This window comes from Girardinichthys multiradiatus, chromosome 11 (genome assembly GCF_021462225.1).
Source record: "Girardinichthys multiradiatus isolate DD_20200921_A chromosome 11, DD_fGirMul_XY1, whole genome shotgun sequence".
In the NCBI taxonomy this organism is placed as follows: Eukaryota; Metazoa; Chordata; class Actinopteri; order Cyprinodontiformes; family Goodeidae; genus Girardinichthys; species Girardinichthys multiradiatus.
In genome coordinates, this window is record NC_061804.1 from 13,950,400 (window position 1) to 14,094,578 (window position 144,179).

General features: G+C 38.3%; 6 protein-coding genes across 8 annotated transcripts in view; 2 read left to right on the forward strand and 4 right to left on the reverse strand.

Moving 5' to 3' along the window:
* Nucleotides 1-27,662, reverse strand: part of LOC124875855 (solute carrier family 22 member 4-like) — a 50,896-nt gene extending 23,234 nt beyond the window's left edge. The window contains exons 1-11 of one of the 3 annotated variants that reach the window (XM_047378253.1): nucleotides 27,375-27,660; nucleotides 23,428-23,855; nucleotides 22,324-22,427; nucleotides 22,071-22,225; nucleotides 21,759-21,930; nucleotides 19,145-19,271; nucleotides 18,797-18,897; nucleotides 18,454-18,668; nucleotides 16,629-16,811; nucleotides 15,119-15,254; nucleotides 14,857-14,915 (exon numbers count right to left, since the gene is read on the reverse strand). In XM_047378253.1, the coding sequence (XP_047234209.1) occupies nucleotides 14,861-14,915; nucleotides 15,119-15,254; nucleotides 16,629-16,811; nucleotides 18,454-18,668; nucleotides 18,797-18,897; nucleotides 19,145-19,271; nucleotides 21,759-21,930; nucleotides 22,071-22,225; nucleotides 22,324-22,427; nucleotides 23,428-23,855; nucleotides 27,375-27,510 (1,812 nt within the window). In that variant the 5' untranslated portion in view covers nucleotides 27,511-27,660 and the 3' untranslated portion in view covers nucleotides 14,857-14,860. Of the gene's footprint in view, nucleotides 1-12,872; nucleotides 13,235-14,856; nucleotides 14,916-15,118; nucleotides 15,255-16,628; nucleotides 16,812-18,453; nucleotides 18,669-18,796; nucleotides 18,898-19,144; nucleotides 19,272-21,758; nucleotides 21,931-22,070; nucleotides 22,226-22,323; nucleotides 22,428-23,427; nucleotides 23,856-27,374 lie in introns of those variants that run through there. The other 2 variants (XM_047378254.1, XR_007040153.1) reach the window with 2 other exon arrangements.
* A 1,708-nt stretch (nucleotides 27,663-29,370) lies between these two features.
* LOC124876089 (solute carrier family 22 member 4-like) lies at nucleotides 29,371-37,275 on the reverse strand. The gene is made up of 10 exons (XM_047378586.1): nucleotides 36,664-37,275; nucleotides 35,327-35,430; nucleotides 35,067-35,221; nucleotides 33,585-33,756; nucleotides 32,529-32,655; nucleotides 32,246-32,346; nucleotides 31,844-32,058; nucleotides 31,345-31,527; nucleotides 30,002-30,137; nucleotides 29,371-29,878 (listed from the first exon to the last, which is right to left on the reverse strand). The coding sequence occupies exons 1-10, from the start codon at nucleotides 37,090-37,092 to the stop codon at nucleotides 29,806-29,808; spliced, it is 1,695 nt and encodes a 564-aa protein (XP_047234542.1). The 5' UTR covers nucleotides 37,093-37,275; the 3' UTR covers nucleotides 29,371-29,805.
* Nucleotides 37,276-38,896: 1,621 nt separating this feature from the next.
* slc22a5 (solute carrier family 22 member 5) lies at nucleotides 38,897-50,229 on the reverse strand. Its single transcript, XM_047378528.1, has 10 exons — nucleotides 49,354-50,229; nucleotides 49,156-49,259; nucleotides 47,271-47,425; nucleotides 46,956-47,127; nucleotides 46,753-46,879; nucleotides 44,510-44,604; nucleotides 44,083-44,297; nucleotides 41,136-41,318; nucleotides 40,848-40,983; nucleotides 38,897-39,237 (listed from the first exon to the last, which is right to left on the reverse strand). Exons 1-10 carry the CDS (start codon nucleotides 49,741-49,743, stop codon nucleotides 39,132-39,134), a joined length of 1,683 nt encoding a protein of 560 aa, XP_047234484.1. The 5' UTR covers nucleotides 49,744-50,229; the 3' UTR covers nucleotides 38,897-39,131.
* A 16,440-nt stretch (nucleotides 50,230-66,669) lies between these two features.
* LOC124875970 (solute carrier family 22 member 4-like) lies at nucleotides 66,670-78,334 on the forward strand. Its single transcript, XM_047378418.1, has 10 exons — nucleotides 66,670-67,153; nucleotides 67,586-67,689; nucleotides 69,656-69,810; nucleotides 69,890-70,061; nucleotides 71,212-71,338; nucleotides 72,840-72,937; nucleotides 73,653-73,867; nucleotides 73,956-74,138; nucleotides 75,679-75,814; nucleotides 76,965-78,334. The coding sequence occupies exons 1-10, from the start codon at nucleotides 66,719-66,721 to the stop codon at nucleotides 77,077-77,079; spliced, it is 1,740 nt and encodes a 579-aa protein (XP_047234374.1). The 5' UTR covers nucleotides 66,670-66,718; the 3' UTR covers nucleotides 77,080-78,334.
* Nucleotides 78,335-83,874: 5,540 nt separating this feature from the next.
* LOC124876907 (solute carrier family 22 member 5-like) lies at nucleotides 83,875-100,292 on the forward strand. Its single transcript, XM_047379961.1, has 10 exons — nucleotides 83,875-84,365; nucleotides 84,796-84,899; nucleotides 86,025-86,179; nucleotides 86,260-86,431; nucleotides 87,999-88,125; nucleotides 90,255-90,352; nucleotides 94,107-94,321; nucleotides 94,417-94,599; nucleotides 96,380-96,515; nucleotides 99,891-100,292. Exons 1-10 carry the CDS (start codon nucleotides 83,931-83,933, stop codon nucleotides 99,988-99,990), a joined length of 1,725 nt encoding a protein of 574 aa, XP_047235917.1. The 5' UTR covers nucleotides 83,875-83,930; the 3' UTR covers nucleotides 99,991-100,292.
* A 119-nt stretch (nucleotides 100,293-100,411) lies between these two features.
* LOC124876908 (solute carrier family 22 member 5-like) lies at nucleotides 100,412-112,588 on the reverse strand. Its single transcript, XM_047379962.1, has 11 exons — nucleotides 112,113-112,588; nucleotides 108,222-108,404; nucleotides 106,916-107,019; nucleotides 106,232-106,386; nucleotides 105,895-106,066; nucleotides 105,660-105,786; nucleotides 104,073-104,170; nucleotides 103,435-103,649; nucleotides 103,031-103,213; nucleotides 102,814-102,949; nucleotides 100,412-100,704 (listed from the first exon to the last, which is right to left on the reverse strand). The coding sequence occupies exons 1-11, from the start codon at nucleotides 112,338-112,340 to the stop codon at nucleotides 100,623-100,625; spliced, it is 1,683 nt and encodes a 560-aa protein (XP_047235918.1). The 5' UTR covers nucleotides 112,341-112,588; the 3' UTR covers nucleotides 100,412-100,622.
* Between the last annotated feature and the right edge of the window lie 31,591 nt (nucleotides 112,589-144,179).

Below are 144,179 nucleotides of genomic sequence, written 5' to 3' on the forward strand. Positions count from 1 at the left end.
AAAAACTGCATCCAGGGTTATTATGTAAGGTTAAAACATGCCCTCAGACTTGACCTTATTATACAAAATACATAAGGCCGATGAGAATAGTTTTAAGGCAGCTTGGCACAAAAGGAAAAATATATGCAGGTAATTGTGCCCAAGCATCTAAACTGTGGACATAACTTTTCGACAATAACAAACATCTTTTCAGATAGTTACCTACGGGATGAAGCAAAATGACCAACATTCTCTAGCTTCTGAGGGATGTAACTGAATTTCTGTTGGGCGCACACCCCCGAATGTCACATTAAATGATAGAAGACAGATTGTTCTTTATTTAGATCTTAGTTCATATGTGAAGTGTGCAAAATCGGCCAGTGAGAGGACTTTGTTTGAAAAAACTTAGATCGGTGTTTCATTTTCTTATTCATTCCAATGGTATATTTTGGCTTCGGTTCTTGGTCAACATGGTAACTCACACCGAAACCAAAAGTAATAGCACCCCTCTCACGTCCAAGCTGCACGTTTTGATTATATATATTGTGTGGGTACACTCTTCCGTTCAGGCTGCATTCATTTTGATAGGTGGTCATAAGTGCATAGTAAATTTCTGAAGAAATTTAGACGGGGCTTGCCTCTTGGTGCGTGCTTTTCAGACCAGAGCCAAACTGTGTTAAGCTTAGCTTGCATCAGGTTTGAGGGTGTAAGGCAAAGACATCCACCTAGACCTGGTCTTATTTCACTTGTAATGCTATTGCTTTGAAATGGCATTCCATGCCTCCTTGCATTGCCATGGCAGGTCCCAATTAATATACATAATAAACAATCCAGCTTAGACATGGTTAATTATAGGTGACTCTTTGCAATAGCATTGGAGGCAGTGAAGCAAGCCCATTCACTCCTCTCCCTCTATTGCTATGGCAAGCCCCAACTAAGTTATGTTGAGGCTTTTATTTTGTAAAGATCAATACATTTTATTTTGAAAGATTAAAGTTGACCAATTTCCAGCAGTAGTGTTAAGACCAATGCTGCAGTTATTGCTGTGTGAAATATGGATACTTTTATTTTGTATGTTTAGGTCTTATTTTGAAAGTCCAGGCTGGTTGTCCTTTCAAGTCTGGGTTAGTTCCATTAGTTATATAGAACCTGCTTGCTATTCTAGAAACATTGTGTATGTTATTATCAGCTTTAAAAATAAATCCTAACTATGGAAGGTTGAGGTTTTTATTTTAAAAGTTTCAGTAGGCCTTATTTCAAAGGACCAGCATAGTCCCATTTCCAACACTGGGTGAGCTCCAATATTAGTGTGAAGCCCAGTGCTGCAATCATCTATTGTTTAAAAGGTAAAGGCTTTGCACATTCCACCAGTAAGAGCAGAGCGTGAAGGTTCAACTAGCAGGGTAAGAGCACAGTTTTGCTCAAAATATTGAAATGCACACAACATTATGTATGACATACCAGAGTTCAAAAGAGGACAAATTGTTGGTGCACGTCTTGCTGGCGCATCTGTGACCAAGACAGCAAGTCTTTGTGATGTATCAAGAGCCACGGTATCCAGGGTAATGTCAGTATACCACCAAGAAGGACGAACCACATCTAACAGGATTAACTGTGGACGCAAGAGGAAGCTGTCTGAAAGGGATGTTCGGGTACTAACCCAGATTGTATTCAAAACACATAAAACCACGGCTGCCCAAATCACGGCAGAATTAAATGCGCACCTCAACTCTCCTGTTTCCACCAGAACTGTCCGTGGGGAGCTCCACAGGGTCAATATACATGGCCTGGCTGCTATAGCCAAACCTTTGGTCACTCATGCCAATGTCAAACGTCAGTTTCAATGGTGCAAGGAGCGCAAATCTTGGGCTGTGGACAATGTGAAACATGTATTGTTCTCTGATGAGTCCACCTTTACTGTTTTCCCCACATCCGGGAGAGTTACGGTGTGAAGAAGCCCCAAAGAAGTGTACCACCCAGACTGTTGCATGCGCAGAGTGAAGCATGGGGGTGGATCAGTGATGGTTTGGGCTGCCATATCATGGCATTCCATTGGCCCAATACTTGTGCTAGATGGGCGCGTCACAGCCAAGGACTACCGAACCATTCTTGAGGACCATGTGCATCCAATGGTTCAAACATCAGGATGACAATGCACCAATACACACAGCAAGACTGGGGAAAGATTGGTTTGATGAACATGAAAGTGAAGTTGAACATCTCCCATGGCCTGCACAGTCACCAGATCTAAATATTATTGAGCCACTTTGGGATGTTTTGGAGGAGCGAGTCAGGAAACGTTTTCCTCCACCAGTATCACGTAGTGACCAGGCCACTATCCTGCAAGAAGAATGGCTTAAAATCCCTCTGACCACTGTGCAGGACTTGTATATGTCATTGCCAAGACGAATTGACGCTGTATTGGCTGCAAAAGCCTACACCATACTAATAAATTATTGTGGTCTAAAACAGGTGTTTCAGTTTCATTGTCCAACCTGTGTGTATATATATATATATATATATATCTATATATATATATATATCTATATATATATATATATCTATATATATATATATATATATATATATATATATATATATATATATATATATATATATATATATATATATATATATATATAGATATATATATATATATATCATGCAATGCACTGCTCTGCTATGCAATGCTATGGCAGGCCCCAATAAAAGTACGCATGCTCTTCTTGATCCATTTTGAAAAAGGTACCTCTCTGACAATGATGCATTTAACATTACAGTGAAATAAGGGAGTAATGTTGTGACTCAAACAGATAATCCCATTTTTTAATGAATGTCTCTTCTTTCTAGGATTGCTCGAGGACAAAAACAAGAGCATGTCTGTGTCAACATGTTTAGCTGCAGATTTCCTCTTACAACCTTGTTACAAAACAAAAACTTATTTTAGCGTAACATATGTAAACTCACAGGTGATTTTTCTCATCTAGCTTTCCCCAATACAACCTTGGTGCTGCATGAGGATGCGATTGTCAGCAATGCAGTGTGCCCTCACAATGCGAGTATAATTTTAATGTTGTGAAAAATGTCAGATAATTTCCAGAGAACTTCTTGGAATACACATGCCACATTTACAGCCAAATGAGCATTTACTTTCAACGGCATGTAATATACAGGTCCTTCTCAAAAAATTAGCATATTGTGATAAAGTTCATTATTTTCCATAATGTCATGATGAAAATTTAACATTCATATATTTTAGATTCATTGCACACTAACTGAAATATTTCAGGTATTTTATTGTCTTAATACGGATGATTTTGGCATACAGCTCATGAAAACCCAAAATTCCTATCTCACAAAATTAGCATATTATTAAAAGGGTCTCTAAACGAGCTATGAACCTAATCATCTGAATCAACGAGTTAACTCTAAACACCTGCAAAAGATTCCTGAGGCCTTTAAAACTCCCAGCTTGGTTCATCACTCAAAACCCCAATCATGGGTAAGACTGCCGACCTGACTGCTGTCCAGAAGGCCACTATTGACACCCTCAAGCAAGAGGGTAAGACACAGAAAGACATTTCTGAACAAATAGGCTGTTCCCAGAGTGCTGTATCAAGGCACCTCAGTGGGAAGTCTGTGGGAAGGAAAAAGTGTGGCACAAAACGCTGCACAACGAGAAGAGGTGACCGGACCCTGAGGAAGATTGTGGAGAAGGGCCGATTCCAGACCTTGGGGGACCTGCGGAAGCAGTGGACTGAGTCTGGAGTAGAAACATCCAGAGCCAGAGCCACCGTGCACAGGCGTGTGCAGGAAATGGGCTACAGGTGCCGCATTCCTCAGACCTGGGCTACAGAGAAGCAGCACTGGACTGTTGCTCAGTGGTCCAAAGTACTTTTTTCGGATGAAAGCAAATTCTGCATGTCATTCAGAAATCAAGGTGCCAGAGTCTGGAGGAAGACTGGGGAGAAGGAAATGCCAAAATGCCAGAAGTCCAGTGTCAAGTACCCACAGTCAGTGATGGTCTGGGGTGCCGTGTCAGCTGCTGGTGTTGGTCCACTGTGTTTTATCAAGGGCAGGGTCAATGCAGCTAGCTATCAGGAGATTTTGGAGCACTTCATGCTTCCATCTGCTGAAAAGCTTTATGGAGATGAAGATTTAATTTTTCAGCACGACCTGGCACCTGCTCACAGTGCCAAAACCACTGGTAAATGGTTTACTGACCATGGTATCACTGTGCTCAATTGGCCTGCCAACTCTACTGACCTGAACCCCATAGAGAATCTGTGGGATATTGTGAAGAGAACGTTGAGAGACTCAAGACCCAACACTCTGGATGAGCTAAAGGCCGCTATCGAAGCATCCTGGACCTCCATAAGACCTCAGCAGTGCCACAGGTTGATTGCCTCCATGCCACGCCGCATTGAAGCAGTCATTTCTGCCAAAGGATTCCCGACCAAGTATCGAGTGTATAACTGTACATGATTATTTGAAGGTTGACGTTTTTTGTATTAAAAACACTTTTCTTTTATTGGTCGGATGAAATATGCTAATTTTGTGAGATAGGAATTTTGGGTTTTCATGAGCTGTATGCCAAAATCATCCGTATTAAGACAATAAAAGACCTGAAATATTTCAGTTAGTGTGCAATGAATCTAAAATATATGAATGTTAAATTTTCATCATGACATTATGGAAAATAATGAACTTTATCACAATATGCTAATTTTTTGAGAAGGACCTGTACTGTATAAACCAACCAAACAAAAAATAACAGGTTTCCACTTAGAGTCAAGAACTTGTGGATGTTACAAAGATAACTGACCTCCATTCCTGAATCTGTTTACCAATACTGTTGGTGGAAATTAGTACTGGCTTCATTAACATTAGCTTAGTTGACCTATAGGGTTAATCTGACGACCCTGATACAGCCAAAGGGACTGCAAACAGCACTCTAGGAAATGGTTACACTCTCTCCCCTACACTGTGGTCTGTCTCTCACCTAACAGTGCTGACACTGTCCTTGACCTTTAAGACATTAAATATTAACTTCCACTCCCCCCTCTGCCCCCTACTTTCCAAACTGGTAATGTTCAAAGTATGTCATGTATTGCAGCCAGGCTTCAGCAACTTTTCCATGTTCATGAAATATAGTGCCATGCTAAAGTAGTCATAACGCTCAAACCTTTCCACTTGTTGTCCCTTTATATCCAAAAACAACTGTGTGTCTAACAGGGAGCTTCTGTGATTGGCCAAGACATTGTAGTGTATAGTTCTCAATGCAACATGACTTTAATAGTTTCATTCCATTTTCTTTTACAAATAAAAATCTGAAGTGTGGCATACATTTTTTATTCAGCCCCTCCGAGGCATTACTGTGGAGAACCACAACCTTTCACAGCAAATACTGGGGCAAGTCTTTTGGAGTACGCCTCTACCAGCGTACTCTACATCAACAAACATTTTTGTACAATCATCTTTGCAATCTGCTCAAACAGATTTAAAGGATAATGTAACCAGCATTTCTAAAGTATTGCCACACATTGCTAATTAAAATTATGTCTGGATTGTAACACATGAATAAAACCATTCCAACCTTGGAACCATGGAGCCTCCAATACGTGTTTATTTTCAGTGGTTGCCCTTTTGTTTGCACCATCCATCTTCCCACTAACTGATCAGCTCCATTGTAACATCTCTATAAAACACATCAAAGGTGGAGGTTGTATTGTGACAAAATGTGAAACAGCTCAAAGGGTATGAGTACTTTTGCAAGGCATTGTATAAAATGCATGCCCATCTAAGTCACCAGTTGCAATCTGATGACAGATCGTGTTTTAATTAACAATTTTCTTTCAAAAAAGGCACTAATGGCCTGTTTGCGTGAGAGTCTTTGTCTGGGATGAAATCCCCCATTTACATGAAATCACCCTTCACGGTGTGTTTGCTCTGATAGTGCCATCTGCAGAGGGTGCGGCGACAGGTGAGGTGGATTGAGGTCATTGCAACAACAGGAGGAAGTAAACGCAATACTGGAGAGCTAAATATATGGGCTGCAGTTGCAAGAACATGCAAGTAATCTCAAACTATACACTGCTTTAAAATCGTTTATTCAAACTAGTCATCATTAATGCAGGCAAAAATAGGCAAAATAGTCAAGGCAAAAGGGAGTAGTTTACTATGCTTTCTGTAGAGAAGACTGTGTGGCCATCTTTAAGATTTCATGTGATCAGCAAAAGTCCAACATAGGCAGCTGACAAAAATATTCCCTTTGTGTGTTAACACTTCTGGATGATGCTGCAGTCACATAATGCTTTACCCCAAAACATCTAGCTCTGAGTGAAATTAAGCATGAAACTTGAGCTGACAGACCAACTTATCTTCTACACACACCAGACAGCACATTATTCCCCAGACATGAGAAAAAAACTGAACAAACACCAGAAGCAATTCTCAAAAAAAGCAACATAAACAAAACAAAAAAAAAACAAAACTGCTGACTGTGAAGAACCTCACTGTCTGCAAGACTGTCAGCCACAACCTGACCTGCTCCAATCTAAAGGCTCGATTTCCTATAAATCACGTGACTTGAAAGAAATAACTCCTGCAGTATTACTGAGCAACCAGAAGGTAGAGCTGCTGCTCCCAGGTGCAAGCTGAGCCATTTATAGGAAATGCCTCTGGAGTTGGGAAATCCAGCCTTTCTAGCACTTGCAACCACTTCCATAAAGCAGGATGTTTTTTTTCTTTAAAGAGTCTGCTTTCCGTAAAACTATAATAACTATGACAGACTGACTTTAAATGGCACAAGCAAATGTAGCTTCTCCCCCCAAAATTTTGGGAATAAAAACATCTTGCTTAGTAATTGATAAGGTCTCTAAAATAAAAGAATGGCACTACAAAAGAGTCTAACTGCACCTGACTTGCTGGATTTTACATAACCTTAAACCTATATATTTTAGCATATTTAAAACATGCTAAGTGCTCGGAGACTTCTATAATCCTAATCTATTGATGAGATTGTAACATTTTCTAATTGGCATCTACATAAAACGGACATTATTTCTATGTAAATTAATGCTTTGCTATTCTTTGATAATGCAAAGCTCAGAAATTCTGTCAAACAATATTAAAATGGATCAGACAAAACTGGTCCTCATGGTAGTCCATCTTGTCTAGGCTCTTTTAGGGGGGATGCTCCCTGTCTAGCAGCCATTTTGTTTTTGAAGGGTTTAAAGTGGACTCATGAGGTGTGCTTGAGTTAATGTGTAATGACTACATGAGAATCAATTCCGTAAAAGTAGAATGACATTTTCTATTTTTTTAAATTGTTTTTCTGTCCCCTGATATGCTGAGATATCTGTGGCAGCCTGTTATCTACCATCTGCCTCACCATCTGTAGATGTCATTCATTTGATGAAGAGGACTGATAAAGGAACTATTTAACTACAAAACAGATTCTGTGGAAGCGAGATGCAGACACACCTGAGCTTCATGAGTTCACTTACTAAGATACAACTACATTCAGGGCCTCTGGCGAATAGAGGTTTGAGCTATTGTCATTTTGCTGATGAGCATCTATCAACGTTAAGATTTGAGAAGGTGGTGGTATGAGGATGTTCGTTACCTTTCATGTTAAAATTCCTAGAATGCAGTTACGTTAAAAACAAATTGGACTTGTTCGGTTTAAAAATAGTTACAGACTTATGTTACAACATTTTTCCTGGCTGACTATATGCCTCTCAGCTAACCCCATTTGCTCTGCAAGTTCACTGCCGTAAACAAATGTTTTAAAACCACTGACTCCAGTGGTTTTAAAACATTTGTTTTAAAACCAAGCAATAATTAGTGATTTTACGTAGTTTGGCGCCATCTACTGCTCAACTTTAGTTTTCATTCTCAAGGTACTAATATATGTTTTTCATTTGGCTACTTTAGCAACAAATGTTACCAAGCATTTATAGTAAATGCTGTGAAAAATAAATGTAACCCCGAGTTCGGGTAGTGTAAAATATTACCAGCATGCTCTGAATTGGAATCCTAACTTACTTGACCAGTGTTTCAGACTATCTAATTCTTCTGGGGGAATAATGCATTTTAACTCTGCTTAAATTATATAATATTATAAACATTATCATGTATCACTTTATGACTTTATTGTTGCTGCTGGTAAACTTGGATGAGGACACATATGGTAAATTGTAAATTTTCCTTCATGAATCTGCAAAGTCTTATCTCACTAGACAAAGTTGTTTATGATAGTTACTGGTTGCCAACTAGTTTTATTATTTGAAAAGTCATTTTAAGTTAATTAAACTATAATTCTCATATGATCCACAAAAAACCGCTATAAAAGATTTATTGTCCTCAACAATAACATATTTTGTTTTATATCTAAAAATTCATGGCATCATGTTAAATTGGCTGTTTGTTTAAATGAAGGCAAAGTTCATAAACTAAAGTTTCAGTGGTGGAACACATTTGGAAGCAAGAAGTCTATTAATGTCTTTAAAACAATTGTACCTTGTTGGCCAACTACACAAAACCTCTAAAATCGCAGCTGCAAATAATAAAGTATATGCATTTTTTTATAAGAAAACATTTAGTTTATGTAATTACTACCTATCCTATTTTGTCCAGATGTTGTATCAATCAAAAGGGTAGAATCTAGAGCAACAACATTACTTTACTTTAATATTTTACTGCAAATGTAGGTTACTTTGAATATACACATTGGATTAAATAAACAATAAAAAATTCAATGTGTACTTAACATATATTCATTATACCATGCAGCCTTAAGGCTCTGTACCAATATATTCAGTTTTTTCATAGCTGGAAGTATGTTAATATTGGAGAAACCCTGAAACACACCAAAAATGCAGTCAACTACAAAATTAATAAAATACACTTAAACACAATAACTTAGTTTGTATTTATTATGCGTTTTATTCATGCAACAAAATGACCTGCTGGAGTAATTTTAGTCATCCCAATGTTAGCTAAATAGAAAGTGTTCAAAAAGAGAGGACAGCTTGGGTTACCCTAATTCCGATTGAATTAGAAGATTAGAATGGTTGCTTTAAACAGGAGTGGTGCCTAAAACCTCTAAGAAAAGAAATGCATTTTTCCCTTTGCACCAAAAGGACTTCTTCACAGGCGAGAATATTGCTGCAAGTAAGATGGACCCTAGATTACTCATTAATAAATCACCAAGAGAGGTTTAGGTGCTCTCTTCAAGTCATAGATTGTATTACTGACTGTCCTCAGACACTGCAGCAGGCAGGTGTGCTCAGTTTTGGACTCACAGTGAGGCGAAGACGTTTGGACACAAGCCTATAGTCGAGAAGGGTACCAAAGAAGCCACTTTCGCCTTCAAGAAAAACATCAAGACAAGACGAAAAGTTTGTAGGACGCAGGATTGGACTGTGGAGGACTGGGGTAAAGTTTGTTTCTCATAGTAGGGCCCACTTCAGACTGCTTTGTTAACTTAAAAAAGTAGCATCTAAAGAAGAAAAGCTCAACACTACCATAAGTCATGTCATGCTAAAAGTGAAACATCCTGAAACCATACATGTGTGACTACAGTCCAAGGAAGTGGGCTCCCTTAGTCCAAGGGACCAATGGAAATCAAACAGACGTCTTTAGTCCAAGCGACTGGGAAAACAATATGACATGAAAACAAAATCCAAGAGCAACAATCCTGGAGCAACATGGTAATTAACAGGGCTTTTTCTTGCAGGACTGATGTCACAAGGGAAATTTGATTACCAAGTCACTCAGGGTTCAAGACATTAACATTTTGGGTCTGTGGCCAGGGAGCTCCGCAGATCTCAATCCTTTTAAGAAAACCTTTAAGCTTGCTTAAGCTTGATGCATTTCTCAATAAGCCTGTGAAACTAATGCAGTGTCAATTATGCATGCTCAGTATGAAGGATTGCTGCAAAGTCAACGCCAGTAACTGTCCACTGTCGCTACATGGTCATCCAGGAGGGGTGACTGCTACAAATCTCTGACTGGATGCAATCTGCTGGGTTTCCTTAGATAGAAAAACTTTTTATCCAATTTGAATAAATAACTGAATCTGACCGTACTGTTCAATGGTTAGGATTAATTGGAATGTATGTACCTGACTGTTGTGAAGTGCCTTGAGACAACATTTGTTGTGAATTGGCGCTATATAAATAAAACTGAATTGAATTATGGAATTTCAGAATACAATAGAAACATCCAACAAAAATATCTGTGGGCAACTTTGTTATTCCTTATTTTATATTCATCATTTTTTTACTACAATAGATGCAATGAAGTGTATTATAGTGATGCATTATGCTTGCATTGTGTATGGTTTTTGGGACAGAACTGAGGCAAAAACCAATTTATGAAAAGTAACATGTGATCACAGTGTAAAACTAAATTGAAAAGATGAATATTTGTCAATTGTAATACATGTGGATTTATGTATTGCTGACGCCTCAAGCCAGCTTTGAATTAATTTTTTTTAAATAAATCATAAGCGACCATCCAGAAAATCATATTACCAATGAAGACGTTTTGGCGCCATCAAGAGGTCATTTCTGATACAACACTTGCGCTTATAAAAGAAGCCTGTCCATATACAGGTCCTTCTCAAAATATTAACATATTGTGATAAAGTTCATTATTTTCCATAATGTAATGATGAAAATTTAACATTCATATATTTTAGATTCATTGCACACTAACTGAAATATTTCAAGTCTTTTATTGTCTTAATACGGATGATTTTGGCATACAGCTCATGAAAACCCAAAATTCCTATCTCACAAAATTAGCATATCATTAAAAGGGTCTCTAAATGAGCTATGAACCTAATCATCTGAATCAACGAGTTAACTCTAAACACCTGCAAAAGATTCCTGAGACCTTTAAAACTCCCAGCCTGGTTCATCACTCAAAACCCCAATCATGGGTAAGACTGCCGACCTGACTGCTGTCCAGAAGGCCACTATTGACACCCTCAAGCAAGAGGGTAAGACACAGAAAGAAATTTCTGAACAAATAGGCTGTTCCCAGAGTGCTGTATCAAGGCACCTCAGTGGGAAGTCTGTGGGAAGGAAAAACTGTGGCACAAAACGCTGCACAACGAGAAGAGGTGACCTGAGGAAGATTGTGGAGAAGGGCCGATTCCAGACCTTGGGGGACCTGCGGAAGCAGTGGACTGAGTCTGGAGTAGAAACATCCAGAGCCACCGTGCACAGGCGTGTGCAGGAAATAGGCTACAGGTGCTGCATTCCCCAGGTGAAGCCACTTTTGAACCAGAAACAGCGGCAGAAGCGCCTGACCTGGGCTACAGAGAAGCAGCACTGGACTGTTGCTCAGTGGTCCAAAGTACTTTTTTCGGATGAAAGCAAATTCTGCATGTCATTCGGAAATCAAGGTGCCAGAGTCTGGAGGAAGACTGGGGAGAAGGAAATGCCAAAATGCCAAAAGTCCAGGGTCAAGTACCCACAGTCAGTGATGGTCTGGGGTGCCGTGTCAGCTGCTGGTGTTGGTCCACTGTGTTTTATCAAGGGCAGGGTCAATGCAGCTAGCTATCAGGAGATTTTGGAGCACTTCATGCTTCCATCTGCTGAAAAGCTTTATGGAGATGAAGATTTCATTTTTCAGCACGACCTGGCACCTGCTCACAGTGCCAAAACCAGTGGTAAATGGTTTACTGACCATGGTATCACTGTGCTCAATTGGCCTGCCTACTCTCCTGACCTGAACCCCATAGAGAATCTGTGGGATATTGTGAAGAGAACGTTGAGAGACTCAAGACCCAACACTCTGGATGAGCTAAAGGCTGCTATCGAAGCATCCTGGGCCTCCATAAGACCTCAGCAGTGCCACAGGCTGATTGCCTCCATGCCACGCCGCATTGAAGCAGTCATTTCTGCAAAAGGATTCCCGACCAAGTATTGAGTGCATAACTGTACATGATTATTTGAAGGTTGACCTTGTTTGTATTAAAAACACTTTTCTTTTATTGGTCGGATGAAATATGCTAATTTTGTGAGATAGGAATTTTGGGTTTTCATGAGCTGTATGCCAAAATCATCCGTATTAAGACAATAAAAGACCTAAAATATTTCAGTTAGTGTGCAATGAATCTAAAATATATGAATGTTAAATTTTCATCATGACATTATGGAAAATAATGAACTTTATCACAATATGCTAATATTTTGAGAAGGACCTGTATAGGCAATTACAATCGTTTAATTTAAAAACTAATAAAGATGGCAGATAAACTGATGTTTTATCCGCCATCTACAGTGCGATTTCGCAAAATGCAACCAGTGATTAAAACAGTGATTAAACAAACAAAATAGAGGGGACAGGGAGGCTAAAACCCTGATACATAGCTTTGGGTAACTGCTTTTCAATTGTCAATGCCATCCCCCCCTCGTTCTGAATTGAAAAAACACAGTAATACATTAAGAAAGATTATTCTTTATCATCATGCACCGGAAATGATTAAGATAAACTGTAACAAAAATGTTCATGCTAAAAGTATGTGGTTCTCTAATAAAAAATGTGTTCGCTGCATTTTCGATCACAAAACACGTCAGACTAAGGCTCTGAAGATAAACCAAAGATAGAATAGCCTATAGAGAGAATGGAAACGATAAAATAAACCGGATTCGACACATAACAGCCGTTGTTATACCAAAGCTATATATATATATATATATATATATATATATATATATATATAATAAAAGAGATGATTTTGTATAGTACAAAACACACACAGCTAGTTCAACGAAGCATCAAGGCTGCTGAGGAAAAAAAAAAAAAAAACCATCATCATCACATCGTCGAAAGGACCAGCCCTTGTCAAACAATACAATCAAAATAAAACTTACCTTCAATCCATCACATTATTCCATTTTAGTAAATTAAAATCCACCCGAGCCACAGAGATTCGGTAAACTGAACAAAGAACCAGACCGTGAACTAAAGTTGGTTTCACTTTTACTTTTGGCCCTAATGTAATCTGCAGTTGCTTTAAATTTCCAGCAGTTGTGGCATGTCTTCAGCTCACCAGTTCAGTCGATCCACGCTAATTATAGTACGAAACGACGAAAGGGCAACACCTGTAGCTTATTTTTACCGATTAAAAAGAAAATCTTTAAAGATAGGCTTTAAAAAAGGCGATGCATTAACAGAGCAGATGTCGAGAATTACGTTAGAACAGAAATGAAAGTGAAATGACGGCGGGCCTTTCCACGGAAACAGATGACGCCTTCAGGGCTCCTGCTGAAATACCCTGCTCAATCACACATTCGCAAGGCCTGCGATGTTTTCCACAGTTAGGCATTTTCATGTTTGTTAACAGAAAAGAAACTGGTTCAAATGTATGCGGATACGGGCTACTTTCTTAGCTAAAGCGAAATGATTATTTGATTTTGTTATATCTGTAGGGGAAAAGTTGTGGATTTCCCCCTAAAAAATATTCAACCACGTAGCCTACTATAAATTTTAAATCTCATTTATTCATATTTATTAATATTTTTTTTTATTAAATGGGGAGTTCATACAACAAAAACTAATTTAAAATGCAGTGAATAATAAAAAACGAACTTTTTACACTTTTTATACTTTTTTTTGTATTTCATTGGGAGTTTGTGTAACAGACCAACACATCTTTAAAGTGAACATCATTTTGCAAGTCTTGCCACTAAGTAGATTAGGTCTGGACTAAAACTGGACCATTCACTGCTGTGGTCAAAGTGAACATATTAGAGAAGAGAGAGAATCTGTTGCTGTCAATAGATTTCCCTAATTTAGCTCTTGATCTTAAATAATAAAAAAAAAAAAAACAGATTAAACAATTCTTTAAGATGTCCCCAGGATGAGATGAGATGTCTTTAACCCTGCTTTAAACATTTCCACAACTTCTTCCAAAATCTGGTGTGGCAACTGGTTGGACTGCATTTTTTTAAGGGGTATCAAAGCTGAATACAAATGTATGCCAGTTTTACGATTTTCATTTGTAAGAGAATTTGAAGTATCACTATTTTGCAATTAAGTGCTACTTTTTGTTGATCTATTCATAAAATATGAAGAAAATAATAATACAAAAATAATCTGAAAAAATACTTAGTAAAGTTTTAATCAGTGTGGAAATATAAATATGCCTTATTATTAGTAGCTAAGACTAAGATATATTTGGGACTTTGCTGTTTATAGATTGATTTTTATGAGGAGTTTTAGTTTTGCTTTTGATAGTTAGAAAAAACCTTAACAGTAGCCTCTAGTACACAATGAGTGTTTATTGTTCAAGGTTGAGATTTGCAAGTGTTTTCTGTCTGTATTGTGAGAAGCCGGCAGTGTATTCGGGAGGCATGGTACCCCTCTCTGTGCAGGTTCTGGTAACTATTCTACCCTGAAGCTTCCTGAAGATGTGTGTGAAACAGTTCTTTATTAAATGATGAAATGTATCACTGTTTTTTTATGCTGTTGCTGGGGAGACATCCACAGAAATAATGATTGTGTATGTAACGGAAAAAAAAGGTGCTGGACAGCAACTTGGGGTATATAACAGAGTGGAGAGCAGCCCCAGTGAGACGGCACACAGACGTTTCCAGGTACCAGTGTAAGTGTGATGTCTCCCTATCTGAATTCAGATTGGTTTTAATAAACTTGTGGAAACGTACAACTGATCTCTGACTGAGGATTGTCCTTTGGGGTGCTAAATAAAAAGAGTCGATGAGAGGTGAGGAGTAATGTAAGAGTTAATGGACGGCCAGTAAAGTTTTCCTATCTTGACATCAGTTAATCAGCTCAGCAAATATTTGAAATCTGTGGCAAAAGCACCATAATTATGTTTAGTCTAACAATATTTACCCCACTAAATATGTGTGTTCTCTTCATTTTCTGCTTCCTTTTCCTTTTCACCACAATTCCTGTTTGAACAAAGACACAAAAACATCTGAAAAACAATCTTGCTCATCGATAAAGTTCATTTTTCTTTTTAAATGTTAAGTATTATAACTACACAGCCTCAAAAAAAGGCAATCAATCATGATTGAACAGGATTACGAATACCTTTAACCAAAAGTAAATTCAACTCTTTAGATAAATGCTAACAAGAATATGTCTGACTTACCCATATACCTGCTGCATATCTGATAGGGTCTCCGGCAAAGCTTTCTCATGAGTTTCTGGCAGCATGAAGCAGAACGCAGAACCAGAAATGGCTGTAACACCCATCACTATGTATGGAAGAGCCCTGAAGTATTGCCCTGTGAAAAACATAGATATGATATGGATATATGATTTTGTATGTATATTATTTCTGTGGCTTTTTCAAACCTCATTGCTCCCCTAATTAAATATCTCTGCCCTTGTTGCTTATCTGCCACACCACTCACTGCTGCACGTTTACACACCATAACTACTAATCACATAAAATGCAACACATCGTCAAAGATCAACTGAAACAAGAGGATGACACCCTTTAGGAGGGTTAAGAACAGGCATAGATAAAAGCAGGACTCACGCACCGCTCTTGGGTTCATTTGGCTCATCCTAGATGTGCTAAGTGGAGCCCGGTACCGAAGTTGAATGTCACTCTGTATCTGTTCATTGGCATATTTTGTACAATGATTAATTTTATATTAAATCTTGATTTTATACTTAACCATTTCTCATTATTTCACAAGGTAAATGCTGGTTTTACTGGTTGGGTCTCGGAACTGGAGAGAAACGGACCCAGTAGTGCACGGAGGGAAAAGGGGCCAAAAACTCCCATTATATGACAGATACAAGGCTTTGTTTTTGGTTGACTTGCCCCTAATTAAATATTTATGGAGAGAAATATCAAGTACTTTCTTACGCAAATCATGTTTGTTTAATCTGCAATTAAAGGATAAAGCATGAAATATTACGTAATTCTCACTCAGCGTTTTTCCTCCAAAGATTTAAACCGATGCTGTTCGTGTGACTTCATAGTTTGGTGTTTCACTGAGCACCAACACGCGTTTTCATCAGTCCTGAGAACCAAGCATGACTCATCAACAGTGGGCGTTACACAACGGGGGGGTGTGGGTAGCAAGACAGCAGAGCTCAATGAGCTGTGCACAATCTTCCTCTTAATGCAAAAAAAGAGTACCATAAACTACAGTTAATATAGAAAAAGAGGCGAGCGACTACATGCAAGAACAATGGTATGTACAATATTTTCATCTGCATATGTTCAGCATCCACGGGTTTAACGGAAACGAGTTTACAATGTGAGTTTACTGTGTTTTTGCAAACATAGAAATAATGTTTATATGGTAGATTCTTCTTCTTCGCCATCGTACTTGTTGCTTCTATTCCCTGCAGCTTCAACCCACCCATGGGCAACATTATGGTTCATGCAGAAGAACCAAGTATTCTGCGGTGCCCGAGTTAAACCAGAGTTCGTGCTCTGGGACCTCTTTTTGTTGGTGGAAACATGCGTCACCGGTTTGAAATCATGTTTGGGAACCGGAATGGGCTCCGAACCACGTTGGTGGAAATGGGGTCACTGATGTCAAATAAAAACAAAGGGTAAACATTACATGTAAGATGAAGGAAGAAGCTTCTGGTATTTAATAACTCTCCCAAATATCACAAATATGTTCTAAACCTACCCAGATAAATGATAAAGGGGGAGATGATGGTACTGATCCGTGCAGCTGTGGAACAACATCCAATGGCTGTGTTCCTGATTATGGTAGGGAAGAGCTCTGTCGTGAAGGCGTACAAAACACAGAAGGCCGATGTGATGCCGAATTTTCCTACCATCTCGAGTAGCACAGCCACACCAGGTAAATCTGAGGAGACAAAATAAAGAGGACCCTCAAGAAAAATCACATGAGATTCACAATCAACAGATGTGTTCTATTTTACCAATAAAAAAATAGACTGCAAACTGAAACCACTCTTGAAGCACTCACTGAGGGGTATGAGGGGTTTTGATAAAAACCAACCTGAAGGCAGGTAATCATGTAATGTGTGAGAAAGGTGGAATAATTTGGTCATTTCATTATAGATTAAATTAATGATTAGGATGAACTTCACGGTCAGGCACACACCATCACACACAGCTTCTGTTCTTTTTGTTGTAAGGTGGCTTTGTTTAAAGCATATTGTACATCATTCTGTGCATTTTGCAAAAAAATCCATCATGCAAAATTTGCAAATTTAAGTCAATGATGTCAAGAGATTCTTACTAAAACAGAAGTCATATGTGTATTTATATTTTTGGTTCCTTCTTTCTTGTTTGCGTTTTTCTGAACCTGAGTCGTGACTTGATTGCTTTACCTAAGTTTGATGATGTATCTTCTAGCAACATTCTCCTTTTCAAGAGCCCTAAGCCTTTTCAATTCCTGAAGCAGGCAACTAAATTCCCTCAGATTTTTCAGCAGCAATTGCACTGCAACTTCTTTTCCAGGAATTGTATGAACTAGTTCCATCTAGCCATGTCCTGCGTTTGTCATTATAGAGATCTTAACTGAATGTTAATCTGGTTTAATAGATTTTGACCGAGTTTTTACATAAACCTTCCAGATAGATAACACATACAGTTATATTCAATAAATCAGAATTACATTGAAAAGTTAATTTACTTCAATAACTCAATTCACTGTGTCAAACACATTATATAGATTCATTCCAAAAATTAAGATGAGAATATCACATCAGATCTATTAAAATTTTTTAAATAGAGATGTGGGCTTCATAAAAAGTATGTTTAATACCTACTTAAAGGGGAGCTATTTTCAGAAGGCATTTCTGATAAACGAGCCTCATATTGAATATGGCTGTATATTGTGACGCTAACATTCACAATCTTTTATTAATCATCAGACATTTGTAGGAGCTGTTGGCCCAGAGCTGGCCAGATGCTTAGAACTCCCAGGCCAGCAGGGGGGCCTCACAAACGTCCTCAACTTGTCAAACTGAACAGACTTATTCAAACTTTTGATGTTTTGAAAAAAACTTCAAATTATAAAATTTAGTCTACTTTCAAATAAAAAAGTTTTCTAAATATTACCATCTTTAAAATGAAAACTAGATTTTATACCTAGATTTATTTGGAGTTTAAAAGGGTAGAAGACATCTACTCATCACAAAACAAGAACATCTTCATAATTTCACATTTATGCTAGCATAATTTGATGTTGGTAGTTGAACACTTTCTGCTGCTTATGTTTGTGTTTGAGTCACTTTTAAAACAAAAAGTAACTACAAATAAATAAAAAATATTTCACAGCTTCCTGTACTCACAGCTCATTAAGCATAACCCCCCCCCCCCCTCTCTCTCTTTACCTGCTCAACCAAGTCTGTATTGAAAAGCTTTACAAATATTGAGGTTAATTTATTTGAAACTATTAAAGTAGTGGTGTGAAAAAACCAACATAATTATGCAGTCAGTGTCATGGTCTTCTTGTGATGGCTCTGTGTGGTCCTTACCTATGGGAATAAGATTAACACAAACAATCATAATCCCTCCAAGTAAGAGTGTTAAAGACTGACAGAGGCGTCTGGGGGAATAGTGGAGCAGCAAGAGGACAATAATGTATGCTGGAACCTCTGTGGCAGCAGACAGGAAGCAGTTGATGTAAAGGTCGCCGTGTAGGTTTGAAGTGTTGAGGATTAAAGCAAAGTAGTTCATGGCGACGATCATCCTGCCAAATAATTCAGAACAAGTCTTTAATACAGGTGGGACAGAAGGCACCAAATCCAATCAAAGTTACTCAGGTGCTCCTGTGAAAATTTCAGCACATTAATTGGAGTAATTTAACTGCACACATACCACAGACTTGAACAAAGCAATACTGTAGTGAAAATATTGCAGTTTTTCAGAAGGACCAAAATATTAAATCTCTTCTCTCGCATGGTCAAAACCTTTTCAATCTGTGACAACAGAAAAAAGAAAGCAAAGGCAGCTAAAGCATGGCAAGACCAAACATAAGTCTCCGATGAAAAGAAAAACTTTGCATGAGGCTTGAATAAAGAGAAAAGGTGAACATAACTAAAAAGAAGACATAAAACCAAATTGACTACTTTAAATACCAAACATTTGTAATGCTGCATACACTTTGAGATGATAAATAATTGTGTTGGTGTTATAACAATATTAAACATCTGCTTTCAAACTTACCTCCAGCTGTGTAAAAATGGCTTCTGGAGCCTCTACTTTATTTAGCTTTGCTGCTTGTTTAAGAATAGATTCAGCTTCGGTTACTCTCCCTTGAGACAGCAGCCAGCGAGGAGACTCTGGGATAAACCTGCTCATATAAAGAAAAAAAAGTCTTTATAAAAACATTATGCCTGCATGATGACTTGAAATCAGTAATCAGACACACACACGCAGACCCACCACTTAAAATGTTAAATCTAAGGTTTTTAATGGCAATGATACATCTCATTATATACTGCAATGACTTACCTGTGGGTTCATTTGTTTATGTTGTGAAAACATTTTCAAAAATACACTTTAATTGCTGCACTGCATGATTCAATAAATGTATGTCCACTGAATGTTTTATTTCAGTCCAGCAAGAGCAGAATAAATTAAATATGTTCAGCAAAAATCTCTCCGCTTTGAATTGGAAATAAGAAAACCGAAAAACAATTGTGCCAGAATATCACACAAACTGTGGAAATCCTTGAAAATGCTTTTTTTAAAAATAGGGTAAATTAAAAATTGTCTGGTGACTCCCTGGACTAACACTCAAAATGAACCCTGCAATCTTTGACAGCACAGGAAAGCGTCTTTTTGAGATTATCTAACAGTCAGGTGCTGAGATATTCTGCTCTTCATTAATGGACTTTACACCTAAAAGGAAGGAGGAATCTTCTTCCAAAGCCATGCTCTGAATGATTTGCTTTGCATCTTCGAAAGAAAATGAGCCTATTTTAAGTCATAAGGAGATTTAAGTTGCTATTTAGCTTTTTTTATTTGAATAACTTTTATTGTTTATATCATACAATTATACAACAAATTTTTCTCCAGTCTCCAGTCTTGATTTTATTACCAACTATAGTCGTACTTTCCATCCTTCCAAAAATCTTGGGACTCAGTGTCTGTTTTCAGCTGGCCACACCCGCCTATGGCAATCTTGAAAACATCCAGTTCTGCAAGATTTACGTTGGGTCCTGCAAAACCCGGGGGTTACCAATCCCAGTGCAGGGCTCTAGTGCACAATACTCAGAGTTGTTCCTCTTTGGAGAGTTAGGCTAACAGTTACTCAAACTGGAAACAGTTCCTGAACAAAGTTCTGCCATCTTAAGACAACTCCACCTCAATAATTTTAGAGTGCTAAGGAGAATGTTAGCTCATAAACTTAAACTCCTCTTTCACTTGTTTTGCTCAGTTATTTACTGGAAGCCCAGGCGTCCACAATAAAGATTGCATTGTTTCAGTGTTTTATTTGAAACATGTGTTGTAAATCAAAACGTTTTAAACGCAACCAGGGAGACAAGATGTTGGACGCAAAAAGACCTTTATTGTAAAATTAAAATATTTTAGGTACTATAAAGTTTAGCCAGCTCCGTTTTATCTTTATAACTTCATTTATATGTTCCATACAAACAAGTGGAAATTTGTAAAACAAGCAGTGTGTAAACTCTGTATTGTTTTGGTAAATTGCTGTCACAGGGCTTCTTAACTTGCCATGCATGTTTGCGTAGAGATAAAGCAGTGTAATGTAGGTCAAAACCTGAGAAAATTAAGCTAATTTTGTGGAACATCAAGTCTGTCACATCTTGAAGTATTTCACTTTTTATATGCCCCAATTCTGTATATTGTGAGTATCTGGATGTGGGGTGTAGAATTTACAGTGTTCTATTGCATCAGAACTAGGTACATTACTTTTGCTTTGATGTCTCATCTGACTCAACTGACTATCTGAGGATGGAAGTTCAGTGCGCTATATACAGTCTACGAGTGCCCCAAAGTAATCAAATAAATATTTGTTCTTCAAACTGAGGACCGTTAAAGGAAAAAACAAAATGCACCTTAATAAACTCACTTAATAAGGAGAACGGTGAGAATTAAAGTGGCTCTTTCATTAAATTCCTGCCATAAACAGGAAAAAACAGACTTTTTTTAAACCCTCACAAAAGGAGAAAGTAGTTCACATTACAGAGACAGGGAGATAAAACAGACCATGAGCATCAGATTTCTAAAAGAGGTCAGCATGATGTGATGCCTCAGAGAGAAGAACGGTATCTTCTCTTGGGTTAACGCTACGCTCATAACAGAAAGGCCTTGCATTCCAGGCGTCTCTAAGTGTGGCATACTGAGTTGCAAGAGTAGATCTAGTTGGAACTGGACACCTCATTGACAACAAGCTGATCTAGGACACACATTCTAAAACAGATACTAAACAAGATGATCTATTGGAATTTTTCCACTATCAGGGCATATAAGCTGTCCATAGCAGATAAGATGCTACTCAACACAACAGAACCCCATTTTGAAAACATTTATATAATTTTCCACCACAAAGAGATGTAGATTAGGCCAGAGCCAGTTAAAAAAAACATCTACTGCTCTAACATTAACTGGTCTTCAAGAATTAGAATTGGCAGGTAGGGCAGTCACAATATACTTGGCCAGTTATGTATTTTTTGGTAGTGACAAAATACTGTCACAATCACAACCATTTGCACAAAGATGAAGCAACAATTATGAAATAAATAGATATTTTAAATCAACGAGAAAAAAGGATGAAAAGTAGAGCTAGCATGCGCTGTACAGATATTCTTACCACCACAAAGGGATGTAGATCAGGCCAGAGGCAGCCATAGGAATTAGCAGCATCCGCCATTCACGGAGAAAGAAGGCTACTGCTGGCATTGCCATGTATCCCAAAGCTGAGCTCATAAATACTCCAAGTGAGCCAAAAACCACCCTGGTTTTAGGGCTTAGAACTTCGGCTCCTGTTTGTGGAAAAATTTAAGGTTTTGTTATGCCCAATCAGGCCTGACTTGGCATGTCAGATAACATTGAAAAAATATGTGTTCACAACACATGTATAGAAAAACCAGACATTGCATAGTTTACTTAAAAAAAATCATACCCAAAACAAATGCAATTACATAGTTGGAGTATCCCCCAGCACCAACAAAAAAGAAAATTAGGAGAAAGGTCTCCCAGCTTGGAGAGAAGATCTGTGCTGTGAGCCCCACAGTTTGAACAGCCATCATGACAAAAAGGATGGGCTTCCTTCCAAATCTGTAGAAGAAATAAAGTTTAAATGACTCTCTGTATTGCTAACTGAGAAGTTAAACTGATTGGTAAAATAAATTTATATAAAAATGTGGAGTGCATACTTGTCAGACAGTTGGCCTGAGAACAGAACTCCTAACAGCACTCCGATGTAATGAATCGAGGTAGTCAGTGGGTTTTTGTATTGATTCTCACACACCAAGTTCCACTGCAGAATCAGACACATCGTCCTAATATTTAGCAACTGTTTGTAACAGGCATGACAATTTCTTTAGAAATACAATGTATTTAAACTACATATGAAACTTCATTAGCTTCTGTCAACAAAATGAGACATAATGAATCAAAACAAGTGTAAGGATTTAAAACAATACATACGAAACATCTCAAAAACATAATTTCTTCAGGTCTAAAGCTCTGCCTAAGCATAAAAACCACGAGGAATACTTTTATGGCATGATTTATTTTTCATCACATAGCAAACCCAAGTGAGTTGCTTCTTACATTTGTGAAACTCTCAAGCAGAAATCTCAAAGCTATATTTAGGCCCTACATGCATGCCATTCTGAATGTGTGTATCTTTCAAATTATGATAGAAGGAGTAGTAGTTGGCAGTAGATGCTCAGTAGAGACAAAATAGCTCTTTTGAGTAAATAAAATCTCTCTGTGCTGACACATTTAAATAAATAGACATGCATTTAGGGGACAGCCAGGTAATGTTGTGCATACGCCTGTAAATTACAACCACAGCCAATGCCTTCACATTCTCAAACACCAGAGCTGTTTGCATTACACAGATTGTGTGGAAAAAATACTATATGGTGAAAGCTGGTGGCACTACTGGCATTGTTGGGCCTTGATACAAAGTAGCACATTTTACATATTTACAATTAATAATCAGATGATGAAGCATAGAACAGCAATCCTTTTTTGATATCTTAGCCAGTTTACCATATGTCCAGGCAAACATGATCTAATTAGCCTGTAATAGGCTGGAAGTTTAAAATGAATGGCTGAATAAATTAAATAAATCCAGCTATCAAGGGTACAGAAGTTAAAACAAATTGGAAGACATTGTCACATATTTCTTTCTCAATGATGAGCGCTGTCTGAAATTTCTGATAACCTTTACACAAATAACAGCAAAGGTTTTTCATAACACTAAAACTTCTACACTCCCTATTAAAGCAGATCTACTAAGAGCTCACCTCTGTAACAATAGTTGACTGGTAGACTTCTTTGCTGTATGTCCATCCATCCAGACACTTCTCCCAGGGAATATCACTCACGTTCACATCTACATTTGGGATAGCGTTCTTTTGAGAGTAGTTCCTGACTGTTTCCAGATTAAGCCTCCAGCAAGAACTGTGCTTTGTGACTCCATCAACTGTTTCCAGTGGGATTGCCACATTTCTCCACATCTCGCTGATGCTTGCGTTTTCTGGGATGTGGCATTCATGAGTTGGGGTGTCACCTACAAAGACGATGTAGACACCAACGAATCCATTTGGAATAATGCTGACGGCAAGTGCTAAAAAAATCCTCATCTGAAAGGGTCCCCAGGATCCAAGGAAAGAAGTGATGGTGTCATAGTCCCTGATTTTCTGGCTATCCATTTTCTCAAAAAAAAAAAATCCTAAAAAATAAAACACGAGCAGATGTTTAGTTCATGCTGCTGTTATATTTTTGAGATTTTAAAATATGTAAAGGTGGGGTCAAATTTAAATGTTAACTTTAATTATTGTGGGATTACTACACATTAAATAATAAAAAGGCTGAAACCCCTTTGGTCTCTGTTACAGCATGTGACTTTAGTCACTGTTAGAAGACCTATATATGTATTTTGAAAGAATATAAGCTGCATAGATTAATTTATCTTTTATTTTATTTTTTCCAGGTGCCATTCAATCGCATTCTGCATGCCAGTACTATATTTGGCAAGTGGGCTGATCATAACTGACACCGCCGTCGCAATATTCAGCAATAATATTGCAATCACATATTTTCCAAACATGGTGCTGCCCTAATTTCAAATATATTATTCGAAACAATAACATTTTTTATTTATTAGAACTACTAGCAAGATTTTTCTTTAATAAAGTCAACAAAACTGCATTTAAAAATAGTTTGTTAACTGTACAAAATCTTATAATCAGTTTTTGTTGCAAGCCTATATTGGATTTACTTAAAATCTGTTCTTTCATAAACGATCTTCCACATGTCTCCGATGACATCACATAAGGCAGCTGATCTACAGTCACCGGCCACTTTATTAGGTACACATTGCTAGTAACGGGTTGGACCCCCTTTTGCCTTCAGAACTTCCGTAATCCTTCGTGGCATAGATTCAACAAGGTACTGGAAACATTCCTCAGAGAGTTTGGTCCATATTGACATGATAGCATCACACAGATGCTGCAGATTTGTCGGCTGCACATCCATGATGTGAATCTCCCGTTCCACCACATCCCAAAGGTGCTCTATTGGATTGAGATCTGGTGACTGTGGAGGTCATTTGAGTCCAGTGAACTCATCGTCATGCTCAAGAAACCAGTCTGAGATGATTCGTGCTTTATGACATGGCGCGTTATCCTGCTGGATGTAACCATCAGAAGATGGGTACACTCTGGTCATAAAGTGATGGACATGGTCAACAAAAATACTCAGGTAGGCTGTGGTGTTGACACGATGCTCAATTGGTACTAAGGGGCCCAAATTGTGCCAAGAAAATATCCTCCACACCATTACACCACCGCCAGCCTGAACCGTTGATACAAGGCAGGATGGATCCATGCTTTCAATGTTGTTGACGCCAAATTCTGACCCTACCATCCAAATGTTGCAGCAGAAATCGAGACTCATCAGACCAGGCAACGTTTTTCCAATCTTCTATTGTCCAATTTTGGTGAGCCTGTGGGAATTGTATCCTCAGTTTCCTGTTCTTAGCTGACAGGAGTGGCACCCGTTGTGGTCTTCTGCTGCTGTAGCCCATCCGCCTCAAGATTCGAGGTGTTGTGCGTTCAGAGATGGTCTTCTGCATGCCTTTTTTGTAACGAGTGGTTATTTGAGTTACTGTTGCCTTTTTATCAGTTCGAACCAGTCTGGCCATTCTCCTCTGACCTCTGGCATCAACAAGGCATTTGCGCCCACAGAACTGCCGCTCAATGGATATTTTCTCTTTTTCAGACCGTTCTCTGTAAACCCTAGAGATGGTAGTGCATGAAAATCCCAGTAGATCAGCAGTTTCTGAAATACTCAGACCAGCCTGTCTGGCACCAACAACCATGCCACGTTCAAAGTCACTTAAAACACCTTTCTTCGCCATTCTGATGCTCGGTTTGAAATTCAGCACATCGTCTTGACCATGTCTACATGCCTAAATGCATTGAGTCACTGCCATGTGATTGGCTGATTAGAAATTTGCGTTAACGAGCAGTTGGACACATGTACCTAATAAAGTGGCCAGTGAGTGTAAGTTCATGTGAATTTGTCCATTTGTATTTTTGTTGTTTTTTTTTGCTCTTTAACACTTATGATAGTTTTCCTGGAAAGTTTTCCTTTCCACTGTCGCTACATGCATGCTCAGTATGAGGGATTGCTGCAAAGTCAATGCAAGCGACAGCCCACTGTTGTTACATGTTCGTCCAGGAGGAGTGAATGCTGCAAGTCACGGACTGGACGCAATCTGCTGGGTTTACTTAATAAACTTTTAACCGGAAAAATAAGTAAGAGAAAATAAATCCCTTTGCTTGGCAGTCAGAAAGAGAGACGTTCTATTAAGGTAAAGGAGTATGAGTTCAGGATGCATGCCACTTTAAATGATACGGATAGAACAAGACATTTATTTTATTTATCTTTATTTAAGTGGTTCACACATATAAGGGTAAATCCCTTGAAACTTAAATGCAACTAGAATCCTTTAAAATCTGCCAAAATTTGTCAAGACTTTTTTCCGCGGTTTTTAGTAATTTCAACTGATTAGCTGAATTATTCTTGTGATGTCATCGACGCAAATACAAGCAAAGCAGAATCTGCATTCCTTTTATTAAAATGCCTCTTTGTAGTTTGTGAAATCCTAAATCAATACTTTATAATTCAGTTTTGTCAGTATTGTTTTTTTAAGCAATTAAGAGTAAAAAAACTGTGACCAAAAAACACTGCTGAGGTAAATCTTTGTACATTAATGACACAATTACATGACCAATCCTGCCAGGGAATACAGCATCAATGTCTTTCTGGTCTTTGAAAGTTTTTTCCTTGACATCTGGAAATGTTTGTAGGTTTCTTGTCCTATAACTTTTGCCAGGGACACAAAAAGCTGATTAGCCGCATGCTGACTGTAGTGTCAATTGAAAATAATCTGAAACAGGACTAACGTAAGTTAAACATAATTAACTTTATAAAACAGCTTCAAAGATAACTTTCACAAAAAAACTGAAAAATTGCAATCTGCAGGTATGCCTTCAATTGCAATCAGAAATGTCCTTACATAGGATCAAATGCCAATTTATTTCAGTCTTATAAATAAAAATAGTACAAGGAATTGAACTTCATTTGAATTCAAAAATCAAGGTTGTTGGTTGGAGATGATAAAGTTTATATGTAATTAATTAGACCTAATGTATTTTTTTAATTTGTTGTTGACTAAAACATCTGAAATTTGTACTTTTTACTCTCAAGATAATATTTCAATGCAATCTTTTAGATCCAGTCTGTCCCACATTACCTTCCACAAGCTTCCCTTGGGGTCCAAAATCAAGTTGGCTGAGATTTGACCATCCAAAATAACACGCATGCATAGATCTGCGCACGAATGTGAGCTGCTGCAGTCAAGTTACTGAGAAGATGCACAGCAGGGCTGTTGGCTTCAGATCAGCTCTTTAGAGGAACCAACAGCGATGTTAAACAAGCTCAATCTATAAAAGCAAGGCAGAAGCAGACCTTTTTCTCAAATGATTTTACCTGCAGTGATCAACTGCAACACTCTTTTTCACTATTAGATAATTTACTGTAGGTGCACAGTGAGTGCATAGGATAGAGATAATTTTAGCTGCTTTGGCCCAACTCTTAATTAAAGAAATAAGAATGTTTCTTAGGTCGAAGGGGCTTGATTGACCAAACCCCATTTGGCAATGAAGAAACAACTCTAACTTACCAAGTATGAGTTGCAGTGGGCGGTGTCCTCTGGATAATGTTTTTCTTGAGGTGCCTTTTCTGCAGCACAGTTTAATCCTCAGGAATAAAAACAACTGTTCAACACGTGGAAAAATATGATTTTCATCACTTTCCATTTAAAGTCGCTGATCTGGCTCGGCTTGTAGATTTTTCTGTTCTGGTGAGAAGTTGTTTCAGTCTGCGATCATTAACACCGGGGAAGAACCGACACTCTGTTTCATGCTGCCAGGATCTCAGGCGTTCAAAGCTAAATTTAAACGTGTCGTTTTATAACCTAACGGAAAGTAAAGCATCCAATCTTTCATACTATCTGTAAACATGAAGGGCCATCTACACCCCCTAAAGATTTGCATGAACTCAGTCTGAAAATATTAAACCAATCAGAACTTAAATTTATTTAAAAATAGATCAAAATGTCTTGAATGTTTAATTAGTAATAGATGACTTCCTTCTTCCCTGAGGTGTAAACAATATCTGACACGGAGACCAATTTCTCTATGTCACAGTTTAAAATGGGAAAGACAAGAGAACATGGCATTCAGCTATAATGCGACAGCTCTTAATGATTCATGAAATCGCTCAAGAAAATAGCTACTTACCGAAACTTGTCCATTATTTATCCCCAGAAGGACAAATAAAAACACGGCTGGAAAAGAACCCTAGACCCTCCAACCTATTTTACATAATTTTGTGATGTCTTTTTGTAAATTAAAATACAGAATGTACTGTATTTTAGAAATGAAGTTTTCAGTGGGGTAGGTATTAAACAGTGACTCCTCTTTGCTGTAAGGCCAATTGAACAATAGATGTCAGAACAATAGCTGAAACATAAATAAATTGAAACCATTCTCAAGGTGACCATAAAGCAACAAAAATGTCTTGAATTGGGATCCAAGTCTATATTCATTAGCGTATGGGGAACGTGATCCTCTACATGATTTCAAAACTATTTTGCTAACAATCAGCTGATGTTTACTTGCTGTCTCCAAAATGTTTTGTTAATGATCCACGTAGAGACTATATTGGCACAATGGCATCAAACTGTTCCCGGGCCTTAATGTAGCCTTTTTGGGCTTTTTGTTGCTAATTTACATCATTACATAAAGTTCAGAGGAGATGGGAAGCATTTAAAGCAAATTTTCCAGTCTTTAAAGCCCTGAAACTTGCCAAGAATGAAACCATAATTATATCACTACTTTGAATTAGCAAAAAAGAAGGACACTCATCAGATTACATTTGTGACAAGTTAGCATGTTGGGGCATGTGTCCAAAAGTAATTTCTTTTTACTTTATTTAAAAAATAAATTTAATTATTTCTCAGAATATTCCTTTAGTGTTGATAAGAAACATAACTAGATGCTGCAATGTTTTCCTTGCAGTTGTTCCTCCTTTCTGATTACTGAAGCATGAAAAAGACAATCAAAATGCCAATAAAATAATAAATAAAATAAAATGCAATAAAATAATAAATGCAATAATAAAACTCCTTAATGCATGGGCCCAATCGAAATATAATTTTACTATGTACAAATTATAAACCGGGCTGCACGGTGGCGCAGTTGGTAGCGCTGTTGCCTTCTTGCCCCAGGACCTTCTTGCCTTGCAGCAAGAAGGTCCTGGGTTTGACTCCCAGCCAGGGGTCTTTCTGCATGGAGTTTGCATGTTCTCCCCGTGCATGCGTGGGTTCTCACCAGGTACTCCGGCTTCCTCCCACAGTCCAAAGACATGCCTATTAGGTTAATTGGTCTCTCTAAATTTCCCTTAGGTGTGTGAATAAGTGTGTGCATGGTTGTTTGTGTGTTGCCCTGCGATGGACTGGCGACCTGTCCAGGGTGTACCCTGCCTCTCGCCCATAGACTGCTGGAGATAGGCACCAGTTTCCCTGCGACCCAATATGGAATAAGAGGTAGAAAATGACTGACTGACTGACTGACATCCAGGATGCTGTAAGGAAACAGCCTGATTGTACAAGTTGACATGCTTTAAATAGTTTTAATATTCCCAAAGTTAGTATGTACAAACTTGCAGTGCTACATAATTGAACACAAGCCCAACTTTGCAACCACAAAAGCTTACTGAACATTTAATTTTGTAATTCATTGCTGCAAAAAGAACTGCAATGAGACGCGACCTGTAAGCCCTGTCACAATAGTTGGATGTGCGCTCTTCATTTAGCAAGTGAGATGAGGCAATAAGAATTGGTACGGTTACACTGTCTGTCAATAAAACAAAGCAGGTTTGATATTTAAGGAACGCTGAAGTAAGTAAATAAAATAATCAGCAGCTGTGAAGACAACATAGACAATACAAACATATTTCATAAAGATGTTCCACATTAAAAATGTATAAGACAAAAAACTAAATGCAACTACATTAACATTAACATTAACATTAACAGAGGCTATAACTAGCTATAACTTGGTTTCTTTAGTTTGGGAGACAAACTCTTTCTCCACAGTTTCTGTTTCCTTCTGTCTTCTTCTCCTGTGTAAACAAAAACAGTAAGTGACAATTACAAAACAATTGCTTTCTTCTTCACTGAAATCATTACATCGAGAGCAATAACATACAAAATTATCAGTGTAAAAAACACAGTTTTAGACTCACCCGCAGATGTACTGCATTTGAGGTATGGTCTCTGGCAACGCCTTCCCATACGTCTCTGGCAGCAAGAAGCAGATAATCCCACCAGCAATGGCTAAAACACCCATCACAATGTACGGGAGTGCCTTGTAGTATTTCCCTGCAAATAAAAAAGGTAAACATGCTTTGAGAGAGGAAAAGAAAAAGCTTAGTAAAAATGTCATTCCAACAGTTTAAAAAAAAACATCTATTACATGTAGCTTAAATTAAGGTAACAGATCTACTTCATTTGTGATAACTTCCAATAAATCATATTTTTTATGTTATTGTGTCAAAAACGGCAAGTTTAAAATAAGTTATTTATATTTCAGATAAAGTCAACATCTATTGTAAATAACACATTCTAAGTTTCTAAAGTTCAGTTGGGCTGTTCAAGTAATTTGTTTCAAATGTGCATTTGGGAGGTGAAGCAGAGCAAGTTTATTGTAATCACCCCACACCTCCACTGAGTGGGGCAGATTGCTTGTCAAGTTTTTAGATCAATTGTTTTTGTTAGGAACCCTTCTTTAACTGAATATAAATTGAATGTCCTTCTTCTGCACTTAGAAACCAAAACAATGTTGAGAACTAATCTTTGCTTTTGCATTCATGACGAACAATACGAGAAACATTTTCTGGCAGCAGACATTTTTAAATATTTCTTTCAAGATTTAACTTGTAAGATTTTTCTGAGAAAAATGCCCTAGATAGCCTAAAAGAAATTAAATACAGAACTACAAAAAACGATATATTTGTGGTTGGTTTGTTGTTTTTGCAAATGTTGCTGTTTCGTGACAAATTTAAAAAAAATTCCACTCTGTATAGAAGACATTAATGCAACCTTTGTTTGTAGGAGATATTTGTCTCTTCAGTGATATTTGTATTATTTGATCATTGGGATCTTTACTGCTTAAGCTAAAATTTATATCTTCTAACTAATTATATTAGAAGTTAGTTTATTAAATAATAGACCAATGGAAAGTAGCACATATTGCAAAGCGAAACAAAAATAAAAAAAATATTAAGCTAAAAAGTGTAATGTATGTATATACTGCAAGTAATTTTCCAAGGCTCTGTATGTAACAGTTATACATTTTTTTACTTCTGTAGTGTTGTCTCTTTTTTTATTTTTTAACACATCATAGACAATATTGTACAATATGTATTTACTATGCAAAAAAACACAAACAAAAAAGTGAAGTGATCACATTTATATATCTACATGTTTTATAATTTAAAACATTTTCCAGAAAATGGAAAGTTGATAAAGTGCTGATCTAATTTTGAATGAATGATCTTTTTATACTGTAAAAATAAAGTACATTTACCTAGATAAATAATAAAAGGAGAGATGATAGTGGCAATACGGGCAGCCATGGAGCAGCAGCCCATTGCTGTATTTCTGATAACAGTGGGGAAGAGCTCTGATGTGACGGAATAAACTACACAGAACGCTGCAGTCACTCCAAACTTTCCTAACATCTCAAGAAGCACAGCCACAGTGGGTAAATCTAGAGAAATAGAGAAGAAAATTCAGCTTCACATTTATTGTTTGCTAAAAACATTAAGTGTTTTGATGCAGCAAGAGGGTGGCTTTGATTGGGATCTGGTTCCTGAAAAGGCACAAATCAGTCAATCAGTTTCTCTATAAAATAGTTACACATTTTTGTTCTAGTCATATCTGTTTTATTCGGTTCTGTTTTTCTGTTCAAAACAAATGAAATGGCAGATTAGTTAGGTAAAAATGCAATCAGTTTTTTTCTTTCCAAAATCTGCCATATTTTGACATGTTTCAAGTTCTGTTAGTTAACAGCATAGCAGCATTACCTATGGGTATAAGTCGAACACAGAGGATCATGACGCCTCCGAGGAAAAGAGTGGAGGACTGACACAGGTGTCTGGAGCAGAACCGCAGCAGCAACAAGGCAATTATGTATGCTGGAACTTCTGTCACAGCTGACAGGAAGCAGTTTAGGAAGGGGTCACCATGAAGATTTGAAGTGTTAAGGAGCAAAGCATAGTAGCTAATGGTGATGATCATCCTGCGAAGACATTCACAAAACTCACTTTAATTGCAGATTACAAGAACAAAAATCTACATGCAAAGTGAGACAATTATCTGGTGCAACTGCAGAAATGCTGCACTGGATGCTAAAGCTTAAAACATTGCCATGAATGAAAGTGTTGTAACGTAAGGATGTATTTCATGTAAGTAAGTTGAAGACATACCACAGACTGGCACATAACAATGTAATAGATGCTATATTGCAGCTTTTCAGGATGACCAATGGATTTATTTTCTCACCACTCTTAGACAAAGCATCTTCAATCTATGTAAAATAAGAAGGAATGGTCAGTGCAATAAGCATTGATTCCAATAAATAAATTAATAAAAATGCTTTAAAAGAAGAAGTGGTCATGAATAGGTTTTATGGCTGCAAGCCAAATGCAAACCTAATTAAAGGTTTAGTGTTTTTTATACTGATAATGATGTGGTTTGTGATGAACTTACCTCAGCTGGGCTAAAAATGTCCTGAGGGACTTCTACTCTATTCATTTTTGCAGCTTTTCTAAGAATGGCTTCTGCGTCTTTTACTCTCCCTTGAGAAAGCAGCCAGCGAGGAGACTCTGAGAGCAACCTGAAAACACAAGCATATTTATCAGATAAGTGAAAGTTATGAGGAAAACAACAGCTTGTGAAGTTGTTGTGAAGGTTCTGATCTGCATCTTTGAACGTTTGTGGTGTCCCACAGGGGTTAGCATGGGGCCAGATTTTTTTTATTATGTATAAATGGTGAACAAAAAGTATCAAAAGTATTGAAGCTCGCTTTTTGGCAATTGACATTAACAGATTTCTTTCTGTGGACCGTATTAAAAAAAGTACAAGAAAAGGCACAGCAAATGCATACATTTAAAACCTGGTTTGACAAAAACTTAGGGAAGCTAAAATTGTGCTATTTTGGAAAAAGAAATTCAAACCCAGCTGAAAACTAATTCTAAGAGGCCGCAGAAAACAATAATTTCAACTGCAGGTCTCACATTCATCATGTACAAAATAAATTATCAGAGGATAGTTTTGAATAAGGCTGAGAACGTACTGGACTATGATTCCCTCCACACTCTGCATTATTAATTAATTTTACCATATTTAGCACACTGCATTGAGGTCTGGGGTGTTAATTATAAAACATGCTTACATGAACTTTCAAATGCACCAGTTATAAGGCTGGATATGTGGATCATACCAACTCTTTGCTGTAACAGTCCAGACATATTTATTTTTCAAGCTGATTTACTTTTGGGCAATTAAAAAGTTGCAAAAGGCTTAAGGAATACATTAACATTCAAAATTCAAAGGTTGTTCTGTGAAAAGGAGGGACCTTATGGTCTGAGGGGCATAAAATACAAAGAGTGACGAACGCAAAGCGGACTTTTTGTGTTTTCCAATTCTAGGAAAATCTTTACATGAAGAAGTTTAAATCAAAGGACAAAGAGATAATATAAATCAGATCAGTAAATTGTCATGTAAATGTCTTTATTTTTTTTTAACATACTTCAGTATTCTTACCACCACAGAGGAGTGTAGATGAGTCCAGATACAGCCATTGCAATCAGCAGCATTCTCCAATCACGGATGAAGTAGGCTACAGCAGGCATGGCCATGTAACCTACAGCTGAGCCCATAAAAACTCCAAGGGAACAGAAGATAACCCGGGTTCTGGGGCTGAGAATTTCAGATCCTGTAGGTTTTATAAGGAAAACCTTTTAAAATAAGAAAAGCTGTTGTTTTGGGAAATTATTGCCAATTTTGAGTTTATTTGTTTATAGACTTAAATATCCTACAAATCTCAACTTCTTATGGTATGTTTTACAATGCTGGACTCATGTATGAAGGTTTTTTAAAAAGGTCCCTTCTCAAAATGTTTATGTGCACAAACATTTATTTGGATAGTTTAGTATACAAACTGTCTACATATCACTCCATGCCATCACATATTCAGCCAAAAACAGTGGGGCACTAGAATGCAAAAGAATAGACATAATCTTCACGTGTGTCTTTATAGGTTTTTGATGAATGAAAACAAATTCAACCAGCTTCTGTGTGGCAGTGATAATTTAACAGCTTTACCAGAATTAAAGGCTGCCTTTTCACTTATTTTCAGTAATTCAGGTACGAAAAAAATCTTGAACTCTACTGACAATAGCCATATGATCCACACTGGTTGATTATTTAATTATTTTCTATTTAGTAGCTAACTGTTTTCAGATGAATGTTTTTTTGCTTGTATGAAAGACAAGTTTGCAAAATAACCTTATATTTCATCTTTTGGCACTGTGCTACTAGCTTCCTGTCGCGAAACATACAATTTGTTCCTGTTCGTATTTATTTAAATGAATCTACGAAACAAACAAATAATAACACAGTCCGAGAGAACAACGGAAGATCTTCTGGCAACTGCCAAATCCAGACTCACCACTGGAATGCCAAACACAGAAGAAATATCTCTCTACTGCTCTAGAGTTGCATCTGATTCCATGAAGCTCTCCAAGCACTGTTCTAGAGCTCATTTTAAGGTAACGTGAAACTTGGGGGCTGTGTAGCAATTAAATCTGCAGAAAGCACTTCATAGCTTTTTTTGCTGTCATTTCCAAACACTTCCACTTTGCTAAAACACCACTAAGAGTTGACTGTGTTGAAATGTCAACATTGAACTTATTTCACTGGTGTCAAACTTTCATGGAACCATTCTCTATTTCACCAAGCTCTGGAGAGTGACCCATTCTTTCACAAATACTAATAGAAGCAGTCTGCATGCGGTACTACTGTATTCCCATACACATGTGGCCTTGGAAAACACCTAAATTCAATAATCTGGTTGACTGAGCAAATACATTTTGTAATATAGTGTATGTTGGAACAAACAATGCATGATATGCTGTCATGGTTAGTTACAAATGCAGAGCAAACATTTTTGTCCTGACTTCCATTTACTTTTCCAATTATTTATAATTGTTTTTGAAATTAATTTTTTTGGCTTAAACAACATACCCAGAACAAATGCTATTGTGTAGTTGGAGTATCCTCCAGCACCCACAAGACAAAAAATGAAGGTGAAGATCTCCCAGCTGGGAGAGAAGATCTGTGCTGTAATCGCTATAGTTTGAAGTGCCATCATGACAAAGAGAAGCGGCTTCCTTCCAAACCTGTGGAAAACAAGTCATTGGGTCAGCCAGATTGTGTTTAATTTACCCCTAAAAGGAAAGTTAGATTTAAAAAAAAACAAAAAACATTCAGCATAAGGTACATACCTGTCAGACATCTGGCCTGATACCATAGTTCCGACTAGTACCCCAACATAATGAATAGAGGTGGTCAATGGAGATTTGTATGCATCATCACATACCAAGTCCCACTGTAAAAAAGATTTTTAAATTTTTTTTTATTTTGCCACAAAATCCTTTATAGGTATGATAATAGTTGCTTTTTTGTGTATATATGGCCTTTAGCTATTACACATTTAAGCCTCTTTAAATAAAAATGCAACTTGCACAACCTGTCTAAAAATTCAAGCCTCTTGTATAGACAGTTTAAAGGACATGGAAAAGATGCTAGCAGCGTCCTTTATCCTTTATCTCTTCTTCTGAGCCATCCAAATTTAAACAAAATTGCTACATTATGATATCTTCGGTTATACCGCAAGGAAAAAAACTTTATTTTTCAGATTTATGAAAAATGTCCCACCAAAATTCTAGGTGGTTGGAAATTGCTCATTGCTTCTGTATGAGTTCTTATATGTAGTTGAACAAAAAAAAAATCATTATGATTGAAACAAATGGTTTTTTTGAGACAAGGGTTTTTTGTCAGTCTAAAGTGGTGCTTATATTGAAAACTACCCCAACAAAATCTTTATAACATGTAAAATAAGTACCATATCGCCAATATGTAACCAAGTAATTTAGTTTCTAAAGGTGTAATTGGCATGAAATTCTTACCAGATGTAGGGAACAACCCATCCAATCCACATATGCAAAGAAATTAAACCATAGATGTTCAGATATTAAGTTTTGTGTGACAAAGAAAAACTTTAGAATGCAATTACTGAAATTAATTTAATGCTTTTAACAAAAGTCTTTGCTGGTAATAACAGCTTCAAGACGACTCCTGTTAGGAGAATCTGGTCATGCATCGCTCAGGTGTGATTCTGGTCCATTCATCCACACAGCCTTCTAATCCTGAAGCTTCCATGGGTCCCTTCTTTCAGGTGTGTTGGAGTAGGGATGCATCTAAAAGTTGCAGGATGGTAGCTCTCGAAGACTGGACTGGGACACCTCTATTTTAATACATGCAGTTGTTGGAAAAACCTTTAAACATCAAATCTCAATGAAGTTTGAAAATTAGAGACCTCAATGAAACTAAATGAAAACTTTGGAATGTGTGAGAAAGAAGTTATTTCTGGTAAACATTGAATCTGTAAACAATATTCAGTAATCTCAGCTTTGTTAGATTATTTAAAAAGCTTTGTTTCTTGCCAGGTCTAGCGAAATATTTGTAGCCATGGTGACCAGATCATACAGAATAAAAGCTTAAAGTAGGAAGCTTCTAAAGTCCAGTCATTGCTGAATATTTCAAAATATAAAAGGCTTACATCTGTAACTATAGTTGACTGGTAGATTTTCTTGCTGTATGTCCATCCATCCAAACACTTTTCCCAAGGAATTTCACTCACGTTCACATCTACATTTGGGATAATGTTCTTTTGAGAGTAGTTCCTGACTGTTTCCAAGTTAAGCCTCCAACAAGAGCTGCGCTTTGTGACTCCATCGACTGTTTCCAGTGGAATTGTCACATTTCTCCACATCTCGCTGATGCTGTTGTTCTCGGGAATGCTGCATTCATGAGGTGGGGTGTCACCTACAAATACGATATAGATTCCAGTAAATCCATTCGGTAAGATGCTGATGGCCAATGCAAAAAAAATCCTCCTCTGAAAGGGTCCCCAGGACCCAATGAAAGAGGTGATGGTGTCATAGTCCCTGACTTTTGGGTTGTCCTTTTCCTGGCCAAATTCCTTCATTTTTAAGAAAAATAGAGGAAAACAATCTAATCCTTTATAACCACTAATATGCACAACACAGAGTTTTCTGCACAGCTCTGTGTTATGCAAAGAAGTGCTTTGAACTGTAAAGCTGAGCTCCCGTTTTAAGATGCCTCCATCATCAAAATGTGGGAGGTTACACAGTTACATTCAGCGCCGTAAAACAGAATTATCTCTGATTTATCTTATTATCCAATTTAATTTTTCTGAATAAAGACATTGCTAATTCATTACTTAGAAAAGGTTTTTGCCTTAACTTATTTAATAATAAAGAAAAATGTTAAGACAGGAGTGCATCCTCTAATAAATTCTTTAAAGTAAATCATTCTCAAGTAAAAGTAAAACAGTAATGAAAGCTGTCATTGCAATGACCATGGATACTTGTGTTTTTTATTGCAACAGCAGTTAAACAATAATGAGATTATGTTGTGCTTTGTTGTGGTTGTTCATAAACTGGTACAAGGACCAAAGTCCTAAAGGATAGTAAGCTATAACGAATTTGGCTCAGTACTTCCTATAGTTAGAAAAAACCATCAAAGAAATAACAGAAAACTGATTAAACTCTACAATTTATTAACACCTTTACATAACTAAAGTTAAAGAGTTGACTTTGTCTTATTTTATGGATAGTATTCATTTAGTAATGACCTGAGTTTAATCATATACACACAATGAACCTGATGCCACCTACCTGATTTTATTAAAAGTCAACAGCCACAGATTTAAAGTGAACCATATTTTGTATTGTATTGTAGTGGTTTATTTGTCATATGTAGGTTAACACACATTCAACAATGCAATGAAATGCTTGGGATAAAAAGAACCGTTCAACTAAAGTTGAAAAACAAAAGTGCAAAAGTGTTCAAAACTATGTTATGGTATGTGTTTGAAAATAGGTCAAGTTGTAAGAGTAATCATGTGAACATTAGTGGAGCAAAGTCTAGATCATTAATTGTGCTGAAATAATAATCCACACAGTACCTGAGTTCCAGGAAGTCTGCTGTAGAATGAATGGAGATTATTCCATCTTGATGCAATGTGCTGAATTGCTTCCAATGCATCACTTGGAAGCAAATATTATTCTTTACGTCTAAATGGCTTTTTTTAATCTTTATTTTTCTTCTTTTAACTTTAATGTAATGTAGCCCCAATGGAAGAATGCACCCACACAGCAATGTATGAAACCATGTGGCTGTTCTAATACTTTCGGTGCCATTTTGACTTACCATGGTGATATAAGCCACACATTTTGCAGTACATGCATCATTTTGATGTCATTTGGAATAAAACACAGTCAAGTTTTTTAAAAAGTGTCAGTCATTGTAGTAAGACTTATAAGTTGGTGGGAAAATCATGTCTTCTAAAAAAGAGGAGCAAAAAACAAAGTACACATATTAAAATCACAATGAGCAGGCATCAGACCTTGCTGTAACAGTTTTTAATTCTAAACCACCCAGATTTCTTCTTACAGTATATTAGATTTATAAAAGTTAATTAGAGAATCCTGCTAGTAGTTTGCCACCATAAGACGCAGTTAGGTTAATTATTTCTATGATCCTTACTCATGCTGTTGTTCCTAAGAATGATAGATCACAATGGAGTTATCTTAATCATTAAACAACTTGGAGAACTCAAGAAACTTATGTAACAACAATAACGAGACTTTTCATACATAACGTTTAGTGAAGTTGTCAGGTTCTGTATAGAGAAAAGTTAGATGTATAAGTTTGTAATCATAGCCATATGACAAAAATTGTAAGACAAAAGTTCTTGACACACATGGTGCAAGTGGATACAAACATTTTATTCAATTATTATTTTGTGACATTTCTAGAAAATGTTTTAATTCATAAACATCAACTAGGCCAAAACAAAAAAAAACCAAAACACAATATTTGGTTTTGTTTATGGTTTTTTGGATCCCCACTGGGCATTTTGCAGGGTTGATTTATACATTTCACCTGTTTTTTGTTGAGAAATCAGGAAAGAAAAAGTTCCTTCGTTACAATGCTAAAAATCTAAAGGCTGAGCGTTTGCACTTCAGATTTTTCTTTTTGCAGAACTGGTCGTTTACGTGATGCTCCATTTTGAAAATATTTCCTCTTTGTGGACCCTCCACAGAACCTGCAATGTATTTTAAAAATAGAAAATTATCAACAATCCTCATTTTATCAGTAAGCTCTAGATATAGTTGAAACCATAGATTTACTCACGTTCTATAAAAGGACTAATGTTTTTTCACTGACAAAAATGTTTCTGTTTTAGGTCAGTTACCCAAATTACTTGTATTTGCTAATTGCCAGAATAACAGAAGATCATTTCTATAAAAAATGTTCAGAAAATTCTGAGGTTTACATACATTTCCTCAGTATTTTCTTTTAAACTGTATGACTTGGGCCAAACCTGGGACTCCTTTATCAAGTTTCTCATCATAGTTTATTGGAATTTTGGCCCATTTCTCCTGACAGAACTGGTGTAACCCAGTCAGGTTGCTCTTCCCCCTGATTTTCTATGTGACTGAGATCAGGGTATTGTGATGGCCACTCCAAAAAAAACATCCGCTTTGTTGTCCTCTAAACCCTTTGTAAGTAATAGCATTCTTAGGGTCAATGTACATTTATGCCCAACATGTCTTCAAAAGTTGCTGTCATTGTGTTCATTTGCAGCTTTTTATGTTGTTTTTGGAGTAATGGCTTCTTCCTCTCTGAGTGGCCCTTCAGCTTGTGTTAGCACAGAACTCGTCACTGTGGATAGTGACATTCTCTTACTACTGTCAGTAAGCATATTCAAGAGGGCTTTTGCTTTTTCTTTTTTTTTCTACATTTTCTACATTTCACAACAAAACATTCCTCGACACAGAACCTTCCTGCGTGGTACATTGCCTGGACATTCCCAGCTTTCCTAACATTGTTTAAAAACATGATCATAGCAATCTTCAGGAACCTGGAAAGTGCACCAAAGAATGTTGAATCAGACCTTTGAAGCTCCACAGTCCTTTTGCTGTTATTTTGACAGATTTCTTTCTATTTTCCCATGATGTCACACAAGGAAGTAGAGTTTTTGAGGTGTTGCCTCATCCACTGTGTGTCTCTAGTTACCTCAAAAGTTATAAATTATCAGAAGCTTATATAGCTGTGACATCATCATCCAGGATGTCCCAAATTGTTCCAAGGAACATCAACTTAATGTATGTAAACGTCTGAGGAAATATATGAAAAAAATCTATAAAAAATATTTCTCTTTCTGGAATTTGGCAAACAGAAACAAATCTGTAATTCTAACTGATGTAAAACAGCAAACCTACAGTAAGAAACCGTAGGAAACATAGTGTATGGTAACATCTGTTTTCAGAAACATGTTGCCTGTATTCCTCAGTTTGAGTCACCCAAATAATATATTCTTATCAAAAAGCAGAGCTGTTTGAAGTGTTATCTGAAACTGTGTTTGCTTTCACTGTACACTAGCTTCAAGGATAGGTTATGGTGTAACTTCAAACTAAAGCCGAACATCACCATCGTTACTGCTTATAGTCATGTAAACCCAGGCGTGACCCACTGTATTTTTAATCATGGTGATTTTCTAGTAAAGCTAAACATATTTTTGGTGTTTATATTCCAGTGTTTTCTTCAACTTCGTATAATGTTTTATTAATGCAGTGTGTCTTTCTATGTAACAGAAAGTCCTATTTCAATAAACACATTGCAAAATATAGCCTAAGTATGAACAATAAATACCCCTGGCATTCCTGCATCTGCTCCACTGTTTCTGGGAGATCTTTGTTGAAGGTCTCCGGAAGGAAGAGGTTAACCACAGAAGAGGCTATGGTGAAACTTCCCATTAAAATGTAAGGTAGAACCTTATTATATGTACCTGTAAATAAAAAAAAGTTACAAATTGGAAAACTTTGGCATACTTTCACTCAAAAGGTGCATTATGCTTAGAATATTCTGTGCAGATGCTTTTTGCTTTGTCATGACATCTGCGCCATTAATGACTTTGCGACCAACAGAAGCATGAAGTACCTAAGTAGATGACGTAAGGAGCTGTGATACTGCCGATTCGGGCAGCTGAGGAGCACATTCCCATCCCAACATTCCTAAGTACAGTGGGGTAGATCTCAGCAGTATAGATGTAAACAATGGTGAAGGCCATGGTGAAGCCAAACTTCCCAATCATTTCCAGTGCCAGAGCAAGATAATGGAGCGCTAAAGAGAAACGAGGGAGGGAAAAACACTTTGGTCTCTTATGCAGTTCTTGTAGCAACACAAACAATGACAAAATTAGGTCTTTAAACCAACAGACCCAAAATAACCAGCTGCTGTTATGTTGCTACAGGACATTGCAAGAGATGGAGTTCAAAAAAGGACTAAATAAAGCTATTGAGAAGCAAATGCTGGTACCTAACAGGTTGGTGAAAGGAACTGGTAATGTTGCTAACTTTGTCTAAGTGCTCATTATACAGCCAGGCAATTGTCTCTATTGTTGTTATACAGGTCCTTCTCCAAAAATTAGCATATTGTGATAAAGTTCATTATTTTCTATAATGTAATGATGAAAATTTAACATTCATATATTTTAGATTCATTGCACACTAACTGAAATATTTCAGGTCTTTCATTGTCTTAATACGGATGATTTTGGCATACAGCTCATGAAAACCCAAAATTCCTATCTCACAAAATTAGCATATTTCATCCGACCAATAAAAGAAAAGTGTTTTTAATACAAACAACGTCAACCTTCAAATAGTCATGTACAGTTATGCACTCAATACTTGGTCGGGAATCCTTTTGCAGAAATGACTGCTTCAATGCGGCGTGGCATGGAGGCAATCAGCCTGTGACACTGCTGAGGTCTTATGGAGGCCCAGGATGCTTCGATAGCGGCCTTTAGCTCATCCAGAGTGTTGGGTCTTGAGTCTCTCAACGTTCTCTTCACAATATCCCACAGATTCTCTATGGGGTTCAGGTCAGGAGAGTTGGCAGGCCAATTGAGCACAGTGATACCATGGTCAGTAAACCATTTACCAGTGGTTTTGGCACTGTGAGCAGGTGCCAGGTCGTGCTGAAAAATTAAATCTTCATCTCCATAAAGCTTTTCAGCAGATGGAAGCATGAAGTGCTCCAAAATCTCCTGATAGCTAGCTGCATTGACCCTGCCCTTGATAAAACACAGTGGACCAACACCAGCAGCTGACACGGCACCCCAGACCATCACTGACTGTGGGTACTTGACACTGGACTTCTGGCATTTTTGCATTTCCTTCTCCCCAGTCTTCCTCCAGACTCTGGTACCTTGACTTCCGAATGACATGCAGAATTTGCTTTCATCCGAAAAAAGTACTTTGGACCACTGAGCAACAGTCCAGTGCTGCTTCTCCCCAGGTCTGGGGAATGCGGCACCTGTAGACCATTTCCTGCACACGCCTGTGCACGGTGGCTCTGGATGTTTCTACTCCAGACTCAGTCCACTGCTTCCGCAGGTCCCCCAAGGTCTGGAATCGGCCCTTCTCCACAATCTTCCTCAGGGTCCGGTCACCTCTTCTCGTTGTGCAGCGTTTTCTGCCACACGTTTTCTTCCCACAGACTTCCCACTGAGGTGCCTTGATACAGCACTCTGGGAACAGCCTATTCGTTCAGAAATTTATTTCTGTGTCTTACCCTCTTGCTTGAGGGTGTCAATAGTGGCCTTCTGGACAGCAGTCAGGTCGGCAGTCTTACCCATGATTGGGGTTTTGAGTGATGAACCAGGCTGGGAGTTTTAAAGGCCTCAGGAATCTTTTGCAGGTGTTTAGAGTTAACTCGTTGATTCAGATGATTAGGTTCATAGCTCGTTTAGAGACCCTTTTAATGATATGCTAATTTTGTGAGATAGGAATTTTGGGTTTTCATGAGCTGTATGCCAAAATCATCCGTATTAAGACAATGAAAGACCTGAAATATTTCAGTTAGTGTGCAATGAATCTAAAATATATGAATGTTAAATTTTCATCATGACATTATGGAAAATAATGAACTTTATCACAATATGCTAATTTTTTGAGAAGGACCTGTACTTCTACTCCCCTTTTCCTATTTCAGCCTATTAAGCCTTATGGTCTTGTGTATTGTTTTGTTTCTATTTTGGTCCTAAATAAAAAAAATTAAAAACCTTGCAGTCCTGGTTCCATTCCTGACATAGCATGTTTTGGCAGTTTAAATAATATATTGATTTCCTTTCAAGTTTTAATCTACATTTTAAAGTTTAGAGACTTTACTGCTACTTTTGCGTAAACTGAAATCACCTTACACATAGACGGTGTGCTCCTTACATTATGAACACATTTCTAGTCTGGTAAACTCCAAGTTGCATAGTCAGCTGCTCAGATAACACCTTGAACACTGATGTACAATGTCTGAGTATTTTACCTGACAAAGCTGTTTGTCTTGCACATGTGCATATCTACCACAACTTTATAGGTCTTCACCTTGGTCAGCTCAGACAGCTATAATAAGCTAAACATTGCCCGGTTTAAACATAACTAAATAATCTGAAGTACATGATTACTGTACCTATGAAAGTAAGTCCATTTTAAGATCTTTCTGCATCAGACATCTTTAGAGAATGTATACATTTCTCTTTTTAGCAGCAAAATAATTATTTTTCTTTTAAAATTAAGATTATAGTTCTCAGAAATAATACTCAACCAGTTTATAATGATTTATCTTTTCAGAGATTAAATAGCTTATAATATAAGCAGAATGCTTTTTCTTATCATGTCCCTTTTTAAACATTAAGAGAATAACAGTTCAATGATTTTTGTACTTTTTTGGGCATTTCTGTTGCTTAATGACGGCATAAATACTGGACCAATGTTAAAAGGAAGTAAAATAATTTTTACTCTAGACACGCCACCAAACAGCCGACGTGTTCCCATTACGGACATGTTCTGTACATTCTGATATATATACAGAAAAAAAGGAGTCTCACTGTCAGGGATAAACTGGATGAGCAGAAGAACGCCTCCTCCGATAATGAGGAATGTTGACAGAATTGCTCTACGTGGACATTTCCTCAGCAGACAAGTAGAAACAATGTAGGCGGGTACTTCAGTGATAGCTGATAAAAAACAATTCATAAAAGGGTTGCCACTCAGGTTAGATGTGTTCAGGGATAAGCCAAAATACCCAATGTTTATTGCCATCCTGAAAAGACAAAAAGAATGTCAGAATGAAGTTCATATCCAAATGTTTACAGTCAAAGACTATACAAGGGACAGACACTTTGGTTTATGTATATTTTTCTATTTTGTATGAAAACTGTCTGCTCATTTATCCATATACGAATGAACTAGGTTGCGTCATGTGTCTCGTTCCCAAAGCTTGAAAAAACATAATTAAGAACATTTTGTTCTCACCACAAAAGGAGACACATCAGTGTGATGCATCTGAGTTTACTGGACTTCAGGACATCGATCATGGTGTATTTCTTCCCAGGAAGAATTTCCTCAACCTAAAATCAAGGTTACAATTTAGACAAATGCCAAATAAAACATCTGAAATTGATCATGCAAGTTGACACAAACATAAAATGTTTTTAGTTATGAGATGATACCCACAAAATTATCAAGAAACTCTACGATCGCAGACTTATTTATTTTATTGCAACTTTATGCAAAAATCAAAACAAAGTAGTACCTATACCTATGAAGTGGAAGGAAAGTTATATATGATTTTTAAAAATGAATGTAGAAACTGGTGTATTTCAGCAAATCAGTGCTATGTAGATCTCCCTTGCACTGTGATTACAGCTGCAATATTTTTTGGAGACTGTCTCTATAAGCTCTGCACATACACTACTGGTCAAAGGTTTTAGTATGTCTTTCTCATTTAATGGTTTTCTTTATGTTTATGACTATTTCCATTATACGTAGATTCTCAATGAAGGCATCAAAATAGTTAATGAACACATATGCAATTATGTAGCAAACCAAATATTGTAAAATAACTTTAAATATGTTATAATTTAGAATCCTTAAAGTAGCAATTTGCTGTAATGACTGAAATATTAAACTTTGACCATCTCTCAATGAACGTCTGGGAAGTTCTTTCAAGACTCTTTGAAAACCATTTCAGGTTACCACCTCATGAAGCTCATGGAGAGAATACCAAGAGATCAAATCAGTAATCAAAGCAAATGGTGGCTATTTTGTAATAATCTAAAATATAAAAATGTTTAGAGTTATTTCACACTTTTTGTTTACTGCATAATTCCATGTGTCTACATTCACAGGGTTGTTGTCTCTGGTGAGAATCTACAACTTAAATAGTCCTTAAAATATAGAGACCTATTAAGTGAGAAAGGTGTTCTAAAACCTTTGACCAGTGGTATATAAAGACAGAACTTTTTGACCAATCTTGTTTGAAAAAAAACCAAAAAAAACTCAAGCTCAGTCAGCCCAGATGTTGAATATTTGTAAACATACATTTTCAAGTCCTGATACAGATTTTCATTTGGATTTAGTTCTTGAATTTGACTGGGCCATTTTAACACATGGATATGCTTTGATCTAAACCACTCCAGTTGAACCTCTGACTGTATGTTTACTGTCTTTGTCCAGCTGGAATGGGGAAGTCCCATTCTTTCTCAAGTCTTTTGCAGGCTCCAATAGATTTTCTTTCAGAATTTGGAATGTATTTATCTCCATCCATCTTTCTATAAGTTTGACCTTCTTTCCTGTGGCTGAATAAGAAAAGCATGACGCTGCCTCTATCAAGATTCAGTGTGGGGATACATGGTGATGTACAGTTGTTTTTTTACCACACACATTTTTGCATGTAGGTCAAAAGTAAAATTTTGGTCTCACCTAACCAGACCCTAAATACAGTATGCACAGCACACTTTTCAATGTTTCCTTGTAAAAAGCTTTGAAAAATCCTTTTCCTTTAACTTAGCAATTATGCATTACTTTGTAATGGTCTAGCACATAAAATACTAATAAAATGCATTGTCGTTTGTGGGTGTAATGTGACAAAATGTCAAAATGTTCAAGGGCTTGAAAACTTTTGTAAAACACTGCATAAACTAAATCTAAGAATCTGAAGCAAATACGTCTTTAATAATATTATACCTACACTATCCAGCAATTTCATTTAATTTCATATATAAATATTCCATTCCTAAAACTTGACATTAAGGAGTAAAAATCAAAAATGCTTTTTAGTGCTGAAGCAAAGCGAAATGCTGGATAACGGTTGAGCCATTTCTTAACTTAGACTAGCAGAAAACAATAAATCAATAAAGGAAACTAGTGTTACTGCGTGAAATAAACAATCAGCTTGATTCCATTCATTCAATCAGCCTTATCACTCAGTAACTACTTTCAAGTAAAACTTACAGTTAAATTTTCCTCTGTGTTTAAAGCTACTAAATCATCCCTTTCTGTAAAAGGTACATCAGTGATGAAATTTGTGGCGAGAACGGCACAGTGTTGCACCAGCTATACTCTGGCCACCGGGTATAAACGCTAGACAGATGGATGCGATTAAAACACATGATCATATCATACTTTTCTTAACATCTCAAAAGAAAACCCGCAATGTCAACCAACTGAATAAGTGCTGATTAAAGTAAATAGCGGTAACGACACATCAATCTCACCTCAGATTCTTTAAAGATTACTGACGGTGTCTGCACTTTGTTTTTTCTTGCAGCATCTCTCACAATCAACTCTGCCTCCGTCACTCTTCCCTGAGTGATCAGCCACCGAGGCGACTCTGGGATGAACCTGAACAAACAATTTGAAGTGTTCAGCACATTTTCAACATTAGCTCAGAAATTAGCGACTGCACTGACATACATACCACCACAAAGGGATGTAAACCACAGAGGTTGCTGACAGAACTGCTAACAGAGTTCTCCAGTCTCTGATGCCATATGCAATCCAAGGAAGTGTCATGTAACCGATGCAGTAAAAAAGGAAGGCCCCGAGAGTTGTAAAGAGAACTCGCATGGTTTTACTCAACAACTCTGTACCTGTTAGAGAAATACATAAAATGCACTTATAAACAAGCAGTGAAAGTCATAAATGTCTTTTTGTTCTTAGGACAGTGATTCGATTTCAATTAAGTCTACTTTGGTTGTTATTAGATCACACCTTTAGGTCAGCATGTACTTACCCAGTACAAATGCAGAAATGTAGATGGATATCTGAGAAGCTCCAACAAAGAGGAACATGACACAGAAAATTTTCCAAGACTGAGAGAATGATTGAAGCAGAACAGAGAGAGACTGAGCCCCAAGAGACATGAAAACAACTTTTTTTCTCCCAAACCTGAAGAAAAAATGCAAGTCATTTACAGGTTAATTTCAGTACATTTTTCAAAACACTATTTCAATAATTCAGTTCAAATAGTGAAACCTATCTTATATCGTTTTATTACACACAGCTTGTTGTATTTCAACATTTTATTTATTTCAATATTAATGATTATGGTTTACAGCTAATGGAAATCCAAAATAACCTATACACTAGACAGCTGGCATGGCTGTTGTTCAGCAGAGAGTCTCTACAAAGAGTGTAATTACTGCATAAGGTAATTTCTAAAGAAGCTAGCTGTTTATAGAACAGCCCTATGCAAGGATATTGATAGAAAGTTCAGTATAAGGAAAAGGTGTGGTTGAAATTGTGCACAAGCAACAGGGGTAACTGCAGGATTTCTCAGATACCAGGCCATCACATTGTCTACAACCATCGCTTGCTTTTTTTAAAGCCACTATCGACCAAAGAGGGCATCAAAGGCATAAGCGAAAAAAGGACTGAATTGTTGCTCAGAATTCTAAAGTCCACTTTTTAGATGCAAGTAAATTTTGCACTTAATTTTAAAATGTCCCAGAAAAAGTCCCAGAGTCTGGAGGAAGAGTGGAGAGGCATATCCAAGTTGCTTGAGTTCCAATGTGAAGTTTCCACGGTCAGTGATGCTTTAGGGAGCCATACCATCTGCTGGTGATGGTCTCCTGTGTTTTATCAAATCCAAAGTCAGTGCTGCCCTCTACCAGAATATTTGAGAGCAAGTTATGCTTCCATGTTCTGTCAAGCTTGACGGAAATGCTGGAATCCTGTTGGATTTTATTTTCCAGCCAAATTTGCCACCTGTCCACACTGCCAAAAGTATCAAAACCTGTTGTAATGACGCTGGTATGATGGTAACAGTCTAACTCTTTAATCTTAGAAAATGTGAATCCATTGAGCAGTGCCTGTGTTTTTAATAGTTACTGTGATGTCAACATCTGGACTTGGTAACTGGTAAACTGTCTGGAATACCAAATTTTTGACAAGTAATTGACTGTTTATTTTATGGTTTGTAATCTGTCTTTTGCACTTGTAATTATAATGACGTGTTGTTGACCTCTGTACAGGTCATGGACATACTTTTTACTTGGCTGACATTTCTGAATTAAAAATCTTTTTTATTGGTCTTATGAAATATTACATTTGTCTGAGAGACAGTTTTCCATAAATAATAATCATCAAAATTAACTGAAATAAAATGATAAAATATTTCACTCTTTTTAAATTCTTTTTAAATTGAGTTACTGAAATAAATAAACTTTTTTTATTTTATAAAGAGGCAAAACAATAATAAAATATACAATTCCTTATAAATATTATGCTGCAAAGACAACAACATCTCATACTATATTTTACCAAGTGAAAGAAAAATACTTATAGGTCATACTGAGAAGAAGAAAATAGATTCGAACTGGACATAGGATGCAGATTCAAGTCACAATGTTGTAGATCACCCATTTAAATATGCATTTACTATAACAGAAGATGGCGCTGTCGTCTTCATCAGCAATCGATTGAGCAACCTTTACTACATGGTTTCATCAGAACCTTATTTTCTTAAAGCAACAGTCAAGTTTTCTATGCCAGAGTCAGACAAAATTACACACATTACAGACCGGTGCTACACAGAGAATTGTGCAACTCATAAATAGACAAACACAATTAAAAGTAATTATACCAATTTATTAAGTTGTAAATAAAGAAGGAAATACCTGTCAGAAAGCTGTCCTGAGATCAGGGACCCAAAAAGGTATCCCACAAAGAGGGTTGAGGATGCAAATGGAACTTTCCATTGGTTGTCACAGACAAGGTTCCACTGTAAAGACATAAAAATCAGGGACTGCTATAAAAACAACAGAGAGTAGCAGAACTTCAACAAAAAAACAAAACAAATGCACCTCCATACTGACCTCAGTGACTATTGTGGACTGGTAGATGTCTTTGCTGTAGTTCCATCCATCTAAACATCTTTCTTGTGACAGATTTGTGAGATTAACATCCCTTTCAGGAATATAACCCTCGTCAGAAAGATTTTTAACCACAGCCAGAGTATATCTGCTGCACTGGCTCTGAACTTCTTCTCCACCCACCGTTGTGAAAGGAATGATGGCATTTCTCCACTCCTCCGTCAGGTTGATTTCTGGAATGAGACAACTGTGCTTTGGAGCTGCTCCTGCAAAGATGATGTAAAGTCCATTGAATCCAGTTGACACAAAAACTGTGTTCAAGAGGAAGAATGTGACCCAGAAGTAAGGACCCATTTGTCCAAGAAACGCAGTCTCTTCATCATAGTCTCCCATTTCCCCCCCTTTGAATAAAACAACCTCTCTTCTTCTTTTAGAGAGTGAAATGTGGTGTCCCTCTTCAAGTCTTCAGCTTAATGCAGGAGTTATAGGGGTGAGCTCTCTGTGGGGTAGAATGGACTGGTCCCTTTGGTGGGCTGGAGTCAGAATTGAAAAATTTCCATTTCCAAGTCCTGTGAGAGTATTAAACCAGTTGTGCAGAGATCAAGTTTCCATCCCAAATTGAAAACCTCTTAAAGGCTAGTTGAACCACTAAGACCCTCACTAAGTGATTTGTTTTGCTGCAAGTAAAATAATCTAAAGCCTCGTAGTACCCATTCTACTGTACGTACCCAGCTCCCCACACTACTGTGAAAAGGTTCCTGCTGTGGTATTTTCTCTAAACAGCATTCCTCACTTTTAAATACTCCCAAGAAGGCCACATGACTGTACTCTAAATATCGCTAAGTAGTGTTAAGACTCCTGTTGAATTGTGTTAAAACAGACTGTTGAGGCAGACCTGTCTTTATGGAGAGTTCTGCTGAAACTGTATCAACCTTGCATGTTTGCTTTACTATCTTTAAGATAAAGCGCTAACTCACATGGTCCCTGAGAAACTACACATATTTTACAGACCAACATTTGTGAAATGGCACATAAACACTTTGCCATAGAATGGGTACTAATGTTTGCAAAGCTGTATTTTTGGAAATTACAAAAACAATGACCTACTGTATGTACAATCCTGTATTCCTGTACTTAAAGACAGGGACTCTAGAGGGAGACATTAAATTCTGGGTCTTGCAGAGCAGCCACTGCTGCTGTATTACATAATCAGTTTTAACGAAATTAATCTCATCTGTGTTGGTGGACAAAGAAAAAGGAACTTCTGTGCATTCTGCTGGAGGAGTGGACTGATATCTATACTGCTTTTGAGGGCTTTAATGCAAGTCCAGACACAAACATTTAAAAAAGACCAAGAGTTGAAACATAAATGCTATGATGTGAATAATTTCTAGGAATTTCCACCTCATACACTGTGAAAACTCTTGACATTCCAGTAGTCCCATCATTCTCCTCAATGCTACACCCATTGTGGCATTGTTAATTACTTTAATTGGTGCGTTGATTAATAATAATCAGGAATGCACTGTTATAAAAGAGTTAACAGACTTGCATTATCTCCACTTCCAGTTTGATTATTGTAATCTTTAACAGTTTTGTTCCACAGTTACAAGCCCTTTGATTCTTAATAAGATTAGATCATGCTCATTTGAGTCTTTTATCCTCCATTGACAACGAATCAAACTTTCAAATTCAAACACATCTGGCAGCTGGTTTTAGGTTGATGACAGCGAAAGACAAGATGCTTCCACTATAATAAAGGTTGAAAAGTTTAAATAAAAAGTTTGGAGTCATGTGAAAAAGTAGGAGTTCCCTTCAATTTTCTGTTCTTTAAAAATTATCTCACAAATCAATGTACTCGTACTCGTACTCGTCGTCTTCCGCTTATCCGGGACCGGGTCGCGGGGGCAGCAGACTCAGCAGAGACGCCCAGATGTCCCTCTCTCCAGACACCTCCTCCAGTTCCTCCAGGGGGAGCCCAAGGCGTTCCCAGGACAGCCGAGAGACATAGTCCCTCCAGCGTGTCCTGGGCCGTCCCCTGGGCCTCCTCCCGGTGGGACGTGCCTGGAACACCTCCCGAGGAAGGCGTCCAGGAGGCATCCGGTATAGATGCCCGAGCCACCTTAACTGGCTCCTCTCGATGTGGAGGAGCAGTGGCTCTACTCCGAGCCCCTCCCGGATGGCCGAGCTCCTCACCCTATCTCTAAGGGAGTGCCCGGCCACCCTACGGAGGAAGCTCATTTCAGCCGCTTGTATCCGGGATCTCGTTCTTTTGGTCATGACCCAAAGTTCATGGCCATAGGTGAGGGTAGGAACGTAGACCGACCGGTAAATTGAGAGCTTTGTTTTTCGGCTCAGCTCTCTCTTCACCACAACGGACCGGCACAGCGCCCCCATTACTGTGGCAGCCGCATCGATCCGTCTGTCGATCTCCCGCTCCATTCTTCCCTCACTCGTGAACAAGACCCCGAGATACTTGAACAAATCAATGTCTAATAAAGATTTTTCATCTATAGGAAATAAATTAGTTATTCACAGGTAAAATGATCTTGCTTTAACAATTACATAAATTATATAAATTGTGCAATATCTGCTTAAGTTATGTAATATTTAAATAAAAAAATTCAGTCTGTTCGGTATTGTTCTGTGAATACCAGTCCAATATGGCGATGGTATTAGAACAATAGATGAAAGAGTAATTTTAACACTGGCATTCTCAAAACAACAAATTCTGCACACATATGGAATAAATTCACAACAGCTTCTCCTTAAAATATAAGAATTTATTTTCAAAAATAATTTCACTCCATGTTAAACATATTTCAGTTAACAAATCCTTCACTGGACTAGAACAATTCAACTAAAGCTACAAAGCAAAATTAAGGAATGAACTGTATACAAATAAGGAAAACGGGGGAACCAATAAAAATGATTGAAAACCATAATCAATATAATTCTGCAGTGATATTCAATTCAATTCAATTCAATTCAATTCAAAAATACTTTATTCATCCCAAAGGGAAATTAAATGTTGTTGTAGCTCATATTATGAGGGTTTCCTCAAAGAGCAGTTGTAGATGCTGATGGCTGTGGGCAGGAAGGATCTCCTGTAGAGCTCCGTCTTACAGCAGATCTGAAGAAGCCTCTGACTGAAGACACTCTGTTGTTGTAGGACAGTCTCATGAAGAGGATGCTCAGGGTTCTCCATAATGTTCTTCATTTTATGAAGAATCCGTCTTTTCACAATGTTCTCCAGAGGTTCCAGAGGAGTCCCCAGAACAGAGCCAGCCTTCTTTATTAGCTTGTTGAGCTTGTTTAAGTCCCTGGCTCTGATGCTGCTTCCCCAGCAGATGATGGCAGAAGAGATCACACTTTCCACAACAGACTTAAAGAAGACATGCAGCATCTTGCTGCAAACACCAAAGGACCTAAGCTTCCTCAAGAAGTACAGTCTGCTCTGTCCCTTCTTGTAGATGGCTTCACAGTTGCATCTCCACTCTAGTCTGTTGTCCAGGTGAACACCGAGGTATTTATACTCCTCCGCCACCTCCACTTCTTCTCCCATGATAGAAATAGTTTTTTGACTTATTCCTGTTTCTCTTAAAATCTACAATCATCTCCTTTGTTTTAGTCACGTTCAAAATGAGATGATTGTTTCTACACCATGCCACAAAGAGGTCCACCACCTTCCTGTACTCAGCTTCTTGTCCATCTCTGATCCACCCAACAACTGCAGAATCATCCGAGTACTTCTGCAGACGACAGGAGTCTGGTCCTAGAGGTCTGAGGTGTACAGAGTGAAGAGGAATGGTGAAAGTACTGTCCCCTGTGGTGCTCCTCTGCTGCTGACTACCTGGTTAGACACATAACCCTTCAGTCTCACAAACTGTGGTCTGTTTGTCAGGTAGTCTTTGATCCAGGAGATTGTTGAGGCCTCCACCTGAGTCTTCTGGAGTTTCTGACAAACCAAATCAGGTTGAATTGTGTTAAATGCACTGGAGAAATCAAAGAACATGATCCTCACAGTGCTGCTGGCTTTGTCCAGATGACAGTGGGTTTGTTGAAGCAGGTGTATGATGGCATCTTCAACTCCAACTCTACAGCAATAAGCAAACTGAAAGGGGTCCTGATGGTTTACTGTTTGCTTACTCAGGTGGGCAAACAGGAGTCTCTCTAGGACCTTCATGATATGGGATGTCAGGGCAACAGGTCTATAGTCATTGAGGACTGATGGGTGAATTTTCTTTGGTACCGGAACACGACAGGAGGTCTTCCACAACACCGGGACTTTCTTCTGGGCCAGGGTAAGGTTGAAGAGATGCTGCAGAATCCCACAGAGCTGCTCTGCACAGGCCTTCAGGACTGTAGGGCTGATATGATCTGGACCTGCAGCCTTATTTCGATTCAGTCTCTCCAGTTGCATCTTCACTTGACTTCTTGAGACACACAGGTGGAAGGGGGAAGCAAAGGAAGCATCAGCATCTTCTGATATGGTTGAAGGCAAACATGTAGAAGCAGAAGGGACTAGGGCTGAGGTGGAAGATAAAACATTTGAGGTGTTACTGGACAGCTGTGGGTCCTGTGGATCAAAGGAAGGTGGAATGTCTGTTTGGCTGTGAGCAGGAGAGGAGGATGCAAAGCTTGTTTCTGAACTGAACCTATTGAAGAATGTGTTCAGTTCATTGGCTCTGTCCAGACCTTCATCGGTCCGATCATCCCTCTGCCTGAAGCCCGTGATCTTCTTCATCCCTGTCCACACATCTCTGATATTGTTTTGCTGGAGCTTGCTCTCCAGCTTCTTCTTGTACACCTCCTTGCTGTCTCTTATCTTGACTTTAAGTTGCTTCTGTAAACTCCTCAATAATTCCCTGTCTCCCTCTCTGAAGGTTCTTTTTTTCTTGTTAAGCAGGTCCTTCAGGTCACTGGTGATCCAAGGTTTGTTATTGGGGAAGCATCTCACGGTTCTGGTGGGGATGATGTTATCCACACAGAAGTTTATATAGTCGGTTACACACTCAGTCATGGCATTGATGTCCTCTCCATGTGGCTGGCACAGTGCGTCCCAGTCTGTAGCCTCAAAGCAACCTTGCAGAGCTTCTTCAGCTTCCTGTGACCATTTTCTCACAGTCCTCTTTATTACAGGTTGCCTCTGAACAAGGGGCTTATATTTCGAGCAGAGAAAAACAAGATTGTGATCTGATTTGCCTAGAGGAGGTCTTGCTGTAGAGATGTATGAGTCCTTGACATTTGCATAAAACAAATCCAATGTTTTGTTTTTTTTGGTAGAGCAGCTGACAAACTGTTGAAACGTTGGAAGTGTAGCAGAGAGTGAAGCGTGGTTAAAATCACCAGAAATTTCCACAAAAGCATTGGGGTGTTGTGTCTGTAGCTTAGCAACAACTGAGCTGATGGCATCACATGCAGTGTCGGCAACAGCTAAAGGTGGAACGTAAACTGTTGCCAAAATAACACTGGTGAACTCTCTGGGTAAATAATATGGATGAAAACCTACTGCCAACAGTTCAATATCTGGATTGCAGAGATGACACTTCACAGTTACATGTCCTGGATGACACCATCTGTTGTTCACAAGTACTGCCAGTCCACCTCCTTTACATTTGCCGCTCCTCTTTAAATCTCTGTCTGATCGTATGGTTAAAAAGCCCAGCAGAGAGACGCTGGAGTTGGGGATATGATCCTGCAGCCATGTCTCAGTAAAACACATAATACTGCATGCCCGGTACTCTGGATGGGTCCTTTGTAGGGCTTGGAGTTCATCCAACTTGTTTCCCAACGATCTCACATTGCCCATCATAATTAACGGAAGAGATGGTTTGAACTTCCTCCTTCTCTCTCTTCTCTTAGCTCCTGCTCTGCATTGACGGCGTCTCCTTTTCAACTCATCAGGGATTTGGGGTTGTAGTTGAAGTGTAATTTGAGCTTTTGAGATATTAATCAGCTGCTCCCGGTTGTAAGAAACAACCCCGTTGCCATGGCAATGCATCATAACAAATGTCCAAAAATAGAAAGTATTAGGAAAAATCCTCCAAGCTGCACAGCATCTGACACCGGAGAGGACAGTTGTCCAAAAAAAAAAAAAAAAAAAAAATCAATTGTATCCACCACAAGAGGAATAGTTCCCAAAAAAAGAATAAATCAGAATCAAAAGTAACAGAGCTATTCCAACCTGCTGCCACCTTGAGCAGCGCAATTGTTCCAAAGAAAAAAAAAATATTGTCTCACTGAAAGATTTATTTGTACCACTGACGAAGTGTGTCATGAAGAGCATCAGTTTCTGCTGGGCCTATTTTACATGTTAACAGGTGAAGTCTGTAGCAGCCTGTGTAATCATTAACATGTGCTTTAACACCAGATGTTACTGGTCTGATACAGAGGATCATAGTGCACACAGTCGGAGCCATTAATTACTCTTACTGCCTACACGTTACATAATATAAGATGGTTAGGGTTTCAGTCAGCCCATTCATTAAAGTGCTTGTGACACGCTTTTCCCACAAATGCAGAAATTGAAAGAAAACATATGAATATTGAAAGAATTAGGCAATAATTGGCATGATATTAGGATATAAGATGTGATAAAAGAAAATTGTGACACAAAACAAGCATATTTTGATGTTATATTTTGCAAGTCCAAAGTTGCTCGGAAATGACGTCAAAGGGGATGTCTTCAGTCCTTCATTGTGTGAGCGTCAATGATAAATTGATTAGGTAGAAGCCAAGTTGTGTTAAAAACAGCGTTAATATGGTGAAACTGTGCATTACTGGTGGTGGCAGCAATACAACAGCAGCTGTTAGCCTGTACTACTTTTCCTGACGTGAGGAGGATCAGAGTTGCTGGGATCAGAGCCAGAAAACTAATGAGGAACAGATGGGCTGGTCCCACCAAGCACAGCCAGTTGAGGACTTTCGGCAAACTGCTTCGAACAAGAAATCTCTGAATTCGCAAGAGAAATTATGTCAGAGGTCAGGATATCTACCAGACAAAGGAGAATGTTGAAGCAGAGTCTATAGCCATGCTGTTCAGTGCATCTGTTGTGAAAAGATCGCCAAAGAAAAGGTTGTTGCTCACTGTTGCTAATTGGATCAAGGCTCAGCTGTTAAGAACATTTCCTTGTCGCAAAAGTACATTTAGGTATCAGCAGTTATTGTTAATAATTACAAATGTTAAATTATGAATTATTAACAATAATAATCCGAGATTATTATTATTATTAAAATAAGATAAATTACATGACCATACAATACATTTAAATAAATGTTTCTCTAAAGATTCTAATATAAAGTTTAAAAAACTGTCACATCAGTTAGTGTCTTTAGATCTTGAATCATCCCTTGTGTCTGCTGCTGCTGCTCCATGCTGCTCATCTTCGCCTCCGGTTGTTTCACTCAGTGCCGTATATATACAGGTCCTTCTCAAAAAATTAGCATATTGTGATAAAGTTCATTATTTTCTATAATGTAATGATAAAAATTTAACATTCATATATTTTAGATTCATTGCACACTAACTGAAATATTTTAGGTATTTCATTGTCTTAATACGGATGATTTTGGCATACAGCTCATGAAAACCCAAAATTACTATCTCACAAAATTAGCATATTTCATCCGACCAATAAAAGAAAAGTGTTTTTAATACAAAAAACGTCAACTTTCAAATAATCATGTACAGTTATGCACTCAATACTTGATCTGGAATCCTTTTGCAGAAATGACTGCTTCAATGCGGCGTGGCATGGAGGCAATCAGCCTGTGGCACTGAGGTCTTATGGAGACCCAGGATGCTTCGATAGCGGCCTTTAGCTCATCCAGAGTGTTGGGTCTTGAGTCTCTCAACGTTCTCTTCACAATATCCCACAGATTCTCTATGGGGTTCAGGTCAGGAGAATTGGCAGGCCAATTGAGCACACTGATACCATGGTCAGTAAACCATTTACCAGTGGTTTTGGCACTGTGAGCAGGTGCCAGGTCGTGCTGAAAAATGAAATCTTCATCTCCATAAAGCTTTTCAGCAGATGGAAGCATGAAGTGCTCCAAAATCTCCTGATAGCTAGCTGCATTGACCCTGCCCTTGATAAAACACAGTGGACCAACACCAGCAGCTGACATGGCACCCCAGACCATCACTGACTGTGGGTACTTGACACTGGACTTCTGGCATTTTGGCATTTCCTTCTCCCCAGTCTTCCTCCAGACTCTGGCACCTTGATTTCCGAATGACTTGCAGAATTTGCTTTCATCCGAAAAAAGTACTTTGGACCCCTGAGCAACAGTCCAGTGCTGCTTCTCTGTAGCCCAGGACTGGGGAATGTGGCACCTGTAGCCCATTTCCTGCACACGCCTGTGCACGGTGGCTCTGGATGTTTCTACTCCAGACTCAGTCCACTGGTTCCGCAGGTCCCCCAAGGTCTGGAATCGGCCCTTCTCCACAATCTTCCTCAGGGTCCGGTCACCTATTCTCGTTGTGCAGCGTTTTCTGCCACACTTTTTCCTTCCCACAGACTTCCCACTGAGGTGCCTTGATACAGCACTCTGGGAACAGCCTATTCGTTCAGAAATTTCTTTCTGTGTCTTACCCTCTTGCTTGAGGGTGTCAATAGTGGCCTTCTGGATAGCAGTCAGGTCGGCAGTCTTACCCATGATTGAGGTTTTGAGTGATGAAGCAGGCTGGGAGTTTTAAAGGCCTCAGGAATCTTTTGCAGATGTTTAGAGTTAACTCGTTGATTCAGATGATTAGGTTCATAGCTCGTTTAGAGAGCCTTTTAATGATATGCTAATTTTGTGAGATAGGAATTTTGGGTTTTCATGAGCTGTATGCCAAAATCATCCGTATTAAGACAATGAAAGACCTGAAATATTTCAGTTAGTGTGCAATGAATCTAAAATATATGAATGTTAAATTTTCATCATGACATTATGGAAAATAATTAACTTTATCACAATATGCTAATTTTTTGAGAAGGACCTGTATACTGTAACACTGGATTTACACTGATTCTGCATCGGTCCAGTCTGCTGTGAAGCTCGGAAGAGCACTAAGAACCATACGCAGATCGTGCAATAAAAGGCAGTGATAAATGCAGATTCAAATCAGTTTAACCAGTTAAACTGCTTTATTTTTTGTTTTATGTAACCAGATATTTTCATGTGTTTTTTCTACAATGGGTGCATACACTGAGTGCAGTATGATTCATGTATATTGACTTTGGCAGTGCTTTGGCATCAGGCAAAAATAAACTGGTCGAAGTAGATGTCCATCCGCACATTCAGCACTTGTGCTCTGCCATCTGATGAAAGCTGACTTCTTCTGACTCTGCTATGTCTCTCTGCGATAATGACTGAAATACATCTAAAGAAATATCAGATTCTTCACTGCTGTCTGTGTTGCTGCCATTTTAACAGTGGTCAGTTTACATGCAGGGGTTCCCCTTTGACGTCATAAAAGAGCGCAACAAAATCGCAAAGGAGTAGTTTGGAAATGCCTTTTTAGTGAAATTTATGACCATATATCTAAGCAACTGTTCATTTCAGTGGCACGAATTTACTTTTTAAAATAGTTTAACAATGTTTGCTTTCCATAAATGTAATTATATTTATCATGAAAATTCAGGGCTGCACAGTGGTGCTGTTGGTAGCACTGTTGCCTTGCTGCAAGAAGGTCCTGGGTTCGATTCCCGGCCAGGGGTCTTTCTGCATGGAGTTTGCATGTTCTCCCCGTGCAAGTTCTCCCCTGTTAGGTTAATTGGTCAATCTAAATTGCCCTTAGGTGAATGAATGAATGTGCATGGTTGTTTGTGTGTTGCCCTGCGATGGACTGGCGACCTGTCCAGGGTGTACCCCGCCTCTCGCCCATAGACTGCTGGAGATAGGCACCAGATCCCCTGTGACCCACTATGGAATAAGCGGTACAAAATGACTGACTGACATGAAAATTCAATGTTACAGGCACTTTAATGCTCATGCTTTGTACTGGGTTATTTTAGGCCATGTTTTTAAATAGTGTGTCTAAGGATATGTTTAAAAAATTTAAGTCTGTCATATTCAAGTTGTTTTTAAAGATCTGATATGAAAAAAAGAAAGACAAGAAACTAAACCCTTTACCTATCTCTTTCAAAATAATTTACTCATCAGGTCAGTCACATATTTTTTGTAATGTTGCTACTTCTCTGAAAGAGGTCCTAAATAATATTCTACCTATGGCAAGTGCTATTCTTGTTACCAAATCTGTAAATAATGTCTGTTCTGAATAATCAATGCAAACATCTTTCTTGGCATTACAACTAAATTCTTATTATAATCAATGAATAGATTCATGCATGTCTTTAATGGTATTTTTACAATTTATTTATATTGATCTCCTAGTCTTTGAGCTTAGAAGGCCTCTCTGTTAAAATTAAGCAGTTACTTGAAATGTAAATCTTCCAATAATTTGGTGTTTAACTGTATATGTATTAGTGTGTATCAATGGACTTCAAAATGAATCCATAATTAGCTTCTGCATAGCCAGTTTCCTGCATTTTGCAATTGTCTTAAATCTTTTGTGACATCAAATGCAACCAAACCATGATAAATCAATTTTATAGTGAGCATACACGAACCCTTTTGGTTTTTTATTGTACAGGTCCTTCTCAAAATATTAGCATATTGTAATAAAGTTAATTATTTTCCATAATGTCATGATGACAATTTAACATTCATATATTTTAGATTCATTGCACACTAACTGAAATATTTCAGGTCTTTTATTGTCTTAATACGGATGATTTTGGCATACAGCTCATGAAAACCCAAAATTCCTATCTCACAAAATTAGCATATCATTAAAAGGGTCTCTAAACGAGCTATGAACCTAATCATCTGAATCAACGAGTTAACTCTAAACACCTGCAAAAGATTCCTGAGGCCTTTAAAACTCCCAGCCTGGTTCATCACTCAAAACCCCAATCATGGGTAAGACTGCTGACCTGACTGCTGTCCAGAAGGCCACTATTGGCACCCTCAAGCAAGAGGGTAAGACACAGAAAGAAATTTCTGAACGAATAGGCTGTCCCCAGTGTGCTGTATCAAGGCACCTCAGTGGGAAGTCTGTGGGAAGGAAAAAGTGTGGCAGAAAACGCTGCACAACGAGAAGAGGTGACCGGACCCTGAGGAAGATTGTGGAGAAGGGCCGATTCCAGACCTTGGGGGACCTGCGGAAGCAGTGGACTGAGTCTGGAGTAGAAACATCCAGAGCCACCGTTACAGGCGTGTGCAGGAAATGGGCTACAGGTGCCGCATTCCCCAGGTCAAGCCACTTTTGAACCAGAAACATCGGCAGAAGCACCTGACCTGGGCTACAGAGAAGCAGCACTGGACTGTTGCTCAGTGGTCCAAAGTACTTTTTTCGGATGAAAGCAAATTCTGCATGTCATTCGGAAATCAAGGTGCCAGAGTCTGGAGGAAGACTGGGGAGAAGGAAATGCCAAAATGCCAGAAGTCCAGTGTCAAGTACCCAAAGTCAGTGATGGTCTGGGGTGCCGTGTCAGCTGCTGGTGTTGGTCCACTGTATTTTATCAAGGGCAGGGTCAATGCAGCTAGCTATCAGGAGATTTTGGAACACTTCATGCTTCCATCTGCTGAAAAGCTTTATGGAGATGAAGATTTCATTTTTCAGCACGACCTGGCAGCTGCTCACATTGCCAAAACCACTGGTAAATGGTTTACTGACCATGGTATCACTGTGCTCAATTGGCCTGCCAACTCTCCTGACCTGAACCCCATAGAGAATCTGTGGGATATTGTGAAGACAACGTTGAGAGACTCAAGACCCAACACTCTGGATGAGCTAAAGGCCGCTATCGAAGCATCCTGGGCCTCCACAAGACCTCAGCAGTGCCACAAGCTGATTGCCTCCATGCCATGCCGCATTGAAGCAGTCATTTCTGCCAAAGGATTCCCGACCAAGTATTGAGTGCATAACTGTACATGATTATTTGAAGGTTGACGTTTTTTGTATTAAAAACACTTTTCTTTTATTGGTCGGATGAATTATGCTAATTTTGTGAGATAGGAATTTTGGGTTTTCATGAGCTGTATGCCAAAATCATCCGTATTAAGACAATAAAAGATCTGAAATATTTCAGTTAGTGTGCAATGAATCTAAAATATATGAATGTTTAATTTTCATCATGACATTATGGAAAATAATGAACTTTATCACAATATGCTAATATTTTGAGAAGGACCTGTATTTGTCTGCATATTTTTTTACTTGTGTCTACAGCACCCCCATGTGGAAAACCACACCCCTGCTTCCCATGGCTTAATAGCATGAGTTGCTCAAAAAATAAAATTTTCTTTATTTGACTAAAGGTTCCCTCTTTGAATTTTAAGTAATAGTTACAAAGAAAACCAAAGTAAAAAGCCAAATATAAACAACAAAAAGCCACAAGATGAAATGTCCACATGAGCCCACCACCTTTGAGGAAATTGGTGTTGGGTGTAGTCTGAGTGGTGCTGCAGGTGGGAGTGGGAACCTATGCATAATAATTCTCCATGCGGAAAATTTATCTTAGCATGAAGAAGAAGAAGAAGAAGATAAACTTATGTCTAAGATTCAGAAATGTCTACTCAATGTGACTGGTATTATCTGCAAACCAGCATTGGGTCTGGAACCACATTCAGAGGATTCCTCTGTCTCCTAAGTTACATCTCTTCAGAGGCATTAGGTCAGTGCTTGAATACTCATAAACACTACAGACTGAGTGCATCTACGTTGTGCCTCAGATTAAGAGAGTTGCCTCTTGAGCTACAGTGGGTAAAGTTACGACTTGTGTTTGTAATGAGCAGCTTAAATTACCTGATGTTTCTGAAGTCTCTGTAAAATTCAATGATTTCTTGAAAGACGTTATGTTGTGGGATTCTGTTGTTCTCCTAAGGGACTTCAACGTGTTTGGAAAGAATGCTTGAACCCCACACTGCTGGGATGGTTGTGTTTAGTAGAAGAATGATTTTTATTATTTAAAATCACTTCCAAGCTTAAATTAATCAATCGTTTCCTGAAGCAGCTGGTAAGTATGACAACGCTGATACAGCTGCAGTTTTAATGGCAGTAGATGCTTAACCTGAAATACTATAGAAATTTGGGAAGACTCTGGATGAGGCCTCAAGGTTGTTCAGGCAAACTCTTAGCCAGCCTAAACAGAGAAGCAGGGCTTGTTTCAACCTGTGTTTGAAAGGTAGCCACTTTAAATCTAATCACATAGTTAATGACCAAACAGTAGGGTATTCTCCGTCAGGGTTGGGGATGCGTCTTTCCCTCCAGCTGTTGTAATTTGGAAAATTTGTATCTTATATCTTAAAATGAGAACTAGAGAAAAGGGTCAATGTTTTGTGTTAAGTAAACAATGGTACTGCACAGGTCTGGGGTGGAGAAGAATACATTAAGAAGAAATGAAAGCTGGAGTTTGACAAGTCCATCTGTATTGCAGCACTCATATGATCATCAGATTTGGTTCATGAAGATGGATAGAAGAGGGTAAAATAATTTTACTTTAAAATGATGTCTGTACTTAGTCTTGGAGATTGAGGAGCTCAAACATTCAGGAGAGGCTCATAGTAGAGTTGTTCCTTCTCTACATTATAGGGAGCACCCTAAATTGGTTTTGGTATTTGATACGAATGATGGTCTTTTGTGTAAATGTAAGGGTTTTTTGACTATGTCCTTGGAGAGCCAGAAATCACTGTAGGGATTTTATATTTTCTCTCAACTGGGAACTGCCTAGGATCCACCTAAACCTAATCTTAATTGATCAAATGCAACTGGATGGATGACAAACAGAGCCATATGTATTTCATATGTGTGTATTCAAACATTTTACAATATGTATTTCAACAGTTCAATAAGCTGGAATTGGCCTGTCCCTTTAGTCACTCAACATCCAAGGAAAAACTTAATTAAAGGTTAGTCTCGTAAAAACCATTCTCTACCTTCCATGTCCTAATTAAATTCATTTAACAATCATGACACAGTTTAAGAAAATGGAGGGAGCTTATGAGTTAAGATGTTTAAATTAATATCCAACACCCATCATCAGAACAAGGAAAACCTTCAGCTTTACTGTGTGTGGGGTGACGCTTTGGAACAGTCTGCATTCAGAGCTCAAGTAATTGTTGAACACTAAACAGTTTAAAAAATGCTACAAAAAAGGATTATAAACGGATATCATACTTAAAATATTACTGTTGCTGTTGTCGCTGTGAGAAGTAAACAGAGCAGCAGAGTATATAAAGTGCATAGCCCAGGTGAAAACAGGGAGGATGACTGGCATAAAGCAGGAGAACAGAATGAAGCTGATTACAATGGTAGTGGGAGAGAGTGAACGTAAAAACATAACTGGAACCAAATATACTATGAATAATCCAACAAAGAATACTAACAGAAAAAAAACCTAATACAAAAAAACCAAGAATAAATTAGAAGGCCAGTGTGAATTTCTAGAGGAAGGCAAACCTCATTCTTCAAAGCATGGAGGTGGAAGTGGCATGGTTTTGAGATTCTTTGCTGCACCATGATCCGGCTAGCTCACCATAATACAGTCCACCATAAACTGTACCGTGCTTGAAAACAAATTGGCGAGAACTATTATTTTTTAACTAAGCTAATACAAAACTGGGCCCTGCAAACATGACAATGACCCAAACATACTAATAAATCTATTAAGAACTGGCTGAAAACTAGGAAATGAAAATTTCTGTGCCAAGTCAAAGCCCAGATCTCATTGAGACACTGTAGGTGGACTTGAAGCAGGCTATACATGCAAGAAGCCCACTTAAGCATCTCATAGCTGAAAGTGAGAAGTGGGAAAACTACTAAGAGTGATGCCAGAGACATGGTAGATGACCACAAGATTGGTATTACTGAAGGTATCTTAGCTAAAGGGAGTAACAGTAGCTATTAGGTGGTGGGGGTGTCCTAACTTTTTCCCTGTTCAGCTAGAAAACAAACTCTCGTTTATATATTTTGTTTAACATTTAAAACAATGTTATTGTTTGGTGTTTAAGTGCAGCTAAATACATGTATTTTTCAGTGGTTAAAAGAAGGAGATTGGATGTCAATATGTGACATTTTGTTTGAAAGTGCTGAATATTTAATGGGGTGTCTTCATTTTTTATATGAAGGTATACCCTTCTCAGTATTTTGTGGGAAACCATTTACAGGTCCTTCTCAAAATATTAGCATATTGTGATAAAGTTCATTATTTTCCATAATGTCATGATGAAAATTTAACATTCATATATTTTAGATTCATTGCACACTAACTGAAATATTTCAGGTGTTTTATTGTCTTAATACGGATGATTTTGGCATACAGCTCATGAAAACCCAAAATTCCTATCTCACAAAATTAGCATATTTCATCTGACCAATAAAAGAAAAGTGTTTTTAATACAAAAAACGTCAACCTTCAAATAATCATGTACAGTTATGCACTCAATACTTGGTCGGGAATCCTTTTGCAGAAATGACTGCTTCAATGCGGCGTGGCATGGAGGCAATCAGCCTGTGGCACTGCTGAGGTCTTATGGAGGCCCAAGATGCTTCGATAGCGGCCTTTAGCTCATCCAGAGTGTTGGGTCTTGAGTCTCTCAACGTTCTCTTCACAATATCCCACAGATTCTCTATGGGGTTCAGGTCAGGAGAGTTGGCAGGCCAATTGAGCACAGTGATACCATGGTCAGTAAACCATTTACCAGTGGTTTTGGCACTGTGAGCAGGTGCCAGGTCGTGCTGAGAAATGAAATCTTCATCTCCATAAAGCTTTTCAGCAGATGGAAGCATGAAGTGCTCCAAAATCTCCTGATAGCTAGCTGCATTGACCCTGCCATTGATAAAACACAGTGGACCAACACCAGCAGCTGACACGGCACCCCAGACCATCACTGACTGTGGGTACTTGACACTGGACTTCTGGCATTTCCTTCTCCCCAGTCTTCCTCCAGACTCTGGCACCTTGATTTCCGAATGACATGCAGAATTTGCTTTCATCCAAAAAAAGTTCTTTGGACCACTGAGCAACAGTCCAGTGCTGCTTCTCTGTAGCCCAGGTCTGGGGAATGCGGCACCTGTAGACCATTTCCTGCACACGCCTGTGCACGGTGGCTCTGGATGTTTCTACTCCAGACTCAGTCCACTGGTTCCGCAGGTCCCCCAAGGTCTGGAATCGGCCCTTCTCCACAATCTCCCTCAGGGTCCGGTCACCTCTTCTCGTTGTGCAGCGTTTTCTGCCACACGTTTTCCTTCCCACAGACTTCCCACTGAGGTGCCTCGATACAGCACTCTGGGAACAGCCTATTCGTTCAGAAATTTATTTCTGTGTCTTACCCTCTTGCTTGAGGGTGTCAATAGTGGCCTTCTGGACAGCAGTTGGGTCGGCAGTCTTACCCATGATTGGGGTTTTGAATGATGAACCAGGCTGGGAGTTTTAAAGGCCTCAGGAATCTTTTGCAGGTGTTTAGAGTTAACTTGTTGATTCAGATGATTAGGTTCATAGCTCGTTTAGAGAGCCTTTTAATGATATGCTAATTTTGTGAGATAGGAATTTTGGGTTTTCATGAGCTGTATGCCAAAATCATCTGTATTAAGACAATAAAAGACCTGAAATATTTCAGTTAGTGTGCAATGAATCTAAAATATATGAATGTTAAATTTTCATCATGACATTATGGAAAATAATGAACTTTATCACAATATGCTAATATTTTGAGAAGGACCTGTATTAGCATTATAGCAATCAAAGGATTTTTATAATCGTTGAGAACATTATTGCTTGTCTTCACTGGTAGTCTGTTGTGATGATCTACAAGTCTTTGGTGTTGAAAGGCCTCCTTGCCATCACCCTAATTCTTAACTCCTGCCACAGTTTATTCACCAGATTGAAATGATGCCTCTCCAGGACTCCAGAATGCTAATATTACTTTCAGTGAGGCAACATGTTGATCAAATTATAAGATTTATTTACATCTAAATCTTCCAGTCGGTCATTACAGCTACTGAAAAATAGAGGTTTTCAGAACATTTTACTTTGAGATGTACCTATATAATATAATATAATATAATATAATATAATATAATATAATATATCAAACTTTCTCGCCATAACACTTGCGCTTCTTCTGTATGTATGAGGTCAGTTAATAATTATAGAATTTACAGTTATGGATTATGGTTTGGCCTACATGGGAGGACAGGTTTATTCATAAAGAAGCAAAAATCACACTCCCTAAGAGGAGGGTGGGATGGATTTAATCTGAAACCCAACAGTTTTAGAAAATCCCAATCTGAGCTCATTCATTCCTGTTTCCTATCATGCTCCCAGAGCCTTCCGCCACCAACAAAGCGGCTGATTACGAAGCGGCAACCTCTTTCCTCGGAGAATGGGGACGTTTCCAGCGGCGGGTCTTTTTCCTCCTCTGCCTAAGTGTCGTCCCTAATGGACTCGTCGCCTTCTCGATCGTTTTTCTGGCCGACACGCCGGCCCACCGCTGCCTGCTTCCCGCGCACCTAAACCTCAGCGCCGCATGGAGGAACAGCAGCATCCCGCTGGAGGAGGAGGATTCGAGCCGCGGAGGCGCTTTGGTGCCCAGCAAATGCTCCAGATACAAACTGGAGCATGTGCTGAATTACTCGGAGAGAGGTTTGCTACCTGGAGTGGACGTTAATCTGTCTAATGTTCCCAAAGAAGGCTGCTTGGACGGATGGACGTTTGATCAGAGCGTTTATACATCTACTATTGTATCTGAGGTGGGTTTAACTCCCAACTCATTGGATGCTTTTGCTACTGATATGCCAATGAAGATGATGATGTTATAGGAGCCTATTTCATTGCTCACTAATCTAATTTAACGATATATTAGGTTACAGGTAAAAATATGGAAATCCAAACTTTTTTTATTACGGTAAAAAAAAAAAGATGGTAGCTTTGCAAATAATATTTACAGAAATAAAGACTCAATGGCTACATGTAACCTATTTTTCAAATGGCAGTGCACATTTGAAAAATATTTGTGCATAATTCTGTATTTTTTGTTTACCATTATTCATATTCATGCTTATGAAACCTACTTAATTTTGGTGTTTGGTTTTTAAATGTGTGTTTCACTCTGCATGCACTATTAACCTTTGCCTGATCCTATATGTACTGCATGTGCCCACAATTTGTTCTCTTTTTTTCAGTGGAACCTGGTGTGTGATGAAAGTTGGAAGAGCCCACTGACATCTTCTATCTTCTTCTGCGGTGTTCTCACTGGCTCCTTAATTTCTGGACAGCTCTCTGACAGGTTGTAAATTCGGTATTAGTTTTAGAGACACTAAGGTGCTCTGTGAATACAGAAGTGATTGCTTACTTGGAGAGTAACTCACACGCTCAAATACTTACTCATAAATGCACAAAAAAAAATAATAATAATAGAAGCGGCCAATATTCCTTTGACTGGCTCTGACTGGCAATCAATGCCTAAAATCTTAGAACTCCTATTTTCGGTCTATAAATGCATTTATTCAGCAGCATAGTCTTTGAAGCACTTTTTGAATTTCTGCTTCTAGCTTTATCAAAGAACATTAAGCATATTTGTTTCTCTTTTATGTGGTATAAATCTTTGTTTGAAATAGATAAATATGGAAACAATCAAAATGGAATTTGGCCAGTTAGACCTCAAGGAAAACAAACTATTATCACAAAGGAAAATTATGATCATTGCATTGGTAGGTTAACCCATTGGCAAAGACAATCATTGCTTGTACACAAGTTTACTCAACCCTCAAGATAATGTTTTCTGTTCAACAGCAGTTCAACAAGACAAGATGTCATGCTGTTAATCAATCACTAGAGCTTTCAAGGGTCAAATTTCAGCTCTGCATAACTGTAACACAGATGATCTGAGTAAAAAGGCTCAGGTTTCAGAACAATATGGAAGCACAGACAGACAGACAGACAGACAGACAGACAGAGACAGACAGACAGACAGACAGACACACAGACAGACACACAGACAGACACACAGACAGACACACAGAAAGGCAGAGTTAAGCACACCTGTGGATGTATTTAAAGGTAACACCTCAAACGCACTGTTTCCCTATGTGAGATCATGGAAACATAAAAAGAAATCATGTAAGATGTCAGGAAGAGAAGAATGGACCTCCATAAATCTGTGTCATCCTCGAGTACATTTTCCAGATGCCTACAGTTTATCTATTTAAAAAACTCACATGGAAGTCTAAACAGTTTGGGCAGCCATCATACTATTCAGGAAAAAAAAGATGTTTTGGTGTGAAAGCTCAACCCCTGAACAAAAGCAAAAGACCTTGTGAAGATGCTGTCTGAAGCAGGTAAGAGAGTGTGATTATCCAGAGTAAAACAAGTTTTTTTACTGACATAGACCAGAAGACCACTCAAAGAGGAAGAAGCCATCACTCAAAAAGCAACATAAGAAGCCAGATTGCTCTAGTTCTGTCTGGGAGTTTTGCTACAGGAGGGACTGGTGCATTAAAGATTGCATCATGAGGAAGGAAGTTCATGTGTAAAGACTAAAGCAACATCTCAACACATCAGCCAGGAAGGTAAAAATGGTTTCTTCTAAATGGGCAATGTCCCTGAACTTACTGCCAAATTAGTATTAGTTAAAAAGTGGTTTGAAGACAACACATTTAATGTTTTGGAGGATGTCACAAAATGCTGATCTCAGTCCCATAGTAAACATGATGGCTAATCTGATAAGGTCACGCCAGTTCTGTCCATGGACCAAAATCCAAGGAAACTAGTATGCAAGGCTTGTGACAGGATACCAAAAATCTTCCTAGAGTTAAAAAGTCTATTCTACTCCTACTAAGGAAAGTTATTTAAGGTGTTTTTTTTTATTTTAGAGGGCCTTCAGTTTTCCTAAAATAGATAATGACTTCCCTGATCTCTTTCAAAAAAAAAAAATCTGTTCAGCTGCTACAAATTTGACTTTTATCGTAACATAATTTCCATGTTTACAGATCAGATATAAGTAGATAAGAGTTTTGAGAGGCAATTTATCTATATAATAAATGTGTTTTTACATTTTAAGAGGAGCAAATTCCTAATAACAGTGCACAAATGAGTGGCAAAAGTCAAATTATGATTTAGTTTACTCCACTATTGCAGAACGATGCAAGGACAAAATACATAATGGTAACAGACTGAGTGTAGTGTTTTGTAATCTCCCCACTTTGTACAAACTGTTTACATTCAAATTTCTTTGTGCTTAATGTCAATTTCAGGTTTGGGAGAAAAATTGTGATGTTTGCCACCATAGCTATACAGGCAGTCTTCAGATTCATTCAAGTTTTCTCTCCAAACTGGATCACTTTCTGTGCTTTGTATTTCATTGTCGGGATGGGACAAGTTTCCAATTACGTGGTTGCATTTGTTTTAGGTACATCACTTCATATCGTTTTAAATTATTCATTGTGATACAAACCCACTGTAACAATGTTTAATAACCTTGCTTTAAGGAATGGAAGTATTAGGCCTGCATATCAGGACAATTTTCTCCACGGCTGGAATGAGTCTGTTCTTTGGTGCGGGCTACATGCTGTTGCCGCTGCTCGCATTCTTCGTAAATGACTGGAGGATGCTGCTCCTTGCCCTGATGCTACCAAGCTGCCTGTGTTTGCCTCTGTGGTGGTAGGTAGGTGTATGTTGGCTAATCTGTGTCATTTTGTTCCATGGGTATTGTTAAATAACGTACTTTTCAAGCTGAATGTTTTTCTCTACTCTTGTTGTCCAGATGAACTCTTGACCATTGTAAATAGAAGTCTACTGATAAGTCCCATTTTATTTTATTTTTTATTTTGCGGTGTTGGCCTTTATTTTTCCAGGTTGCTTCGCGGACTAAGGCCTCCGTACATGGGTCATGCACCTAACCCCCTACGCCACCATCGCTGCGCCCATCCCATTTTCTTTTTAATAGATTTTTCATTTTCTTTCATACAAAATTTTATGTTCAGCAAATTTGCATTTGGATTTAATTTTATGTTTTATATTATCTTTGGAAGATTGGTCTTTATCTGACCTCGTCTCTCGCAAATCGGGTATGAAAGATTTAAGCTGTGGAAGAATAACAGTGAAACTGAATAGCTTATTAAGTTATGGAAAAACACATGATGATCGGAGCATAGAATTTTTTTCTGAATTGTTTTAATGCACAGTCACCATCAATAATGGCATGAAAACTCAGCAAAGAATTTGCCAAGTTTGGCTGTTGGACAAATTACCTTATAAGATCCACTTCATTGATCACTTTGCAGGAAAATTGGCATGTTAAAGCAGCTCACATAAAGTTCAAAGAAATTAAATATAACAGACTATTTAAAAGAAGATTATTATTATTATTGTAATTATTTGTAATACTGTGATTACTCATTCTTGACTGTAAAACACCATGATTGATTCAGGGACTACTTGGTGAAGTGGTTCATTCAAGTAATGCTCTATTTAGAAAGCTGAATCCTTTTCCTGACAACTCTTTTTAGCCTGTTGTTCTTGTTCTGTACAACCTGTACTGTTTTTAAAACTGTTTAAGGACTGCTGTATTGGGTAGCTCTTGAGGTTTTTATGGTTATTCTCAGCACTGCACAGTCTGGTCTTGGTTTGAGAGAGGGAGATGCACTCCTTGGTCCCTAGACATAAATTGCATCTTGTTTTCAGGATGAGACATTTTGTTAGTAAATTCCTAAATTTTTCAAATTGACTTAGATCAACGATTGCTTCTCTAAAATAATAATCTCATGTCTTTGCTGTTGCTTCTCTCCATCGACTTTGCATAATGAGGCAGGTTTATCCCGGAGTCTCCTCGCTGGTTGCTCTCTCAGGGAAGAATAGCAGAAGCCGAGGCCATAATCAGAAATGCAGCTAAAATGAACAACATTGAGCCCCCGGTGGTCATCTTTAATCCTTTACAGGTGAGAAAATCTTGAATGGTTTGGTAAAATAAAACAGTTACCAGACCATAGCAGATAATTTACAGCCAGAGTTTTTTCTTTAGCTTACTGTGGTTATAAGAAAATAAGTTAAACAAATGAACAGAAACTAATAAATATAAGACAGGAAATTAAGAAAACAATTACATCTCTTTAGTGCAGACCTAAAGTGTTTGTTGTTGTAATAATGTATGGACATCAAGATACTAATCTTGTCTTATCAGTAGGTTAATTTATTATGATTAATTGCGATCTGGGTATCAGCCATAAAGGAAGGTGATTGTTTTTAATTAGCTGCTGGGTAAATGCCTCTCTCTTTGCACAAGAGACTCCTTCATCCAGCTAGGGTCCATATCCTGTGACAAAACCTGTGAACTTTATTCTAGAAACAAAACTGTTGCAAATGATGACCTTTACTCTGTGCAGACACAAGTCCTGTAATTCCCATATGAACAATGGCTCCTCAGTTGTGACAGAATGTCTGGCTTGTTTGCCCTTTTTTTGCATATGTCACATATAATTTGTATTCAGTAAATTAATTTAAAGATAAAGATATTTTTTTCAATTTTCTTAATCATCCAATGGGTTTTTCGAGGGTTCTTCTGAGTCTTCTGCCTAGTAATATAATACATACAAATTATTTAGTAGTTTAATTGATCTAAGACAGCAATAAGATGAAAAGGCAAAACTTTACTGTAATGTTTTCCCTTTCCGTTTGGATTTATGCACATTGCCTTGCAAAAATATTCATACACCTTGAAAATTTCACATTGCCTTGTCACATATTACATTATAGCCACAAGATTCAGTGTATTTTATTGTGATTTTATGTAATGGATCCACACAAAGTGGTGAATAATTGTAAAGAATAAGAAATATTAAGTCTTGCAAGGAACACACAAGTAGGTGGAAGAATGTACTCTGGTCAGATAGGACCAAAAATTGAACTTTTTAGCTAACCTGGAAAACACCATGTGTAAGGGTAACCTGAAAAATCATTCACTCTGGAAACATGGTAGTACCAGCATCGTGCTGTGGGGATACTTTGATTGAACTGGTCAGAGTTTATGGGTAGATAGATGAAGCTATATAGCAGACAATCTTTCACCCCAAATAAACTGGGTTAGAGGTTTATCTTTCACAGCTGGAGCTACAATGGAATGGCGTAGATCACAGCATTAATATGTGTTAGAATGGACCAGTCAAAGCCCAGATTAAAATCCTAAATCCTATTCAGAATCGCAGGCAAGACTTGCAATATGTTTTCACAGGTACTCAATGTAAACTGATCAAGATTTTTTTTTAAATAAAAAGGAGCAAAAATTTTAGCCTCCAGATGTACAAAGCTGGTAGAAACTATAAGTTCACTCAGCAAGTGTCAGCGAACTCAACAGCCTCCTTTTCATTACATTACCTCTTGACTGGTGTCTCAGTGTGTTAATTAGTTGTCTGTTGTTGTTCTTCATGCTCTGCTGCTTCACAGAATGGAGTTAAGGCAGAGGAGAGGAGGGCCTATAACATCTGTGACCTGCTTCGTTCTCCAAACATCCGCTGGATCTCGATCACGCTGTGGTTGATCTGGTGAGTCCAAGTTGTCCCAGTGGGCCTCCACATTCCACACACCAACTACAGTTAGATACACACAAGCACACAGTTTAGGCCCACTTTTTGTACATACAGTACAATCACAGTCTTTCCATGTGTAACCTTTTGTTCATGTGTCATCTTAATTACATTACAGACCCTTTCTCTGAACATCAAAGAGATGTCAAGTGCTGTGCAGCAACCGCTATGATCAAAATCAGGCTTCATGCAATTGCACAGCATGGATGGACTATGTGTGCTGAGTGGGACATTTTTGTTTTTGTTTTGGTATTACAAGCACATACCATGATTTAAACTACATGTCGTCTTGGATTGATTTTTACAAATTCAGAGCTTACAAGTTTTTAGCCTGAAATAGAGCAGAATATTTAAAGAATTTTCACATTTTGAATTAGTCAAAATATAAAATGATTTAATGAGAACAGGCTAATTATTGGAAAAGGTAATGTGTAAGATGCTCTGAAACAGTTGTAAAACTAAAGTGAAAAGAAAAATGTTATAACCACTTCGGTTATTTGGTACCACTCCAGGCATTCAGATAAATATATTTTCTGTTGTAGAAAATAAAAGCAGCTTCAGTACCAGTGGAACCAATTCAGTAATTGTTTAAGATAAAACTTTAAGTATTCAACAAATCCTTGTACTTAGAATTATTATTCTGATTAAAACCTGATCAATTTTATGCCCACAGGAACACCCTCACCATCGCCTACTTTGCCCTTTCCCTGAACACGGCGAACCTCCATGGGAATGCCTACTTCAACTGTTTCCTGTCCGCCCTGGTGGAGATGCCAGCCTACGTTCTGTCCTGGGTCATGTTTCGCTGGTGTTCCAGACGAATGAGTGTTTTCTCATCGCTCTCCTCAGGAGGGGTGTTCCTACTGATCATGCAGCTCATACCAGCAAGTATGACATCACTGTTTGCAGAATTTTATTATCTATATACATATTGTCTAATAAACTTTGATCAAATTCATGTTTTTATTCACTGTAGACTTGGTGGCTGCATCCATAACGTTTGAGATGATGGGGAAGTTTGCTGTGTCGACTGCATTTGCTGTTGTGTATGCCTACACAGCAGAGCTGTACCCAACTGTGCTGAGAAACACAGCTGTTGGCGCCTGCTCTATGGCCTCCAGAATAGGCAGCATTATTGCTCCATTTTTCATTTATTTAAGTAAGTCCTGTCATCTTCTTCTGCTCAGTGAAACTGAAGCTACTGGCTCATCTTAATAAATTATGTACTGATAAAGTATCAACATACCAAAGCAACAGTTATTCAGTTCGGGTGATTGTCCTTTCAGTTTCTATGATTTTTCTCCTGAACCCCCTATTTGTTTTACCTGAGGCTCCTTATTTCAAAACGCCCTGAAAGGTTTTATGAATACTTTGAGTTGACAAGATGTGAAAACGCCTTAGAATAATTCCATCTTTTATTGCCGTAACATTATCTGACACTATTTTTTTTATCCGATCTCTAGTGCATTCACATTTATGTACATTTATTAAGTGGGACAACTGAAAAACAATCCTGTATAAAAACCTTTTTTTTTTTTTTACAATCAGCAGAGCCATAGGTAGTGGCAACACTAACAAGTACTTCAGCTGATCAGATTGTCATGGAAGATTTAAGTAGTTATCTGTGACTGATTTCCTGGGGCATAAATATAATGTGGCACAGACGCCAATTTTTTCATGGCACTCTTCATAATAGGGGAAAAACCTCCAAAAACAAACCATTCAAGCATTATAAATGTGTGTTGGTTTTCATAAGTCAGGAAATGGGGACAAGACAAAAGCTACATGCCTGAACTTTCCTAAGAACCTGGGTTTATTTCATCACCACACACAGTAAGCAGGATGGTAGGGGAGGTAAAAAAAAAATCTCTAAAACTCATTGTTAGAGAGCTGCAGCAATAAGGTCTTAGGTTTGTATCTTTCTGCACGTTACTGCGAGTTTGTATGTTCTTGCCGTGTTTGCATGGGTTTTTCTTGGCTATACAGGCTCCTTCACACATTACAAAAACATGACTGTTAGCTAATTGGCTACGCTAAATTACCCTTACGTATGAGTGTGTGGACGCATGGTTGTTTGTCATGAATTAAATTGAATTGAATTCGATATTCCTTTTGCTTTTTCTTATGGTCCAAAAACATGCATGTTAGTGTTCATTTGTCTCTATAAAATGTGCTCAGGGTTGAGTGCGTGTGCATAGGTGCTGTGCAGGGTGTAACCCTTCTCTCTGGAGATAGGAACCAGCTTTACCACCCCCCACCCAAAAAAAGTAAATAGAATAGAAATAGAAGACATACAAATGACCTTTAATGTCTCTCAGTGGGGATATTCAGGTGTACAAGCAGCAAAGTGACAGGCATGACAAAGTATTCGCATTCACACAATTGAGGGCCCTGAATACTTTTGCCTTTTTTATCCATTTTGTGTGTAACCTGCTGTGCCTTGAAATTCACTGTCACATTTGTTTTAATCTGCTTGTCTTTGTATTTAGGGAGGAAACCACACATTAAAACATAGAATAGCCCCTGCCAGAAATTCACTAAACAACCAGTCACTTCAAGACAAATGTTCTCTGTAATCCACTAAAGTCGTACTTTGAATATTTGTTTGTCTTTTTGTTGTTAGCAGCTGTGCAGTCCATTGATAGTAGACAAGGTTGGTTTTCACCATCCTTTCTCCTTCGTTTGATGTTACAACACAGGAACCTATTCTGTCTCCCTGCCTTACATCCTAATGGGAAGTCTAACAACTGCGGCGGGGTTGCTGAGCCTTCTGCTGCCTGAGAGCTTTGGAATGCCACTGCCGGACACCATCAATCACATGCAACAATTCCCTGGGTAAAGCTAAACCTTCTATACCTGCATCTAAAAGACAAACACTATTACCATTGTATTCATCTTAAATGTTCGGAAAGCCTAATCGTTTTACATGATTTAATTGTAGAAAATGAATAATGTATGAAAACTATCAGAAATCAGTTGTGAAGATGCATTGGATGGATTCTTTTCTTTAATTATTTTTTTAAATGTGCCATCTTTTTAAATTGTTAACCCCTAAACAGTCAAAAGGTAGACCTTTTGCCTTTTGACTGTTTTACAGGGCTGCGTTAGAATAAACAAGGTTTCATTTGCTCAGTAAATAATTTTATGCTAAGACGAAACACACTGTTCTAAACCACCTACAATCAACAACCTGACAGACATTATGGCCAGTTATTGGAGCTATTCGTGTAAAGCAATACCAATCATTACTTGACTTTGGTACAAGAATTAGTCAAGCTAAAACACATAGCAAAAACCTTTGTTGAACATGAAAGAATAGTTTGGAAATAATGTCTTCTTGCTGTATACCTACTTTTTTAAATGGATTTTATAAATGTAAATATGAATTAAATTAATTTTTCAGCATAGCTGGCAACACAAAAGGTTAGATATTAATCGAAGCTGTTCATATCACACAGATGAAAAACAGAAATTTACACAAGCGTTATGAAAAGAAATTGTTTTTCCAGATTGTTCAACATCAGCATAGACAATTTGGAAAAGCCCAGGTAATGGAGTAATGCCTTCATAAGCTTCTCATTGGTTAATTGGGATTTTGCCTTAATTGGAGGCGCGCCTGGAGGTTCTTCTTTGGGCAACACCTTTAACATACTGTAACCTTGTATAAAATCATGGAAAGGACCACTACTAGACTAGTTTATCCTTGGGTACAATTTTCAGTTGCCTTAAGTTGTCACATTCAAACATTTCAAACAACAATATGCAACTATATGAGTCTGACCATAATAAACATTACATTTGGAGGACAAAGAGGGAAGTTTGCAAGCTTGGGAACATGATCCCAGCTGTAAAGAACATTGTGTGGTTGTTTTGCTGCAGGAGGGACCGGTGCAATTTACAAAACACATGTATACAGATGTAAAATATAAGGCAGGGTTCTGCCTTCTATGAAGCTCAATAACTTTGCATTTCTTTGTTTCTACAGATGTTGTCGGAAGACACCTTACATTGTCACGCACACTATAGAGGAGGAAAAATCTACAGAAGTAAGGTCTCTGGTCATAAGGGAGCAGCTCTCAAGTCTGAATTCAAACAAATGAGGAGCCATGAAGTTCATGTGTGCATATATGAGAAAATCCATCTTTGGTCTGGGAAATCATACACAAAAAAGCATTGTGTGTGAAGTGATTTTCCCAACATTTCTATGAAACTTTTTTTTTTCTTCACCACACCATCAAAATACTTTATGAGTTACAGTACTTTTCTCTTTTGTGCATTACTATTCTTTTCCTCCGTTAATGTAACTGCTGCCTTAGTTGAAAGTGCTGATAAACTCAAAATGTTGTAAGAGAATTTGGAACGTAAAAGTATTAAAATACAGGTTTCATTTTTACCCTACTTTTTTAAATATAAATGTATGAAACTGTTTTACTTACATTTCTGGTCAATATTTTATCTTCATTATTTCTGATTTAATAATATAGACTGAGCCACATAAACCTGTTGTTTTTAACAGTTCTCTGATAAATCACACATGTGTGAAATTGTAATACAATTCAATTTTTACTGCACTTTTAATAGTTACCATCTTCTGCTGTGATTAGAAAAGAGCCCAAACATGTAACAGGGAATCATGTTTAAATTCTTTTTGTGTGGGAAAATGTTACCTGCAGCTCCCACAAATCTGATTTTCATTATTTCTGATGTTAGTTTGATCTCAAATGTACTTTAAAAGTGCATAGTGTCTTGTATGCACTGATGGCAAAAGCATTATGACCACTGACAGATAAATAAATAACACGGGTAAGCTCTTAATCATGACACCTGCTAGTGAGTGCGATTTTTTTGTTTGTTTTAGGAAACGAGTAATCATATTGGCTTTAAAGTTTATGTGGCAAGACGTGCAAATATGAGAATTTGACAGAGATCTAATGACGACTAGATAGCTGGGTCAGTGCAACTGTTGTGGGGTGTCAAAAGTGGTCCAAAGTGGGTACAGGGAGGAACCAGTGACAGTGTTGATGCAAGTAGGAAATAAAGGTTGGCCTGTTTGCTCTGATCCAATAAACAAGCTACTGTGGCACAAATTACTGAAGAAGTTAAAGATGGTTTTGACAAAAAGGTTTCAGAATACACAGTGCATTGTTGCATATGGGCCTTGATAGTTACAGACCAGGCAGGGTGCCCATCATGGTAGTCATAATGTTATGCTTGAAAAGTAAAAAAGGCCAACAGGCCAAACAGAAGACTTAGGATGTCCATGAGTAAGACACATGTTGGATAAGTATCTTCAGTCTAACTGTCCAATAGATAAGAATAAAGGAGCAATAAAATGACTTTTGTTACACATTTAAATGAATATGTTGTTTTTTTATTTTAAAGTCCAACCTAAATCTGATTGGGGCATAACTTGTCCTTTTTTTACCTATAGATTTTGTATCATTCTTGGAAATCTTTACAACAAATAATTTTAGTTATCCATTTATCACAAATTTCCCTAAAACGGCATACTACTGTATTGGTGTGTCAGGCTAGTGATTTATTTGACTTTTCCCCAAAATGATCTTGAACAAAGAAAACAATTGTTTATTTTTGAAGTGACTGGATTAATTAGAGACAAATCTCTGAACTGTTTCTCAACCTAATTAATTGTTATAAAGTCAGAGACTATTTTGCAGTCGTGTTACTATCAATTACGGGGTATCAAGACTAAACCTTGCCAACAAATGTTCATATTTGTGATTTTTTTATATCTTCTGTTATATATTTTATTAGTTTGGCTGAATGTCAAATTACACTGTGCTTTACACCTCCCTCAGCGGCATGAACCTTGTCCTCTTAAGGCCCTTTTCTGTTCCACATTCTTAGAGCTGAAGAGAAGGGCTATCTCGGAGATTTTGGTTGAAGTCTCGTTAAATGTTAAACACAGAATGACATTTTAGTGGGATTGAAGTACAAACCAACACTAACAGCAAACAAAGTACTCATTAACTATTTTAACAGTTTTTTTAATGAATAATTATAAAAAATTATGATTTATCAAACAGACCATTACAATAAAAGCATATTCAAGTCTTACAAGCCTTGTGGTATAATACATACATGATGGTAATATACTGTTTTCTATCTTTTTACTATATTTAAACATCAAGAGAATAAAAAGCATTAGATGTTTTAAACCCGTTCAATTTATAACAAACCGCAAAGTGCCGTTTTCTGTCTGGACTTTTATCTGGTTTTACAGCAAAGTAGTATTTTAAGAATGAACTGCTGGAGGACCTGATAACGTCTCCCCATCATGCCTGAAAGCCTGCGCACATCAACTCGCTCCGATCTTCACGAGGATCTTCAACAAATCACTGGAGAAATGTGAGGTCCCCTCCTGCCTCAAACGATCCACCATCATCCCGGTTCCCAAGGAACCCACCATCGTAGGATTAAATGACTACAGGCCTGTAGCCCTGACGTCTGTGATCATGAAGACCTTTGAGCGGCTGGTGTTGAAGCACCTGAAAGACATCACAGGCCCCCTGCTGGAACCCCTGCAATTTGCTTACTTGGCAATAAAGTTGATTCTGATTCTGATTTATCTAAACTACCACCAGAGGGCGATGTCGGTAAGCGAATGTATGTGGAAAAAGTAATGAACAGAAGATTTCTACTGCGTTAAACGTAGCAGCATATAATCTGTAGTACAACTGTGTTGTCATAGCTGAATAAATCATGTGTACAGTGCCAGATAACAATGATGGTCAGAACAGTTCTATTATTACAATATTATTTAGTCAAGAAAGCATAAAGGCATTATAGGCTAATGCAGCTTTGGTGTAAGTGTGAGAATGACTATTATTCCATTGCAAACCTTTTTAGTTCCCTGAAAAGCTCTTATTGATGTATGTTTGCCAGCAGAGGCACGATTCCTTCCCCACAGAGCCCCAGAAGGACCAGTTAAACTGGAAAAGGAACATCACCAGCTCTTTTTCCTTAATGAGCAAATCCTCCTAAATACCTGCCTGGTAAAGTATGGTATTATAGAATGACAGATGAAGGAGAGAATTTGTGCACTGGCTTTCTTATACAGCAAGCCATGCACACATGTACAAAATAAACAATTTTTCTCCAAAATACAAGAATTTTTTAACAGAATAGTTCCAACTTCCAGTTAAAATGCTTCAGTAAACAAACTCTTCAACTAGACTAGTAACATTCAACTAAACTACTAAGTAAAAATTTAGAAGAATAAGGAAACAAACTAGGAAAAAAAGAAACTAAAGAATATAACCACTAATATCCAATGAATACCAATAAATACATGCGGTAATATCGAAGTTCAGTGTGTCTATGTTTATTTTAAAGGACCAAGGTTTGTTTTGAGGAACTGGAATGAGGCCAAATCCAGCTTTAAAACTAATTAAGAACAACAGTTGCTATGTGTTCAAACAACTAGATTACAACGCAAAGCAGAAGGTAAATACATTATTTTAATAAAAATAATGTTTTAAAACAATTCGCTGAATTAGAGATTAATAACCATCCGTTAATATTCTATACCTGCTTCAGGGTCACAGAGCAGCTGGTGCCTATCTTCAGCGGTCTATAGGCGAGATGAGGGGTACACCCTGTAGAGGCTGCCAGTCCATCGCAGGGAAGAGATCAATAACCTTTGTGGACAATTGATTTCCAATCTTGTATCAACTAGCAATCGCCGTGGCTGATTTTTTTAATGGAGCGATGAACTACAAAGATGGGGGCGAAAAACGTTTATGGACTCACAAGATGGCGAATGAATGGACAGATGTCGCTGTGATGTTACATCCCGCATTAGCAGTTCGGCTAACAACAAAGAAAATAATAATGTTTGCGATTCTATTTAGCAACCCCTGACAGTCTAACAATAACTATGACAATAAATACTGTTCTATGCAGTATTTCATGCACACAAACGCTGTTGAAATATCACGTCTTTTAAACACTGAGAAGTTGTATGTGCAAGACTGACTAAATGTTATATAAGAAATACAGAACAAAAAAAATGTTTTAACACTGTAACTGTTGTTACACTGCGAATAGTAGCCATCTTGAATGCGGAAGTCGCATATGGTCCTGTTGCTCTGACTTTCAGACTCATAATTCCTACTTTGGGGGACGTCCCAGTTGAAATTTCCTACTTGGAAGTTAGAATGTTCAACTTCCGAGTACAATTGAAATGCACCATGAGAATGGGTTAAAACAGTGCATTCTGGGATTCAGAGTTTTTACAAGTCTTGCTTGTTCTCTGGTGCAGTGCGGTCCTCTTAGTTTCTCCCATGGCTTAGCCCAACCAGGGCATAGCATAGTAATAGGAACAGCCATATGGCTCAGACATACACTATATTGCCAAAAGTGTTTGTCTGTCTACTTTTACATGTACATGCACTTGGATAACATCCTATTTTTAATCTATCGAGGTCCAATTTGTTGATGGACCCACAGTTGCCAGCAATAGCAACTTTTTAACTCTTCTCTAAACATCTTCCACAAACCTTAGGAGTGTGTTCCTAGTTCGATGAGAAAACCAAAATTGCATCCTCTGCTCCATTTCATCCTAAAGGTGTTCAAAAAGATCGAGGTTAGGACTCTGTGCTGGCTAGTCAAGTTTCTCCACACCAAACTTTATACACATTCAGCCATGGAAGTCAATGTAACACCAGGATTCATTGATTTGGTGGTGTCATATTCATATCCATTCCCCCCTCTAGCTCCGCCCCTAAGTACCGGCAATATTTTAAAACTATTTTCACCCCTGGGTGTGACCTAATGCTTTTGGCAATATAGTGTATCCTAAATTTGAGGTCAAGATGCTATGGTTTAATTTATTTTAATAGTCATTCCAATGGAAAAATGAAACAAAGACACCAAAATCTCACATGTGGCTCTGCTTTTGGAATCAAATTGAAGTTTTTCACTGTCTCGTCCTCTATGAGGATTAATAACATCTCCTGTAAATACCACCAGAGGCTGCTAACACCACAAGCACAGAAACTTGCCATTTTCTGCCAACTTGTTACTTTTTTGTGGTATGTAACTACCCCCCTCACATTATGTGGTTACATCGTGACCCTGAAGTCAAATATCAGAAAAGGAACAATGAACACAGGCTAAGAGTAGAGAGAAAGAGCTAATATCTGTTTAACTCTGACAGACTTTATTGCGTTAAATGTTAGAAAATTATTAAAGCATAAAAAAAGCATTACTTCTGCCCTATTTTAGCAGCCTTGCAGAAGACAGTATTACTCCCAGACTCAATTCTGTCTACTGCTCAGGGGCACACCATGGGTTCTTTTATTGTAGGACTGCTCCTAGGTCTCTTTGTTTAGGCTCTAGTTTGAACCTAAAAAACACTTTGCTTATTGCTGATGCATTTGCTCCTCTTTGTACATAGATAAAAAATATTTAATTAAAGTCAGGTTTCTATCCCAAACCATAAACGGTTGAAAACACATATAGCGCTGCAATGTAAAGGAGCTCGATGGAGGTAAACAAGGAATGACCCCAACTGAAGGTTGGCCCGTCACACTTTAACTTGCATGATGATAACTGAGGTCTGTAAGTCCAAATCCTGGGAAAATTGGAAGTTGTGGTGAATCTTTTCTTCCTTTAAATTATTATTATGAGAGAACATCTGCCTTAAAGCCCTTGCCTACCAATGGTCACCATTGAACAAACACCTGAGAGCAAAGTGTACCGCAGTCAAATTCCTTGTTTGTCTGTACAAACTTGGCAATAAAGCTGATTCTGATTCTCATTCTGATCTGCAAACATTTTAACTTCTTTTAGGTTTTTGTCTGTCCATACAAAAATTTGAATTTTGCAATAAAATCTTAAGGAAATCTACTTGGTGACCAAAATGCAGCTGGTTATATAGGCAGTGGTGGTTCTGGGGACGTACGGTACGATGGGTGAGCCCCTCCAAATTATTCTAGATTGTCCTGATCCAAAAAAATAAATAAATAAATAAATAAAACACACAAATGCTTTTTTTAAAAATTTTCAAATGTTTACGTCTCAAAGCCAGTTTAAGTATTTCAGATTTTAAAATAGAGATGACCAGATACCGTCAAGATTAAAAAACACAAAATAGCAAAATAATTTGTGAGTAACTGGAATTTTGGATCAGATGTCAAATCATCCGTCAGGCATGGTGCTTACATTGTGCACCACATAGAGGTAGCCTAATCCCCATCAACTGGGGATGCAAATCAGCAAGCTCTGTTTTCCCAGCTCTGTGGTGTGGTGTCACATAACGGAACGGCACCCTGGGCAAACAGCCATATTGCTTATAGTAAAAACATAAAAACAGCCAAAGTTTACCTGAATAGAATGAGTCAGCCTGCATGATAATCTTAAATCTAATATAAAAGCATAATCTACACAGCAAAAAGAAAAGGCACAACCCTGCTATTTCTTCAGAAGAGTTTATAAAGGTCAAGTTACCCCTTGATGCAATCCTTGAAATCACAAATTCTTTAAAAGCCAGTGATGGGCCAACTCAACCCAGCAGTTTCCAGTGTATGTTGTAAACTGGAAGGGAGACACAAAATGCTAGTTTTGCTGGCTCTACTGAAAGCAGTTTATAAAAAAACAAATTTAATTGATCACTCATTTTTGTAAAACTGAAAAAATGTTGGGTGTTAACTAATAAGCAAAACACTAAACACTTTATTTTTAAGGCCAAAAACGGACGCTTTTTCTCTTGTCTTCATTGTAGGATCTGAAGTGTATGGTTCAGCCTTAAAGGAATGCAACTTGTTCCCACCTCAAAGCAGAGATGTTTTCAGAAAAAGAAAAAAAAAAACACACCCAAACTTTTATCACAGGGGGTGTGGGTTGGACAGATTTGCATCAGGAAGGAACTAAACCACAATTTCAGGAATACTCAAGCTGAACACATTCACTGAAACTCTGCCTCGCCATGCCAGGTGTCACTTCTGAAGCCAGCAGAAACGCTGATTATGAGACTGCGACCTCCTTCCTCGGAGAATGGGGACGTTTCCAGCAGCGGGTGTTTATCCTCCTCTGCCTGAGCTTCATCCCTAATGGACTCACCGCCCTGTCTATGGTGTTTCTGGCCGACACGCCGGGGCACCGGTGCATCCTGCCGGTGCACCTGAACCTCAGCGCCGCGTGGTGGAACAGCAGTATTCCGCTGGAGGAGGAGGATTCGAGCCGCGGAGGCGCTTTGGTGCCCAGCAAATGCTCCAGATACAAACTGGAGCATGTGCTGAATTACTCGGAGAGAGGTTTGCTACCTGGAGTGGACGTTAATCTGTCTAATGTTCCCCAAGAAGGCTGCTTGGACGGATGGGAGTTTGATCAGAGCGTTTATACATCTACTATTGTATCTGAGGTGTGTGGATATGTGGGATGTCCTGTGCGTTCCAACCAAAAGCCATGTTACAGTTTTAGTGGTTTATAATTAAGGTATTACAATTAATTTATTATAACTCACTATGTGTATGCAGGGGTGTACCGGATGTGCACTCAAAAGTGGCATTCTATAAAGGACAGGAAAAAAAGAAAGAAACAAACAAAAAAATAAATAAATAAATGATGCACATATCTGCAATTAAAATAATAAAAGTCAGATCCACTAATTCCTTAGTGGATTTAATATGACTACCTCTCAAAGAACCTGCAGCACATTTTTATGCATTTATGTTATTTATTTGAAAGACAAAATATGGCTGGGGGACTGATTTGGTGGTGCCACTGTTTCCTTTCCTAATCCTTAGTCTACAACGTGAATGTAATTTATTTTTGTTGTTTATTTTTGACAGTGGAACCTGGTGTGTGGTGAAAGCTGGAAGAAGCCGCTCACTTCTTCTATGTATTTTGGTGGTGTTCTTGCAGGCTCCTTTGTTTCAGGACAGCTCTCTGACAGGTTACAGACCTAATATTTGGTTGTTCACAATATGGACTGATCTGAGGCCTACACTGTTTAGTTGTTTTTAAGGAATGTGTTTTTTAAGCTAATAAATACTTGAAGGCAACAGACATTGTTTAGCTTTAGATAATGTCTGTTTAATCTGTTAAACTTTAATCTGTTAGACTTAATGGAGGACCACAATTCAATATAATATAAAGTCTTTAAATGACTACTTGGATGTGTCAAGTGTGGCTCTAATTATTTTACGGTCACATGTCGCAACACTTCAAAATCAGTGAGTGGGACCTAGCACTGTTCTACTCAAAACAAGTGGTCTGAATTTGATTTAATGTGCAGGTTAACCAATCCAATGTCAGGATTCATGTGATGATCAATACTCACAAATTAAATAATCTTATGGTCCTCTCCACCACATGAACCATAAAAAAAGATACAGAAATAAAACATATGCAGTTTTCAATAGAATTATTTCAGATCTGAATAAGTCATTTTCACATTTAATTATGTCTTCAATAGATACTGCAATAATTCTAAATTTTTTGATAAATGAATGTATTTATTTAATGTTTTAGCACTTTATAAAGCTTGGCTCAACGTATGAATGCAATAGATATAAAACATTTGGTTAGTATTACCATATTAGTGCTGAATTAAGGTATATTGGGACATCAGCAATTTGGGACTGGGAAAATTAAGAAGCCTTTCTTCTTTTCCTTGAATATTATACAGCAAAGCTAAGGGGGACAATAAATTGGGTATGATGTTAATCACTAAAATCATGTAATGTTTAAGTCACACCTATAAAAAGCCTCTAAAGAAACTAGTGGCTTCATATACTATACAGACAATCTTATACCAAGTTAAAGGGAAATACCTAAATTAACTCCTCCTTAGTGCTCTCAGGACAGTGCTTGCATAAATGTAACTTTTTTTGTAACAATTTTGTTTCAATTACCAGCAGAAAGTCATTCAGTGCATAAGGGATAAAAGTAGCAGTATAGATGGTGGAATGGGTGCTTTTTTTTTTTATCTCCATGATACAACAATGCAACATCATACAGAATGTTACTTTTTGATCAACATATTTACTAATTGCTCTGTGCTTTGTGTTAATTTCAGATTTGGGAGGAAAATAGTAATGTTTGCCACCATAGCACTACAAGCTGTCACAACACTGATTCAGATTTTCTGTTCAAGTTGGATCATGTTTGTCATTTTGTATTTTCTTCTTGGATTGGAACAAATTTCCAATTATCTGGTTGCATTTGTTCTAGGTATGTCAGTTCTAATATTTCCAACCTATTCTTCACAATCCCCCAACAAATTTAACATGAACCTTAAATGTTATTTTCAGGAGCAGAAATATTAGGCCCACAGGTCCGAACATTGTTTTCCACTGCTGGAGTATGTTTGTTCTTTGCTGTGGGCTACATGCTCCTACCACTGCTGGCATTCTTCATGAGAGACTGGAGGTTGCTTCAAGTTAGCTTCATGGTGGCAGGCTGCATTTGTTTGCCTCTGTTCTGGTAGGTAGGTGTGTTTGTGCGTCAGTTCTTTTTTCTGTTAATTTTTCTTTGTCGTATCATTTTAATGATATCTTTACAGCCATACACTGGCTGCCACTATGCGCTATTTTTCGGAAGCATGGCACCCCTTTTCATTTTTATGCCAATGATCGTGAAATTTGCTTCCCTCTGGAGCACACTGGTGCAGGCACTATCCAACCTCCCCTTGATTGTCTGATTGACTTCAGGAATTGGATGGCTTTAAATTTCCTACATTTTGATGAGAAAAAGGTTCAGGTTATTCTGTTTCCATCCAATGGCACAAACAGGAACTCCTGCGTCAACCTTTGGTCCCTGGCATCGTTTGGAAAACAGATTGTCACTAATCTAGGAGTGAAAATGAACCCTTCCATGAAATTAAATAGCCATGTAAATACATTTGTAAAATCCCGTTTTTTTCCAATTTATGCAGCTCTCTAAATTGAAGCCCACACTGTCTACAAGAAACCTTGAGACATTAATACACACTCTTATAACATCCAGGCTTGACTATTGCATTTCACCTCTTTATGGAATCAGTCAGGCCTCCATTGCACATTTACAACTGGTTCAAAATGCTGCAGCCCAGGTTTTAACTGGCACAGGCAATATAAAGCACATTTTCCCATGTTTGGCATCTCTTCACTGGCTTCTGTTTCAATTACGAATACACTTTAAAATCTTTTTATATTTTATTTAAATGTCTTGACAGTTCTGCTGCCTCTTTATCTCTCTGATCTGCTGCTGCCATATGTTCCATAATGCTCTCTGAGGTCAGCAGATCAGATGCTTTTACTGATCTCGGGCACACAATACAAGCTCAGAAGTGACAGAGATTTCTCTGTTGCAGGTCCAAAACTGTGGAATGATTTACCGCTACATGTCGTGCAGGTTCCCTGTCTCCCTGGTTTTATGCCTCGCCTAAAAACACACTTTCATTTCCTGGCCTTCGACCCAGCCTGACTTGTTCTTAATTTCATTGTGTTTTTATTGTCCCAGTTTATGTTTATTCAATGGTTAAACAGTTGCTTGGAACAGTAACGTGATCGGTTTTTGGCTCTAAAAAAAACCGTATTCTGCTAATATTTGTAGATGAATATGCTGCTTCAAATTATAAATACAAATGACTTGTATCTTGAATGACTCATAAACAGAAAAAAAGCATAAATGACGCCATGGATTTACATTGGTATAGGTATCTAAAACAGTTTTTCAACTCATAAAACTAAGACTATCTGGGTGTGTGAAACAAAGACATATTAAGTTTGATTCACATTATAAGATTTCTTCCTGATTCACTTACTACTCATTAACTAGTTTGATTCCAAAACTGAAACATCTATTGTTAAAATAAATGTTGTTGAATTAAGTGTAAGCTTCTGTTTTAATAGCAATAATTCTCATAATAATTGGTATTTATGGCTGTGCAAAACATAAGCATAAAGGCAAATCGAACATAATTGAATACCATGGTGATTAAAGCTTTATATCATTGATTATTTCTTACTTTTCTCTCTCTTTCTGTCCACAATGTTGCAATATGGGGCAGGTTCATTCCAGAGTCTCCTCGGTGGTTGCTATCTCAGGGTAGAATAGAGGAAGCCGAGGCCATAATTCGAAAAGCAGCAAAGATAAACCGGATTGAACCTCCAGTTGTCATCTTTAGAACTCAAAAGGTGAGAGCATCCTGACTGTTTGCATTAGACACTGTATACAACCGTGAAGACATTAACCACCATTATCTGTCTAATGTAGAATACTGGAAAATATAACCACAGAGAACCAAAGAGCTGAAAAATTGAATCATACTGAACGTTGCACAGTCCTGCCACATTCATCACTTTTTCCATTCCTACAGTTGTAATATTTGGATTCTGTGATCATCTGTATACACAGTGTCATGCAAACTAAATATGTTGTCCAGTTACAGCCACATGGTATTGTGTTGGCACACTTAAATCATTCAGTTGTGGTCTATCTAAAGTGGAACTGCTGCTTCACTCTCTGCCCCCCTCCAGGTCAAAGAGTGTTCCAGTCCATCCCATTCAGCCATTTTTGTAGTTTGATAACAGAGATATAATTATCTTGTGCCGCAGAAACGGGACAAAAACGGCAAAAACAATGCAAAACTGTTATTGTAATTATTATATTCAAAATATGCAGTGCAGTTATGTCCTCAAGGAGCTAAAAGCGAGCACACAGCCCTAACCTAAGCAGGAGGCACGATGCTACTGCTATTAAAACAATGGCCAGGATGTCTAACAGCACACAATAAATTCATGTCTAAAATAAAGTTTGTTATCATTTTAGCATTATTTATAGCTTACCGCTTTGATGAGTCTGTCATTTCCATAGACAGAAAGAACCGACCCCTTAATCAGACGAAGTCTTTCAGCAAATCCTTCCTGATACTGGCGGAGGTTGCTAAAGGCACTCGTCCATAAGAGTGCTTTGCGCAAACAAAGAAGAATTTCTCCACTGATACACTGATACAAATCCAATGAAAAATCCAATTTAACCAGGCACTTCCAAGATGTTCTGATGCTGGGGGACAGTGTTATAAATTGTGTTACTCATTCTGTTGCAGCTTCGCATACTTAAGCTTGGACTACAAAATCGCAGTGAGAAATGAAAATGGCGGATACACGACCTTGGTTAGCCCGAAGTCCATGAGCTTGTTAAGCAGCAAATACAGTGACGTAATAGTTAAAAAAAAACGTAATAGGGAATAGAGAAAACTGAACGCATTGAAAATATGACCCAAATGAAATATAAAGATATGGTCGTAGCACCTGGAGAGACTAAATTCAACTTATCAGCATTCCTACAGACTCTAAGAACACAACAAAATGTATTTAATGGCTAAAAAAGAGGATTTTGGATGATATGCCCCCTTTAATTTGGGAGGGATGAAAAGAAATGCGTGCCCCATTATTCAAATAATATGTGTCAAATAAATAAATAAAAATTTGTTAACCATGTATTGTTTTTCTTACACTCTATACATCTGCACTACTTTGTGTTTTCCCAAAAAAGCACATTGAAGGCTTCTATGTGTTTTATTGATATTTTATGTAATCCCAATAAACCATATTGAAATCTGTGGTTTTAAAATTACAAAATGTGAAAAACTACACTTTTTAAAAGAAAAGAAGCAGTAGGCAGAAATACAGATGTTGCCAGGCAACATTTTGCTTGTATTTTATCAGCTTACAGATGAACCCACTGTAGTAATCATTGCACTTCTGCCATTTTCAAACTTTTAAAGCAAAACCATAGCATATTGGCCATTGTATGTTTAAAAGAATCTAATTATTTGGCAACTGTGAAATTCTATCTTTAGAAAATACATTTTATTCACCATCTGGTCCAGGTATTATGACTAAACCTAAAAACTGACATTGTTGCAAATGATAACTTATTCTGTGCAGACGCATGCCCTTCACTTTTCTCCTTATACAAACACTGCAAGACAAATACTTGTCTGAGAGACCACTATTTTTTTAGTTTAATAATGGTAAAAGTTAAAATTCATACATGTTTCCATTTTTTTTAAGGAATTCTTCTGGAAAATGTTTGTAAACTTTTAAAATCTTTTTTTGTTATTCTTGTTGCATGTGATAAATCTAGCCACTTTATGCAGGCATGTAAAAGGCAAACCTACAATTACTGCAGGTGTGCAATAAGTTGAGGTATGCAGTAAGTGGCCAAGCCCTCAAGTAAATCATTCCAATTATTTTCTTGCTAGATTGTCAGCTCTACTTTTTTTAATATTTGTTGTTCTTGTTACTCTGCTTTCTTACAGAATGGAGGCAAGACTCAAGAGAAGATGGCCCACAACATCTGTGACCTTCTTCGTTCTCCAAATATCCGATGGCTTTCTGTCACGCTGTGGCTTGTCTGGTTAGTCTGAAATTTTCTCAGCAGTTACACAGCCACATACACTTCAAAAAGAGAGATAAAAAAAGTATATGCAGTGTTGTATGCACAGAACCAGTTTGTCCCTGTTCACAAGTCATCTGCAATTAAACTCTGCCAGTCAAATACAAACAAATCGATTGCATGATGCCTGTAGCGAAGAACAAAATCTGGTTTTCAGGAGTAATAAAGCATGCTTTTACTTGTTCCATTCCTGAAAAACCACCATTGTTTTCTGCTTTACTTTTACAAACTAACAGACTCAAAGTGATGTGTTTTCTTTCACATATATCTCACAACATTCAGCTGGACAGAACATTAGGTGTCATCAGGCATGAGCCAGCTACAGCTAACAAACTATAACAAGGCCTTCAAAGGTTACAGTACAGTATTTTTAATGGACATCAGAAAGTGCCTTAGTTTTCTCTGACTGCAAGCAGCTTTAATCAGCACAATGTTTTGCTGGACCCTCTGCACCTGTTGCTACACACTGCTGGTAAGCTTGCTGAAAAACAGCTTTTCTTCAATTACAGTTGAGACATATTTGGTTGTTTGGAAGCATTTCGGTCACAGTAAACAAAGATAATCATGTTGTGGAACCTAAATGATCCCCACTATTCACTCTTATGAAGATAACTGTTTTTAATCTACATTTAGCCAGCTAAATGCATGCTGATTGCCTGAGCTGGGACTAATGAAGCAGCTCATATCTTGTTATGCTATTAGTTTAAGAGTAGATAATCAAAAAGGCATAATTTCCTGCATAGTAACAGGTAACTACTTTTTCTTTCTAGGAATTATGGCTCATCTTTAAACTTGACGTAAAGCTGGGAAAATAGATAAAACATGGCTTTTTTTTCAGAGATAAAGTTCTCAGCAAAAGTCTCTCTCTCTCAAAATAAAGGCAAATTTTAAGAAAAAAAAAAAACCACACACAACTTCATTCTAATTTCCCCCAAAAGTACAACTCATCTACTGTCCCTGTCATTATGTTTGAAATACCTCAGACCCACATACAGACCCACAACACTCAAGAGGAGGAAGTAAAATAAAGATTGTTTATTGAAGATATAGTCAGAACGGACCGGACGAAATATCTCACTGTAAGGAGAGAAGTGAAGAGAATGGATGAGTACAGGTAATGGAGGGAAAAACTAAACTAAAGAGCAAATAGTTATCTTGATACTGAGATCAGCTTACTGACTTATGATGGTCAGGTAGCCAGGGAGAATGAGATTCAGGATCCAGGTCTTAAGCAGGTATATCCGTAGAGAGTTCTCTTGGTGCTGTTCTTTGGAGCTCAGGTTACAGTAAACAAGTTCGATGTGCGGTGGCTTACGTTGGAGGGTGGACAGGGTACATTTGTGGCTTGGTTCAGGAGACGAAGAGGACAGGAAGCTGCCAGTTTGATGCGAATCCAAACGAAGGTAGAGTCACAGGATAGGAATCCTCAGAACAAAGACAGGCTTGATCCTCCAGAGTAACTTTCAGAAACATAGTCCAGAAAACTCAGTGACATAGATGAAAGCTTAGGCTTTCAAAATCTGCAGAGGAGCAAAAAACAAAGTTAAACAAGGTCAAAGCATAACTTGGAGTGTGGCTAGAGTTTGTACCACTGTGGCAAAACACTCTCACATTGAAGTGCTGGCAGCTTCCTGCTTAAGTACTCCTCCTGGCAATCAGTGGAACAAGTCGCACCTGTCACCCAGCACACCTGAGAATGAGCACATGTAGCAAGCACAAAAACACAAACACAAACCCAGATCCTGACAATCCCACCCAAAAAAACTCTCAGTTGCTTAGAGGATTAAGACCCCCCCTTTTGACAGAGGAAATCTTAAATTCAATCCCAGATAGAAATAGATTTTTTGCCTGTTTTTGCTGTTTCGCCAATTTTATAAGTCTATTTAAAGAGTTTAAAGCTGGATGTAGTTTGAAAATAGCCACCAATAAGCCATCACCATGAGAGGTGAAGAGCTTGACACCTGCGTTTGCTGCATGTTGCTGCTGCAAGCCGCTCTGCTACAGACTAGCAACAGGTCTGCAGACTCCATCTGAATATTACAGTTCTGTGTAAGGTTTTCTGCAGTGTTTTATTTATTTTTTTTGGTTAATGATAGAAATAGCAGTGCTGTAATACTCTAATGTTGCCACCTATTTGATTCAAGCACATTGGAGCAGGTATACATCTGAAAGTTGGAGGTCAGTACCTCTCAAGTTTGTGGTTTTTGCACTGTACCGATGTAGTTTGGAGGTGAAAATGTCATGATTGTTCTGGCAAACATCATTTAACTGAAGGTTAAAACGGACAAATTTACTGAGACACTCTTCGTAAGAATCTGAAGATGAGACAAAGGTGTTCTTTACAACTAGAACAGGAGCTCAAACAAACAGCAAAGTAAACTAAATTGATTTTAGGAGAATCATTCCAATATTACTCCAGATGACAGGAGTCTGTCTTGTACTGGAAGTCTGAGGTGTACAGAGTGAAGAGGAATGGTGAGAGTACAGTCCCCTGTTGTGCTCCTGTGCTGCTGACTACCTGGTTAGACTCACAACCCTTCAGTCTCACAAACTGCGCTCTGTTTGTCAAGTAGTCTTTGATCCAGGAGAAAAATGGTTGGGCCAGTTTATATCTGGCATAACATTGGCAAACCTCAAACAAGTCAGTAAATCCCTAAAATGTATACCTTCTTAAAAAAAGCCCCAAAGTTTACCAAGTCATCTGCCTTGTTAGATATAACCCTACCATACATGTCACTGCTGGATGTCTCCCATCCCATGCATGAAGCTGTTGCAGACCTGGAGAGCTCTTTTCAGGGACATCCTATAGGTGCACAAAAGAGTGTTATCATAGATCCTTCCTCCCAGTAACTGTTAGACTTCATAACCATCACTGCTCCCAACAAAAAGTATTTACATCCCTGCTATTATTTGCACAGTTTTCCATTTCTTGTAAATAGTTTATTGTGTTTTATGCACAAATATACATGCACAGTTGTATTTTTTTTTTAAATATCCCACTCAGTGACAATTGTTTTTTTATATGAGGGGATTATTTTGAATATCTGCACAGTTCTTTCCATGTGCTGTAAATTTGCCCTTACTGTACAGTCTCTTATTCTTATTTTCTGTTTTTATAATTTTTCATTTGTGTGAATCTGCATGCTTCAACTTGTCTAACACTTTGCTACTGGTACACCTGAATTTCCACACTGAGGGGCAGTAAAGTTTATTTCTATTCTAATACCACCTTTACTATTTCAAAAAAGATAAAGATCATAAGAACTACATGACCTGCTGTGGTGTAGTCATTGCTAGTGAAACAGAGTTAACTTGTTAATTTTGGTTTATGAGCACTGCTATTCTTCACCCATGTCAAATTGCATGGGATGATCTCTAACCTTCCTCCACATGGTCTTCATCAGATCCTTGTTGGATATTATCCCAACCTTTCAAAATATTCCTAATTCCTATACATTCTCATACCCTGAATCCCCCATCACTATCTATTCTCACCTCACTCTCTCCTAAAGTTTCATGGCACGCTTCATCCATGACCCCACTCATTTTTCATTCCAATCCTTCTCCAAATCCAAGTGTTTAGAGCCAACAGGCTAATTAAACAGAATCTACACAGATGGATGGGAGAAATAGAGACAGACATATTTCATTAATAAATTATTTTGTGTTTAAACTAAATACTCTGTCATTTGTGCTTCAAATTTTTCCCCAACAGGAACACCCTCACCATCGCCTACTATGCTCTTTCCCTCAACACGGCTAACCTCCATGGAAATCCATTCTTCAACTGTTTCTTGTCCGCTGTGGTAGAGATGCCAGCCTACGGTTTGTCGTGGGTTATGTTTCGCTGGTGTCCCAGACGGCTCAGTGTTTCCTCTACACTTTTTGCAGGAGGATTGTTTATATTGATCATACAGCTCATACCCGCACGTATGACATTACAGCTTGTAAAATCTTATATTAAACCCTGGTGTATCAGAATTTCATACCCAATTTTCATCCATTTTATATTTCATTCCCTGCAGACTTGGTTGTTCTATCCATAACATTCGAGATGATGGGGAAGTTTTCTGTGTCGACTGTTTTTGCTGTTGTGTATGCCTACACAGCAGAACTGTACCCAACTGTGCTGAGGAATACAGCTGTGGGAGCCTGCTCCACAGCCTCCAGAATTGGCAGTATCATTGCTCCATACTTCATCTACTTAAGTAAGTGCCATCATATTCCCTTAGTCTTGAAAAAATCCACCTAATTCAATCTCAGTTTAAACCCAGCTGTTCTATGAAGGTTTCAGGGCACATTACGTTGAACACATTATCGCTATGGTGATTAATGTCGGTGGTGGTATCATGTTGTGGGGATGCTTTCTTCAGCAGGGACAGAGAAGCAGGTCAGCGTTGATGGGATCAAGAAAGCTTGGGACACATGTCACAACTTCCACAGTGTTCTCAGATTTTTAAAAGACTTGGAGTTCAAACTAACACACTGGTTTCCACAGATTATTGTTATACTACTAAAAATTCGTCACACACTTAACAACTGTGCCTACTGAGGGATAATAGATCACAAGATTTCTCAAACCAACAAAAGCAAACTTTTGTTTTTTAACATGTCCTGTCATGGTATTTCAGGCATATCATATAGAGAAGCTGGTTGCCTACATGTCTCGAATTTGGCAGCTCTTCATTTGCAGTTAGGTTGGAAATCCTTTTACACTACTTGACTGCGTCCAGATGCTGCTCAAAAAGTCCAAACAAGTTAGTGTGACTGCGACTGACGTCGGGTTAGCTCCCATTACTTACTTGAAGAAACCAGTAGTCACCGTCTCACACTAACAGATTTTTGTGCCAACTCGCTCTGCCGACTGTACTCGGCTTCTGAAACTTTTCCTAACTGATAATCAAGGGTAGAATCAGTTAAAAGTTCCTAAACATGCAACTACAGCTACAGTGGGATGGTCTTGCAAGCTTTTAGATGGGTCTACCAATACAAATATTTAGGTCAAAAAAGCTGAAAATCAGCGCTCAAGTACTTGAGTTTGAGACACCCAGTTTAGATCAAAGAAGCATGTGTTAGAGTGGCCCGGTCAAGGCCCAGACCAACCCATGCTATTTGCCTCAGCTTGAGCAATGTGCACACAACACTTGTTAGGTATTTTATTTTGTAAAAAAAACCTGTGCCATTTTCCTTCCACTTCCACATTATGCATTGGTTTATGTTGGTCTATCCCAATAAGTTACATTGAAGTTTATGGTTCTAACCAAATAACATGTTACATTAATACTATTGAAAGCAGAAGCACAGTTATCTGGCTCACATATTTAGCATTAAATTTAATGAAGCTGGTAGGGAGAGCAACAAACTGGAAAAGAAAATCAGAACACTAGCTCACCAACTTTTTCATTGAATGAAACCTTCACAAGTGAAGACATTGCTGATCTACGTCCTCCAACAGCTTCATCCAGGGGCTCATTGGGTGGCAAGCCAAATCAGAAGTTTGAAGGCCTCAAAGTAGTGTCTCAGGTTTTATTCAGCTGTTTTGCCAGTGGCATTCTTCTCTGTTTTTTTATTTTTTATTCTTGTCCTCACAAACCACCAGGCCCAGACCTGTATCTCATTGGACAAATTATGGTGCCTGCTCATGTTCACCAGGTACCTTTACTGCTTCGCAATAGGACAGTGCTAGTGTTCAGCTTCACCACTACCAATTCTCAGTAGAACAAAATGTCTAAGAATGTAGCATAAATTATACAATTACTCTTATTTTGAGTTATTGCATCTTATTCTTAACTGCCTCTGTTTGTGACCTAGTAAAAAACACATTTAGTTTTAGAAAAGGACCCTGTAAAAAATAAAAGCATACCTGTTATTTACCCACTTTGCATTTTTTGAGTTCTGTTTTTCATTTGTTTTTAGCACAACTGTTTCTTACCACTGATTGTAGACAATTTTGCTTCCCATCATCTCTGATTTGATGGTTCACCACAGGAACCTATTCCGTCTCCCTGCCATACATCCTAGTGGGAAGCCTCACAGCTTTGACTGGACTGCTGAGCCTTCTTCTTCCTGAGAGCTTTGGAATGCCTTTGCCAGACACCATCAGTCACATGCAAAGCTTTCCTGGGTAATAGAAAACCACCTCTTTCCCATTGACGGGCATTGATTTAGCATTTGTTTGGATGTTTTTGGGCCTTTACTGTATTTTTTAACTGAAATATTTAATTTAATAATTTTAAAGCACAAAACACCCCTGAGAACAAAGTTAAAAACACAAAAACACATGGATGAAATGATTCTCTGGCAGACTTATACATGTGTGACCTTTCTTGATACAATTTAACAAGAAACATTTTCCAACTGGTACGAAACACTTTCAACTGGCTGTGACACTGTATGATACACACAATATTATGCTGCAATGAAGGGTCAGTGGCACAATCCAATAATAGTCTTTCTGCATGGAGTTTGCATGTTCTCACCATGCATGTGTTGGTACACATATGCATACATATAATTATTTAAATACATTTGGAGATGCATGTGTTAAATAAATAAATAGACATTGTTTTAAAATCTTTAATCTCAGAGTCATTAATATAAATTCAGAGTCTTACATAAACATTTGATTCATTTATGTATTTTATATCCTGCGCTGAAGCACAACATGAATCTTTCAGCCTCACCCGTCAAAGTCAGTGGGTGGGGCTAACACTGCTGTACACAAGGTGATTGATCTGCAGTTGAGTTACTGTTCGGATTAGTCTGAACTTCAGTGTCTTTTTGCCACTGAAATAATTGCATAGGATTTTATGTATATTGAATCAAGTTCTTAATTGAATATGTTCATATTCAAACTTTGGATAAATTATTGAAATATTTAAATAATTGTAGATATATTTATCTTCTTTAATTATTTAGTGTATTTATTACTAGTTTTATTTAAATGATCACATTTTATATTAATTTATTAGTAATGATAAAAACGTGTTAGTGCCTCATTCAGTTATTAGAGTGGCTCCTTGGCTCCTCCATTTGCCGAAGGCAAGCAGGTAACCAAAACCCAAGAAAGATTTCATTTCCAGAAATATTTTGTGATATTTTTGACTTTTAAAAACATTTTAGCTTTCTATATGAGAATCAGCTTTAAATTGTTAACCTGGCACTACGTTTATGCACAAGCATGAGCTGTTTTGGTGTTGTAGAATATTACAGAACAACTCAGAAGACACCCTGAGGGGAACACTGTTTTTACCTGCTGAACTAGTATTTTCTGTTTGTAGCACATTTAAATGCAAACGTTCTTAAACATGTACACCCCACCACCCCTCAGACAAGTCGTTAATCACTTGTTAAACATTCCACATTTAGTTAGGTAAACTAATGCAAACGTTCTGTAAGTACGCAATGAACATCTCAAATGAGCTTGGAAGTATAACATTTGCAAAATAATTAGCAGTCTCTTTTTTTATTTAAATTGGATGGAAACATGCAAAAATAATTATTACAGAGAGAAAGACGAACAGGTTAGCTCCCTGTATCGTCATTGCTCTAACACAGCCATGATTACATTTTCCTTACGGGCTGCTGGCTGTTAAAACAAAAACAATATGTATTCAAAAGGAAGGAAAATCATTTAGCTACAAGCATTCAAACTCCTATCAACATGCCAACAGTTATGTTTGTTGTAGCATTATGCTCTGTGGCTGTTTTGTATGAGGGGTCAAATGAACAAAAATTAACTTGTAATGAATTGAAGGTGTGAAATACTGAACTTGGTAAAAGTGAATACTGTTAAAACCAACGCATGATTCATATCGCCTCTGTGAAAATTTGAATCTGGGAATTTTGAGGTCATTATAACATGGAAAACATTAATGTTATAAATGTTAAGGGTATCAAATTTAATGTTGCCTGTTTTCATTCACAGCCTTGATTTTAGCGCCTCCATTTTTACCACTTTAGTTTTATCATTCATCGCGTTCACAGTGTTCACAGTGTAATTTTTGTTACTTCCGTTACACCTGAATATGGCAGCAGCCCAGGCGGAGTGTAGTGCGTGACCCACAATTTCCCATGATTCATTACGGATGGAAGCGGATTGGTTAGCTCGGGCACCTGTGGTGGACGATGGTGGCGAAAATTGTGAATAAACATGGAAATAATACACTTTCTGTGACCCCAAATAAACTTTTAATATTTTTTAGGCAAGAAGGTAGGTATGTTGAACTCAAATATCTGCTCAGTTTATGAAGATTCCACTTAATTTAAAAAAAGGTACGGCGATTCTCGGCGCCTGTTCGCTTTGGCAGCTGTCAGCCGACCGAGCAGCATTCGCTCCCTCTTCCGGAGAAGGTGTCTGATTCCCGTGTTGAACCTACCGCTGGGTTTAACTACTAGGTGGAATAGTGGAACTCACATTTGTCATTGTCTTTTTCCTTGAAATAAACCATTGAAAAGATACAAACAAAAGTGTATGTCGGACTCTTTTAAATAACAGGCTACTGCCTAAACCACAAACCCATGGTGCACATCAGTGATTGAGTTTGGTCCTTAGTTTGGTTGATTTGTTTCCTTTGAAAAATAGTAATATAGAAAGAAAGCTGTATTCTGATCTAATGGAAGTAACAAAAATGACACTGTGAACGTGATGATTGATAAAACTGAAGTGGTAAAAATGGAGGTGCTAAAATCAAGGCAGTGAATGAAAACAGGCAACATTAAATTTGATAACCTTGATATTCATAACATTAATATTTACCATGTTATCATTTTAATGACCTCCATATTCACGGATTCTACTTTTCACAGAGGTGATATAAATCACATGTTGGTTTTTACGGCACTCAATTTTACCATGATTAGCCTTTCACACCAATTCATTTTATTTCAAGTTAATTTTTGTTACTCTGACCCCTCATACAATATGGCCCAAAAATGTTATCACAATTATTTTGCAGTAATTATTGCAACAACGATGTAATTAATGATGACAAGTATTCAAAAAATCCTCTGGGCCTTTTAGGCCAAATTATTGTCACAGAAACAGTCAGAGGGCCAATAACACAGAGCCTGGTTGTCGTTTTCATTAGCTGTAAGCCGACATTATCAAGACTGAAGAACAATGCCCTGAATAAATGTTATCTCTTCATGTAATGCATGTATTTGAGTCAAAATTTTGAACTCAATTGCTTTTCAATGATACTGAGATACACTAGCAAGTCTAAATGATAACCCAAAATCAATCAAAATTGACATCAAGCCTGTTTGTCTGATGAATAAAACAATAGTAAAATAAAACTTGGATGTAGCCTTTTCAGTGTCTCAGCTTATTCAATTGTAAATAGTAAAAGATAAGTAATCAATGATAAAATGCAAAGTTTCCCTTGATTCTAAGGTTCAGAGGACCTATTATTATTTTAATGACTGATATCAGACAGTGTTCTCACTTTGATGAGTCAGTAATCTGACTGGATAAATGTACATTTCTTTTCTCTTCCAGATGTTGTCAGAAAAGACCTTATGTCATCACCGACAATAAGGAACAGGAAAGTGCTGCTGAAGAAATGTCTCTTGCGAGACAGAGTGTCACTCAAAACTAACCAAACATATGGCTGACTGTAAATTCTGGGCATGTCTGTTTGGAACAGAAACTGCACAGAGAATATGTCCTATCCATGTATATGTAAAATTACTTTTCTACACATTGACAGTGGTTCTACACAAAGCGTTTATTTTTATTTTTTTTTAGAACATCTCGTTTACATCAAGTTAAAGTGCATTCTGATCATTATACTGTAGTTGTTCATCTCTGCCGTTGTTACTAACAATGCACTGGTTAAATTCTTTTGTGCAGTTCTGTAAGTAACTGTTCTCCAATAAATGATGGATTTGTAAATCCTTATTACACTGTTTTGATCATTTTTTCTCATACTATATTTTAGAGCAATTTTCTATTGTATAAATTTTTTCTGCCATCTCACCTTATCCAAATATTCACTTATAATTTTATGGTTTGCAATGAATTGAATTACAATTTCAGGCAAGTTCATTTTGTACAACATTGTTGTGGTTTATGGAAGCTAAGGAAGGAGAAGTTGCCTTAATTTCACAAATTCCCAAAAACAAAAACTTTTGTTGAACATAAATTCAGTAAACAGATAGAGAACAGTACATTACTAAGGAAGGTTGGATGTACATGGTAATTTGGAGGGAATTTCGTTAAGAATTACGGTCAACATGGCAGATTGTCACAGATTACTGGTAATACAACTGGTACTGAGGTTTCAGTTCTGTTGATGCAGGGACACCTTATCCTGTGGTAGAGAGACAAAAACACAAGCGAGCACAAGCTGAATTGAACTGTTACACATGCACATTATATAATATATATATATATATATATATATATATATATATAAAACTAACTAAATTACAGCTAGGTGTTTTAGAGGTGTAGTAGCATGCTCATAGTAGCCTAAATTAAACCTTACTCTAAATAAGGCACAACCGGTCAAAATCGGTTCATCATTTGGTTTTACCGCCATCCGGTGGTTGATTGTGAGCATTACATCACCACAACTAAGCATGAAACACTTGTTGATGTTACAAATATCTAAATAAAGAATGCAATTTAGTTTATTTTTTTAAATGTGTATGGGTATATAAGAGTTTAAACATTTGAAAATCTCTGCATTTATTAATTTAAGTCAAGTCAAGGCAAGTTTATTTATATAGCGATTTTCAGCAACAAGGCACTTTAGACCCAACATATAAGTATGTGTCTGTGTGCTTCTGAATGCCTGTTACTTTGCTGCTAAAACTCTGAAATGTCCTCACTGAGGGACAAACAAGGATTAATCCGTTCTCTTCTCTTCTATTCTATTACATTACATTATTTAAGGTAATGCTTGAACCTTTATGGAAAACAAAAATAGGGGAAGCAGGGGGCATTATATTGTGGGCGTGTTTTTCTACATAAAGAGCTGGTGAAAATTAACCGAGTTAAACCAGTGCTGTTTGAAAGGATTGGGTGAAATTCCAGCATACTATTGTGAGAAGTTTGTGGAAGTAAAACCAAGTCAAATGTCACTTTTCCACTGGCTCTATTTAGGCTGGCTCCACTCCATCAGCCCGCTTTGCCATTTCAGTTTTGTTGTGTCTGTACCTACGTTTTTTGAAAAGGAATTTTACTATTTACAAATTATAAACCGGGCTGCACGGTGGTGCAGTTGGTAGCACTGTTGCCTTGCAGCAAGAAGGTTCTGGGTTTGACTCCCGGCCAGGGGTCTTTCTGCATGGAGTTTGCATGTTCTCCCCGTGCATGCGTGGGTTCTCACCAGGTACTCTGGCTTCCTCCCAAAGACATGTCTGTTAGGTTAATTGGTCTCTCTAAATTGCCCTTAAGTGTGTGCATGGTTGTTTGTGTGTTGCCCTGCGATGGACTGGTGACCTGTCCAGGGTGTACCCCTCCTCCCACCCATAGACTGCTGGAGATATGCACCAGCTTCCCCACGACCCACTATGGAAGAAGCAGTAGAAAATGAATGACTGACAAATTATAAACCATGCCTAAGGGTGGAAAAAAAACATATCAGCCGAATTAACACGCAGGTGGGAACGCTGTATTTAATAACGTCCTAAATTAGCTGATCACACATAAGATCAGCTTTTCAGAGGCACATACATTTCCCCGAAAACACAAAAAAATACCATACTATGAAACAACGTGTTTGGTTCAGAAATTTATTGACGGTCCTTAAGCGAACCAACGAAATATCCAACGTAAAACTAACGTCTACGAGGATTACTTTACACATGAAAAAAACATATTTATGTATTCTTGCATATACAATAATAAAAACATTATTTGTATTGTATTTATAAATGTTTTTATTTTCTATTTATTTATTACTTTTTTTTTATCGTTTCACAAAGATTACTTTAATGTGACAATGTCGTACAGTAATGTTAATAGCAGCACAGCGCATTCCAGCTATCAGTGAGTCCATGGGAACAACAACAGCTTTCATGCTGAGTGGAGCGAGACGAGTGGAGCAGAGCTGCATCCCATGGCTTAAAGCCTAATCAGAGCCAGTGGAAAAGGGTCATTACATTTCAAAGGCAATTCTTCCAAATAACAATGAAATAGATGTCAACTTTTGAATCTATAGAATTAAAAATATGGCTTTATATTTTGTATCATTTTTGTTAAAATTTCAACATTTTAATAGAAGTATTGTTCTAAAAACATCCTGATCTTTTAACAGGTGGGTCTGAGCAAGGTACCCTACAAACCTGATTTAGTTATATCAGTTCTTTCAGGATTTATTGTTGAAATATAGCAAGTTGTTATTTATTAAATCTTTTAGAATTTTAATGGTTTAAATTAGGTGAAAGCTGATTATAATACATGTAATACATACATTTCTCTTTCATGCATTTGTTGAATGGTTTCAGGCAGTGGTTGCTTAAAACTCTCTGGAAGCAATAAAGCAGCAAAGGCAGTTGCAACAGCCAGAGTCCCAATTGTAATATAAGGCAAGTGGTTGAAGTATGCACCTGAAAGGGTGTTTCACAAGAAAGGAAAGTGAGCATTCAAAATTCAGGTATTTGTAAGAGTTCAAAATCTCATTTGCTCACCAAGACTTAACAGAAAAGGAGTGATACAACTCCCCGTCCTTGAAACAGTAGTGGTTGTTCCTGTTGCTGTGTTCCTGAGGGATGTTGGGTAAAGCTCTGTGGTGTAGGCAAACATCAGGGACGCCCCAGTGGTGAAAGCATACTTGCCCACCATCTCCAGTGCAAGAGACAGACCGAATAGATCTAAAATACGTAAATGTTGTTAAGTTTGTAAAATGAAAGATATTTTAGCCTGAGCAATTTACCTTAATCTATGTTGTCATAATGTTTCCTCATGAAGTATAACTATAAATATTAAACTTTCTTCTAACAGCAACTGGATCTAAGTCTTACAAATAAAAATCTCTCAAACAGCATCTTAGACCACCATAACACTGACAAAGATTCTGTCTCTTTTTGCTTACTTTGTGGCACCAGTTGTATCATGAACAGCGGCACAGATCCAAGGATTAATGTACTAGTGACAGAAAGTCGTCTTGGGAGATATCTCAGTGCAATCCAGCTGGATACGTATGCAGGTACCTCCACTACAGCTGAGATGAAACAGCTGATGTAGGGATCATCATGGAGCTGTGCTGTGTTAAAGGACAAACTGTAGTAGCCAGTAGTCATGGTGAAACTGTGTAAAAGCAAATTAAGTATAATTTAATAATTTTTATATGGCATTAGTTCACAAAACATGTAATCCTGAGCAACTTTTCAACACAAACAGGACCAATTAAAATTTATTGGAACAGAATCCAAATCAGTATAAATCCAATTAAAGTTTATTCCAATACAATCAAAATGTGTGATTACATTTCACTGTATAAAAAACTGTCAAATTCACAATGATTTTAGCAACAATGGAACATTAAAGTTTTTAAAGGCAAATAATAACTGATATTTTTAGATAATAGATTTACTGTATGGTTTCCATAAGTTTACTTTTTATTTAAACTTAGTGATAAAGACAAAAAACTCTAAATTTAAGTACTAGTATGTGTTATTTCCCACAGGCCAATTAATGTTTACAGAGTATAACTTAAAAGTGTTTACTCACGACACCAAGCAGAGGATGAGTGTTGTGGTTCTTATGCTGCTGTGCCTTAAAAGGTCCAACATGCTGTTTGGTTCCTTATAAGCTTTTGTCTCTTTAACCTGCTGAGGCACAACATCCATTAATTATCCGCCCAAGTCACGGCAGAGATTGCAAACGTCCGCTTTAGAAAACTCTCTACTCATGATATTGTTTATGCATAAAAGGCAAAATTTCATCACAATTGAAAGATGACTGAAATTTGTTAATTGGTAACGTTGAACTGTCAACTTAAAAGTCAGAATTGTTTTTCAAGGAAATTAGTGGAAAACGGGAATATTAATCCAGCACTTTATTCGTCAGTGTATGTTGCTGCACTTTTGCAATGACCCTTTGTGGTTGTTTCCTTGGCTTCCATTTATAAGTTATACTTTGAAGAATTTCACACCTCAGAAAGTTTCAAAGAAATAAAAACTGGCCATTATTCCCCTTTGTCATTCCACACCTGGAAATATGGTGCAATGCAATGTCTTCAAATAATAATAAAAGATTAAATTAAATGAAATCCTTTGTGACATTTGAGCTTTTTATGACTATTTGTCTTGACAATTCATGCAAAATCCCAAAGACCAAAATGAGGTTAGTTGTTGGAAAAGAAGCACATTTTAAAATCATGTTGCAACTTCTTTCATTCGAATTTAAAATCAGAAAAAATGAGTTAATAAGTTTCTAACAGCATTGCTCTTTTTATCAGTTCTCCATAAAATCCACATAAGAATGATTAATTCATTTTTCTACTCATGCCTCATCTCCAGTCAAAGTTTACAAAATCTGTCTGTTTTTATGCTGACAGACAAAAATCATCAGTTGTACTATTCTCGGAGGGCAGGGTTTTTTCAGTGACTCTACTATGGCTTGGAAATCCTTAGAATAATTAATGTTTATGTTTATAAAAAGTAAAGACACTGAATTTACAGTTAATCTCCATATAAACAGACATAATGATTTACTTATATTTGCAGTTAAGCCCCAAATTATTAATACCCTTGGAATTTAAGTAATCTTTTACATTTAACAACATGTGTATTATGACTGGAAGTAATTTTAACATTTTAGAGTGACATGACCAGAGTCCTGACTTTAAACGTAAAATAATCTGTGTAAGGAAGTCAAGATTGGTTACGGCAAGGAGGTCTTTAAACTCAAAGATGTTGAGCTCATTACCAAAAATAAATTGTCAAAGTACCAACGGAAACATACAAACTGCTGATCAGCAATTGTAAGAATGGTTTGATTGCTGTAATGCCAATAATAATACTCCCATTGATTATTGTGAAGGGTACAGAATGTGTTCCAGATAGAAAGAGAACATATTTGTGACAAAAATCTCTGGCTTGTTCTGTATATGCGCAACAGTGATGGAATAAATAGGTTTTGCAATGTAGACCAACTCCTAGCATGGACATTTAATATTTGTGGGTTCTCTCGTAAAATGTTTATTTATGTGTATTTGTCTGTCATTTTTGTGTTTTGCGTTTCTTTGTGGAAAGAGAGGATTTCTGATTTAAACAACATACAGGCTATGCTTATAGAGTCTGAAGGTTAACTTACACTGTAATTTTCAAAGATGACCCTTGGAGCCTGAACTTTGTTCCATCGGGCAGCTTTTCTTATTATAGCCTCTGCTTCCTCAACTCTGCCCTGAGAGAGAAGCCATCGAGGAGATTCTGGGAGAAGCCTGTTTCATGATTAAACAATCCATAAACAGGATTAGCCCGCATTATTTATCTTAAATGCGATCATAAGTACTGAATTATTTCAGGCAACATGTGATGAGTTTTCCTACCACCAGAGGGGGATGTAGGCCAGACCAGGGATTGAAAGAGCCATGAGGAGAGATTTCCAGTCCCTCAAAAAGTAAGCAACAACAGGTAGCAGCATGTATCCAACAGCAAAGCCTAGGCATGTGCCCATAGATGAATAAAGGACACGTACATTTCCAGTCAAAATCTCAGCACCTACAAACCGGAAAAAAAACCAAAAAATTTGAACAGTGATCTGGGTTAATACAATGTATATATGCCATCTCTTGTACAATGCACTAGTTGTCTACACAGTATTGTTATTTTGAACATGATAGAATACTTGCAAGACTGTTTGTTTACTAAAATTGTATTCTGTACCAAGCACTAAAGCCGCCACAAAGTTGGATATTTGACCCAGTCCATTGAGAAAGAGGAGAAGGACAAACACAATCCATGAGGTAGAGAAGACTTGAGCAAAGGTAAAAAGTGTTTGTGCAGCCATTGTTGCAAATAGAATAGGTTTCCTTCCATACCTAGAGAGAAAAACGGAAAGAGATAAACTGTTTTATTTGAGGTCGTAATCCACATTGTTCTTTTACCTTTAAGACTCTTAGGGGTCCATATATTTCCTGTCCAAGTATCAAAATACAAGATTTTACAAACAAAACCACACTGAAACACAAAGTACATTGCACAAATACAACAGTGCATTTCTATGTGTGCATGATTTTATTGTCTTATAATTAGGATTGCATTAAAGTGTGTGTAATAGGGTTTGAATCTAACAAGGGTTTGCAGAGGAGAGCCCTGGGGGAGCCACAGTGCAGAAGCCCAAGGGAGCTGCAGCTTTTTTCCATTAAGACCAGATCAGTACAGAAAAGTCGACCAATGGTCAACAGATTTTCTCCCCAGAGGTGTGGATCTGTGTATCCTCTAGTTGCCATGGGCCTCTTGGATGCCTCTCTGATAAATGCTCTCCTTGCCCAGCCTGTGAGTTTACGTAGATGGTCATGTCCTGTTAGATTTACAGTTGTTACAACAAGGATCTGGTGTTTCCATTACCTGTCTGACAGTTGTCCTGAGAAGAAGGATCCAAAAAGAACCCCGACAAAGAAAACCGTAGAGGTAAATGGCTGCTTCCACTGCTCGCTGCACACCAGGTCAAACTGAAAAATGTTATATATTTAAATCTTTATGTTGATATTAAGCAACTAATTTTATTTTATTAAAGTTTCACAACTGTTTGTCTTGGGTGTGGTTTCTGCAGGGATGTGTTTGCACATGTTTGCTGTAGTCAACAGAAACAGGTGAAAGAGAGATACAAAACACAATCAGAGCCTCACACAAATAAAATGAAAGGACAAATGATATAAGCCTTGGACCATGACATTTTGGTAAACAGCAAGGAAAGTGTTGCTGTGTTAATGTTTTATAAAATGTGCTCCAATTTGTCACTCACAAATTTAGCACCCAATCTAATGTTGACATCATTGTCTCGAACATAAATTAAAAATTAATTCTTTTGAGTCTGTCACCTTAAGTGACACTCGCTGGAGACTCGTAATGTTTTACATGGTCTATGGTAGATAATAATCTACAAGGGGAAGTAGTGTCTTTGTGAAAACATCTACACCAAGTAAATTGTTACACTTCTGAAGGGCCTATATTTTTTTAATGAGAGAGCATGCCTTCTCATGCTACTGGGAAGCAAACGTTTAAGATCAGTACTGATGTTTTTCCTTGTTGTGTTAGAAAACACCTGATTGGTCCACAGCAGTCAAACTGTGATTTTAAAACACTATCTTACCTTGATGAGTTATTAAAGGTAACCAGTTGTCCTCATAATTCTCAAGAAGGGACTAAGGTTAGAATTTTAATACATTTTTTACTTGCAGCTTCTACCTTTCTTTTCAGTGAAATAAAATAATGAAAGTGTCGTTCATAGAAGGTTGCTTTTACTAAAATCTAAGACATAGTAAGGAACTCGATTTTCCTTCCTGCTTTTGTCTGGATCATGCTTGCTTTTCTTATATCTCTGTTCAAGCACACAATGAGGAATGCCAGCAACATCTGTGAACTATGTTCCATACATCCTTCAGCTTGTATGTAGATGTTGATATTGAATAATGGGATCTTTCCAAAAATACAGAAATTAATGGCTATGCTTGTGTGGTAACAGATGGTCAATTTAAAACAAAAAAATAAATGTTTCAGACACAACCAGTTGCCATGTTAAAGAACACAGCATGAAAAAACAAAGGATTTAAGGATGGCAGGGTAAGCTGTTCCTGAAGTACAGAATCAACAGGAAATAGACACGTTTGCAAGAAAAAAAACAGGCAAAACAAAATTAGACATTGGCACATACCTCAGTCACTATAGTGGATAGGTAAATGTCTTTGCTGTACCTCCAGCCATCCACACAACTCTGTTGCTCCAGGTCAGTGAGGTTAATGTCCCTGCCAGGAATATATCCCTGAACAGAGAGATTTTGGACCACATCCAGTCTGTATCTGCGGCATTTGCTTAGTTTTAGTTTCCCATTCAGCACCTTAATGTCCAAACAAAAAGTCAGTGACTTTTTTTAGATGTTCAAAAATCTAAAGAAAGGTCTAAGTCATTACAACACAATAGCAACACATTTGTCAGATATTCAGACTAATACATCAAAAGAAAATACTATTAAAAATATTGACCTCACATCATGAGGAAGTTGCTACTGATCTGATTCTTAATATCTCCATATGGTGGCTAAAATGTGCAGAATATGTTTTAAATGTTTGAAAATCTATATTCTTAATTGACATTACAGTTAATTACATGCAAATATTATAGGTTTTAATACTACCAGGACAGTACTGGGGATAATTACTGCACCATCACAGATTTCTTCGAAGCAGAAGATTTAACGACATCCAAGCCTTTATGTCTTCCAGACCTGCATGTAGTATATCTAACTGGTTGGGATCATCAAGATTTATATATAAATAAAGCTATCATCAGCATAACAGGGAAAATTATTCCCATGCTGCCTGACAATTTTTCCTATTGGAAGCATATATATAGTAAAGATAATTGGCCCAAGCTCTTGACCCTGTGGTACTCCACAATTAAACCTTGGGTTTGAAGAAGATTTATCGTTTACATGAACAAACTGGAATCTGTCAGACAAATAAGATTCAAACCAGCCTAGTGCTGTTTCCCTGATCCCTACAGCATGTTCCAGCCTTTCTAAGAGAATACAGGTCCTTCTAAAAAAATTAGCATATTGTGATAAAGTTCATTATTTTCCATAATGTCATGATGAAAATTTAACATTCATATATTTTAGATTCATTGCACACTAACTGAAATATTTCAGGTCTTTTATTGTCTTAATAAGGATGATTGTGGCATACAGCTCATGAAAACCCAAAATTCCTATCTCACAAAATTAGCATATTATTAAAAGGGTCTCTAAACGAGCTATGAACCTAATCATCTGAATCAACGAGTTAACTCTAAACACCTGCAAAAGATTCCTGAGGCCTTTAAAACTCCCAGCCTGGTTCATCACTCAAAACCCCAATCATGGGTAAGACTGCCGACCTGACTGCTGTCCAGAAGGCCACTATTAACACCCTCAAGCAAGAGGGTAAGACACAGAAAGAAATTTCTGAACGAATAGGCTGTTCCCAGAGTGCTGTATCAAGGCACCTCAGTGGGAAGTCTGTGGGAAGGAAAAAGTGTGGCAGAAAACGCTGCACAACGAGAAGAGGTGACCGGACCCTGAGGAAGATTGTGGAGAAGGGCCAATTCCAGACCTTGGGGGACCTGCAGAAGCAGTGGACTGAGTCTGGAGTAGAAACATCCAGAGCCACCGTGCACAGGCGTGTGCAGGAAATGGGCTACAGGTGCCGCATTCCTCAGACCTGGGCTACAGAGAAGCAGCACTGCACTGTTGCTCAGTGGTCCAAAGTACTTTTTTTGGATGAAAGCAAATTCTGCATGTCATTCGGAAATCAAGGTGCCAGAGTCTGGAGGAAGACTGGGGAGAAGGAAATGCCAAAATGCCAGAAGTCCAGTGTCAAGTACCCACAGTCAGTGATGGTCTGGGGTGCCATGTCAGCCGCTGGTGTTGGTCCACTGTGTTTTATCAAGGGCAGGGTCAATGCAGCTAGCTATCAGGAGATTTTGGAGCACTTCATGCTTTCATCTGCTGAAAAGCTTTATGGAGATGAAGATTTCATTTTTCAGCACGACCTGGCACCTGCTCACAGTGCCAAAACCACTGGTAAATGGTTTACTGACCATGGTATCACTGTGCTCAATTGGCCTGCCAACTCTCCTGACCTGAACCCCATAGAGAATCTGTGGGATATTGTGAAGAGAACGTTGAGAGACTCAAGACCCAACACTCTGGATGAGCTAAAGGCCGCTTTCGAAGCATCCTGGGCCTCCATAAGACCTCAGCAGTGCCACAGGCTGATTGCCTCCATGCCACGCCGCATTGAAGCAGTCATTTCTGCAAAAGGATTCCCGACCAAGTATTGAGTGCATAACTGTACATGATTATTTGAAGGTTGACGTTTTTTGTATTAAAAACACTTTTCTTTTATTGGTCGGATGAAATATGCTAATTTTGTGAGATAGGAATTTTGGGTTTTCATGAGCTGTATGCCAAAATCATCCGTATTAAGACAATAAAATACCTGAAATATTTCAGTTAGTGTGCAATGAATCTAAAATATATGAATATTACATTTTCATCATTACATTATAGAAAATAATGAACTTTATCACAATATGCTAATTTTTTGAGAAGGACCTGTATTGTGATTGACTGTAACAAATGCAGCACTGAGATCTAACAAAACAAGTACAGACACAAGTCCATTATCTGAGGCCATAAGGATATCATTAGTGACTTTCACTAGTGCCGTTTCCATGCTATGATGAGACCTGAAACCTGACTGAAACTCTTCAAACAGATCATTACTGTCTAAATACTTACACAGTTGATTAGCAACTATTTTCTCATGATTTTTAGATAAAAAGAGAAGATTAGATATAGGTCTAGAATTCAGTAAATCATCTTGATCAAGGGCAGGTTTCTTAAGTGAAGGTTTAATTACAGCTACCTTAAAAGCCTGTGGTACATATAGATTTACTAAGGATATATTAATCAAATCTAGAATGGACTGGTAACCAAAATTCTGTTGATAGAAAGTTGACTTCGTGATTGTCCTCTGGAGGTTCAGGTCTGAGTCCATCACTACGCCCAGACTTTGGGCCTGATCAGTTGTTTCTAGCTGTAGTAACTGAAGCTGTGTGCTCTTGATATCTTGATCCATTAGTTTGAAAATAATTACTGAAATACAGTACTGTGCAAAAGTTTAGTCAGGTGTGAAAATCTGCTGTAAACAAAGAATGCTTTCAGAAATATAAATTATGATTGTTTATTTTTCTCAATTTACAAAATGCTAAGGGAGCAAACCCATACATTAAGAATTATCTTCAGCATAAAGAAGAACAAGACTTGGACCCCATATCGCCCTGATCTCAACTACATCAAGTGTGTCTGGGATTACATCAAGAAACAGAAGGATGTGAGAAAGCCTAAGTCCACAGAAGATCTGTGGTTAGTTCTTCAAGATGTTTGAAACAACCTACCAGCCGAGTTCCTTCAAAAACTCTGTGCAAGGGTACCTAGAAGAATTGATGCTGTTTTAAAGGCAAAGGGTGGTCACACCAAATATTGAGTTGATTTAGATTTTCTTTTGTTTCACTGCATTTTGTTGATTAATGAAAATAAAAGATTAACACTTCCATTTTTGAAAGCATTCTTTGTTTACAGCATTTTTTCACACCTGCCTAAAACGTTTGCACAGTACTGTAAATACAGTCAATTTAAAGTATAACAAGTGACGCAAATACTTTTTCACATAGGCCCAAATTGGTTTTAATTCTGCTTTTCACTTTAAGAATAAAATCATCAGCTGGAAACTGTTTTTTTTGTATTTAATCTATTAAAACCTATTAAACCTATTAAAATGTGTGATTATCTGAGATGTTTACATTTGACAAGAACACAAAAACAAAATAAATCTATAAAGGGGCCAGCATTTCTTCACAGCAAATGTAAAATATTTAGTATTGAAAATAAAATGCCAATAACCTAACAATGGAAAGGGGTTCCCTAATAGAAGGCATGTTAGCCCATAAATTAGAATTTCTATACAATAAGGTATGGTCAAGGGAAGCTGAAGAGGTGACTTACTGTTACTGGTATAATGCTTTTCCTCCACTCTCCTGTGAGATTGATGTCTGGTACAAAGCAGTGGTGATCTGGTACATCAGTCAGAAAAATAAGATTGAAAGCACCAAATCCATTGGGGATAATGCTAGCACAGAGCAAGAAAAAGACAGTCTTTTGAAAACATCCCCAATGATCTAAAAAAACCACCATCTCTTCATAATCTTTCATTGTCGAATGATCCTCTTCCATATAGTTATACTGGTCTTTTTACTGTCTCGTCCCAAAGTTTGAAGTCAAATATCATCAAGCACCACATGAGCAGGATTTTGCATGTTATGGAAAGCCTTTTTTCCTGGGATTGAAAATGTCAGCACCTGTAAAAACCTGCATGACTAGATATACTGGTGAAAGAAAGGATTAGGTGAAAGAAGCACTGAGATCCTTTGAAAGCATATAGAAAGAAATACTGAAAAGCAGAAAGATGTTAGATCAGTCTGATCTAGAGAGACGAGATGCAGACATGCTTTAAATTGGCAGTTCCCTAAAAGTCAGTTGAAAACCCACAGCTAAGTACAGATTGGTGGGAATTGTCCAGGTAACCATCATGTTGGGTTGCAGGAAGCATTTACTGAAGAGGAGTGCGATAAGATCTGTTTCAACCACCGGAGCACTAACCCTGAAACCAAGATTCTACCTCGAAACAAAAGAGAACAAAGCTTCACAAGCTGGGCGTGGGCTTGCAGAGACCAAAAACCAGTTGCAATGTTTAATGCTTCATGTTTAAACTTATTCCAACCTTTGTCTTTTTCCAAATAACTGACACCGGAGCTTTACCAGGTGCTTTATGCTGCAGCAACTTTCTCGATTTGAGATTTGAGCCTTGATACCATTCGGTCTTGGCGTTCCTTTTACTTCATTGCTTAGTTTGTGCTCTGATATGCACTGTCAGTTGTGAGACCGTATAAAGACACATACAATTTGCTCCAGTGCAAATCATATCCGATCAATTGAATATGGTAAATTCAATTGATCGGATATGGGGGGTGTGTGGACCAAAATGCTGAGGCAGGCGAGGAGACAGCATGGCGAGCAGAACGATGATTTATTTAGTAACTCCGGTTAAACAGAAGGCAGGCAGGTAGGGTGTAACAGTGAGTCTTTACAAGAGTCCAGGTCAGACAGAGTACAAGAAACAATTTGGGAAGTTGACACAACAAACCAGCAGGGAACAAAGAAAACAGACCAATTAATATACAGAGGGAAATGAGTGTGGAACAATAGACAGGTAATCAATGGAACTAGGGACAGGTGTGATATGGGAAGCAGGGAGGCTGAAGGACAGGTGAAACTAATACAAAACTAAACCATGGGAGAAGGGACTAATTAACAAACTCAGAGAAACAGATCTAAGAAAACTATAACAACCTAAGATAGAAGAACCTGGCAAATAAGAATTAACAAAAGAAACCATAAAGGAAACTCTAACTAAAAAAGTAAACAAACCCAAACAAACACTGACTGAAACTAACTGGGAGGAAAGCAGAGAAAAGCGAAGACTAGAATAAATGCAAACCAAAACGTAAACAATAAGCGGAACTAAGTATAGTGGCAAAGAATAACTACAAGCTAACCTATAGAAGGAACTAAAACAATAGAAACCAACATGGGGAACTAAACTAGGGAAAAGGCTGGGAAGACTTACAAATATAAAGGGAAACGAACACTGAGTAAATAATAACTCAAGGGGAACTAATTACAAGAGGAGGATCAGGGAAAAGAAACTAGAAGAGTGCAGCAAGAACAAATAACCTAACAATAAACAAGCATAGAAACACTAAGCAGGAAACTAAACTAGAAACCCCAAAGAAGCAAAGGGAACTGTAATAATAATAATAATAATAATAATAATAATAACAAGGAGAAAACCATTCTAAGTAATAAATAAATGAGAAAGCAACTACCAATGGAACTATGGGCGAGGGGAGAAATAACTTAATAAAACTAGGAGGCAGGAGAGAGAACAAAACTATCAGGAAACATAAGGAAATAAACAAGCATGACTACTAAACCCAAAGAAATAGAAACAGGTAACTGAAGAGTAAACAAGCGCAAAACCACAACAAAATCCAAAATGGCAGATCCTAACAAACTTTGCCTCCTAAATTAAAACACTCATTTGCAGATAATCTGGATCAAATTACATTAAAGCAAAAAATTTATGGATATAGCAAAATATTGTTTTACAAGCAGAAGTCAATTAAAATTCTATAAGTAGTGCTTAATATTCTTGAGGACAAAAGCTGAAACCAAATGTCTGTTTCCTGCTTATAATGTATTAGCCTTAACACTCCAGCACAGTTTGCTACAACATGAAGTTAGAACAGCAGCAGCTACTAGCTGCTTTTAGTTGACGTGTGCTGCACTCACGGCTGTTGACAACCACAACCTGCGGGCAGTACAGGACTGATCTGAATTGGCATTCCAGTCATTATATTAATTATATATGTGACAACTGTTAACCTCCTCCAAGCACGGAGGCCTGATTTTTTTGCCGTTAAGACTGCAGAACTGGGACTTTCTTCCTGTTTGGCTCACGTCATTGCAGCCAATGGATGACCTTATTACCAGGGTGACTCTTTGGTGTGGACAAACCAGAGGTAGATATCCCCTTAATAAAATCTGACACAATTTTGTCTTCCAGACATTTTGGCACTGATTAACTCCTTCCTATCTGTTACTGAAACATATTATTTCATTCTAGGCTGGTGTTTGCAGAGAAATGACAGAGCAGGTAAAACAAAGGAGGTCCTTACTGTGAGAGGAGAATGGGAGGAGAATGCGGAAACCAAAGAGACGGATGAAAGCCAGATAAATCAAATAAAACAACACAATTCTCGCGAATTAGAACACAATAGGGAAAGCAAAACAAACAACTCAACAAGGAGTCTGGTTTTAACAGTACACCTAACTATGAGACACACACAAGCTTTAACAATGGGTGCACTAAACTTCAAAGCACTTACTTATAGTCTTTTTTCATGACCTACAGTTCTGAAACCACATTGCATGAAGGTCTGCATGCACGAGGACAGCTAAGAAGAGTGTTTTTACTCAGGAAACTTGTTGGTTTTCCTGTAAAACCCTTTGGTCATACCAAGACTGCAACAAAAGCTAAACTCTTTCTCTAGTAGGTGAGCTTGGTGTGGCTAAACTGAATCAATTTAATGAATATACACGAAAACATACAAAAAACAACAATTTAATAAAACCAGGATCAAAGTTATTTTTAGGAATAAAAGAAATCACATTTTTAGATTAAGTTCAGAATGTGAGCTTTCTCATCTATATTTTACACAATCCCAAATGCTGAGTCAGAACAGGTGCATCTAACAGAGGAACATTTTGTTAGGGGCGTATTTTAATACAACTCAATAACAAGAGCAGTTGTGGTAGGGTATAAAAAATGTCCATAATCATACAACAGAACTATCTGCAAATGCATTTTGGGGCTTATTTTGTAGTTTATGTCCTTTATTATTGTGAGCAAATAAAACTCAAGGGTCAAGAAAGTTGGAATGCTGAACAGTGTGGTTTGTTGCATGACTGAAATGCAAGCTTGTTTATGACACGCTGCAACAACAACTCTGCGGTGGCCAAAAGTACCTCTGTTTTTTTTTTTCCACTGTTCTCTCGCATGGTTTAAATTTATTTCGCCTCTGTAGCCGTGAGAGCACTCAACCACACTCTGAAAATAAACACAACAGACTGCACTTATGTGCCTCTTCAATACACAGGAGACATGAAATTTAGAAAAGTTAATCATTTAAAAGTAGCTTATCTGCCTGCATATACTGTATGTGAGAAGCAATTGTAAATAATTTGACATTTATAGGATTACAAACTCTACAAACTCTCCTTCACATTAAACACTGTTAACATTAAAAGTGTGTTTAAGCAATTAATCTGGTGTTATATTTTTTTCCTGAAATGTTTTTCATGTCAGGGGCAGGGGCATAAAAATCAGCAACAAACCAAGCAAACAAAAAAGGCTATTTCTGCTGGGGTCTGCTCTGGACCACCTACTGCTACCAATGAAAATGTAAAGCTGCTTGAAAAGTTAAAAGAACATCCTCTCATCTTCAATGCATCTGCAGCTCTATTGTTAAAGCAGCAAAGGAAGTCTTTCTGACCCATTGGACTACAGCCTTGTATAATAACTGAATTCTGTAACAAATTATGTTTGTATTTGGGGAATGTTTTTTCTTAATTAAAATTGTTTCTATGTGAAATATTCTATTTTCTCTAAGCTTACGGTCATCCCATTACTTTTCTCACATAGAAGAGAAATTTGGGCTGAAAGCCATATAAGCCAATCTTAGGTTTCTTAGGAATCTTAGGTCTACAAGCAGCATGCAAACACTTTATATGATGTATCTTTGAGTTATTCTAGATGCCAAATATATATAGACTGACCTCCTTGTTGGGCACATCTGGCTAGTTCTGGGTTGGATCCCATTTTGCCTGAAGAATTGTCCTTATTTTTCATGGCATATATTTAGCCAAGGGTTGAAAACCTTTTTTCAAGAGATGTTTGTCCACATTGACATACTAGCATTGTCAGCAACAATATTAAAAGGCCGTGGCAGCACCTGGTGTGGTCTTCAGCTGCTGTAGCCCATCTACGTCTAGATTTTATGCTGTGTTTGAACTTCAGCAAGTTGTCCTGCTCTTGTCTAAATGCATAAATGCATTGTATTGTAACCATTTGATTGACTGATGCATATGTTTATATAAAAAACATGTTTTATATTATGTTTTTAATTTAACTGATTAAAGCTAATACAAATGTTGTGCCATTTCGCTGAAATCTCTTGATTTTACAAGTGAAACGAAAATAGATCTGCTACCATGCTTTTATGTCTCATGTCAGATTGTTAGATAGATCCGAGGAGGGTTTGTCTCTTAAAGAGCAATAAAACCCACTCCTTTCTCACTGTATGAAATATTAACTACCACCTCTGCATTTCAGTCATGTGTGACCTTTAAGATGAAACATTGAAAATAATCAAAAGGAAACTGTCTTCTCTGTTTAAAGAGTGTAGGTTTTCCACCAAATTTGTACAGGCATTTCTGTGCAGGCTTAGAATGCATGAGTGGGCTCCTCTCACAGCCCAAAAAACATTGAAGGCTGATTGAAGATTTTTAATTGTCCTTAGCAGGTACATACAGACCCATCCAATAAATGTGAATGATATTGAAAAGTCCTTTTCTTTCAGAAACTCAATTCACTGAAAAGCATTATATATATATATTATTTAGACATAGACTGATGTTTTTAAGTCTTTATTTCTGTTAATTATGAGGATTTTCCAATTACAGCTAAGGAAAACACATTTAACATTAGAATCCACTTCAACTTGCAATGAATCATGGGATAGGGTGGGCCTCAAACAATACACCAAACCCATCCTTCAAATCTGGGGAAAGGAAGGACACATTTATAGGATGCATTTGGAGAAGCCTTCAGATTTGGACAGCCTTTGTTGCATTATGTCGTGACGTAATCGGCCTATGATCTCAGCCCCAACACAGCTACAGATTGTGATGGGTCACAGATTTTGGTGTAACACCAGTACTGTCACTTCCGCGGCAGGTCACTTCAGCTAGATGTCACTTCCATTGTGGCATTGTATTTATGTTTTGGCTTTTGTATTTGTCTTTAGAATTTTGTATTTATGTTGTGATTTAATGATTTATGTTGTAGATTTTGGCATGAGACCTCTGGGCTGCCGTACAAAGCACTTCTACTGTTGACATGATGCCGTATTAATACTGAACTATCAGAGATCAAAGGAGGTGCAGAAGATCATCTCTGACTGCTGTAGTGTCAGCTACACACTGTTAATGCTCCTGCCATAAATCATAAAGCACTGAAGCAACCAGCAAGAATACAGCCTGTATATGCAAGTCATTAGGATAATTGACTGATTTAATGTAGGTGATTAGTTTTTGGGCAGTTATTCAAAAAGGTCTGCAAACGTTTTCACTGGAATGGTCTTTTGTCTGGAAATACTGGCTCATTTTTGGAGCCATGAACTATGAAGTCACAGGTGTTTTTGATGGAGATTCAATAAAGTGGGATGATTTATTAAAGATAACAGATGGCTTATAGTGGGGAAGAAGCTGCATGGCTAACTGCGGAGGAGGCGGCCAGCTGACCAACCATACCGAGTGATGATACACAAAATAATTGTGCTTAGAAAATGATGGTAGGTAGCGGAGCCATTTCCCATTCACGACTTATGCCTAGTTCGCACGGCAGGATTTTTATGCCAATTTTTGACCCGATCTTCCCCTTCCTACAGGCCACAGGCAAGAAAGAGAGAGACATAGGGCAAAAAGGAAAAAGGGAGAGGAGAGAAGAATAGGGGAAAGAAAAAATGATGAAGAGAATACAAGACACTAGAAGAGTGCTTCTACACCTAGAAAAGCATATATAAAACTTACAAAATGTAGCATGTATTTCAATAACCGAATAAATAAGGTCTACAAATAAACAACAGCTACTGCAGGCACATTACAAATAAACTGTGGCGCAATATAGAACACCTGTGTATCTGTTAACAACTGAATCCAAACACCTGTGGGTGTAAGTGTGAGCACGTTTGCATATGTAAGGTTTTGCCATAAAAATTTGGACTGGCAAGTGTGAGAAGCCACAGACCTGCCCCCCTGGACCCGAGAAAGACATGTAGGTGATCTGCAAAGAAGAGAAGAGCAAAGGAGAGCCCCAGGGGAACCACCCAGCAGCCATAGTGCAGAAGCTCCAGGGAGCTGCAGCGACGAGCCCGCAGGCCCGGCCGGCAGCCATGTACACCAGAGCAGATCCAGCCATGGACCCAGAGACCAGAGATTTGGGGCACATCACCCCCCAAGCAGAGACCCAACAGAGCCAGGGGGCCCAGGCCTCGGCAAGCAGTGACCAGGAATGAGCTGGCACACACCAAAGCACCCAGCCCTGGACACTGAGAACCACAAATACACCTGCGGGCAGAGGCATCAGCCACCAGCAGGGAGTGTGTCAGGGAGGAAATAGGCACATTTGATGGAGGGCCTAAACTAATTCAGGTGAGGGAGCAGCCCAAGACCTAACCTGACACAAAAACAGGACAGTCACAATCAAACATTCCCACCCTTATACTATACCCACAATCACCATCTGCTCCGACCCCAGCCCCATTGTGATGGCTCTTAAGATAATCATATAAGATATTCCTGCTGTGTGTGGTGTGTTAAGGGTGATTTAGTCTGCTCGGAAGGATGTCGGGACCACTCCGACTTCAAATCGGGGTTATTCAACATGTTGGATTATCTTGGCCTGATATCCCACCGTGTGAGGTGTTCACCGAGGACAAATGAGCATGCACCCTGTTGAATGTGACATATAGCCAATCAGAAAGCGAGGTGACAGAAACACGGAAGACAATTACTCTGAACTCGGAAACGTTTGATCGAAAAGATTCGCGAGATTTCTCGTCTGACAATTTAATGTTTGTGAGGGAAGTCTGTTTGTATGTGGTATGTTGTTCTTGCTGTGTAGCTGGACACCACACACTCCAAGACCAAACCTGTCCACGTGTGGGGTCCCTCAGTTTTTGAAAATTGTCTGACAATTGCAAAATCTTGCCATGTGAACCAACATTAGAGCTGATCTGAATTAAACAACTGTGCTACTTCCTGTTTATGTATGTGGCTTGGATAACAGGATGTATTATTTACAGTACATCTGAAAGTATACATACACCCACAAGTAAAAGACTGTTTTCGTTTTTGACTGTCTCCATACTAACATCCCAGAATTCAGCAAGACATACTTGTGTCCTAATAGCAAGAATTTTATTTTCCAGGCAAAAAGATATGGGTCTGCTGTGAAGCCCCAAATACCAATCCTGCGGTGCATATCTGAGCTAAAATCCTAACACAGTAATGTGGCGAGGACTGGCCTATTTGGTAAAACTGCTCTTGGAGACCCTGGATGAGGGCTGGTGAAGAAATTGTGTTGCCTAAAAAAATGTGTGATGTCTTAGGCAAGTCTACTTGCTGTTTGGGCGTCAAAGAACTGTGGATGCCCAATATCTAATGGAAGAGGAATCCATATTATCACTATCCTTTTGACATGATAAATACAATTGATGGATGCACAATGATGATGAACAAATGGATTATAGGGGATTATTTTGTCATTTTTCATTTGTACATTAAAATAAACTAAAACAATTTTTTGTTTTTTATATTTTTGTCTAATGTGGCCATGTTATTATCCACACTTTGCTCTGCAGACGTTAAATGCCTTTTGCATTTCTGTTTCATGTTCTACATTTTTCTAAAAGTTCATAATTGAAAGATTTACACTTACATATTAATGTAGGTATGTTGTCTGTAGTCCTTCTCTGACTGCTTCACGGAAACCTGGAGTTTTATTGTCAAGGGGAAGTCAAGGGCATGTACAGGGGTTGGACAATGAGACTGAAACACATGGTTTTAGACCACAATAATTTATTAGTATGGTGTAGGGCCTCCTTTTGGGGCCAATACAGCGTCAATTCGTTTTGGGAATGACATATACAAGTCTTGCACAGTGGTCAGAGGGATTTTAAGCCATTTTTCTTGCAGGATAGTGGCCAGGTCACTACGTGATACTGGTGGAGGAAAACGTTTCTTGACTCGTTCCTCCAAAACACCCCAAAGTGGCTCAATAATATTTAGATCTGGTGACTGTGCAGGCCATGGGAGATGTTCAACTTCACTTTCATGTTCATCAAACCAATCTTTCACCAGTCTTGCTGTGTGTATTGGTGCATTGTCATCCTGATACATGGCACTGCCTTCAGGATACAATGTTTGAACCATTGGATGCACATGGTCCTCAAGAATTGTTCGGAAGTCCTTGGCAGTGACGCGCCCATCTAGCACAAGTATTGGGCCAAGGAAATGCCATGATATGGCAGCCCAGACCATCAGTGAGCCATCCCCATGCTTCACTCAGGGCATTCAACAGTCTGGGTGGTACGCTTCTTTGGGGCTTCTCCACACCGTAACTCTCCCGGATGTGGGGTAAACAGTAAAGGTGGACTCATCAGAGAACAATACATGTTTCACATTGTCCACAGCCCAAGATTTGCGCTCCTTGCACCATTGAAACCGGTGTTTGGCATTGGCATGAGTGACCAAAGGTTTGGCTATAGCAGCCCGGCCGTGTATATTGACCCCGTGGATCTCCCGACGGACAGTTCTGGTGGAAACAGGAGAGTTGAGGTGCACATTTAATTCTGCCGTGATTTGGGCAGCCGTGGTTTTATGTTTTTTGGATACAATCCAGGTTAGCACCCGAACATCCCTTTCAGACAGCTTCCTCTTGCATCCACAGTTAATCCTGTTGGATGTGGTTCGTCCTTTTGGTGGTATGCTGACATTACCCTGGATACCGTGGCTCTTGATACATCACAAAGACTTGATGTCTTGGTCACACATGTGCCAGCAAGACGTGCACCAACAATTTGTCCTCTTTTGAACTCTGGTATGTCACCCATAATGTTGTGTGCATTTCAATATTTTGGGCAAAACTGTGGCTACCAGGCTGGTCCAATTTAGCCATGAAACCTCCCACACTAAAATGACAGGTGCTTCAGTTTCATTGTCCAACCCCTGTAGTGTAACTGCTTCCTTGATTTAGGTAACTCAAAAGCACAAAGGGAAGAGCATAAAACCAATCATCGGTCTGCAGAAAATGTACAGGTCTGTCTCAAGCAGATAAGCCAGCATCACACCCCCGTGAGGTCGGTAAGCACTTTTTTGAATCAATATAGATTATAATTAGACATATTGCAACATCTAGATTATTTTCTAAAGTTGCCTGAATGATTTGACAAATTACAGAAGCTAAATATTCTCCAAGAATATTTAGCTTTCTTTCAATTCATAACGCCACAGCCTTCTCTTCTCATTTCATTACATGTGTTTATCACAGGAACAATGATAACTGTCTTCATGATCTCCACAGCCTTTGCTGTGACCACTCTGGCAAAAGGTAGTCTTCAGTTTTTAATGGTTTTGTGAACGCAGGGTTTTGTAATTGCGTTTTTAATCAAAATAAATATTGCAAAATGATTAGACTTTGAAAACGTATTACAAGCTCATATGGAATTAGGTTTCAAGTTTTGTTTCTCTATTTTAATGTTATATTTTTATACAGACATATTTAACAAATTACAATATTGATGAAAGTTCCATTTATTTCAGTACATCCATTTACTAAGTAAAACACATTAATCACATAGAGACAGATATTTTCAAGCTCTTAATTGCTGTTGATTATGATGATTTTCAGCATATAGCTAAAGAAAAACACAACATTTAAGATTAGAATATCACATCAATAAAAACACATTTTAATACAGAAATAAGGGCTTAAAGATCTACGTATAAGTATGTTTAATACTTGCTTAAAGGTTGTTATTTTCAGACGGTACTTTTATCTGACAAAAAAGCCACTTCAGGACACATATACTAATTTATTGAATATGAATGTGACTTAAATTTACATGGAGCATTTACTGCATTTTTAAAAATCTTTAATTTTAGATTTGGCTGTTCTTTGTTTCCTACAGGATCTATCGAGTGCAGTTTTTCTGACTCCACTGGACCCCAGCAGTGTTATGGAGCAGAAGGACAACAACTTATTTTTCATCTTTCAAAAAAAAAAAATACTGAAATTAGATTGACAAAGGATGAAAAATACAGAATTTTAAAGATAGACAAAAATGGGACAGTGACCCTCAATAAGGACTATGTGAATCAGTCAGTGCAACTACAACCTAGAACATTTAGACTGAGTAACGCCATGAAGAAACATTCTGGAGATTACGTCCTGGAAGAATACGGAACTTATGGACAAATAATGAAAAAAGTCCAAGTCCACCTAAAAATACAACGTAGGTTAATTAAGGTTACTCTGCAAGAAATGTTATATTCAGACTAATTATATGCCTGTTCAAACAACAGTCTTAATCTTATCTTTGTCAGTAACTAAAAAGCATACCATGCATTGATGAATAAAATGTTTAGTTAGAGAACAAGAACTGCAGCAGCTTTGGGGTTTACCAAAGTAAAACTAGAATTATCGCTACGAACCTAGACCATAAATAATAATAAAAAAAATTTCTACCCCAAAATGAATACTCATTTCTATTTAAAAACTAATATAGAGTAAATTTAATCAAAGTTTAATGTTGCTGTTATATTAGACATTTATATTTCAATGTCACGTAGTTTGACAAAATCAGAGAAAACATTTGGGAATTTTTAAAGAATTATTTAAATGCTCTACCAGCTCTATAGCCTCTGCAGGGTACTCAGGGGTTCATGCGAGTTTGCCCAACCGGTCCACATGTGTTTTGTGGACCTGGCAAAGGCATTCAACTGTGTAGCTCGTGGTGCCCTGTGGGGGCTGTTCCAGGAGTAGGGAGTCAGGGGCTCTTAATTAGGAGCCATCCAGTCTCTGTACAAGCAGAGCAGGAGTTTGGTCCACATTGCGGGCACTAAGTCGGACCTGTTTTTGGTGCATGTTGGCAGGGCTGCCCTTTGTCACCGGTCTGGTTAATAACTTGTATGGACAGGATTTCAGGGGCGGAAGGGGTCTGGTTTGGGAACCAGTGGATTTCGTCTCTTCTTTTTGCAGATGACATGGTTCTGCTGGTCCCCTCTAGCCAAGACCTACAGCATGCACTAGGGCAGTTCGCAGCCAAGTGTGAAGTGGCTGGGATGAAGATAAGCTCCTCCAAGTCTGAGGCCATGTTTCTCAACCAGAAAAGAGTGGCTTTGCCTCTTCAGGTTGTAGGGGAGTTCCTGCCTCAAGTGGAGGAGTTGAAGTATCTTGAGGTCTTGCTCACGAGTGAGGGGAGAAAGGAGCAGGAGATTGACAGACGGATTAGTGCCGCTGCCAAAGTAATGGGGACGCTGTGCCGGTCCGTTGTGGTGAAGAGAGAGCTGAGCCGAAAAGCGAAGCCCTCGATTTACCGGTTGGTCTAAGTTCCTACTCTCACCTATGGCCATGAACTTTGGGTCATGACCGAAAGAATGAGATCCCAGATACGAGCGGCTGAAATGAGCTTCCTCCGTATGGTAGCAGGGCACTCCCTTAGAGATAGGCTGAGGAGCTTGGCCATACTGGAGGAGATCGGAGTAGAGCCGCTCCTCCCCAACATCGAGAGGAGCCAGTTGAGGTGGCTCGGGCAACTATACTGGATGCCTCCTGGACGCTTCCCTCGGGAGGTGTTCCAGGAACGTCCCACCGGGAGGAGGCCCACGACACACCCCAGCACACGCTGTTGGGACTATGTCTATCTGCTGGCCTGGGAACGCCTTGGGCTCCCCCTGGAGGAGCTGGAGCAGGAGTCTGGGGAGAGGGAAGTCTGCGTGTCTCTACTGAGTCTGCTGCCCCTGCAACCCGGCCCCGCATAAAACGAAAGACTAAGAGTATAGGTGTTTAAATGCTTGTTGTTTGATATTTCATAAATTTATGTTCCATTTACAGGACCAGTGTCAAATCCAGTGGTATCTCAAAGGTGTTTTTCAGCCGAACAGAAGACAGTCACATGTTCTTCCTATGGGGAAGATGTGGAGTTCTTTTTGACATTAGATGGTCATACAGTTATTAAAAGCAGAGACCATGGGAAGTCCATCAGCAACTGCAAGGAAGAAAAACCCGATTTCTCAAATATTTGCATCAACATACATGGGCAGCTATCAGGAGGCCTTATGTGCCAAGTTTGGAACAATGTCAGCAGTGAGGATTCAGTATATCACTTAACAGCATGCAAAGGTAAGGTAAAGGACATGGTTTATCATCACATCTTTCAAATATTTTTCGTTTTTTTATTCTGTATCTGTCAATAGAGTGAGTAAATATTGTTTCAGATGTTAGCCTCAGGTTGCACGTGTGTTTTTATGGTATTCTCATCAGAGATTTTGTGCTGTCTCTTATCAAAATCATGTTTAAAACTTAAAACACAAAACAAATGTACAAATACAGTTAAAGGAAATACAATAAGTACCTACCAGTTATTTTAAAACTTTTGAATAGGCATGATTACATTTACTATCTAACATGATTTTTCTTGTATTGTCCAGGTTCTGAGGCCTTTAATGTACCAATAGCAGCTGTTTCCACAACCGCTATTTCTGTGGTTTTGGGTTACATTTTAATTAAACTTTGTAAAAAAAGGAGACCAGTGCCACCAAATGAGGGTAAATAAAATATGTAAAAACGTTGGTTTGTTGCTCCAAATAACCATTAAAATGTATTTGTTATTAAATTTGACTTTTTTCCAGGTAATGCAGAGGAAGTTATCTATGCAGATGTTAAAGTGAAAAACGATGCAAGAAGAAATAAACAAAACAGCCAAGGCAACGTAAAATGACTGTTGCTCAGAACAATATCAATGTTTCTCAGTTGATTCTATATAAAATGTTGCCATGAGTTTAGAACATGTGTTTTACATAAAAAGTAAATATTTGTGATCTACTAATTTATGTTATCTGCCATGTTTTTATTAGTGAGAGGGATTTTCCGCAAGCTGAAGTTATACGTTAGATTTCTCTTCAAGTGTAAACTGGTAGCATTGTATCGAACTGTATTAATAGTTACAGTTTGTGACTATATAAATGTTTAGGCCTTTACCTCTTGGCCAGATATTTTCTTTTTGCCAGACTCTGGTTGCATAAATGTTTTAAAGAGTTTCCAAAATCAGGTGTTTGGTGGATAGTCTTCTGTGTACATACAGTACTCCTATATTTTTAAATAAATATACAACGTTTTTTTTAGCTAGATTCGAACCCACTGGTCCGTTACTGAATCATGAAGCTGAGAAACAGATAATGGAAGTGTGGTTTTAACTCGCACCATCACACAACACTGCTTTTTGCATAGCTGACTCCTGCTAAGCTTTATCTAACAAAAACCTTTAAATACAGGGTCATGTGATTTAGAGGAAAATAGTCTGACGATGTGTTGTACAATTAATGTATCTTAAGACAGGGACTAGATATGTGAAGGAGTGTTAAAATGCAAATAGCCAAATACAGTTCATGCTGTAGATTTCTACATGACCTATTGATACTTTGCAGTACATTTAGGGAAACATTAACAGATAAAGTGTTAAAATACAAAAAAAAGTACCACGGCCCAATGAATTTAATACAGACTGAATGTGATGATCACAAACTAGAAGCAATATTTACAGCTGCTTTTTAGAATATCTAACCAACAATGATTAAATATAGAATAACAGCAGCAAAGCACAATCAGGGACATTTTGACCAAATTTACATCTCTTTTTCGTATCATTCTATCTTGTCCCAAATGTGACTATGTGGTTTATGTTCTCCTCACATTTCTGTATCTTATTTATTATTTATTATTATTAGGCCCGAGCAGGAAAACTGCAAGGGCCTATTGTAATCGTAGGAATTCTTATTCTTTTTTCCGGGGACTTTTGGCGGGGCAATATGGGGACTTTGCCATACCCCAAAAGTCACAAAGTTTTACCCAAAATTGTCCCCTGCGTGAAATTTTCATTCTTTTATGTCGTCGTCAGTGGGCGTGGCAAAACCACTTAGCCACGCCCCCAAACGTGAGATAAGCCGAACCGTAAGTCGTAAAGATCTGAAATTTGGCACAATGCTATAACTCCTCAAACCAAGAAAAAAAAGTCCCTTGGGGGTATGCCCTAAAACGCACAGGAAGTCGGCCATTTTGGGTCAAAGGCCAATTTTAGCCCGTTTTTCACTTTTACTCACCTCGAACTTTAACGAACTCCTCCTAGGAATTTTGAGCTATCGGCTTCATATTTGGTCAATATGCAGTTAAGGCATGGGGGATTAAAAGTTATCAAAATCCTGAGTTTTCAGCCATGTTTAGGGGGCGTGGCCGGGACACGAACTTGGTCTTCGCGCTCAAAGTGAAAAAATGCAATAACTTTCCCAAAGAAACGACAAATCAAACCAAAGTTGGCATGAAGGAGAACCTTTCCAGTTCCCGACAATCCTATGGGGTCATATGCTGACATCATCAAAGCCACGCCCCCTCAGAACAGGAAGTCACTTTTTTCACTTGGAAAGGTGCCTCTCTGACCCTCTTGACCCAATCAACTTGGAAGTGTGTCAGAAGACAGATAACTAGTGGCTCTAACTTCGTTTGAGGCTCAGTGACTTTTCATAAAAGGGCGTGGCCGTGGTGGTGCAGCGAAGTCAGAGGTCACGCCATGGCCATACGTTTGGCTTTAATTTTCTCATACATCATCTGATCTGCACCAAATTCAATGTGATTGATCCTTGTCCAGTCCCTAACAGAGATGACATATTCGGCGGGCATGGCCTAATTCGTCCACAGCGCCCCCTAGAAAATTTAAATAAATCAGCCCCAAGCCATGCTTTGACCGAAGTTTGGGAAATTTGGTACACATACGTAACTTCTTAGGACCTACAAAAAAGTGTATTGGAGCATTTGTCCAAACCCCACAGGATGTCGGCCATCTTGGATTGAAGTTGCCATTTTGACCCTGTTATGCCCGTTTTTACCCAGCATATCTGAGCAAACTCCTCCTACAGCTTTTGACTTAGAGACTTGAAAATCACTCAGTATACTCTTAAGGGATTGGGGATCAAAAGTTATCAAAAGCTTTTCCATACATGAAAGCGTGTGGGTGTGGCCACGCCTCAAAATATGACTTCTCACCATAAAACACTAAATTGACTTAGCTCCTACAAGGAAAGTCACAGACACATAAAACATTCTGGGATTGATCTGTCTCTAGGCCTGAAGAATATTCACTGGTCAGATAATGTCTCAGACACAGTTTTCACATTGACAGTACTCTTTTCCTGGGCCAAAGTGTCGACCATTGTCTCAGACAATCCACATCCACTGTTTATTGTGGTCAAGGGGCGTAACTATGCGCGCTGATAGGATTTCGTCATTAGGGGGCGAATCTAGAATCAACGAATTAAAAAAACAGAGGGGCGTTCTTCAGTGTTTGTTTTAAATACTAGCGGAAAACGCAACAATTTACCTGCAGCATTCGCTGGAAAAGAACGCTTGTTGAACAATGGTTAGAGTTAAGAGAGTTTTTCATCAAACCGGGGAGAAAAGCAAGGTGTGCCAAGATGATGAACAACCATCTACATCATCTATTTCCTCGTCTGAGATACCTATCGGAATTCCTATTGTAACATACTCTGCAGATGATGATCCAACTTCACCAACAACAATGGATGAAAAACAGGCCTCAGGTCAGCTAAGACGTACGTCTCTTCTGTGTGAAACCCCAGTAACCGTCTACAGGCATACACGCCGTGAATTGGATGCCCCGAAGAAATCAACATATTACCTATGCAAGGTACAAAGGCCTCCGTTCGACACTCTGCAGGAAGAGTGGTGTTTGGAACCATTTGGACTGAGTGGTAGCTGGGGGTATATTTTCATGTACGAAATAGGAGAGCTCTGCCTGTATCAATTGGATCAAGACGAGGTATTTAATGGATCATTGGCTCTGTGTACTCTCACACACAATGACTGGGCTGTGTTACGGATGGCAATCCCACACCTTAACGATAACCCTGAATCAGTCTCAGTGTACGAAAGGGAGGATGAAGATGAAAGCCCTCCTCAACCAGCAAAAAGTATGAGAATGTGTCCTTCCGATGTTGAAATAGCTGCGAGAGAACCTCTCTTTAGTGCAGTGTGGGGGTCAAAAACCACAGCAAATGGCCGCTGGTCTTTTCAGGCAAGCAAACGCAAGAATAACCAGACGACCCCCTCAGATCTGTTTGTGTTGGAGGCATTCAATCAGAACTGCGGTGTATTCAAGACTGTGCTGGCTCTACCGTATGATGCTTGGGTTGAGAAGATGAATGAAATTGGACAGCGTCTTTCCAACCTTTTCGAAAACTCACGCTGCTGGATTGATGTTATGTCAGTGAAAAGAATCCTGACGTTCCCTGTTGTGGATCTAAAGCCCACCCTCTTTTGAGGACCCACCCTCTTTTGAGGACCCACTCCCCTTCTTGAGGACCCTTCCACCTTCCTGCGCTATATATCAGGGTCTAACTGCGAGCTCACAGACCCTTCTTCTTCATAACGGCGGGCGGCAGACTTCATTTATTCAACATAACCTGTTTGAACTATGTCAAAGAAACCTGTTACGGGTGCATAACGAACCACCCGAGCCAACGACAGCATCAGTGCCTGGAGATATTGGAGGAGGAGTATTACCAAATCAACTTTCAACGCATCGTGCGACGACTCGTAAACCCCAAGCTCCTTCCTGCTATTTGGAAACGTCTGACACTTCGACGCATACAAGCAGATGACTTCAGAGTGAAAACGATTGCAGAGACGGTTTTATATGAACTGAACCGACCAATAAAATAAAAGTGTTTTTAATACAAAAAAGGTCAACCTTCAAATAATCATGTACAGTTATGCACTCAATACTTGGTCGGGAATCCTTTTGCAGAAATGACTGCTTCAATGCGGCGTGGCATGGAGGCAATCAGCCTGTGGCACTCATGAGGTCTTATGGAGGTCCAGGATGCTTCGATAGCGGCCTTTAGCTCATCCAGAGTGTTGGGTCTTGAGTCTCTCAACGTTCTCTTCACAATATCCCACAGATTCTCTATGGGGTTCAGGTCAGGAGAGTTGGCAGGCCAATTGAGCACAGTGATACCATGGTCAGTAAACCATTTACCAGTGGTTTTGGCACTGTGAGCAGGTGCCAGGTCGTGCTGAAAAATGAAATCTTCATCTCCATAAAGCTTTTCAGCAGATGGAAGCATGAAGTGCTCCAAAATCTCCTGATAGCTAGCTGCATTGACCCTGCCCTTGATAAAACACAGTGGACCAACACCAGCAGCTGACATGGCACCCCAGACCATCACTGACTGTGGGTACTTGACACTGGACTTCTGGCATTTTGGCATTTCCTTCTCCCCAGTCTTCCTCCAGACTCTGGCACCTTGATTTCCGAATGACATGCAGAATTTGCTTTCATCCGAAAAAAGTACTTTGGACCACTGAGCAACAGTCCAGTGCTGCTTCTCTGTAGCCCAGGTCAGGCGCTTCTGCCGCTGTTTCTGGTTCAAAAGTGGCTTGATCTGGGGAATGCGGCTCCTGTAGCCTATTTCCTGCACACGCCTGTGCACGGTGGCTCTGGATGTTTCTACTCCAGACTCAGTCCACTGCTTCCGCAGGTCCCCCAAGGTCTGGAATCGGCCCTTCTCCACAATCTTCCTCAGGGTCCGGTCACCTCTTCTCGTTGTGCAGCGTTTTCTGCCACACTTTTTCCTTCCCACAGACGTCCCACTGAGGTGCCTTGATACAGCACTCTGGGAACAGCCTATTCGTTCAGAAATTTCTTTCTGTGTCTTACCCTCTTGCTTGACGGTGTCAATAGTGGCCTTCTGGACAGCAGTCAGGTCGGCAGTCTTACCCATGATTGGGGTTTTGAGCGATGAACCAGGCTGGGAGTTTTAAAGGCCTCAGGAATCTTTTGCAGGTGTTTAGAGTTAACTCGTTGATTCAGATGATTAGGTTCTTAGCTCGTTTAGAGACCCCTTTAATGATATGCTAATTTTGTGAGATAGGAATTTTGGGTTTTCATGAGCTGTATGCCAAAATAATCCGTATTAAGACAATAAAAGACCTGAAATATTTCAGTTAGTGTGCAATGAATCTAAAATATATGAATGTTAAATTTTCATCATGACATTATGGAAAATAATGAACTTTATCACAATATGCTAATATTTTGAGAAGGACCTGTATACCCTCGGGTGTTTTTTTTTTTTCATTATTTAACAAGTAGTCGTCAGAGTGAGCATAAGACTGGGATGTCTGAAAGAAGGATCATGAAAAATGTATATTACAACCCATCAAATCCGGGAAGTTTAGGGGGTTTAGAAAGGTTGAGGAGGGTTATACAAGATGAAACGGGGAAGAAGGTAGCGGTTGAAAAAGTTAAAGATTTTTTTATCGGGAGAAGATACCTATACTCTACATAAACCTGCAAGAATAAAGTTCCCGAGAAACAGAGTTTTTGTCACCAGACCATTGAGACAGTTCCAAGCCGATCTCTGTGACATTACATCTGGCCAAAGAAAATGACGGTTACAATTATTTATTAATAGTCATTGACATCTTTTCAAAGAGGGCGTATGTATGTGTTTTGAAGAGGAAAAATGCTGCCGAGGTGCTAAAGGCTTTTGAATCAGTTTTTAAAGAAAGTCAGGTCCCAAAGAACTTCAGACTGATGCGGGGAAATAATTTTTTAACAAGAAATTTAAGCTTCTAATGGAGAAACACGGTATTGAACATTTTGCCACAGCAAGTGAAGCAAAAGCCTCTGTGGTTGAGAGGTTTAACCGTATGTTAAAAACAAGGATGTGGAGATATTTTACTGCTAACAACACCCGGCGGTACATTGACGTCCTGCAAAATTTAACTAGAAGCTACAACCATACCTACCACACCAGCATTAAGATGAGCCCAATGGAAGTGACCTCAGAAAATGCCTTTCAAGTGTTTCAGAATCTGTACGATGTTACCTCCAACAGATATTGTAGGGCCTCAGTGACAATGTTTAAACAGGGGGATCTTGTCAGAATATCCAAGGTACGTGGAGTGTTTGACAAAAAATACAAACAGAGTTTTACAGATGAAGTGTTTACAGTGTATGAGCGAGTACCCCGATGTCCTCCTGTATACAAACTCAAAGATTTGGATGGAGAACCTATTGAGGGTTCTTTTTACGCTGAGGAACTTCAAAAAGTAAAAATATTTAAGGACAAGATGTATCAAGTGGAGAAAATATTAAATCAACACACCGTCAAGGGTGTCAAACAGGTTTTTGTATGCTGGAAAAATTGGCCTGAGAAATTCAACAGTTGGATCAAGTTTGATGAACTATGAAACGTATAAAATAGGTGTGTACTAAAACCTTATGGTTCATACATTATCATGGACAGCAAGGCAGAGGATAACGGTTTTTACATTACCCTTCCCTCTAACGCTAGCAAGGAAGTGTTTAAAAATAATACCAGTTCGAGTTTCCATGTAAATTTAGCTCAACATATTGATTTAGAAGGTCAATGTATGGTTGCATTAGCAGTGATTTCATACCCTCATACATGGCATAATTTACCGGATCATGATGCCTACTTTGAATGGAGGAAGGTTGGCGATGTAGACATCAATACGCAAAGGATCAGAAGTGGCTACTATAACAGCGTTATTCAACTCGAGACAGAGATGGAACTGTTTTTCAAAAAAATGAACTCGGGTATCCGCATTAAATTCAGCAAAGTTCAAAAGAGATTTGCATTTCAAGCAAGCGGTCCGTATGAAATACGCTTCTTCAACACTCTAGCTTATATGATGGGCGTGAAACCAGGGGAATGGATTCATGTATCTGAACCAAAACTGGCTCCTTTTCCGGCAGATATAAAGGCTGGTTTCTATCACCTATACTGTTACAGCAACGTGGTCAGCCCGCAAATAGTAGGCGACACTTTTGCACCTTTACTGCGGACCGTCAAAGTACAAGGCGACTTCAGTGATATGGTTACTCTGATGTTTAACCCCGCCCACTAACATCCAGTTTCCAGAAGACATATTGAAAATATCCATATAGAAATTAAATCGGACCAAAATGTTCCTGGAAATTTCGTCTATGGAGAGACCATCGTAAGACTACACTTCAAACCGGTGATATCACAACGTAGCCTGAGATAAATTTTATTTGTATAAATTATTCCAGAGATATATATATAACCTCTAAGACTGATTGATTATCATTCATATTACCCTGGTCCTTCAACACTGCATCAAGCAGGCAAGAGAGAACATGGCACAGCTAAGTCTGAGACGTGATCCAAATCGCTTTGTAAATTACTATGTAAGTCAATCAGGTGGTAATCTGCCAGGGTTTTATGGGGCCCCGGTCATGTACGGACGTGGAATTGGATCGTTATTTTCAAATTTATTCCGCTTCGTATCCCCTCTGGTTAAAAAATTATTTGCTATTGCAAACCCCATCTTAAAACGGCTGCATCAAATATCGCTTCGGATGTCATCGGTAGAGCCGTAAGTAAAATGAGTGGTTCTACACGCACCGAAGGTCAAGAAGGTTCAGGAATTATGGTTTTATCCAAAAGACCAAGAACAAGACCCCCTGGTGATCGTTTAAGGATGGTTAAAAAACAACGACAAACGCGAAAAAGGAGATCAGTTGGAGCTGACAAACGAAGGGGAAGGAAGTCATCCGCAAGTTTTGATATATTTAAATAATGGCTCTTTTACATAACAAATCATCAGAGTGCACGCAGGCAGAGTTGGACTTATTTTCTGCCCCGATGACGCAGCTATCGATTGAAGATAAAATTTACACCGAGATACAGCCTTTATCAGCAATCACCGATGGAGGTCCGATCGAGTTTTTCATTCTGGGAGATGGAGAAAAGTATCTAGATCTCAACGATACGCTGTTGCATCTCAGAGTGAAAATTACTAATGAGGATGGAACAAACCTGCCAGATGATGCACCTGTAGGGCTCATCAACTACCTGTTAAACACCATCTTCAGTCAGTGTGACGTCACTCTCGGAGATCGATTGATTTCACAATCCAGCGCTACACATCCATATAGAGCCATGATTGAGGCATTGTTAAACTTTTCTGAGGATTCTTTAAAAAGCCAGTTTAGCTCTGGTCTTTTTTATAAAGACACTGCTGGTGCTCTGAACTCTATTGTTACAACTAACGGCCTTAACCAAGGTCTTAACAGCAGAGCAGGCTTTACGGGAAATTCCAGGGAGGTACATCTCCTAGGCCCCCTGCATGCAGACATACTTCTTTTAAACTCTGTTGACCTCAAAATTAAACTTACAAGAGCCAACGATTCTTTTTGTCTCATGGCCGCAAGAGACTCCACTTTCAAACTCAGGATATTAGGAGCATCTCTTTCCATCAAAAAAGTTACCGTCTCTCCAGCCGTTCGACTGGGGCACGCTTCAGCTTTAATGAAAGCAAATGCTCTCTATCCACTTTCACGTGTGAATGTAAAAACATATTCCATCGCTGAAAATTCAAGGGTATGCAACCAAGAGAATCTTTTCTTAGGTATCTTTCCCAAGTATGTGGTGATTGCATTACTGGATCATGACGCTTTTACAGGAACATGCAATGTCAATTCGTTTGACTTTAATCATTTTGATATGGAATATTTAGCTTTGTGTAAGGATGGCAGACAAATTCCAGCTAAGGCTTTCCAGCCCAATTTTAACCAAGGTCATTCAGTGAGAGAGTATTACAACTTGTTTACGGCTACAGGACGACATCTAAAAGATCTTCCGCTGAGTATAACACATCAGGAATTTAATCAAGGATACTCTCTATTCGCATTTAATCTTAACCCGGGTGAGGACACAGATGCTCTATCTGAAGATATGGGGATGTTTACCTCTGACAAGGTATGTAGAAAGTCTGACCACCCTTGGGGTAGCCATGCTCCAGATTTTTTAAACGGAAGGGTGAGATTTTTCAACAAGTCAATCATGTGAGACCCCTTTACAACATTTCCTTTATATACAAATTCACCTCGCAGCATTTTTACGATTATGCTTTGGTAGGCTTTTCAGTACATCCGTAACAACCTGATCCTTAGGGGCCTCGTCCTGCCCCGGGCCTTGTTTTTCTTGGGACTGCTCATGCTCAGGAACCTCTGTGTCACGCTGCAGCGTTAAACTCACCCGCTGTTCTTCTTTCACACCTTGCTTGAGTAGAGTCAGATATCTCTGCAAAAGCGCATCGTATTTCTTGATTTTTTCATAAGAAGTCAAACCGGGCTCGTTTAATATCGCTCTCATTTCAGCATCCAAATTCTCCTCTGCCGTCTGTCTGATGGATGTGTCTGACTGGGTCAGACGCTTGAATTGATAAGGGGAAATGAGAAGCATCTTCTGCGATGTTCTGAGAGACATTATCTCCTGATTATACCACCCACTAGATCACCGATCAAGGGAGCAAGAGCCGTTAAGATGGGGAGAATAAAATCACCTCGTTGCCTTTTGAGAGCCAGCTGTTTAGTTTTTATTCACCCAACAATCTGATGATTTTTCTTTGCTTCTTCAATTTCCGGTGTTGAGAGGGTGATAGTTTAATGTTACCTTTTAAAATATTCAGAGCAATCTCACACAGAGCCTGAAGAAAGTTGGGAGAGCAGTGGGCGAGAATATCTTTGTGCTTCTGCGGAGTAGCCTGGTACAATGCTCTGAATAATGGGACATTCCTTTTTATACGTGCAGACATGATGACTTACTTTGTTTTGGGCACGTACACAGCAGGCCACTGGTAAGGAAGTATGCCCGTTCTCAGTCTGAAATGTTCTGGGCAGGTAGGCGTAAAATCGATAATTAAATATCCATGAGCGTCTCTTGTTGCATCTTCAAAACTCTCCAAGAAGAGACCCTTTTGAGATGGAAACATTTGACGGGCCAGTATATTCAGCTGGAGTTTATCTCTCGGGTTTTTAAACACCATATAATTACAGTTCAAACTAATAGTGCGACTGAACTTTCCCTGGTGAAAAACATTCTGAAGTCAGCATCATGACGCTCATATTACAATGGTGACAAAACTGGGTAAAGACCTTCATCACGTTTTCATCATCTGAGGCTTGAGCGATAACATCGTCTAGAATGATCAGATGATTCTGATCAGGAGGAAACAGGTTTTCATCTTCAAAAGAATGAGGCAATCCTTCCACAAATTTAATATTTGTATTCATCTTCTGCAATTCACCGTACATCGGCTGAAAAGATGTGTAAATCAACACACAATATTTTCTGGAACAACATCCATGACATGGTTACAGTTCTGCAAAACACTTTTTACAAAAACGTTTTTTCCACAACCGCTGGGTCCTATTATCATACATGAGAAAGGCGCTCTAAATCTAGGATCAAAATCAACCTCCTGTAAATCCATGGAACTTTTTATTTTATTTTATTATTTTAACTTTCTTCTTCTTCTTCTTCTTCTTATGCTCTAATAACCAAAAGGCAGAGTTGTCCTGTCAGAAAAAAGGCATCTCTTGTCATACACCAACCGAAACCTTTTAACAAATGCAGCATTTCTTAAGAGGAATCTCTTTTTATCCTTCCTGATCGTGTGCTGAGGAATTTCAATGACACTCTCACTTGACCCCTGTAAGTAGCCCTCGACCAGCCCTTTGATGCTGTCCAAATTGACCCTCTCGCTGCATTCATGCGTCTGAGTGATACCTTTAGCACGTATCACTAGCTTTTTCTGGTTTTTGGTTTGATATGCATAACTCTTGGGTCCTGTTGATGCAAACTTCGAAATGCTGTCTCCCACGAGCTTGTCAGTAAGATCACCCAGATAATTTCCCATCTCCAAAGGAGTTTCACCACTTTTTGTCACATAAATCAAACTGTCCGTGTCAATATAAATCAATCTGTCCTGCAATTGCTCCATGTTGCTGAGAAGTTTTAAACGCGCATAAGCGGTGGTGAATGCAGCAATAAACACATTGTTTACCTGAGATGACACGTTTGCTGTAGTTCCACTGCACTACACACATTTCAGGGTTGAAGAAATGGAAATAGTTAACCTTGTATTTACTCGAGAACATGAAGCTGAAAAACTCATCAGGGTAAGTGATGACTGTGGTCTGAGACAGATCACTTCGCTGCGCAAACCTTCCCCAAAAGCTGTTTAAGCACAGTTTTGCTACCTGTCTTTTGGCAGGGTTCACCTCGATTTTGCCTGCGTCTAATTGGATACCCTGGTGGAGTTTGTAGTCTGCTACATACTTTGACCTGCTCTCCTCATCCACCGCTTCGGAAGGGTAGCCTGAAGCCTCCTGCTTACCCTTTAAAAAGCAATGAATGTAACCTTTAAAGATTATGTCACTGGTCTTCTCAAAATGCCAAACTTCAGTGATTTTAACAAGGCGATAACTACACTGCAACGCTTTACAAAACTCTACACTCACCCACACACCTGTCAGAGCTCTGTCCTCATCATTATGCCTGCAGGGACCTGACTGGTTATTTATTTCAGCACATGTACGGCAGAGAGTAAACACCAGTTTACCTTGGGATGTTCTGTAAGGCAAAAAGGGGAAAAAGAGACCTCGTGGGGGGTAGACCACACCTCTGACGAGGCCAAAGTAGCTGCTCGGGTCATCAACATCTTTGTAAATGATGGTGGGGTGCCCGAGGGGAAAGACGCAGTTAGCATTTACATAAGGGTACAGAGATGTGTAATCCACATAGTGTACAGTTTCACCTGGCCCCGCTGTGTACCTCAACCTCATAGGGCAGGTGCGTCCACCATACAGAGCATCTCGGGGTGATAGCGGTTCGGGTGCATTAACTTTCTCAAGAAAGCTGATCACCCCCGGGTCTGATTTTTTCATTCCAGTCCACTCATGCTCCCAGATGACCTCGATACGAAGGCCGTACACAGTTTGGAGTACCTTGCGTCTCTCAACAGTGGCTGCATAAAACTGTTCAAATGCTACCCCTCTCAAAGGACATTTCTCATGAGGCATGTAACACTTTTTACAGCCGTGGAAAAAACAGCCGTAAAATTCAAACGCAACTTTGACCGTTAATCTCTGCATACCCATCCACAGAATATGGACCAATTTTCCTTTCCCCCATGTTTAATGCATGTTCGATGTCAATTTTTCTGCTGTCTGAAATCCAGCCAAGCCATTGAATGGACGTGCTAGAAAACGTCTTACTCCTACGCCTGTAGTCCAGAGGTGAGGGGATGGCCAAGGTTTTAGGAGGAAGGAAATTGGTTACAAAAACCTTCATGCAGGCTGAGTCTATCGTGACGCTTTTAAGCGGATCCACACTTGTCTCCTTAAAGAACTCATCCCAGAATTTAACACAACCTTGAAATAGAATGTCCACATCATTTCTACAATAGCAAAGAGCTTCCTTCTCAAAGTCAAAGACCCCTTTGCTCGCTTCTCTGTACCAGCTGTTAAACGCCTGTTGTTCTTGAAGACTCATGCGTTCTACAGCGTAGGAGGATGGAGGAGGAAAAGACCCCACATACTGGAGATGTTGTTCAGAGGAGAATAGGTGGGGGAAAAAACCTTTGGTCTTATCACTAAAACCTAATGCTTTTGGCATCGCACTAAGCTACATACACATGAAGGACAGGCTATCAATGTATTTTAACCTGTAATCAGGGTCGGTTAAACAAAGAACTTTACTTCCCTGCATGATAAGATGAGGTTTAATGCCTAACTGCAGCATAGCTGTGAGAATCAGGTAGCTGTCATATCCATGCGCGTTATGAGCTATTAAGGTAAAGCCTCTGTACAACGATCTCCTGAAAGTAATTTTTGGGTGCAATTCAATCCATAAGCATGCCATTCCTCACCTTTCAGCGTTTTAACACAGACCAGATAGGGGATGTGCACACCGTTCTCGTCAATGAAGCATTCATCTAACTGATTACAGGCTTGGGCGGTTTGAATGTAACACAGATGACCATCGCACGTCACATCTAAATCAGGAGGTATATTCACACCGCAAATACGGCATTTTACATTACACACGTGTGGTTTATCCTGCTTGCTGATTGGAATAACGTATATCCTTTTGCACACCTTGCACAGTTTTACCAACTCACAGTCACTCATGGGCCTGTCAGCACTAGGTATTTTGCGAGGTTCCCTGTGTCTACTGAAACAAGAAGAGTTACGACAGATTCTGTGACAACCTGTACAGGCAACAGGTTCGTTAATTTCACGCATACACTGGTATGAGTGACACACCGGACAATAGCCTTCACAGTGGTGTGTGTCTGGCTTTTTATAGCACCCATAACAATATGCACAGATGTATCTTGATCCTGTAAAACCCTTGAGATTTTTTATCCCATAGTAGTGACCTTGAAATAACAGCAGAAAGAGAGGGTTTGATCGATCAGGGAAACTGGTCTCAAATTTACACAGAGCTGCAGAGCCTGTAACGGTTCTGTGAAACATTACAATTTTTCTCTTTAGAATGTTTTCAAATGTACCAATGTCGCTGAAAGTTACTGCTGTCTGATCATCTAAACCAGCCCTGCGTTGCCACTCCCTCCCCAGCTCTAAAGCCTGATTATCAGTAAGGTTAGAGTCAGAGACGTGTGCAAGACTTATGGCAAAGCATAGCTGATTACCGGTATTATCTACAATATACAGGTGACGTTTTTTCTTATTAATCAGTTCATAGTCTAGCGTTCCTTTAACCTTACGTTTTGACACTCCTGCAGGGTCATTAACTACCTGTAGAACAAATTCCAGGTTATTATCTGCAGGCATTTCAGCTTTGGACTGTACTAACTCATCCAGAAAATTCTCAAAAGCAGGCAGAATCATATTCCCATCATCGTTAATGGTAAACGTGACGTTACGGTTCAGATTTCCCCCGACTAATTCTAGCTGCACAACATCGTTACGTCTGGCTAAAGATCTTGCAGTATCGGCTAATTCAGTGAGAATATGCATGATGTTTATATAGATTGCAGCGAGATCAGGGACATGACCAGGGCAGGGAGGCGGGATGGTAAAAGGTCTCCTTATTTCAATGTTATTAAAACGTTCACGTTCAACAGTCGCAGGAGGATCTCCCTCAATCTGATCAGGGTTGACTGCAACCTCTGGATTCAAATTGCCGCCATGCTGCCCAGTATGATCAGCGGCGTATGACGTTGAAGGAATTTGTAAGTCAGCTGATTCATTTTGCTGAATGCTGGGTGGAGATGGTGTTCTATTTAAATCTTCAACAGCCTGTTCTAGCGAGCTTAAAAGGTCACCGTGCAGATATTGATTTATTACATTTTCACTGTTAGCAGGAGATGCATTTAACCCGATGTTATCTGCTACATCAGCAATAACAGGAATTTCATTAAGTTGAGCAACAACATTCCTTATCTCATTCAGCGCATGTGTGATCTGGGTATCCATATCAACATGAGTATCAGAAGAAGAAGAATAAGACCCAGGGATCAGTTTAAATTACCTTGATATCAACGCAATGTTTCAGTAACAATGTCTGACATGCAGCCAGAAGCGTTAAACTTGATGCTTTATTACAACGGTCACGTAAGGATAGGGGAACTTTCTCTCTGCGCTGTTGCTGTCCAGGTCTCGATTAAATCTGCTCCACCATCAACGTTGCCTCTGGAAAGATAAAGAAAAAAATAAATTAATGAAATATGCGAATTAATTCAGTAGGTAAATGAGTATAAGAAGAATTAAACTTACCATTCAATAAACCTCTAACAAGCCTCACCCTGGTATACAGAGCACAGAGTCGCCGTCTTTTCCTCAATTTAAGATATTCTGTGAAACAAAATAAAGTTACCTTACAATGCAGGTCTTGCATTGTAAAAATGGAGTCTCTCATTATTCCAAACAAAGTCTTTTAGGTGTAGAATCCATTTCTAATTTGGAAACAGCTATAACTATTTTTTCAGTTCATTGGTTTCTCTGTTTTAGATCATCTCTACAAGTTGCTGGAGCAGATTAGATTACTCAAACATTTGAGCAGAGGAAGAAAGGTTCTGTATCTACTTTTTGTCTTCCTTGTTTTTTAGATGTAAAAACATCCATCTAAATAACCCGTGTTAAAACAAAATGAATTTACAATTCTGTCAGGTTCTCTCTTTTTATCAGAATTTTGTGTGACGTGCCTGCATTAACCTGAGTGACTTTTTAAAGTGGATAAACTACATGTTTTGTTTTTAGATGTAAAAAACATCTAAAAACATACAATTAGAAAGATTCGCTTCCTTGTAATGACAACATCCGGCTAATGACAACATCCGATTAATGATGATATCCGGTTACGTCACAGGATGTCCCAGCCACCGGAAGTCCCGCCCACCTGTCAACATTTTCACACCTCGTTTGACTGAAGGATGTACATTTAGTCTCTCCTAATAAATAAAACATGACATGGTCCCAAAAGTTGTACCAAAGGTGGAGTAAAGTAGAGTAAAAGATCTGCCTCCCATTCTACTTTGATGGCAAGGAAGCCTTTAATCCTCAATGACTTGGAGCTTATCAGCAAAGATAAACCATCAAAATACCAGTATAGACAAGAAGCTGATATACAGCAATTATAAGCAATGTTCTATTTCAGGTAATGTCACAAATGTTTTTCCACTGATTATTAAGAAAAGCACAACATTTTCACCCTACCATTTTTTACTAAAAAATTTAAAAAAAGTTTTTTTTTTTTCCATAGATGCTTCTCCTTTTACATGGTTTTGTTAGTTTCTTTGTCGTTTTAGAGATGAATGTCTCAATTCTTGTCTGGCACAAACCTCTGGGTTTAATAAAGATAATTTGAAAAATAATCTGCCAGGGGTTTAAATAAATTTAAGCTTAACTGTAGCCTTAAGTGGCAGAATTGCTTTCTAATATGACTTGAAAAATAAACTGCATAATTGACATGCTTATCATAAATACCATGTGCAGGAAACCACCTCGTTTTAGCATGCAGAAAATCATCATGTCTTGCTTGTTAAATGAATAAATTGCCACCAAGTCTTGTTTCTTCAAATTTCAAGCTTTTGATTCAGTTGGTGAAACCAAAACAAAAGTTAGCAGCAGGATAGGTTGTTTGGCATTAGCAAAGAGGATATAACAAGATTTTCATGGGTGCCAGCCAAACACTTATTCTTCATTAGGGTTGTTTAAGAAATATAAATGATTTGTGTTGCTGTGTCCAACCTCTACAGTGATGGAGCAATGCAAGAACCTTGCTTGTGCAGCTCAACAATCCTGCCATATTCAGATCGAAAGGTTTTTTGCTTTTGTAGATCTCATTTAGACATGATAGTCAATGGTTTGTTTATTCAGAGTCATGATTTAGACCTAAATATTTCATTTATGTTTAGTCTAAGCAAAACTGCTTGGTCTAAAAGTGGTTAGACGTAAAATAGAAAAAAGTTGTAAGGTGCACAAAAAAGTCTGTTAAAAATGCAAAACTGTCAGAAATGAAAAACTGAAACTGAAAACAGCTTTATTTGATTTAATAATGTATATGAATTTATTTTTTGTCAATTTGCAACATCTGTTGAGAATAGGTGCAATATAAATAAGTCGAATTTATTAGTATTATAAAACAATTTTGTGTATCTGTTAATATTTACCCTAAAAAGCAATATCAGCACAGATTTTCAGACATTTTTTTGTTTAGTTCCTCTTGCAGGTTTTTCTGGCAAACAAACATTTTAAATATTCATTTGTAAATTCTATAACCTAAAATACTACTCTGTGATAAAATTACATGTTTGGTAATGTGACCTGTTGAAGACTCTAGACTTGCAGGTCAACATGGATTTGCATGTTGGTACTTAGGACTTGAATTGAGATTTGAATGAAAAGACTTGAGACTTACTTGTGACTTGCAGAACAATGACTTGGTACCACCTCTGGTACCAAGTCATTGTTTTGCAATGTTTTGCTGCTTGACTTTTTATCAGGAACATAGAACATAAGCATTTACTACAGTGGAAATCTGGTTCTTTTGAATTTATTTTGCCAAAAGTATCTGTCTACTTTTACATGAACATCAACTTGATGACATCCTATTCTTGAACTATTAGGTCCAATTTGTTGATGGATTCACCGGTGCCAGCAATAGGAACTTTTATTATTCTTCAAACATCATCCACAATATTTAGCAGTGTGTTCATAGCTAGATGAGAAAACCAAAATAGCAGCCTATGTTCTAGTTCATCCCAAAGGTGTTGAAGGTTGAGGTCAGGACTCTGGGCAGGCCAGTCAAGTTTCTCCACACCAAAGTTTATATACCTGCAGCCATGGAAGTGATTGTAACACTGGAATTCATTAATTTGGTGGTGTGACCCAAAACCTTTGGCAATATAGTGTATAAACCTCCCAATACATTTATCAAAACATATTTCTTTGAATCACAAGATGTAAATCTAAATCTGTATATCATATTATGACAAATGTCTGTTTATCACAGTTTTTGTCATTTTTATTATTACAGATGATGTTGATCTACATCATGATCTCAGTCCTGGGAACATTGGCTTTAACTTAATATTTCATGCAAATATTTAAGTTTATATTTAAACAGGTATCACCATGTTGAATTTAATGTGTTCTATTAAACAAAACATGAGTGAATACAAATATATAATATTATTTCTAACTAATTTTTGTGCTTGTGACTTCTTTGTTTTTTAATGCTCCTTTGTCAGAACCAAATGGATGCAACTTAACAAGCCATACTGAAGATCACCACTGCTTTGGAGCACTTGAAGAGTCGCTGTTTTTTTTTAACTTGCCAACCAGCACAGACGAGATTACAGTTTTGAAAAAAAAAATGAGTAGACAGTTTTTAAGTTTGTTAATATTGCATTCATGAATTGCTGAAATTAGAAATAACCGTGAATCCTTCAAAAATGGGACATTTAAGGTTGACAAGACAACAAAGAAGTTGTCGTGAGTTTATAAGCTGGAAGTATATTGTCACGGTGGGGTTTTGGGTTGGACCAAAGCGCAGACAAAAGCTTGGGAAGCGCATTTCAAAGCAGTCTCTCAGCTTTATTCAAAAAGCGTAACAAAACACTGCAGGTACTGAACAGGGTCGAGATCCAAACACTTACATCACAGACACTGCAGGAACATGGAGACTCATGGCAGGGACGAGGGTAGAGGGTCGAGTTGTAACGCAAGGAACCACAAAACATAACGAAACAAACCAACTAATATGCAGAGAGAGAACAAAGGCAGGTAATCAAAGGAACTAAGGACAAGTGAGGCAAGGAGGCAGGAAGGCAGAGGGAACAGGTGAACCTAATACAAGTAATTAACAAGACACAGAGCAGACCTAAAACAAAACTATAAACAAAGATAAATAAAACATAAGAATCAAGAATAAACATGAACTAAAGGAAACTGA

Coding starts and splice junctions, on each gene's coding strand:
- LOC124876089 (XM_047378586.1), bottom strand. CDS start 37,092: ATGAAGGAATTTGGCCAGGAAAAGGACAACCCAAAAGTCAGGGACTAT. Junction 35,222..35,326: donor TCAGGCCAGATGTCTGACAG/GTATGTACCTTA, acceptor TGTTTTCCACAG/GTTTGGAAGGAAGCCGCTTC. Junction 32,059..32,245: donor TTGTTATGTGCCAGTCTGTG/GTATGTCTTCAA, acceptor ATGTCTTCGCAG/GATGATCATCACCATTAGCT.
- slc22a5 (XM_047378528.1), bottom strand. CDS start 49,743: ATGGGAGACTATGATGAAGAGACTGCGTTTCTTGGACAAATGGGTCCT. Junction 47,128..47,270: donor CATTTCTGCATTTGTACTGG/GTAAGTACATGC, acceptor TTTCTCTAACAG/GTACAGAGTTGTTGAGTAAA. Junction 44,298..44,509: donor CTGATGTGTCTCCTTTTGTG/GTGAGAACAAAA, acceptor TTGTCTTTTCAG/GATGGCAATAAACATTGGGT.
- LOC124875970 (XM_047378418.1), top strand. CDS start 66,719: ATGCTCCCAGAGCCTTCCGCCACCAACAAAGCGGCTGATTACGAAGCG. Junction 72,938..73,652: donor ATCACGCTGTGGTTGATCTG/GTGAGTCCAAGT, acceptor TTATGCCCACAG/GAACACCCTCACCATCGCCT. Junction 75,815..76,964: donor CACATGCAACAATTCCCTGG/GTAAAGCTAAAC, acceptor TTGTTTCTACAG/ATGTTGTCGGAAGACACCTT.
- LOC124876907 (XM_047379961.1), top strand. CDS start 83,931: ATGCCAGGTGTCACTTCTGAAGCCAGCAGAAACGCTGATTATGAGACT. Junction 84,900..86,024: donor TCAGGACAGCTCTCTGACAG/GTTACAGACCTA, acceptor TGTTAATTTCAG/ATTTGGGAGGAAAATAGTAA. Junction 86,432..87,998: donor ATTTGTTTGCCTCTGTTCTG/GTAGGTAGGTGT, acceptor AATATGGGGCAG/GTTCATTCCAGAGTCTCCTC.
- LOC124876908 (XM_047379962.1), bottom strand. CDS start 112,340: ATGGAAGAGGATCATTCGACAATGAAAGATTATGAAGAGATGGTGGTT. Junction 103,650..104,072: donor CTCATCCTCTGCTTGGTGTC/GTGAGTAAACAC, acceptor GCTTTTACACAG/TTTCACCATGACTACTGGCT. Junction 100,705..102,813: donor CAAATGCATGAAAGAGAAAT/GTATGTATTACA, acceptor TCTCTACCACAG/GATAAGGTGTCCCTGCATCA.